The sequence below is a fragment of the Erpetoichthys calabaricus genome, chromosome 12 (assembly GCF_900747795.2).
Source record: "Erpetoichthys calabaricus chromosome 12, fErpCal1.3, whole genome shotgun sequence".
NCBI lineage: Eukaryota > Metazoa > Chordata > Cladistia > Polypteriformes > Polypteridae > Erpetoichthys > Erpetoichthys calabaricus.
Window position 1 is genome coordinate 119398190 of NC_041405.2, and position 109188 is coordinate 119507377.

The window sequence follows — 109188 nt, forward strand, 5'->3', positions numbered from 1 at the left end:
TATCCGCTTTTCCCAAGAGAACTACTTAACGGATTTAGATCGGATTTTTTTTATAATTTGCTTGAACACTCCCATTGATTTTTGCGACTTCTCTCATCACGCTAAGAATCATAGTTCACTTGCAAGAGAGATATATTCGCACTAATCCGAGACAGAGGCTGTAGGCCGAGGGGAGGGGATGTGTGACGTTAGGAGTAGGAAGCCGGGTAGGGCCCTCCTCGCTGTCCTGTTTCACTACTAAGTAGGCGTAGCCGCAGTGGACAGCTAGTAATTAAATAAAACAGTGCTCATTGTGAGAGTTAAAAATCAAACAATCAATAAATAAATGCACAAGAATGTTAAAATGCCAGGTTTAAACACAGAGTTAAAAATCGAGATACTTCCCTCCATATTCTCCTGTGAGCCTGTCTTTCCCTTGTCTCACCTGTTCACCCATTGGGTCTTTTAAGGGGGGCAGAGATACCAGAAAATGCAGTCATCCATTAATTGGCTTGCGTCAAAGCTGCCTCAGTCAGTCACCACTGGAGACACCCAAAGCCTGTCTCTGTTGTCCCCGCCACAATCCATAGGTATCTGTAGGATGACCCTCGAATCCCTTTGACCAGTCCTGCTCTCTGGCTGCTCAGCACCTGGCCCATCTTGATTGCCTGCCTCTGTCCACTGCACTGGCTCAGGCTCCTGATCCTATGCCTTCTCAATTGTCTCTGTTCTTTGATTTTATATACCCCTATTTTTTTTCTTTCTGTACAATCTTTCTTCTCCCCCCTTCTCTGTCCTAATCAAGTGCTTTATACTTTGTGGGTACGGGTGTGCCAAACGATCTGCGGAGCTCTAATGAGAGACAGCGGCACTAACTACCTTTATGTATGTTCAGTGCAGATTAGCAAACTCCCTCATCAAGAATTCTGCAGCCACATAGCTTTGCAAGGTCATGCACCCACACTCACTAAGCCGGAGCCACACTTAAAAAATTTAGCAATGGACCCCTAACTTGTTTCACCACAAAAAGACAAACAGGGGGTGCTGTCAGACTACACAGGTATACAAAACAAAACTTACCTGCATGCAGTATACAGTATACAGGGCAGTTTTACACCAACTGGCTGTCCTAGGCCAGTGTCGTCATTATACTACAGTATACATAAACAGTTGTAAAGGAACATACATGCTTGTAAAATCACCTGGCAGCAACCTAAAAACTTAGTGAAATTTACATGGAAATTGGGCAAAATGCTACATTCGTGGAAAGATCTGCCATCTTAATAAATAATTCGCCAGCCTCCTCACTCACTCACTCACTCATGTCCGTCCAAAGCTGAATGCGCAGTCGCCTTCTGTGCAGCTGCCCGAAAAACCTTACAAGACCGACATCGCGGCAGGCGGCGGATTCACAGCAGCGAAAATTCAGAGAGAAAGGTGACTTTGACCGACATCCAACCCCAACATCGCAGCAGGCAGCGGATTTATGGCCGCAAAAATTCAAAGAGAAAGGCGACTTCGATTAAAGCTCTAGAGGCCTGAAAGGCGATTTCGACTACAGCTTGAGGCCTAATTACGCATTCTGATTCAATTACGCATTCATTCAATACACCTATATCAGGTTTGTGGTGCCCTTACTTATTACTATTCCACTCATGCTCGTTTCATCTTACGTTGTCGAAACAGGCTCTTTGTCTAGTTGGGAATAAAACCCAATCTGTCTTGAGCAGGCAGCAATTCACAGAGCTCCAAAAATTACTGAATGCATCAAGTGGAAGTAATCATTTTGTTCAATATATTTCAATGCATTTCTATTATATCTGATGCAATTAAATTGTTTTATTTCATCCCTGAATTTAAACTTAAAAAATTTTAGATAAAAGCTGTAAGATACTAACATTGTATTGCTAATGAAATCATTGAGTCTATTATTACTGTTTTAAGTTAATGTGTGACACAAACATAAGGCACATTTTGTAAATGTCAATCCAGGATGCTACATTTCAGGACCAGAACGGACATGACCAATGCACATTTTTGCAGCTATCAGTCTGTTAATGGCTGGCTAATTCATGCCTGTAAATAAACTCCCTGCTATACTTTCCTTACCAATTTCTGGTTTCCAGTTTCACTTCTGAAGTACTTGGCTGTGTGACAAGAACTTTTCTAAGATACAGAATTATGTTTTCTGGCTTTAACACACCAGTTTTGGTCTAACCAACTGGTATTAAATAAAAATGATGTAGATATTTTTCAGCTGGAGAATTGTACTTATTAAATATACTCTCATCAGAAACAACACACACTTGTTTGAACTAGATGCTTATCCTTTCTTGTAATGAAATTCTGTACCACCCCGTTCCCGCGTTCAGGAGGTTTACAACTCCACCACATTCCACTGATTTTTCTTTCCTGCCCACTCGCTTCATCAGACAAACTGCATTCGTTCTCCTAACCCTTGTGTACTTACTGTACAAAGGTTTCTCCCGTTATGTTTTTAAACCTGCAATTCTTCATAAAATTAAGCGATCGTCATGAATTTGTAGTCTCCAGGATGCATCAAGTTGATAAATCAGTACACCCCCCCCCCCCTAGTTTTTGAAGGAATGGACCTCCAAAACAAAAAAAAAAAACAAACACTCTCTCCCACACAGGTCTTAATCAATTAAGATTATTTTAATACAGGTGCTTTAAACAATGGGCCCAATAAAACAATTACAATCTCAAAAAAAAGTTTAACTCCTAATAAAGACTATTGCCAATACAACTATAATTAGCTTGCCCATTAACCCAGGGGTCTGATCAGCCAGGGTTATTAGGATAATGAAATACTTCAATCTAGACACCACCTGTCAAGCACATTCTAAGTGTTTAGTGAAACAGCAAAAAAAAAAAAGTACAAAAACACACAAAACCCGTGTAACAGTAAAAAAAAAAGCTATCAAACACAAAATACGGTACACTGAAAACAATACTCACCCCAAAACCAGGCTGCTAGGTGGGTGGGTGCAAAACCCATATTGCCACTTCTAGTATCACCCAAGCTAATCAAACATCTCCTGTACAACATTCAAACTAAACATGTGATCAATTTTAAACCCAATAGAACTATTCAAATTTTATTAGCTGTAAAAATAAATAATCCTATCAGACAAGCAATGAGGCAAAAACAGTAATCAAATAAATAAGCACCAAATGAACAATAGATAAACAGTAATCCGTGCCACTTTTGAGTAGGGTTTTAACATGCCATAGGTTGCCCAACAGTTACTTAGTCTTAGACATGGAGCTGTAGTTCACCTTAAATAAAATTATATAGCCAACAAAAGAATTAAAACACTAAGAAAATGAACCACCACATACTGTAGAAGGATTATTTAGTCCAATTACAAGGCCCAACTGTTTCTCCACAGCTCCACCCCCTGGCCTTAAATAGCTGTCACAGCCCCCATTAAGATACTCTTGGGTGCTAGTGGCCCTGAGCTACAAATTGTTGCCTTTTTAAAAAAAATATTTTCCTGAAATTAAGGTAATCACATCTTCTCATGGGCGGCACGGTGGCGCAGTGGGTAGCACTGCTGCCTCGCAGTTGGGAGACCTGGGGACCCGGGTTCGCTTCCCGGGTCCTCCCTGTGTGGAGTTTGCATGTTCTCCCCGTGTCTGCGTGGGTTTCCTCCGGGCGCTCCGGTTTCCTCCCACAGTCCAAAGACATGCAGGTTAGGTGGATTGGCGATTCTAAATTGGCCCTAGTGTGTGCTTGGTGTGTGGGTGTGTTTGTGTGTGTCCTGCGGTGGGTTGGCACCCTGCCCAGGATTGGTTCCCTGCCTTGTGCCCTGTGTTGGCTGGGATTGGCTCCAGCAGACCCCCGTGACCCTGTGTTCGGATTCAGCGGGTTGGAAAATGGATGGATGGATGGACATCTTCTCATGAAAAATGTATGTAGAAAAACAAAGAGCTGCAGGCAAAAAGGAAAGAGGGGATACAATTATTCAATGTGGTTCATTACAGGTGCCAATACTGAAGATCGCAAATGTCTACTGTAGCTGTGTCAGTGTGGTGAAATTCCATATTCTGTTGGTCTGTTATACATGCTCCAAGGTTTTTCCAGGTAAGGAGGACAGACATTTTGAGGTAAGACAGTTATAATCACTAAACATGGCGTCAGAGAGTGGTGAGGTGTTTTACATTGGTTAACACATGCAAGTAAGAATTTCATACTCCGTGCATATGACAATAAACTGCCCTAAAAATTCTACATAACCTTAAATGCAGTGAGTTTATAGATTTCTTTAATACTAATCTAGATGGCACAAGACTGTATATTGAACACTCAGCTTCCAAATCACCTATTAAAGTGACCACAAGCTGTCACCAAGCACAGCTACTGCCTCAGTAAATGGACATCAGTGACAGCTGTGGAAATTTAGTGACTGATTGCCAGTGAAAACTGCCTGCCTGTCCTTTAGACTCAGTTTCAAGCAGTTTATTAAAAAGTTTACTGGTAGGGTTTCATTGGCTTATAGTGAATATAAATAATAAGTTTATGAACCAGCATATAATCATATAACCATATATATAACCATATATATATAACCATATATAACCAGCAACTAATCCCTTCAAACTGGCCGTGATTAAACTTTATTAAAGACTAGCTGTCTCCTGCAGCTCCACCCGCAAAGTAGTTAAACAGGACAAGCTTTAAAAATCAATAAAAAAAATTTTAAAAATGTAATAGTTTGTATTGAGAAGAATTTATATTGATAGCTTTCATATCCGAGGGCCTCTTGATATACAATATTTTTGGTTTTGCTATAAGGAGTGAGAATGTAGCTGTGATCTCTGCCAAAAATGTAAAAAGTTGGCAAGGTATCTCTGGCCAAGCGAAAGGTAGGTACGCTCCGACGTCAAACGTTACCACCTTATTTGATTGTGTTCAGCTCTGATGCTAGAGCGTCCCCCGTGTGGGGAGAAGAGCATGTGGCCATGATATCTCTGCCAATGAGCAGGTACCCTCTAAAACACACGTAGCTATGATCTCTTTCTCTAAAATGTCTAACATTACTCTTTAACAATCTCTAGATGATAATGTCTGCTGAACAAACAGGTATCACTAGCTAAGCGGAGGCAAGGTATGCTCTAACACATGGTGGGAAGTAGAGCGACATTAACGGAGGCTGCCACATGATTGAGGACAGGGCCGGATTTATATGAAAAGAGGCCCTAGGCTATTCCACTTATGAGGCCCTTTCACCTTCCATTTTTAAGTTTGTAAATTACATGAGAGATAATAAAATTTTGCTAACAATTTGAATGTAGGCCCCTCTTGATCTTGAGGCCCTAGGCTGAAGCCTAGTTAGCCTATAGGAAAATCCGGCCCTGATTGAGGATGAACCACCTGGCTCCCTACTCCTGAGGTCCTGCCAACCTTTCCCCTCTGCCCACAGCGTGTCTCTTGAATTTGTGCAATTAAATTGGTGCCGCAACTGAACTATAATACTTAACACGATTAGATAAGTCGCAAAATCAACCAGAATGTTCAAGCAATTTATAGAAAAAAATCTGATCTAAATCCATTAAGTAGTTCACTTGTGAAAAGCATATAGATAGACAGACATTGACTTTTATATATACTGTATAGAGATATGTGAAGGAGACAGCAGCATGTTAATCTTTATAGACTGATTTCAAACTTGCTCTTTTTTTAAAGGCTTAAAAACTTGAGTCTGGCAACTGCTGTCTTATCTTAAAAACCACACTTGTCAAGAGAAATGTCAGGTAGGGTTTCACCCCTGCTGCAACACAGAAATTGTCCTTAATTGTATTAAAACCGTTCTTATATCCGGTGATGCAGGAAATGTTGCAGTTAGTATGCTTTTATGACTTAAAGGGAAAGTTCAGAATTTTTCACACATTGGCTCTTTTCCATGCTTGCCAGTGTTGCTATCAATACCTCAGACCATTTTTTTTATGTTTGCTGCTTATAATTTTACGATTTTGGATTTTTCTCCCAAAACACTGCATTTCATTTTAACTACAACACTTTATAATCTCTAACATGTTTCCTGCTGTTGACAGTGCAATGCAGGTTGGCACTGGAATTCCAAAAAATGTCAATTGTCAAAACCGCTGCCTCTCCACAAGGCCAGATTTCATCCAGGCTGATGAAAGACTTGTCCGGTTTGCTCATCTCACGCTCATCCTTAGCTTTGCTAACACATGTCCATCTACTGTAGATACTGTAGTTTCATTCTTGCCTGAGGCAGGAGATAGCAGCATGGTCTAGCACTGTGTGGCCCCAAATATAGGACAAACAGTAAGATGGAGGTCATTTGAGTGCAACCTTACTTCTAGGTAAGCCATCCAGACAACAAGTCACTGAAACAATTTGAGGGAATATGTGCCATTCTTCAATTTCCAGGTACTACACAACCATGTAAAGGGGTGCAAACACGAGCTTGAATTGGTGAGTATACTGTATGAGTGCTTTAGGAGTGTAGACAAACCAACAAAGCAACAGACGTGGCATGAAAATGGGCACTCTGACAAAACCATGTGACACAAAAGCATTAAACAAATACATTTGCAGTTGTCGATGTGATTTGTTAGCCACTAACAACTGACAGGGGTCACAGATGGAGTGTTAGTTCAGTTTTTTAAACGCACTGTGAGATAAGACGATGATAACTGTAGATTTCAGAGCTTTGATTAAATATGTGGATGAGTTAACACCATTAGTGTCTAATCCTTCCACTACATTCATAGTTTTGAAGGCCAAACGTGTCTCTTTTTGATAACTGTTTATATATTACATCCAGGTGTGTTATCATGGTTTGCTTTTACTATTGAATGAACTCATTTATCTGAAGCTTTTTGTAATTCTTCAGCTTTTTATCATATAACATTAAGGCAGGTATAAGGGAACTGGAACAGCTTTCAAATTCAGTAGTAATTATATTTGTAAATGGAAATTTAATAGTATCAATTAACATTACACATCATATTTGTTTGGGAAAGTTTTTAGTGCATCTGTAGAGCAAAGGGCAATTGCCTTCTTTGGATAAGGAACATCTGTGTTAAATAGAAGTGGTGTATTTGGGCTGATTTGATTTCACATGGAAATGGGAGGTTATGTTGGTCAAAACATGAACTGCAGTAGCAGCTTGTATACTGCAAACAATGTAGGATTGAACCTGGATGTACTATGGGAGTTAGACCATATGAAATTATATTTGGGCATCCAATGGTCACCCAGGAGCTCCAAATCTTCTAAAGCTAACAATCAGTTCATTTAACTTGACGAAATGTTTTATGCATGTATTCTCAGAGTTTAACGATGCCTGTATGGCAGTAAAAAGATGTGTACGCTTACATATACCTGTCCAGTCAGTAATGGTAAACCTTCTTGGACTCACCGCTCTCACCTCAGAACTTCTCTACCACTGGTTGTTGGCCAGGAAGAGAAGCTGATGACCTCATTGGGTTCCCCTCTGAATCAGGATGAGAAGAAACTGACTTCCTTTGTTGCCTACCCAAGCTCTGCAGACCCAGAGCAATAGTCGAGAAGCAAATGGTAGAAAATTCTTGTTTTTCTTGAACACTGTTTCTGGTTTCAGGTTTTAGAATTTATGTAGACATGCTGTACGGACTCCAGAAGACATGTAACCTGGATCTTGGAAAGTCTGGATTATTTGACTATCATTTACAGTATCTCTGTATTTATTTATAGAGCTTCTATAAAAAGACAAATTTCCACCTGGGAACAAATAAAGCTCTATCTATCCATCTGGATAATCATTGAATGCATTGAAAAGCCTGATTGTGACATAATATTATGCCATATCTGCTTCAAATTACAGCTGGACTAAGTGAAGAGATCCTATTAGTGATAAGAAATTTGAATTTGCAGTGAAACATTTTCTGTGAAGTAAATGGTGTTCCTCCACTAGTGAAATTCATGCCATTTTCATCTCAAAAGCAACCTTTTCCTCTATTTGCAGAAGTACAGAGAATTTTACTCTGGTGCCGAAGGTCGAACTGGGAGTGCAGATAGAAAGCACTTACCCAAATGCATTTCTAGAGTTCTTCTACTCTGCTAAAACCCTTTGACTTGGGTGCGTGACCACTGGCAAGCCTCGGAAGTGATCCTGGCTTGAATTAGCCTGTAGAGTTGGAGAAAGTGAGTGTAGAGTGGATGGTGTTGTTTCTGACCCAAAATCAGCTACATGAGGTGGAACTGGTGGCATGAATGTATAGGCAGCTAGTGCATGATGAGAGGGCATGGAGCCGCATGGAAGGAGTTATGGAGAATCAGGACAGCAGCAGCAATGGAGGGTGGCAGTGAAAGCTGACAGCTCTTTTAGCTGTGGAATAACCCTTAGAAAACAATATTCGTTGCTTTCCACCCAAAGCACCTTAAATAAACTTTTGTGTGTCAAAATGAATTTTAGAGGCAATATTGAAAAAACAAAACTCCACAGTTTCACTCACCTATCCTGCTATATATACAGACTCAGCCTGATATTTGTGCTTCATATTAAATTACTTTTTTCACTTCTTATTGTTAACCTGTCTCTAGTATTTCTTTTCTTGTATTCTGTTTTTGGACTAAACAGCATTGTAGCTGTAACTCATTCTGCTGTAGATATCTCACTTAATTACTTTTAAACAAGCACTGGAGAGTACCATTATTCTTGGTTTTGTAAATTCCCAATGTTTAACTTACATTGGGAGGTTGACTGCTAGAATTGTAAGCAGGTTGAATGACTGCAATATAATTAAACTCTTTTGACATAAGGAAAACATCTTTTAGAATGTGTCAGTGTTTAACAATCTGTTATGAAAACCCTTCTTTGGAAAAGGAATTTTGAGTTTTGCTGAATAGTGCATTAAGATACTCTGCTAACAGCTCCCAGAACATTCTCATTAAACAAAACTTGGTTCAAGTCTTAATCATTTTCTCCATTGGAGAATTGTAAAGATCTGTACTTTAAAAGACATCAACATGTCCAATCTGTAAATGAATGCCCTTTCAGGTCTTCTGAAAATTGTTTAGCTGCCTATAAAATGTGTACAGTGAGAGGCCAACGACAAGGTCCCAAAAGAAAATGAAAAGGTGCAGCTAGTCAAGGCTTATGGCAAGAGTGCCATGTCAAGAGGTCTGGAGGTGTATGAAAGAGAGAGGAGTATCAGAGAAGTCTTTGAGGATTATCCAGGATATGTATGAGGCAGTGAGGACTTAGGTTAAACGCAGTGTTGGGGTAACACACAAGATCCCAGTTAGAGTAGGTCTGCACCAGGGGTCTTCTTTAAGTCCTTACCTCTTTGATCTGGTTATGGATGTGTTGAGTCATGGGACAGAAGAACAATCCCCCTGGTGCAGGCCTTTTTCCTGATGGCATTGTGTAATGTAGCACCAGAAGAGAGGAACTGGAGAGTAAATTGGAAGAATGAAGAAGAGCCTTGGAAGATAGAGGGTTTAAGATAAATAGGAAGAAGACAAAATATGATGCTTAATGATGATCAGGATTCGGAAATTAGCGTGCAAGGAGAGCTATTTAAAAGAGTGGATTATTTTAAATATGTAGGATCAGCGGTAGCTTGAGATGGAAAACGAGATGCAGAGATAACCCATAGAGTTCAGTGTGGATGGAACTACTGGAAGGAGGTATCATTAGTATTGTGTGATCAAAGAAATAAGAAAAAGGTTAAATATAAGGTTTTTAAGACAGTGTGGTAGGACCAGCAATGATGTATGGAGCTAAAATATGGGCTGTAAAGGGAGTGTAGATTAGATGTGGCAGAAATGAGAAGGTTGAGATGGATGTGTGGAGTTACAAAAAAGGACAGAATAAGAAATGAGACTATAGGAGGTACAATAAAAGTACAGGAAAGTAGGTTGAAGTGGTATGGGTATGCGATGAGGAGAGACAATGAATATGTGGGCGACAGAATGATAACAATGGAAGTACAGGACAAGATAAAGCAAGGGAAGCTAAAGCGGAGAAAGTTGGATCTGAAGGAAAAGGGGTCTGACTGGAGAGGAAGTGCAGGACTGAGCTGTTTGGAGAAGTGGGAAAAGATGAAGAGGAAGAAGAAGAATCCTTAGTACATACTGAAGTAAAAAATAGCCACAATATTATCAAGTTAAAAACTCAATATGATAAAGAAATTAATTAATTAATTAAATAATTGCTTACTTTAGAAAGACAAACTACAATGGAAAAATATTAAATTAGACTTTTTCAAGGAGCACAAATGTAAATGAGAACACTTAGAATGTGTAGCGTTTCTCTGTACATGTGGTTCTGCTTACAAGTTAAAATATCAAAGCTAAACAAGTGGATGGCAGCCTTTGTTGTCTCACATCTGATTTATTTGGTACAATTACAAGGTGACACCCTTCACACAACAGAACACAGTGAAAGCAAACCACTTGGACTGGCAAGAGAAACATTAATACAGATTTGAAAATTACCACGTTGGCTTGGCTTTCTGAAAAAGTGAATCACAAATTCATTGGGAGCTGAATATATGGGACAGATTTTTTCTCTTAACTTCTTCCATACATTTTTTCAATGTCATTAATAAAATGCTTTTTCAGCTCTTTCCGCTTTAATTTGAATGCATCTGTAACCAGTCCGCTGTCTGGGGTCCATGGCTCAGGACTCAATCGTACCTTCACTGGAGTTTCAAACCGCTCCAGTTTGGCAGCATCTGGGTAGAAAATGCAAAATAAATATTTTTTAATTGCTTATCGTTTACAAATTTAAGACACTTGATTGTAAACATTCTGTAATAATATAATGGTGCATGTAATGGCCAAACTATTCCAAATACCATAGCTGCTTTAGCAGTTACTCTCTGTGAACCACTCAAGAGTATTTAAACCCATTGTATATGTGTGTGGAATCACAGCTGTACAGCAGCTGATTGGAAAGCCCTGAAGGACATTTATAGCACACACTGCCTCAGGAAAGCCACCAGCATCTGCATGGATTCCACTCAGCCATGCTCACGATCTATTTCAACTTCACCAATCAGGCAAACCCTTCAGAGCTTTTGCACAGACTGAGGCTCAGAAACAGTTTCATCCCAAGAGCTATAAAGACGCTCAATCAGTACATCAAGTGCTCCCGGTTGAACTGTTTGTGCTTATAATTACAATTACCTCACTGTAAACTTGCACTACATCTGTAATAATATTGCACAACCTGAGCAACTTTATGAACACCACTTGCACTATCTACACTATATGTACACAAATATCGTACTTATACTTTCATACTATATATTTTTCATTGTTTTTTATTATATTATTATTGTTATATCATTTTATAGGAAAATAAGTGTATGAAGAATTTGTATATTGAATCCCATTGTACCATACAATGACAATAAAGGAATTCAATTTAATTCTATAGAAGACATCACATATTTACAGGTGATGATGACTGGCTTCTAAGTCAATTTAGAGCTATCCTCTTGGCACTGTGTGCTGCTAGAATACTAGGACGTATACTTGATATCATTTGTATGATGAAATGCATTAAGAAATGCATTAAAGTATGTATATTACGAGTTACAGATTAATTGTTAACTTCATTTAAATAATGTATACTTTTAATAATTAAACATGTGGGAGCATGTTGGTGCAGCAGCAGCAGTGAGTTGGCGCTCCGTCCAAGGATTGTTCCTGTATGCTTGCTGGGACTGGTGCGACCCTGGATGGATAGAGGGATGGAATAATTAAACATAGATTAGAAAGATTTTTCAATGTTCCTTAAAAGTTTTGAAGAATTGGTGTTCTAAGCTTACAGCTGGTTTTACATGTACAACGTATTATAGAGGTTATATTGTAGCAATTGGTTGCGTGGAGAAAAAGAATGGAATGACAGGAATTGGGGGTTGGTATATTTGACAGTGACAGTACTGCTGCAATAGATTTCATTGGGGATCATGCACGTCCCACCAAGCATATTCTGGGAGGCAAGAACAATCCCTGGACGGGGCACCAGCTCATCACTACTACTGCACCACAGTGCCCCCATGTTTTATACATGCTTAAATGCATTTCATAATGAAAATGACATAATGTATACATCATTAGTATTCTAAAATGTTCAGAGAGCTGTAATATTATGAATGTAATGTATTCTATGTGGCAACTGCTGCCTAAGCGCTCCTGTCTACAAAAGAGAAAACCCATTTAAGAAGCATGTAGCTGATTCACACACGTAGAACACATAGAATGTGCATTTTAGTTACGATGGAATTTGAGAAACTCTAGTAAATTAAACATCGATTTAAGATAAAATTTACAATGTTCTACTTTAATGACAAAATAAAGAACGAGATTAAAGTGGAAATTTCAAGATTAAAGTCGACATTTCAATCTTTTTTGTCTTCACTGTTTCCCTAATTTTTTTTTCTTTTCTCTGTGCCCTAATATGCTTCCATATGACACTCAGATGGTGGGCTACGACTTGCAGTTTCATGTCGACTTTGATATCTGACCACTTCTTTTTTATTTTGGGCACTGTCAGCTTTCTGAACTTGAACTTTCAAGTTTCTCCACCACTCTTTGTAACTCGGTCAGCTTTCTTTTGTTGTTTATACCACTGCTTAAACCAATAAATAGTATGTTTTTCCTTGCCTCCACTTGGCATTTGCTGAAATTCTTCTTTTTTCCCCTGAGCTTTTGCCATTGTCTTTCCATAGAATGCTGAAATTAAGAGGCTATTTTTATTGATTTGCATATTAATAGAGGCATAATTCTGGGAGGAGTCAGGGTAGGGCAGCAGGCGCGTGCAAACGCGTTACATTTCGCACAGACCAGGATTTATGTAGCAGAAGAACGTGGAAGTTGGTGTATGCACACATTTATGCATCTGGATTTTTTGTGCGTACCCACATTTCTGTTTTTGTCCATACAACATGTTTTAGTGTGAATTCTACACACGGTGTTATACATGAGGCTCCTGGTCTCACAGGTATCAGTGTACTTTGGAGCTGAGAATTTAGCAGTCAAGTACTACAGTAAGGAGACAGAGCAGTCATAATGCCAGGATAAACAGGAAAAAGAACTGTTAAAGCTTGAAGATATCCATATTTGACAATGCAAAATATCAGCTTTATCCTACAGACACAAAGCTGAGATTACATACTTTTATTTTGTTGTGATTCATGGCCCTAATTAATTGGTAATCATGTTGAGATATCATATGATGGAGAGTGTGAATTAAGGACAGAGTAGGAGGAGAGAAACAAAAAAAAAAAGTTTGGAATGTAAATAGATATTTTACACAGTGGAAGGAGGGTATTCACCCTATTTATAGAGAGGTGTATTATACAGATTTAGAGCAATTGATTAAATTCTCAAAATGTATTTACTTACTGGAAGCTGCTACTTCTATGATTTCCTTAAGAACTTGGGCCTCCACGCAGGGGTGATTGCAGATCTCCTCCCATGACCCTCGAACACCTATCTTGTTTGCCAGGAGAGTCAGTTTATTTTGATTTGGCACCACAAAGCAGATCACGTAATTATGATCACTACAATAGGGAGAATAGTCATTTACAGAAAATATCCAGACACTCTATTATTTGTTTAATAATTATTAAGCACCATTTAAGTACCTAAAAGAAAATATCTCAACAGACTTTAAAAAATCTCTTCAATGAATGTTAGCTGTTATATTACCTTTCAGCATAAACACAGATGTTATCTATCAGTGGACACTTCTTTAACGCAGATTCTACTTTTGCCAAGGACACATACTCTCCAGCTTGCAGTTTCACTAAGTCCTTTTTACGATCTGTAATCAGCATCACAAATATGAATACAAAATATTTTATACGTTAAAATATCTCATACATGACCACTTTACAAAGTACAAGAAATCATTTTATACAGAAAAATCAACTTAACATGATATATCTTTTTGTTTGTAAATTTTAGGTAAAATATCACTGATCTGAAGCAAAGCTTCCCACAGCTTGGACGAGTCCTATATCATCATGCCACCCAATGCAATGAAATATATGGTTTAAGCTGGAGATAATTTGATTTTCAATGTACCTAACTATATACTATATATCTAGTTTGCTTTCTTTTGTTTCTTGGACATTTTTAAACTACAACATTGCATCTATATATATATATAAACTTCATGTCCTCCAGACAGATGTTGTCAAGAAATGTAAAAGAATGGTCTATGTTTTTGATATTATTCATTATTATGCCGAATATCCATACTCAGAACACATATGCTGTTCTCCATTTACCTCGGAAGTCGGATGCTGGAGCTGGGAATGACATCACACCCGAGCTGACTGCTTCCTGTTAAACATGGAATGTGGATGTGTCCGGAAAACCTTTGTTGTGCTTGCTCCATTGAAATAAATTGTAGTTGATAACAATGCATTATGTGATATTCTGCATATAGAAACATTGTCGCAACATGTCCACAGGTAGAGGTTGGATAGTACTGTGTATACAACTGATTTAATGAGACACAAATAGAGGTGCTAATGAACAGTATAATACAGCCTTCACTAAAGGTCACTGTGCACATTGCCATTTTGGATTGACGCCATAATCTAAAGTCAGAGAAAGTCGGATTTGACAGACTAGCCCCAAGTTCCTCAGTTGGAAATTTGACTTATGGGGCCATTCCATTCTCACTATGAACTCAGACATTCTGATTTCCCATTTCAAATGGAATACAGTATAACACCAGTACTTAAATATTGGGAAATAGTTTCACAAAATAACAAATACATCACACCATAGGCTGGTCATTTTCTATACATTCTTTAATATAACAAATTGTGTATTTAATGAATTACATTATTTGTATAGGCATGGTTTTGTAGTTTAAGCTGAACATAAAAAGATGCAAATAATGTAATTTCTGTCATTTTCAAAACAAAGCAAAAAAAATGAATTTTAACAAATTAGATTTTGAAATAGTGCTAGTTAAGTTACATTGTAGAGAAGATACCATGAATACTGACCAACAATTTGAAGGCAGCCATCTGGGTGGAATTCTCCAATGTCTCCTGTGCAAAACCATCTCTGTCCATGTTCATCAACAAAATAATCTTTGTTGGCTTCTTCATTTTTATAATAACCCATTGTTACATTTGGTCCACCAATCAAAATTTCCCCTCGTGGATTTGGTTTGTCCTTTTCAGTGTAGCCACCTAAAAAAATTTAGAACAAGGCTTACCCCTTTGGAGAAAGCTTCATACAGAAACAATGGTCTTGATGTGATCTGATAAAATGCCACCTCCTAAATATTATTAGTTATAATAACTTAAAAACAGATTAAATTAAGGTTTCATTTCTATTCATTTTAAATATGAAAAGACCGAGGCAATGTAGTGTTCATTGTTATTGCCTCGCTGTTCCCAGACTACTAGATGTGTAGGTGGGCTTGAATGTCTGAGTGCTGTCATATAAGGAAGGTATGACATTAGATGTGTGTTGCTATGTGATATTCTTCATTAATGCACTAGTAATGGTTTTGCTTATTTATTCATCAACATCCAAGATAAATGCTGTCCCCTACTCTACTAGAATGGAGGGGTAGGTCTTGTAGTAACAGTCTGGCATCTGTCCCTGCCTCATCCCTTGCCTGTCAAACAACACCTGTTTTTATATGGTGACACTTGGACATCCCACCTTGCCTATATCTCATCCCATTCAGGAAATTGTTTCCTGTTCATATTACAATAGATTACTACTATTTAGAAGACTACGGGGCTCCGCCCCCTGCTCGCTTTGCTTGCCCACCCCTGGGTTTGGTTTACTGGATATACAATTTAAAGAGATTGTTATTTTCATGGGAATTGTTACATATGCATTATTTTCACTTTTACTTTAAAACTTTTGTAAAAACAATACTTGTCCTTTATTTCCGGCCCCGGGCGTGGTTACATCTCTTTCTTGTAGGATGTATAACGCTGCTCACGTTGTGAAGGGGGTGTGGCTGAACGCACGCTAAGGAGATACCGTCAGATCATCTGCTGTCTTTATGCTGCTGGCGAGCTGCCTGTTCTGCATGTCTCACTCCCCAATTATTTTAAAGCCTGTACAGCAGCTGTCCTTTTGCCTCTTCGCGTCTCTGCCGCTTGTGTTGTGAAGGGGGGGTTAGGGTGGCTGAACGCACGCGAAGAGAAGCAGTCAGATCATCTGCTGGCTTTCTGCTGCTGGCAAGCTGCATGTTTTGCTTGTCTCTTGTCATTTTTTTTTTTACAGCTGGGAACAAGTTAAAGTGTCTCTCGCGGGACTTCAAATTGTCTTCCGAGAAGATCATGTCTCGTCTCCCTAGTCTCCCTCCCAAAGATTTTTTTTTTATAATAGAGAGAAAGGCCATGCACATAAACGTAAGCTATTGCTACATGTGCTAACTGGGTTTACTGGGTCTTAGGTCACAGCTATTATGGATCACTTTCTACCCCTTGTATACTTTAACTTTGAATTTCAAAGCAAAGATCTATGAGCTTGGACAGCCAAGAGGAGATTGTGTTCCAGAACTGGTGGAATGCATATAAGGAATGAACTTAGCACTTTAGGCAGAGATGGTAGTAGTTAGCCATGAAAAGGACCGTTGTTTTTTTCTTCAGCAGCCAGACCCATTAGTGCTTTTTCTCAACCATTTCTGTGGCTCCATGTGCTCCTGGCTGCTCCATTTCTGTGCCTGTGCATACACACTGTCTGCCTCACCTCACTCCACTCACCTGGGCTCAGAACCAACTCATATGCAACACTCTCTCCCAAGTCAGTGAGCCAACCTAAGGTAATAGTCCCCATCCGAGCAGGTCAAAATTCATTGCTAGGAGTCTAATAAGCATCAGTTTCATACTTTATAATCTCTGAACAGAAGGTCTTCAGTGGTTTGAGGTAGCATCTATGGTATCATTTTTAAACACCTGTGTTAACATTTAGACTGACTGCAGTGTCAATTAAATTATACATAACTGTTATTTAGTGTGTGTTTATGGGTAAGTACAATGCCCTGTTATTGGAAATGATTTGACGTTGAATGTTTTTATACCTTCAAACAAAATCCAATATTAGATAATTCTCCTAAATGAACAATTAACATTTTTAATTTATTAAATGAACAAAGATATCCAATGCCAACTGCCACTGTAGAAAAAATAAATGCATTACACTTAATTATTGTTGGTGCCTTCCAAGTTGCAATAACTGCAACTAAACACTTCCTGTAATTCAATATCAGTACTTTAATTTGGGTTTGAAGTATAAGCTGCTCATTTCAAGTCCTACTGCATAATCTCTATTGGGTTTAAATTCTGGACTTTGGCTATACCAGTCCAAAGTTTTAATCTTGTTTCTCTTCAGCCACTGTGATGTGGACTTACTATTGTGTTTTTGGTCTTTAGAAGTTTTTGATGCCGAATAGATTTCATGTTTCCTTCAATTATGGCAAGTCACCCAAGTCCTGAAGCAGTAAAGAATCCCCACATAATCACCACTATGATGTTCTTACTGTGAAATGCTGTGCTTGCTTTACACCAGTACTAATGGGACCCATATAGTCCAGAAAAACTCATCTTTCAAAACAACATTGTCTGAAAAGGATTGGGATCATCAAGGTTTTCCCTGAGAAATTGTCCAGTTAAGTCCAATTTCATCCAGGATCCTTCTGAATGTGGTGTGATAAGCAATATCCTGTGTACAGGCAGGAGAAGGTTGCAGTTCTCTGTATGTTTTTTTTAGGATTCTTTGTGTCTCCTGGGAAGATCTTGAGCTAGGATTTTGGAGAGCTTTTGGCAGACTGGCCTCTCCTTGGAAGAATCGTTCCTGTGTTTTGTTTGGTGATTATGGCTCTCAATCGTGATTTGGTCGAGTTCCAGAGACATAGGAATGGCTTTGTGGCTCTTTCCTTTGTGGCTCTTTCTAGACTAACAGATTTGAACATCTCTTCAGAAATTTCCTTTTATCCTAACTTTAGTTTATAGAGGGTAGTGCTGACTGTGAACAATCAGATAACTCCAGTTATCCTTTTGACTAGGCTGGTATAACTCAGTTGTAAGCCAGTTGGTGTTGGTTGCCTTTCACTACATCAATTAAATAAGCTTAAAATATATTATTTGTTCATTCGAGACCTGAAAACATGTATTGACAAAAACTGGTAGTAATAGAGGAAATCAAGAAGGGGCAAATACTTTTTTAACAGCTTTGTATGTCTTGGATGACTGGTATTCAGCATGGCAGTACAATCGCAGAATTATTTTCACGACTCTGATGCAGTTATAACCAAGTGCACATTCTTCCTTGCTTTGCTCTGCTGTAAGTATCAAAATCAGTGGTAAACATGTAGGCTTTTTTACATTACATATTTGTGTTTCCAGTGTTTAAAGAAAAGAGGTATGCTTTGTATTTTTACAAAAGGTGTAAGTCATGCATATATTTAAATTTCAAGAACCTTAAACCCATACATACATATAAATTAATTTTGCAGCCCCAATGAACCTGTTGATTTAAGAAGTTCATTATTAAGAACAAGTACAAGTAACCAGGAATCAGAAACATCCATCCATCCATTTTCCAACCCACTGAATCTGAACACAGGGTCACGTGGGTCTGCTGGAGCCAATCCCAGCCAATACAGGGTGCAAGGCAGGAACCAATCCTGGGCAGGGCGCCAACCCACCGCAGGACACACACAAACACACCCACAGACCAAGCACACACTAGGGCCAATTTAGAATCACCAATCCACCTAACCTGCATGTCTTTGGACTGTGGGAGGAAACCAGCACACCCGGAGGAAACCCATGCAGACACGGGGAGAACATGCAAACTCCACGCAGGGAGGACCCGGGAAGCGAACCCAGGTCTCCTTACTGCGAGGCAGCAGCGCTACCACTGTGCCACCATGCTGCCTGGAATCAGAAACATCTGTCTCCATATACAAGGACGAATTATATTTACAGACATGGACAGATTTGCGGCCAAATTTGTTGGTGCCCTTATAGCTCATTGAAAAAGTGGAGTATGCCTCCAGAAATGTGATGAAATGAAAAGCAGTTGTCCCTGTGTATACCTGTATGCTTTTGATTTATCATCGAGTAAAGCAAAGTAAGCATGGAATGAGATCAAGTATTGCTTATTCTACAAAGATATTCTAAAATGTCCTCAACAAAATTGATCATAAATAATTGGATTAGAATGCTTCTTCAAACTAGATGCTTTCTTTGATTAGTACATCTTGCCTGAAGAAGGGGCCTGAGTTGCCTCGAAAGCTTGCATATTGTAATCTTTCTAGTTAACCAATAAAAGGTGTCATTTTGCTTGGCTTTTCTCTACATTCATAATGGCTAACACGGTACAGCACCCTAGTACTTTGATTAGTATCACAAACGTATCCCAACTGTGCAATCAGTCATTCAGCATATTAAATAGAGAAAAGTAGTCACTCTGTTCATTGGTATCATTGTGTCCCCCAAACTGAGTATGGGCCAGAGAATGCATAGGAGATAGTTGTCTGAGATAAGAAAGAAAATTACAGACAAACACGTTAAAGGAAAAGGCTGTAAGACCACCTACAAGCAGGCTAATGTTCATGTGGCAACAGTTGCAAATATTAATAGGAAGTTTAAGGTCCATGGAACTGTAGCCAACCTCCCTGGATGCGGTCACAAGAGGAAAATCAACCTCAGAGAGGACAGAAGGACAGTGAGAATAGTAGAGAAAAAAACAGAAATAACTTCCAAAGAGATACCAGCTGAACTCCAAGGTCAAGGTCCATCAGTGTCTGTTCGCACCATCGCTTTTTGAGTAACAGTGGGCTCAGTGGAAGAAGACCACTGTTGGAAAAAAAAAAATAAAAAAGCCAGACTGGAATTTGTTAAAATGTATACTGACAAGCCACAATACTACCGGGACAATGTCATATGGACAGATGAGACAAAACTGGAGCTTTTTGGCAAGTCACATCAGTTCCATGTCCAGAAATGAAAAAAAATGAAGTTTTCAAATTAAAGAACACCATACATACTGTGAAACATGGAAGACGCTCAATTATGTTTTGGAGCTACTTTGTTACATCTGGCATGGGGTGCCTCGAGTCTGTGCAGGGAACAATGAAATCTCAAGACTACAACATTCTGGAGTGAAACGTACTGGCCATTGTGAGAAAGCTCTGACTTTGTTGAAGGTCTTGGATCCTCCAACAAGATAATGACTCAAAACACTATAACCACTCAAGAATGGCTAAGAAAAGAACATTGGACTATTCTCAAGTGGTCTTCCATAAGCCCTGATTTGAATCCTGTCAAACATCTATGGAAAGAACTTGAACATGCAGTTTGGAGATGGCCCCCTTCAAAACTAACACAGTTGGAGCAGCTGGGTCAGGAATACTGGGCTGAACTACCTGTGGACAGGTGCAGAAGTCTCACTGAGAGCTACAGGAATCATGTGTTTTCAGTGATTGCCTCTAAAAGCTGTGAAACAAAATATTAGGTTAAGGGACCAGGTCCCATCATTTTTGTCCATGCTATTTACATATGTATTATTATTTGAAATATTCTGTTGAATCAAAGTCTGATTTTTGTTAAACAGGAAATAAACAATGATGTGTGCCAGTTACTTTTGTCAGTTTCAGAGGCAAATGTGGGCAGGGCCGGCACCACCATTAAGGCGAATTAGGCATTGACCTAGCCTCATTGGTTAGCTACCAAACAGTTGGCTGGTGCACTAGCACTGATTGTGGGTTCTTCTTTTTTCAGGAGGGGTACCAACAAATTTGTTCATTTCTGTATTAGGATGGAAATGGAGGTGACTTGTCAAGTAGTGTGAATATAATATTTAAAAAGTGTACACTTCACTCTGCCCAGTATTACTGTTCCCCAGGTACAACAAACATCGCTGCTGTTAGGTTTTTGTAATAGAAGCAAGAGATGTTTTAACATGGTGAATGAGTTTGCTTCAGTCAGTCCAAGAGACAAGAAAAAATGGGCAAATGAGGGAAGCAATCAGTGTATACCATAGTACTAGACAATGGGGTGGGGGGTTTCAAGTCCAAAGTGCACATGACATATCTCAAGACACTTACTCATACTCTGTGCTGAATGCTGGATAATGTAAATGATGTGAGATTTGTCCAAGAGTATGTAAAAATTCCTAACTCAGCTTCCTTTTAAAAAATGGATGCACTTTATTTTATTAAGTGAATTCAATATTGTCTTCTTTTGTAATGCAATTACTTTAAATCACTGACAGTTTTATTAAAGGCTACACAAAACAAGTGTCAGAGAGTGAGTTAGAAAATAAAAAAATGAATGGATGAATAATTATCTTTGGGAAACTAGCAAGTAACTGTAGCCAGACTGAAAGGGAAAATACAGTATACAATCTTTAGGTTGGCATGCTAGCTCCACCTACAGTCCAGCATTAGCACGCCTGCTGAAAACTTCTTTTACTACTACAGTACTGACAGACTGAATGAGAAGCATTTAACTTGTTTTGTTTTTTAATTACTACGCTATCCACCTATTGAAATTCAATTATGAAATGACCCGAATAAGTGGTCATCTGTTTTTTTATTCATGTTGAAAATGTGCAAAATATTTTATTTTTTCTTCGCAGTAAAAATAGCAAGTAAAATGGCACAAAATTCAAAAATCAACTGGAATACCCAAAAGCATTCCACGTTGTTTTTACCTTCAGGCCAGTCTCGAAGAGATATTTCATTGCACATAAGAGGTGCTCCTACTCGACCAACTGTATTATCTGAACCTAAAACATTCAAAAAAGGTATATTAAGATAATAATATTAGCATACTCAGCACCATACATATTTAAACTGAAAGAAAGGAAATACCAGAATATTAAAATGGGCCATCTTCAGGGAACAACTAATAGCTTACAACTTACAGATGTTCTGTGGCAAATTAAAGAAAAATTAAGTCTTGTAAGTTAAAGCAAACAATTTGCAAAGGTGTCCCAACTTCTGTTGATTACTTAAAAAACCCTCCATTTGTATTAAAGCAGAGTTAGAACAGACTGTGTGTTACTACACCCTGTGAATTACTACTTCAGTCAAGTGCAAAAGTTTGTGAACACAGCACAGAGATGCAAATATATGCAAGTATTCAAAAGCAAAACATACAAGCAAGTAAAATAAATGCAACCACCAGTAATTCTTTAATTTTGCACAGTGAAAACAGTGAATGAAGTTACATTTGACAATAATCCAGTAACTGCTGGCACTACTAGAAGCAGTTAGTATTTTGTATGTCGCCCTTTATTATTGAGTACAAGCAGGCATGGAATGGCAGAGTTGATGACAGTAGTCTTCTATAATCTGTGACACCCAAACTTGTTTGATCTTGTGTTTCATTCAGGTCTTCCATAAAGGTTGCATTTCAGGATGGGCTTTCTTCATTGTCCCCCATGCATTTTCAATTGGATTGATGTCTGTCGAATTTCCAGGCCATGGATATAACAACTAATACCTAGCCAATGCAAGCCACCATCCTGCTTGTGTTGACAGTGCATCCCATGCTGCTGAAAATAAATTGTATAATGTATTACAAAATGTGTGAGCTTATCCTTCAGCACCTTCAAATAAACTGGTCCTGTCATTCTAGTGTGTTCTGGCATTATCCAGAGGCCTATACACCTGAATGCTGAAATGGCATCCCAACCATAGTGTTTTCACACTGTTTGACAGGTGGCACCAGATATTTTGCATTGTACCATTGCTCAGTTTAATTCTTAAACTGAGTGAAGGTCACGTCATCTGTAAACATCAAATTTTCCCAATCTGTGGCAGTCCATCCCATGTATTTTTGGCAGAACTCGATGCGATCAGCATTGTTTATTGCACTTAAAGCTTGTTTTCTTGCAGGACTTTCATAGTCCTGAATCAAACGGTCTGCAATAACTTGTCCACTTGCTGATTGTTTTAAGATGATCTTGTAAGCGTGATTACAGACGGCTTGCACTGACTTGTGGTGATGATTTAATGATCGTTACAATTTTCCAATCATCAAGGCTTGTGGACGCACATGAGCAACCACATCAGGTTCTGGAAGGAAAAGACTGTCTCCTGAATCCATTTCAGGGTAGTATTCACTACTCCAAGAGAGATCTTTAGGGGATTGATGGTAGGAATCACAGGGGTAAACCATTACCAATGTTGAATTTTCCATTACAAACCACTTTAATCAGAAAAAAAATTTGGACAAAAAAATAAATGTACCCATTACTTAAAGCCGTTACCAGTACTACAATGCATAAGTGGTACACAAATAACTTAAAATATTTCTTGCGACAATAGTACATATTAGCAAAATTAATTCTACAATAGTAATAGTTACACACTTGAAATAACATATTCAAGTCTACCTGTTTGTTTTTTAGTCAAAAATTAATTTTAAGTTTGTTGGTAAACAATGTGACATTTATAACAGTATTAATAAGAACAGCTTAACAGAGTAGCCCAAAATAGCCCAAATGAAGTTGACATTTTATGTGTCATTATATGACAAAAAGGAAATTATCAGCTGTGTGTTCACAAGCCTTTGCACCTGTCTAATATTATATATATATATATATATATATATATATATATATATATATATATATATATATATATATATATATATATATATACTGTATATATATTACCATTTTATTGTTTGAGTTTGTTTTAGTTGCATTAGAACATTCACATAGAGTTTACATAAGTTAAAACTAAACTACACACTTATTAATGAAGAATGAGGTTTGATACATATGAGAGACCACCATTTCTATTGTTTTTCTTGCAAACTCAAGCAATAATTTGAATTTAGAACAAATGAAAGAAAGCAATAATTTGAATTTAGAACAAATGAAAGAACTTGTTTAATATTTGTTTGTAATTTAGGAGTTTCTCTGCCCCTTGACTTGTCTTGATTTTTGAGAAATCTTTCCCTTGACTTGTCTTGATTTTTGAGAAATCCTTAAGTATACAGATAGCATGGTGGCGCAGTGGTAGTGCTGCTTCCACATAGTAAAGAGACCAGGGTTCATTTCCTGGGTCCTCTTTGCGTGGAGTTTGCATGTTCTCCGCATGACTGTGTGGGTTTCCTCCTAGTGCTCTGGATTCCACCCTCAGTCCAAAGACATGTCGGTTAGGTGTGTTGGTTATACTAAATTGACCCGAGTGTGTTGTTGGTGTGCATGTGTTCAGTCTGCGATGGACTGTCACCCTGTCCGGGGCGTGTTCCCTGCCTTGCTTCAAATGCTAGCTGACCCTGTTCATGACTAAGCGAGTTAGACAACGACTGAGTGACCTTAAGTACAGTATATAGAATGTGTATAAAATTTTTTATGACATATTAAATGTAAGATTAAACATCACCCTGTGCGGAGGTTTGAACACTTTATTCAGCTGAAGTAAGGACAATGTGTGATGTTGTTATATTTTAAGCCAGGGATCTTCCCTTTGCTTGTGCTGAAAGTCAATACTGTTCCATGTTGCTAATTCCAATATTTGCATTACTTTTGGCATGAAGTACATTCATTTGTTTAAACTGGAGACTAATGGTCTGAAAAACTTATAAGAACAAACTAAACATTTCTGAATAAATAACACTGTATGTTTAAAATCAAAAGATGATGACAACTACTTATTAAATACTCTGAAACCAAACAAACCATACAAAAGTAACTTAAGTAAAACTCTAAATTGTGCCTAACTGTAACTGAAACTTTAAATCATTACACTGTGAATTGCAAATATTTTTTATGTTTACTACTTCTATGTAGTAATCTAAAATGTTAGTGTTGTTTTAAAAACAATTTAGAAACAGAAATTCACAGCTACAATTATTAATTTTATCAAATGCATAAAATATATAAAATATGCTTACCTGTGCCTCAACCTTCCTTATCATCCTTATGCCACCATAAACCAGCTTGATGTATTTGTTTTATGACTTACTTTCCATGATTGTCCCTGCTCCACACGTTTCAGTCAGCCCATAGCCTTGTCCAACTGGACAGCAGAAGCAGATGTTCATGAAGCGTTGGGTGGTTGGAGAAAGCGGTGCGCCACCTGAGAGCAGCAACCGAATGTTTCCGCCCAGCAAGGACTTCACCTTTTTGAAAATAACCCTAATGTGGACCAAACATTACATTTAAGTTACAAAGAACTGTGTTACTTCTGTAAGTGAAAGTTAAATATGCCACAACATGTTAACATTGTAAACAATTTAAAAAAAAAAAAAGATCCTTCCACTTCCTAGCCATTGTTACACATGCACGTTAGTGGATCATTCTCTGGGCTCATAAAAGGTATGTACTACCACCCTGCGTCGAAAGGGGGCACTGGCGCTAACCGTGTCCCTCTGCTGTTCCCTCCACAGATGCCCAGTGTGGCATGTGACTCCACCCCTTCTGGCCCCCCACCTATAAATCCCGAGGCTGCAGGAAGGAGGAGCCACTCTGTGTAAAGATCACAACGCAGGCAGGGGCTCCTACCTGGTGACTGACTTAAAACTCTCAACAAAGCCTGGCGGTTCCAGTTTGATTTTAGAACTCTTTTTGTTCAATTTACACAGCTGAGCAGTTAGTTTTGTTTGGTTTTCTTCATCTGATTAAACAGGAACACCCTAACATGTCTCCCTTAGGCTTGCTGTTCTTCATTCGACTACTCCATGTTTATTCAGTTACAGTAGATTGGAGAGACACAGCGCATCAACAGCAGTGGGAGGAACAAAACACCGATTAAGTGGTCATTCCATAACAGGGCACACCCACAGCACTTGCAAATTCACTCCCACCAGGCTAATTAAGTAACACCAATTAACAGGGCACAGGAGGAAATGGAACAAATGTCGGAAGCACACACGGAGAATGTGCAAACACACTGACTAAGCCTGGATTTAAACCAAGGACCCAGGAACTGGAGGAAGCGAAACAACTCCCTGTACCACCTAAAAAACAAATATGCGAAAAATAAATAATCCTAAAGAGGAGAGTGACTTGTATATGTGGAATACCCTTGATATAACTCTAAAAAACTGAAAAACGCTGTTTCAAAATGCAGCTGCCAGGCTTTTAACTAGAACTCGCAAGCGAGTGCATATCACTCCCATATTAGCCTCTCTTCGTTGGCTGTCTGTTAGCATCAGACTTGATTTTCAGCTTTTATTGCTTGTTTATAAGTCTCTAAATGGTTTAGCACTGGTCTTCCTCATCAGTCTTCTTAAACCACTAGCAAAATACCCGTGCTTCGCAGGGCGAAATACTGCCTTAAAATTGTTATTAAGAAGAAAAGTAAACATTTTTAAACTGAGGGAAAATATACAAATAATTATTTGTTAAGGATCTCTTTGTATACCACGTTGTCAGTTTGGCCCTCCGGTTATAATATGACCAAGCTGTGCACTGAGCTTACTCTTGAGCATGCAACGTACAGTTGGCCATGTGAAAAGCAATCTTGCCTTAAATCAATGCCAACCTTTTGTAGGGTTTGTCCCTGAGACTTAATTGTCATTGCAAAGCAGAGCCTTACTGGAAATTGGAGGCGTTTAAATTGAAATGGGAGATCAGAGGGTATAACGGGGATGCGAGGAATAAAAAGCTCTCCCATGAGCCACTGCCAGTAAAAATAGTTGCCTCAATTAGGTTCTTTTGCAGACACGTGACCTGAAGTCTCGTGCCATTACAAAGTTTCGGTGGCTGTACGCAAATCCACAATCGGGTTTTTTGAGCCAAACCTGTTGTTTTTGTATGAGCCGCTTTTTATTATTGGGATCGTACCTAGAAACAGAAGCTCTATTAAGTTGTGGATTTGCGTGCGAATATTTAGTGGCAGCATCTCTATTAACTTGTGGATTTGCCTGCGAGTATTTAGCGACAGCGTGTCTATGAACTTATGGATTTGTCTGCGAGTATTTGGCGGCAGCGTCACGAAGTTGTTTCCGCCTAGCTGCATCAGAAAATGTACCACGACGTCTGACACGCCTCCTTTTTACTGTTTTCTCACAGCATGGATTGCTGCTGTCATAATCAGTTTGAGTTTCATGGTTTGTTTCAATTACGTTAGTATTTGCAGGACTTGTTGTGTTGAAGTGACATTCGACATCTGTCAAGCATTGTAAGCATACATCCCGTTTCATCGATAACTTCACATCCAGCTTTTGAGAGTTGAAACATTCATAAACATCAAAGTGTCCACTACTCAAATCGTCACCTGTGAATCTAAGATGTTTAAGAGGCATTGGCGGTTCTGCAAACGTGTAAAATAGGCAGGCAGCCAACTACGTGGGAGGCCGAGGGACGCAGGACGCAACCCCGCCTCACACGGCGACCGAGCTGCAGGCTATGGACGTATATACAGTATGTACGTAAGTAGGATTCAGTTATGACCGTTAGGCGTAGAATTTTGAAATGAAACCTGCTTAACTTTTGTAAGTAAGCTGTAAGGAATAAGCCTGCCAAATTTCAGCCTTCTACCTAACACGGGAAGTTGGAGAATTAGTGATGAGTGAGTCAGTGAGGGCTTTGCCTTTCGTCGTGTCGCAAAAGTCAATGAATGACTGCTAATAAAGTGACCAAGTTAGAAGAAGTAAGGCAGGACAAAATTTCTTTGTATACAAATCTAAAAATAGCCTACCTAATCTCCAAGAACACGCACAAAAGCAAGGGAACGATGGGAGCACCAGAACTCTGCTCACATCGCGTTGCTTCGTACCGCAAGCCGCAAGTAGTAAATCTGTGATAAGCGGAATACCGCTACGCTTTGCACTCACAGGACGGAAGGACAATCCCGACCTCTTTTATATAGTGTCTTGATGTCTTGATATGCCCCATCTCAGTCTATGAGATCGTCTGACCAGTTGTTACTGCTGACACCTCGGGCAAGGCTGAAGCACAGGGTTGATTGTGCATTTGTGATGGCTGCTCCATGACTTTGGAACAATTTGCCACTGCAGATTAGACCTGCACCTAACTTGAGCATGTTTAAATAAAGGCTGAAAACACACCTTTTCTCCCTGGCTATTCATTCCAATTAGAAGGGTTTGAATTTTATGCATTGAGTAGCCAGTGTATTTCATACAAGATGATAGTAATTAAGGGATATTATTTTATTATATTTTGTTATTTTACTTATTATTATTTAATTGTACAGCACTTTGGTAAACATATCTGTGTTTTAATATAAGTGCTTTACTTTATTTTGCAGTTTAGTGAACACAACTTAACAAAGTCAACTGTCTGTATATAACAATAGCTAAAGAGAAAGGCAAACATTGTGATGTGTTGAAGGTTTTTGCCCTCAAACCCTGAGGTTGTGGGTTCAAATCCTGCTACTGACACTATGTAACCATTATTAGGTCACATGACATTCCTCTGTACCAATTGGAACACCAAAAGAAATGTAACCATTTCTATCATAAATGTTGTTAAGTCGCCTTGGTTAAAGGCCTCAGCCAACTAAATAAATATGAAAAGGACTGAGCATTGAAATGCTGCTTGAGCTTGATTTTGTCCTTATTAGTTTGCACAGGCGATTAAGATTCTACCATTGTTAAAACAATACTACAACATTCAAAGTCATAAGCTTCTCTTATGAGTGGATCTCAATTCTAGAAAAGTGACAAAGATGTCTGCAAATCACAGCAGTTAGCTAAGTTACATTGGTTTAAAGTTTATTCAAAGCCAATGTCAAAATATCTCTGGTGTGTTTGCTGACTTCCTCCCACAGTTTAAAGACCAGCATTTATGATGAATCAAAAAGACAACCTGGCACAGTGCACAGGTGACCTGCAAAGTCTGGGGTCACAGTCACGACAGGCTTTTTTGGTTTGTAACTGCTGGTTCCTGAATAGAAACTGACTCTCTGCGCTTATCCTGGGTGCAACTCATTGAGAAAATACATGACTATCACTATATTAAGGAAAAACATTTAACAATTTATTTGGTTTTAACATGCATTGTTAAGCTCTTTGAAAGAAAATTCTACTATAAAATTCTTCTTGTAGGCCTCGAACATACTGGATATGACTTGCAATTTATGTTAACATTTTTCTAAAACATTGCTTATACATAAAAACTTAGCAACATGTAAAATCACATAAAATTTCCCTAATTAAAATCATTTTAGAAATAAAGTACAGCTAGCTATTACAGTAAATATTTCTGAAAGCATTACTTACTTATTACAGAGAGGTGTATCATGGCCATGTTTGATTTTTCCCAATTTGTAGTTATACGCGAATTTGAAGATTTTTCTCTGAAAACAGCTCATCTCCTGAACATTGTTCATGACATTATTGTAAATTCTGTCCATTATTTCCTACATAGCAAATAACATTTGAAAACTTTAGCTATGTTCATTTGATTCTATTATTGCAAAAACATGACAGCAACAGTGGTCTAACAACAAATTATTTCAATCTTGCCTTTCATTTGAAAGCCAGTTTATATTTCACATTTTTTCATTTAAGAGTTCCTAGAAGTCAGAATTAGGCACAGGAAATAAAGCAGTCCTAGAAGGAAAACAGTCAGTGGCACGGTATGCTAAAATGCACACATACCTTTACTTACACCAGGCCAATTTAGAAGCTCTAAAATCCAATATTATAAAAGGATATTTGTGTGAATAAACACTACGTTTATTTAATTTACCTAACGAATAAAGTGATCCAATGCCAAATGGCACTGTGTAAAAATAATTGCCAATTACTTTACAACAACAACAACAACAACATTTATTTATATAGCACATTTTCATACAAAAAGTAGCTCAAAGTGCTTTACATAATGAAGAAAAGAAGAATAAAAGACAAATAAGAAATTAAAATAAGACAACATTAGTTAACTTTATTGTTAAGTGCCAGTAGGTGTTTGATAGCTTAAAGAAAATAAACATAAGGAATGCATGTATGAGTGCATTTGCTCACTGAGGTGCCCTTTATTTAATATTAGATATTGGTGGAAGACCTGAAAATATTTACTGTGAAAAATTTTAAAAACAGAGTAGAATACACTAGTAAATACGTTTAATACATTGTCACACACGTGCGCATGGGAGGCAGCTAAAGGACTCGAAAGAAGGTAATTACGGGTCGGATCAGGGGGTGGCAGAGTGCACTGACCCTTTCTCTTTTTACCCCGCAGGAAATTCTGCCTGGGCCCTTTAACGTCACTTCTGGTTCCACCCCTGAAGACGTCACTTCCTCTTTACGCCTTTAAAACCCACCCTGTCTGCATCAAACCCCCATTCTGTTTTGGACTCTTGTCTGTAAAGATGTACTATTTTGTAACCTCTTTCTTCAATTTTGCAGCCATTTCCAAGTATATGGGAGGCTGCCCCAAACCACTTTTTGTGCCAAGGGTTGGTTATTTATCACAAAATATACATACACGCATTGGCAGCATGCTGGTTTCCTCCCACAGTCCAAAGGCATGTAGGTTAGGTGAACTGACAATATGTAATTGGTCCTTCTGTGTGGCTGGGCTGTGTGTGTATGTGTTCGCCCTGTGGAGGACTGACGCCCTGCCTTGCACCCTATGCTAGCTGGGATAAGCTCCATAGGATAAGCTTTCTAAGTTAGGAAATGACTGAATGACATACACACATACAAAGTATACTGCAAGGCTACACATTCCTCTTGAAATTTCAGTTTTTCTTGATTTAAAAGCTGTAATCTAAAGAATTCATGTCAGAACTTCTTGCCATTAATAAGAACTTGTAACCGTTCAACAGCATTATCATCACCAGCTTTAACAACCATATCTCAGGTCTACCCAAACTTGTCTCCAATAATTGTTCCTTCCATTTTCCATGGTTCTAGCAATCCTTTGTGGCGAAAGCCATTCTTTTCCTATCATCCAACACCATCTCAAACCAAGCCTTCTTTGGCCCCTCTCTTGGTCTCCTCCCCTCCACCTCCATCTTGGTGCTAACTACTACTCTAATGGAATGTAGTTTTTCTGCCAAAGGGCTGGTGGACAGTACATGGATGAATGTCTGCAGGAAACAGCGAAGCACGGTGCAAGTTCCCTGCAGGTCTGGAGCTGTATTTCTGTAGACAGACAAATTCGATGGCTGCCTAACTGCTGAAAAGTACAGGCAGCGTCTGATCGGGCCCAACTTCATTCTGCAGTATAATAATGTTCCCAAACACAAGGCCAACATCATAAAAAAACTATGTGCAGTGAAAAGGAATCCAGCAACAGATGGTACGGCCCCTTATAATGTCCTAATCTCAACATTTTGAGTCAGTCTGGGATACCCTGAAGATGCAGAAGCAAATAAGACAGTCAAATTGTTGTGTCAAGTTCTCCAAGAGGATGAGAACAACAGACCACAAATATCTTCAGAAACTGCATGTACCAAGTATATTTCCACTTTGTAATATTTTTCTTAGGACTTGTGAACAGTATATACATATATTGTAACGGCTCCGACAAGTTTTATCAGAGTGGGGATGAGCCACCAACAAAATGAGCTGGCATGCTATCATGGAAATGAGGAGCTTCAGAGCCAGGTGCAGGGGAGTCATTCAAAACAGCAGGAGCAAAAGACACACACCTGACAAAAGTGATTGTTGGACAAACCTGCTTTGATTTTTGTCTTTTGTTACAAAAGCAGTGTTAAAGAGTTTGTGTATCATTCTTTATAAATCGTATGCGGAAACTGCCCATGGCAAGACAACATCATCATCGCCAATTTGCTGTGTCACTGGAGGAGAACAACTTCTCTGCACAAAATGCATTCAGGCATTCAGGCCCTGAGATATGGGAGATGAATATAACAACATTCTAAGTTTTGAATAGTAATGTGTCTGAAAAATTAAGAGAAAACATTTTCTAGTATGGTGAAATAGCATGCAGACATTTCACCTACCGGTACTGCAGCCATGAGAGTTGGCTTTAGGACAGTGCAGTCTCCTTGAGTCCCTTTTTTGATTTTTGCTGACTGAGAAGTGAAAACATTGAAGAGTTTAATAATACAGAAATGGACTATGAACTAAAGTGAATAAACCAATCTTAATGCTCATCCTAAATTGCATCCTTCTGAACAATAAAAAGAACACATTGCACCAAATCATGACTTACAATACATGCATTTCATTAACTTTAGTATTTTTAGAAGACATAAAAGATACAAAAAAATAAAATAAACCTGCTGTGGTCTGGTCGTGCTCCTTTCATTTATCCTACTCTGGTTTATTACTACTTAGGTTTGAATCTTAGTATGGACCCTGTGGGATATGGCCAGCCTGTCACCCTGGCCAACACCCCCAGGCCGCCAGATGGAGCTGTCCCTGCTGCATGGATGTGCCCCGAATACCAGCAGGGAATCATGGACGATGGAGTTTTCCTTTACAGCCCTGCTGGATATCACAGGGGCCAACAGATGACGCTGCAGGGAGGCCCAGAGAGTTGTTTGTGCCCTATAACCCGGAAGTTCGTCGTAGGCAAGTTCCGGGTTGAAGAAAAGGACTTTTTATCTGACCCGGAAGTGATAAGAAATCACATGGACTGTAGGATGGGAAACACTTCCGGGTCAGGGAATATAAAAGGACTATGGGAAATCCCAGACGTCGAGCTGAGCTGGGTGGAAGGGTGGCAAAGCGTCTGGGAGTGTGGAGGATTGATTATTGTGTATTATTGAGTATTGTAGAGAGGAGGGTGCTTTGTGCACTTTATTATTAAAATAAATATTCATATAATTGGACTTTTACCTGGTGTCTGGAGTCGAGTCTGAGGGTTCAAGGGGTCACGGAGACCTCAATCTATCACAACCCCTCTTTACAAAATGTCAATATCAATGTAATTGGATAGAGCTTCTTAGTGGGTTTCAGGCTGTCTGCACTGCAGCAAAAAGGGGTCCAGACAGCAAATAAAATGAGAGGAATGCCCAGAAGCACCTTGTGGTCTCTCGGTTCTAAGCAAGACTTGTTGTCCCTCTAAGGGCTAGTTAAAGGACGGACTTTTTCATGACTTGTTCTTTTAAACTGAAGATAACGAATCAATGTTTCATTTGATCAAGTTCTGTATTAGAGTTCAGTTTGCCTTTCAGACAGTATTTTCTAGACTTGCGCTTGCCAAGTGATTTTTGTGTTCCTAAAATGTACTTATGAATGCTTTGTAATCACTTCAGTTTTTTTTTTTTTTTTTTTTTTCTGGTGCTTCCTGTCTCACCGGTAGGAGAAAACCTCACCATTTGACTCTTCTTGATGTCTAGTTAATGCAGGATGTCAAGCATTTTAGGGTTTCCCCCAATTGTAGGCCATCTAGACAAAACAAAACCCTCATTTTTAGTCCATTACTGCACCATATTTCGTGCAGGAAATTAAACTCTTATGATGAAGAGTAAACCAATAGGTGTCTTCAGCAAAAATGATCACAGGGAGTTGGAGGTTTTTCGTGTCACATCAACTGACCCTAGGGGTTCACCCATTAAACAGATATCAGGGGTCAAAGTTACTCCTTTTCATAAACCTTCAAAGAAAAATGGGGAACAGTAATACAGGCTTGTTGGGTGTTGGTTTTATGCTATTTTGAGGTTGCTGATCATGAATATGATAATATTTTTTGATATTTGATTCTTGCCAGTGGTCTTTTCCCTCTAAAATCCACTCCTAGAAGGTTATTAAAAAATGACAAATTTGAAAGATATTATTTTAGACTATTTCAAAGTCAGTGATTACAAATATGATGTTATTTTTGATTTTTGATCTTTTACTAGGGATCTAGCCCTCCAGGGGGTGAAAATGACTATTACAATCGAGAATATTTAAGACTTTAAACATCAATATTGAAGCACACATTTGAATATTTCAAATATTTAACAAAACAATTCTAGTCTATTATGCAATTCTACCTCATTAAGTAAATTATTACATTTCTTATGAACGCCCCAGACTAGGGCAGTTTATGATAATTCAGACTTTTATTTTGTGTATGAGCTTTTTACTCCTTTCTTTGAAAAGTCACACATTTATCCTTGTGTTTAAGTTTTCATTGAATACTTATTCTTTAAATGTCTTCTTTATATTATGATTTTCTTTTCTGAGGATTGTGTCTTTAATCCCATAGCTCCCTTGAATGGGTATCCTTCTAATTCACTTTTAGCCTTTTCCAATTTTGTGCTTCTGTTTAGTGTAGCATTTTATCTTGTTGTTTAAAGAATTTTATTTCAAATAGATCTCCATGAAATAATTACTAGTTTCCTGATTTCTTCTGTTATTGCAAATTTTGAATCCTAGAGTTTTCAAGTCTTTAATCAAAATCAGATTATTAGATATGACTGCAACCAAATGTTTTCTATAATCACATCTCTATGCAATAATGTTTGGCCATTCTTCTTTGCAGATATACAGTATATTAACTGTTTGTTTTGAGGCCTGCATCTCTATTGAGTTTAGATCTGGACTTCCAACTAGGTCAATTCAAAAACTTTCATTTTGCTTCTCTTCAGTCATTCTGACATGAACTTGCATCATTCTCTTGAGCTTGACTCAGAGATAGATGACTGAACATTCTACTTAAATATTTCCTGATACAGTACATAATCATGTTTTCCTTCAATTCTGTCAGGTCTTCCAGATCCATAGACTGCAAAGAATTTCTGTACCTTCACATTACTGCTACCATGTTTGACTCTTTTTCTAGTGGAATGCTGTGCTTGCCTCATTCTGGACATCATGGGACCCATGCTGTTTAAAAAGTTCAACTTTTTCCTCATTTATCCATTGAAGATTCAACCCAAAAGCTCAGGGGACCATCCAAATGCTTCCAAGAAAATGAGAGATGAGCATTTATATTTGAGTTGATTAGCAAAGGTTCCTACCCTGGAACTCTCCAATGAAGCAAATTTCCTTCAGCTATTTTCTGGGTGTGAAGTCATGAACATTGATTTTTGCTAAAGCAAGAGTCCTTGGAAGCTCTTCAGATTTCCTAGATGATTTTATGCTGTACCCATTGAGTCATTTTGGCAGGTTATTATATGTGTTTATTATGGTTCAGGATTATGTAGTTCGGGGTCTTAGAAATGGCTTTGTAGCACTTTCTAGACTAACCGATATCTACATCTACCTTTTTTTCTGGTCTCTTCAGCAGTTTCCTTTGATTGCATTATTGTGCGTTTATTCTGATTGTGACGTTCACAATGTGTGAGGTTTAGACTGAGCAGGAGTGGTTGTGCTCAATCATTTGACTCAGATTATCGTATTAATTGTATTGTTTTAACCATGGGCAATTACACTTGCAGTTAGTTGATATTAGATAATTTTGCTCTTAAAATACAGTGTAGTGGTCCGTTGCTGCTAAGATTCATACCATCGATGAGACGGTGATTTATTTATTTTTTTGGTGGAGATTCCAGGGACACACCCAACAACCAGACAAACCTCCCATTTCCCCTATGGTGATACAGTTGTAACATAATGAACCACAACAATAAAGACTCACAACAATGTCCTATTAAAGTCCAATAGAGCAAAAGCAGGTGAAATGGTATGGTGTGAAGATGAAAATCCCGAGAACAGCTTCCGTAGAAAATGACTTGAACAGTTCTACTGGTAGTCCTGAGCGGTGAGGAGTGAGATTTGCAGGAGCGCAACTTTTGAAGACGCACAACAATTAATCCACCAGGCATGAGACAGTCCATTCATCCTAACAGGAAACGGTCCAGGGCACAATTGACTTTTTAGACGACACGTTGGACAGGATACACAAAAACACTGATCACCAGTTGCTATGCCAGGCCTCCCTTTTCAACTTTCCTGCTGGCCTCTTTCCTCCCCAGCAGCCCCTAATTCCGTTTCAGTCCTCCTATGTGGGTAATCCCCCTTGGGCTGCTGGGAAATGGGAGTTGTTCTCACAGTAGCACTGCTACAACATTAAATATATTTAAAAATGTGTTGTTTGTTCATTTAGGTGCCCTTTATCTTTTGGCTGGGGACCTGAAAACATTCAGGGTAAAAAATTTGCAGCAACAGAGGAAATCAGGAAGGGGATAACTATTTTTTCAGGGCATTTTACTTAAACATGCTTTCAAATAAAATTAAACAAATTAGTTAAATTAAAACACAGCTAAGTTGCTTGCTAAAAAGGTATGTGTTAATTAAACTCAAATGTTTAGGATGGCAACAGGGCCTGAGTTCATCTCAAATCCCAGCTATCCATTTTCTAAACTTTCTTATAATGCCTGGTGACAAGGAACTGTAAACACATCCTGGGGATAACACATTCAAGACAAGAAATAACTATGGACAGGGTACAGGGTACAGGGTGAAGAGATACACAGGGCCAATAGAAAGATTTTTGTCAACATATTTGATTTTTTTCTGACCCATGTAAGGAAGGAACATGCAAATTTCACATAGAACAACATATTTATAGTCAGAAAGTACCACTAGCAAAATCAAGTTCACATCTTTAGTTCAATCACCAGCCAAAATTCAATGACACACCAAGAACATTTTGCACTTGAAGTTATCTTTATCTTTACCTTGTCTGACAGTGTTAATGGGGATGAATAGCCAATCCTACAGCCATTCGAAAGACAAGACAACTCCGCTGACAGTTCAAGAACATGAGCCAATGGCAAATAACCAATGTATGTGTCTCCTGGTCTGAAAAAAAGAAGGAAGAAAATGACCATATTTTGAAAAATAATCTGTGGTACTCGCACGCACAGGCTTCACGGGACAATCTTGAACACTTTTGGGTGTATTTTATGGATTTTGGCCTACTGACCACAAAATTCATCTGAAAGGTTTCCTGTTACATCCAGTTTATTGTAAACACCTCTATGATTTCTCGTCATATAATAAGTATACATGTTCAGTACAACTACTACAAATGGAATATCTGTGGTGATATAAAAGTAGTGTCACTACTACTAGGAATGCTGCTCAGATTTACCAAGTTTTTTGCATGCTAAAGAGTTTCATTATATTAAAAAAACCTGGCGGCTCTATAAGCATTTGTTTCCAGGGCTGGAAAGTGTGGCACATAAATCACTTGTTGACCCAACAATTTTTGCCTCCTCTTCATAATAACTTTGACTGTTGAAAAACTTTGTTAAAGCAATTAACAAGGAAGGTGAAGGATTTTGATGTTGGAGGAAGATGTTGTTTCCATGAATAACTGATGCCAAGACTAAGGAAGGCAATTTTGTTGCTCCACAAATCAGATACTTCATTAATGATAAGTGGTTCAAAGATCTGCTAGTGGAGCCGGTGGGAATTACAACGTTTCTGAGAATTTTCCTGGCAACTATAGACCACCAAACTACATCCAGCTGGAAGACAACATGCTTTAGGCATACAAAACTATTAACTGTGACACATCCTTGAAAATTCATCTTCTGCTTCCTTCCTTAATAACCTTGGTGCAGTCAGTGACAAACATGGCGAAAGGTTTCTCCAGGAAATTGCAATGATGGAAAAGTGAAAAGAGTATGGACAGAGTATTATTGGACACTGAAATGAGAAGCATCAGATGTGGAGTGCAAATGAAAATCAGCAGCAAAACATTTTTAGCTCAGTTGAACAAATGCATTGAGTCAGCATCATTAGACACTATACATTCAATTACATTTCATTTTGTGCTTCTATAAATTCCTATATGATGCAGTCAACCTAAAATTATATTTGTGTTCAGTTTGAAGCTGTCTATCCTAATCAAACATTTTTAAGAAAAGTTAATGTCCAGTGTGGCGTGGCGCAGTGGTGGCACTGCTGCCACACAGTAAGGAGACCAGGGTTCGCTTCCCGGGTTCTCCCTGCGTGAAGTATGCATGTTCTCCTCGTGTCTGCGTGGGTTTCCTCCGGGTGCTCCGGTTTCCTTTCACAGTCCAAAGACATGCAGGTTAGGTGCAATGGTGATCCTAAACTATCCCCAGTGTGTGGGCTGGCGCCCTGCCTGGGATTTGTTCCTGCCTTGCACCCTGTGCTGGCTGGGATTGGCTCCAGCAGACCCCCGTGACCCTGTGTTAGGATATAGCGGGTTGGACAATGACTGACTGACTAATGTCCAGTGTAATTAAATCCACAGTTCAAAAATATAAAGAAATAAAAATTAAAAATCTAAATGATTATAATAATAATAATTCTTTGCATTTATATAACGCTTGATTAAATTTAAAACTTAAGTGATCTGGGCTGATAAAATACAGTATTTTTTTTTTGGCTCAATCAAGCAACTGTTAAGGCATCAAACCCAATGTCTATGATAATTGGACATGCCAGGCAAATCCATCTGGGGGTGGGCATGTGCACAGCTTTACATTTCACTCACTTAGTTGAAAGAATAGGAGGCTCAGCAAGAAGGGTACAGGCCATTGGATGATAATCACAGAATCAAGCAAAGCCATAATACTTCGGCTGACTCAAGCCAAATCAGAAAAAAAATTAACACATGTATTGCAGCTTCATTTTCAGTTACACGTTATGAAAAATATAATCATCTATACATCTGAACAAACGACACATACTGCTGCAGCTTTCTACAATCTGTGCATAAAAGCACTTGCACTACTAAATTGAGAATTCAGTTCATACTCTTACTGATTTCACTTGGACTTCTTAAGATAATATATTTCTGGTACTTTCTGTAAAAGTTTTTTATGTGGGATATCTCTCTGAGTGCATTTCATTTCTTATTTGTCCCACTGGTCTGTTTTATATTGAAGCAGCCAATTCCGAGTGTCTCTGGCTATGATTTCAACTTTAAATTGTTCTTACACCGAGACAATCAGCAGCATTTTTTGATTTTCTAATAATTAAAATACCACTATTTTTGAGATTCTTTAAGCAACATTTTTTCACAATTAGTATAATGATCTGCTAAATCAGACCTGGGCATTTAATGGCCCGTGGGCCACATCTGGCCTGCTGACTACCTTTGACCGGCCCGTGTGAGTCTGAAGTAAAAGTGTAGCGACATCTATTACTTTGTGATACGTGCATGAAATACAATTACACGAATTTTATTTTGAACGCCACTATTGTTTTACTTATCAGTGCGCTTACTGTATGCACATCAGCAAATGTGTTGAACAGCTTCCAAGAAATTAGCTCTTAGCCCTTAAATATGTCAGCTAACGTTAAAAAAAGAAAAACTGAAGCAGAATGTAGAGATTTTAACGTGGCGTGGACTTCAAAATATTTATTTGCTGACATCAACGATAAAGCTGTGTGCTTAGTATGTGGAAAATATATAGCGGTGTTTAAGGAATACAATTTGAATTGCCATTACGAGGGTAAACACAGAGAAAAATACAAGAAATTCATTGATGCAGAGCGGGCACGAGCATCGGAAGATTTGCTAGCTAAATTGCAAAAGCAACAAGGATTTTTTACAAAGCTCCACTCATCCAGGGATGCAGCAGTCAGGACCAGCTTTGTAATATCCCACAAAATTGCAAGGTACAGTAAGCCATTCTCTCATGGCGAGTTTATCAAAGACTGTTTGGTGGTGTCTTCAGCGCTAATATGCCCTGATAAAAAAGTCGCGTTTGCAAATGTGTCTCTCTGGAGGCGCACCGTAACGAGGCGGGTTGAGAACATCGCAGGGAATTTGGCGCTTCAACTGCAATAGAAAATGGACAATTTTGTCTTGTTTTCATTTACTCTGGACGAGAGCTGTGACGTCCGTGATACAGCCCAGTTACTTAACTTTGTATGTGGATTAACGAAAGACTTTGAGATGACGGAGGAGCTGGCAGCTATGCGGCTAATGAAAGGGACTACAACGGGGAGTAATTTGTTCAGAGGTAAATGCATCCATGGACACGCTGGGACTAAAATGGGACAAACTGGTAGGTGTTACAACCGATGGCTGCCCAAATCTGATGGGGAAAAATGTTGGACTTTTGAGGCGGATGCAAGATAAAGTGACTAAAATTAACCCAGAACAGAAATTGATATTTTTGCATTGTATCATTCATTAAGAGATGTTGTGCAAGTTAGTGCTAAAAATTTGCAATGTTGTTGATGTTGTAACTAAAATAGTTAACTTCATCAGGACAAGAGCGCTGAATCACAGACAGTTTGTTTCACTGTTAGAGGAGCATGAAAGTGAATATAGTGACATAGGCTACCAGACAGCTGTGAGATGGCTCAGCCTTGGTAAGGTGCTTAAAAGAGTATGGGACATGAGAGCAGAGATTCAGGAGTTTTGTGAAAGAAAGACAGGGACATTCCAGAGCTCTCAGATACACACTGGATTGCAGATCTGGCCTTTGTTGTTGATGTGAGTGCCCTAATGAATGAACTAAATACCAAGCTGCAAGGCAAGGGCCTCTTTGCACATGAAATGTACAGCTTGGTGACAGCTTTCATGAGAAAGTTAAAGTTTCTTTCAAGTCAATTAGAGGGCAACATTCTCACTCACAGGCTAACACTGAAGAAGTCGCACTATCAGCTGACCACCTCCACAAGTATTGATCCATGTTAGGGACACTGCATGGTGAGTTTTCAAGAAGACTTGAAGACTTCAAAACAGTTGAGAGTGAAATGCATATGATTTCTTCTCCCTTTACTTATAGTGTGGATAATGCACCCAGTGATGTCCAGCTTGAACTCATTGATCTGCAGTCTGATAATCTACTGGCAGAGCATTTTAAGTCAGTATCACTGGTAGAGTTTTATTCCCCTCTCAAAGAGGAAATCTTCCCATACTTGAGGAAGCATGCTCAGAGGATGTTGGTTCTCTTTCTATATAATTCTATCATCCACATTTTCTCATTGTAATATTTAATTTACTGTTTCTTATAGTGGGATATTATATATATTGGAAATTAATTAAGAATATTATAGATATTAAATAAATATTAAGTATATTATATATATATTCTGGCCCTCTAAAACCATTCCAATTTCTCATGTGGCCCCTTTGGAAAAATAATTGCCCACCCCTGTGCTAAATGCAAGAAGAGTTGTGTAGTTGTCTTGTGATGGTTAGGGTTGACATTCCCTTTATTGTACTAGCACTTGTTCAAAAAGTATTATTGTGATGGTTAGGGTTGACATTCCCTTTATTGTACTAGCACTTGTTCAAAAAGTATTCTGTCAGCCCAGGTAGCTTTCAAATGTGCTTTTTAAATAAAAGATGACAAGAATTAATTTAAAAACAATTTCTGTGAAACCTACACACTTTTCCCTATGGTACTCCTCACTTAAATCACAAACTTCAGTTTTGGTCCAATGTGTACTGAGTAATTTATACAATAGGAAACACTAAAGGCTATGTCACAGTAGGTGGCTTTTCCAGCAATTTTCAGTCGTATTCTTCATTTACATAATCTTAGGGAGTCGAAGCCAATCGCCTACTGTGTCATAGCTGGCAACTCAAACCTACTAGTCAGTAACTCTTTCTGATAAAATCAAACATAATTAGCTGTAGGTGTTTGGACTCGGTTGCACACCAATGAATGCAGTAGAAGGTCGGCACTCAGTAAATGTGACATGGGCAGCGATTTACCAGTCTCCTAAATTGGCATGGTCTAGCAACAAGATCAGTGACATATCGCACAGCTAGAAGTCACATAATGTAAGATTAAAGAAGCTTATGGAGACTAAAACTGTAACCATTGCCATTATTGTTAGTAATATAAATAAGTTTTGCCAAGGTTTAAATACTTATAGCAATCAATTGTGTAACAAACAGAGCCATATACAGGCCAAGACAAATTATGGCTGTCTTATCAACCTGACCAAAAAAAAAAATTGCATAAACTTGGGGAACTTGTTTAAGCAACAGATGAAAATGCAATTCATAACCAAATCTATAATCCTTCACTATTCAGCTCAATAGTATTAATAGTGAAATGTGGGAAATAGCGTTTGTTGTGATGTCAGATTTTACATATAACTTGATAAATATTTTGTATGTCTTTATTTGTAATTTTGGCAAAGCAATGTAATTTAGTGTTTACCCCCCTTTTAGGAATGGGTCTGTTTGAATTTTCGACAGGATTTGGGGGATGTGTCTTAAACCAGTTTGCTGAGTGTTTCTCTGCTAAAGTCATTTCTACCCCCACAAATGGGCTAAGGTGTACTTTAACATATGGTTTGGGGGCAGGTTTTAAGATGTATTTCCCCATTGGTCCAAGGTATGGCTGTTTGGAATTGGCTTGGATCAGAAGCTTTTAAGTACCATGATTTCCTATTGGCTGTAGGGGTTGGACAGAACATTTATAAATGTACGTGTTTAACCTCACAATCTCTCTCTTGCTAACCTGTGATGATGTAGAAGTATCTCTCTCTTACCAACCAACATATGATGAAGAAGTATCTCTCTTTTGCTAACCTGTGATGATGAAGACAACACAATGAAGAGCACAGCTCAGCAGCCATATTGAACAGACATGTGGAAGAAAGCTGAGCACCAATGATGCCTTAACTAGAGACATTTAAGTAACTACAAGTCTGTGTGCCACCTGAACTATATATCACCATTTAATCAGGTTGTATGGTTGCCAATAGTCAAATATACTTTGCATTTTGTTATTATTTATGCATATTATCAATAATACATTGTTTAAACTGTAACTTAACTTCTGCTTGTCTTTTTACTACATCTAATTGCCTGAGGTTATAGATATAGAAGGGAAGGTGGGGATAAGTTATATACAATAATACCTTATAAACAGTGGTAAGTCTGTGAGATTAGGCATTCTAAGGCTACATATTAATAATACAATAGGGGAAAGTAGAGCAATATATATTATTCTACCAAGACAAAACAGCGTTATCCATATAGTGTCTGGACTTGAAAGATTATTATGGTGGTGTTGACAGGGAAAGCTCTGGAGATGTAAGCAAAAAATATCAAGTGCTCAATGTGTTGTAAAGTTCATGTACGATTTTTCATTGCATAATAATGAGTTACTAATGTCCCTCTCTCTATATATAAAATCCAACGTCTATGTCTTTTTGCTTTTCACTAGAGAACTACTTAACGGATTTAGATCGGGCTTTTTTTCTATAATTTGCTTGAACATTCCGATTGATTTTGCAACTTCTTTCATCATGCTAAGTTCCATAGTTCAGTTGCAGCACCGATTTATTCACTCAAATACGAGAGACAGGCTGCCGGCTGAGGGGAGGGGGAGGAGGAACCTCAGGAGTAGGGAGCCGGGTGGAGCCATTCTCACTCACATGCCAGCCTCCATTCGAGTCGCTCTAACTCTCGCCACGTGTTGCAACGTACCTTGCCTCCACTTAGCTAGCGATACCTGTTTTCTCAGGAGACGTTATCTTCTAGAGATTGTTAAAGAGTAACGTTTGATGTTTTTGAGAGAGAGATCACAGCTACGTGTGTACATGCTCATTGACAGAGATATCACAGCCACATGCTCTTCTCCCCATGCGGGGGATGCTCTCCCATCAGAGCTGAATACAATCAGATACAGTGGCAGCGTTTGACGTCGGAGCGTACCTACCTTCTGCTTGGCCAGAGATACCTTACCAACTTTTTACATTTTTGGCAAAGAGATCACAGCTACATTCTCACCCCTGATAGCAAAACCAAAAATATTGTATATCAAGAGGCCCTCAGATACGAAAGCTATCAATATAAATTCTTCTCAATACAAATTATTACATTTTTTTATTGATTTTTCAAGTTTTTCCTGTTTCACTACTACACGGGCGGAGCCGAGGGGGACAACTAGTTAAATATATAGAGACACTTTTTTCCTTCACGCATGGATCCTACTTTGTTGGACCCTTAAGCAAGGCACTTAACCTGAAAATTGCTCCAATGGTGCTTATAATATTTGACACTGCGCTCTAACCACAAAAGCTCATAAGAAAAGACAATTTCCCCTTGGAGATTAATAAAGTATATAAAAAAAGAGTAGGTTCTTACCCTAGGTTTGGTATCCTTTCACACTGACCAGCCATTCCTGCTACAAGATTACTATGCGCAATCATCACTCCTTTAGGAATGCCAGTAGAGCCGCTGGTATACATAATAATAGCAAGATCAGATGAGCAAGGATGTGATGGTGAAACACTCACTGCAAAATAAACAAGGCAAGGGTGACACAGCTTCTCACTTTATTTTGAAAGTCCTCAAACAGAGAACAAAATTAAACACATTTTTATTAAATAAGCCAGTGTACCTGACTCTTACTTAAAGTACTTTTAGTTTCCAGGATGTTGGTTTGGCTCATCTGTTTGTCCTTTGGTGACCAGGTGGAATAAGGTAGGCTAAACTCTAATACATGACTTCATAACCTCTCTTTGGGTGTACTATTTCAGATATATCCCCCTTCTTTATTAAATATGGCTCTTGGCAATCACTTCCTGATATCAAGATTTAATGTGTTTGCAAATTGAAAACGAGTACAGTGGACAAAGTGGACCAAGTGCAAAAAAACAAAACATTGCTTCACCGGTGCATGTTCTTTGTGTGGAGCGTCATCCAGTATTACACCAAGTCATTTTCCCCTTGAACTCCTGTTATTGTCTCTCTCTCTCTTCCCATCTCCTCCACACCATCTATGTCAACTATTGCCTCTATATCCCTCTCAAGTGAGCTTTTGGGCCATATTCTGCTTCCTACCTTATCCTCATCATCGTTTAGCCAGGGTTAGGGTTATTTTTTTCAGTTATAGAGACACCAGACAAGAACTCCTCTACTTGTCCCTGGAGTCTTTGCAACTCTGAACCTTAAGTATCTCTTGAAAGTTGGGGGCTCTCAGAATCTGGGCATCATGTCTAAAATGGACCATGTGCTAACAACTGTTGTGCTGAAAGGTGATGGCCTCCTGCTGGTCTTTCCAATGTTCACCACTGAAATAGCAACATGGTCTCAAATCTCTTCTCACATTGCCCATTACAAGCCAACAAAAGTTGTGACCACCTGGAAGACTTTCTTGGCCTCAGCCAATTTCTTGTGCTCTCTTACAAACTTTTGCTTTTGCAGTACACCTGCCTTGCACATCCTCCCATATTAAACTGAAGAGATGAGCTCTGATTCCCAGTGTGGATTTTATTGGGCTGTGTTGGGCTCTTTCCCTGTACTGTGTCACTTTCACCAATGGTTTCACTTTGTACACAGGGATACCCCCGATGTATGTATAGATATAGACTATTTTAAAACAGAGTCTAAAGAAACAAAGTCTGCATACTAATATTCTTTAAGGAAATTCAATTAAATTAACTCTTGTATAGAACTTTCACTGAGTGCAAGCTTAAAGTGCATAAAATATATCCTTACAACATCTTGTGTCCACCAGGGGGCTTACAAGTTCCCCAAACACCCAACACAACAGACACAAGGCACAAGCCCAGCACAACACCTTTTATTTAGGTTTGGTAAACACCCTCCTTTCGTTCCCACCACCTTCAGCACAGTTACAGTGAGCACAGCACTGTGCCTTTTATTTTTTCTTCTCCCCTCTTCTCCTTCTCCTTCCGCCTCAACTCCTCCTCCAGGAAGCTTCGTCCTCTTCCTCCCAACTCTGGCTCCCTGAGTGAAGCGAGGCGGCTCCTTTTATGCAGCACTTGGGAGCACTTCAGGTGGCTCATCAGCATTATCTGGAAGTACTCCCAGGTGAGGTGTAAACCCTAAGCAGGGCTCTGCAACTTCCCCTGGCAGCCCCCCATGGAACCCAGCAGGGCTGTGCCAAACTACAAATCCCATGGAGCCCTGCAGGAATCCGAGGTGCTGCTGCAAACCAAGACAGCTACTATCTAGCGTTGCAGGGGAGGCAGTGTCCTGTGCACATCTGCTCCCCCAGTCCTTCCAGTATATTGTTGTCCTGGATGTCCATCACACTATACATACATAAACTTGCATAATAAGAAAGTGCAACAGGAAATCAATCTCAGAATTTAAACATTAAAGAGTCATGGCAACAAAGCATTTGGCCGATTTATCACGCATGAAAACAAATCTGAAAAATTCCAGTTAGAACCCATTTATAAAAAGCAAGTCAGAGTTTTGATGATTAAGCCAACTGGCAGTTGGCACACATTGTGCAGAGGTGTGAGGTGTAGCCAAAAACAGTGATTCATGCCACTTTCATTACGTACATGCAACGACTGAAAGGGAAAAAAACATTTGTTAAAAGCCTTAAATTAGTTTAGTCTAACAATATGTTTTGAACGCCAGTTCCTTGGTACAGCACTTAACTAGCATCCCACATACCATGAAAAATAACAATGGATCCGGACCGAGATAGATAGATAGATAGATAGATAGATAGATAGATAGATAGATAGATAGATAGATAGATAGATAGATAGATAGATAGATAGATAGATAGATAGATAGATAGATAGATAGATAGATAGATAGATAGATAGATAGATAGATAGAGAGATATCTATCTATCTATCTATCTATCTATCTATCTATCTATCTATCTATCTATCTATCTATCTATCTATCTATCTATCTATCTATCTAACTTTATTAATCACAAGGGGAAATTCACAATTCATTTTATAAAATTTATTTTATTTAGTATTTGTCATTTTGTTTTTATATATTATTTGTCTTTGTTATGTGTCGTGTATTCTTCATTGTCCTGTGTTTTATGTAGCACCATGGTCCTGGAGGAACGTTGTTTCATTTCACTGTATGCTGTTTTACTGTATATGGATGAAATGACAATAAATACTCTTGAACTTTACACATTTTCTTTATCACACAACACTGAACCCGTGGATTTAGTTTGCCTTTTTTTGACACTGACCAACAGAAAAAGACTCTTTACTGTCAAAGTAAAACAGATCAGTGGTTGCACAAGTATTCACCCCTTCAAGTCAGTATTTAATTGATGCACCTTTGACAGCCATGACAGCGTTCAGTGTGTGTGCACAGGTCTTTGTCAGTTTTGCACATCTGGACATTGTACATTTTTCCCTGTTCTTCTTTTCAAGGCTGATCAGACTCTGTAAGGCTGCATGGAGATAGTGAATGACCAGATATTTTGAAGTCCATAGACAGATTCTCAATTGCACAGAGATCTGGACTACATTGTTGTTTTTATGCCACTCCTGCATAGCTTAGACTTTTGGGGCCGTTGTCTTGCTAGGAAACAAACCTTCTCCCTTGGTGCAAGTTTTTTTGCAAACTGTGTCAGATTTTTATTCCGGTACTTCCTTGTATTTTTCTGCATTAATTTTCTCCTATACCCTTACAAGCCTTCCAGGACCTGTTGCGACCACCTTGCTTCAATGTTGTGCATTTGAGGTAATGTGGAGTGTTTGACTTAAGCCAAACATGCCATTTAGTCTGATAGCCACAAGGCTCAGTTTTGGACTCAACATAACATAGAACCTTCTTCCAGCTGACTTCAGAGTCTAACATGTGCCGCCTGGAGAACTCTAGTCGAGATTTCTTGTGCATTTGTTTTATCAGTGGATTTCGCTTTTCCGATCTCCCATTAAGCTGCAACTGACTGGCGAAGCACCCAAGCAACAGTTGTTATCTGCACAGTCTCTGTAATTTTTAAAGTGTAGCTTGTAACTCCTTCAAAGATCTCAGAGGTCTCATTTTAGTTACCCTCACTAGTCCCCTTCTTATGTGACTACTCAGTTTTTGTGGACAGCCTGGTCTAGGCAGATTTACAGCTTTGCCATACTTTTTCCATTTCTTAATGACTGAATTAACTGGACTCCACAGTCAACGATCCCCCGACTTGTGCTTTTCAGTCACTTTTTCACTGAGTTCCTTGGAGTGTCCTTTTTTGTCTTCATTGTGAAGGCCCTTGAAATTAACATACCACAAGTTGGACATTCCAGATAAGGTGCATTTATACTGCAATCAACTGGGCCTCTATGAGTAGACTGGTAATCTCCATTTAATTAATTAGGTGACTTCTGAAACCAGTGAGGATTTGGATGTGTTATATTTAAAGGAAATTTAAATTGCTTATACCAAGATTCTTCATTTTATAGGGAACACAAAGTTCCACCTTTACTTTTATGAATAATGTATAAAAATATTTTATAATGTATGGTTATGATTAAAAAAAATTCTGAAAATGCAATGCACAGGGCAGTGCCAGAATGATTTTAAAACAGTGTGTGTTGCAATGTTGGTTTGGTGCATATGGTAAACATCTTTCTTAAGTAGCATTTCTTGGAGATTCTCCTTCAGAAAAGTTGGTACACTTACCAATAATTTTGATTTATTTCAAATGATAGACATCAATTTAAATTATATTTCTCATTACTTACAGTGTTCAGGTTTGGCTCCAAGCTCCATAACGGATTCAAAGCTGTGTATCTGAATTTCCTCAGGATATTCCGCTTTATTGATGCTCTTTTTATCTACATATATGACATGCTTCAATTTAGGAAGTTTAGAAAAGACACCCTGTTTACAGAGAAGAGACGCAATACAAAATATCATAAACCTAGAGGTACATGAAAATGCTGTATACAAGTAATCAAATACAAAATATAATAAAGCTAGAGGTGCATGAAAATCCCATAGCCAAGCAATCAATGATATACTTGTGTGCAGGCAAGTGGGTCACACCAGACAGACAATTCTGAATCACTTTTAATTATTGAGTACTAGATGATTACCCAGTGGCTTCGCTCACTGAGTGTAAGGGAAAAAAAACTAAAATGTAGTTTTTATAAAATAAGTTTGTTAATTACCAATGTTATTTTTGAACAAATAAAGAGCATTCACAATAACATAGAAATTACATAAATATTAATTATTAAGTATTAAAACATTTTGAGAAAAGAATTTGAAGAAGATATAAGAAGCGTATAAATTATTAAACAGTCGAACACTAACATTTAAGAAGTAAAGATACATTTGAGTACTACTGTAGTGGTTTCAGGCAAAGTACCTGCTTGACAACCTTGCACTATGTGCCTGTGATTTAAGAGAAGAATTATTCTGAGAAATGTGGACGCTGCCTTTCCATGCTTAACGGGCAGAAGGTCCAAACAATTCCCAAGTCCAATACTTAACATGAAGAGGTCGGTACATCTTTTTAGATGTAAACCCTCCATCTTATTAAAAGAATTCATCACAAAAGCAACCTTGAATGTTGTGGGGTTTTAGTGACCCGAATTTACCAAGAGAGTCCCGCTTTGATAGCGCCGATTACACTTATTCGCAAAGATTTCCATTATCCCAGGAGTCGACGGGGCACTTGAAGTGTGACTAACAGTGTGAGAAGAGAGGACGCTGCCCGAAACTGTGAAGCTGTTGACCCGGAGGAAAAGCTTTTCATTCTGCACCTCCCAGCGTCCACTTTGTTCTTACGACCCCTCGCCGAAGAAAGCGGTCTCGTCTTCACATTGTTTACAGCTTGGCGCAGTTAAAAAGTAGAAAGACGCAAAGCTGTTTTGTTCATCTCTTCTACTATCAAGTACTGCAAATTTAAAAAAAGTTACAATGTGGTAGTTTTCTCTGTGACAACGTGCCTGGTGGCGGACGGCTCAGCGCTGGAGTCCAGAGAGGAGGGCTGGGAGAGGGCAATGCGGGGCACGCTTGTATGGGATAGATCAACGTGTTTGTGTTTACCACTTTTACGTAATTTCCATATCGCGTGGTCAAACGTAGTATGTAATTTCCATATCGCGTGGTCATACGTCATTTCCGTTTCAAACGCGAAAAGAATTTTATATATATAGATTTTATAAATTATTTTTGAATAGCACTGGGAAGTGTATCATAGCATATGGTTTTTACTAATTTGAGTTTCAGATATAACTGGTTATTAAAACACATAGCTATGCTATTACATGGGGATTTGTAGGATCATTCTTCTATACGGGCGGCACGGTGGCGCAGTGGGTAGCGCTGCTGCCTCGCAGTTGGGAGATCTGGGGACCTGGGTTCGATTCCCGGGTCCTCCCTGCGTGGAGTTTGCATGTTCTCCCCGTGTCTGCGTGGGTTTCCTCCGGGCGCTCCGGTTTCCTCCCACATTCCAAAGACATGCAGGTTAGGTGGATTGGTGATTCTAAATTGGCCCTAGTGTGTGCTGGGTGTGTTTGTGTGTGTCCTGCGGTGGGTTGGCACCCTGCCCCGGATTGTTTCCTGCCTTGTGCCCTGTGTTGGCTGGGATTGGCTCCAGCAGACCCCCGTGACCCTGTGTTCGGATTCAGCGGGTTGGAAAATGGATGGATGGATGGATTCTTCTATACAAAAAGACTAAAACAATAAACAAAAAAACAAAATCTCCACCACCATTGCATTTTTTCATTCATTTGGTGCTTAAATAATGTATCCCTATCTTTGTATATTCTGCCATTTTATATGTACAGGTATACTGTAATTTTAATGTGAATAGCCATATTTTTTATTAACAATTGCCATCCAGGTTGCTCTCACGTGATCTGCGTTGCATTGCCCATGATGTCACTTATAGCTGATTGGAATACAAATTAAAATAAATAATTTTTTTTCAAGTTTACTTTGTATTAGGGACTATTTTTACTAGTTTGGGATTCTGAACCTTTGACTATCATTTTGACAAGAATTTATCAGCATTTTGGGTCTTGGTTGCAAGTTATTTCGTCTTCACCTTAATGACTTCTGTGTCCCCAATTGCATAAAAGTATAAAAGAACTGCGTGTTTGGCAGCCATGTGCCACCTTGGCATTCCAAAATATTAGGATCAACAAAATGAGAAATCCTGAAATGAAAAGGGTTTTCAGTAGGAAGGAACAGAAGAAGGCTGAATTCTTTCACAACATTATGAAGTACAGTACTGGAGTTCATAATCCTACAACAAAATTCTAGCCTTTATTAAAATGCCGAATTACTACTCCTCCCGATTTCACCATTTCCAATGAAAATATAAAAGTGCGGAAACTTTTTGAACATCCCTCTTGTGTGTATATATATATATATATATATATATATATACATTTAATATATATATATATATATATATATATATATTAAAAATGTACTCAAAGCAAAAAACTTTTCTTTTTTTTTTTAACTTTGTCTAAATTGTAACTTAGTCGACAACTCAATGCATGGCCAGTGCATACCCCTTAAATTTACTTGGACAACAAGAATAGGACAATCACATCCTTATTAATTCTTTACAGAGCAACGACAAAGTGAGTGTAAAATGAGTAGAACTTCATACTCATTCTCTGCCTCCATCTTCAAGGTAGAAGGTGGTGAGAGTGACCTAAAATAAGGACTGGAAAAGGCTGGTTTTAATCTAGAAACAAGAAAAGCAAGCAGTATTTTAAAATCAGTAGGAAGTGCTAATTTATAACACACTGTTCCAACTACTTTTTAAAAATATTGTATGATACAATATACTGGGTAGTTCATTAGTGGGGTGAAACACTCAGATGAGTCGCACCTTTTGTCCTGCTCTCAATTCGGGAGCCAGTCAGCTTTTGTGATTTGCTAATTGTTTGGCAGTTATAGGTGTCTACTTTGAAACCAACTCCATGTTTCACATAACGTAATGAAGTACAATGCCCAACTTGGTAATGTCAAAACAAAATTGATCCAACTCCAGGAGATTCGGTGTGAAAGCATAAAGACATTCATTTACTTATTTGGCTGATGCCTTTATCCAAGGTGCTTTACAACATTTATGATACAGTCGGTTACATTTCTTTTGGTTTTCCAATTGGAGCACAGGCAGGTCAAGTGACTTGCTCATGGTCACACAAAGTCAGTAGCAGGATGTGAGCCCTCAACCTCAGGCTTTGAAGTCCAAAGCCTTATCCACCACACCACACTGTATTCAAAGAACAACATTTAATTAGACAAGTGATATAGGACTTTTCAGGCAAACTGGCCAAGGGCAAAAAAAACACTAAAAATTACCACATATCAAAAATATGTGTCACGGTAACACGATGTGCCCGCAGCAAACAATTTGAAATGATGATGGAAATTACAGCCTGAACTGGTCAATCCATTAGGGGCTACGTTTATGAAAGTTAAGGAGTGCGTGCTGTGGACAATAAGTGATGCAGACTCCATAAAGTCCATTTTATGTACACAGAGTTGAAGGGGTGCACACTATGGACTCGAAGGGGGACCTCCCACCCTCAGTCGTCAAAGTCTAGTTGTACTGTACCTGAATGGCACTGTTTATGTAACTGAAAACCCCCCCCAAAGGTCATTGAAGTCTAATATTGACTACCCTCTACGAACACCAAAATGGCCTTCAACCGGCACCGGCTGTACCACTTTCACTCTAAATAAAGAACACATAGTGAGCTGGGAAGAGAAAAACATGCAACATGGTTGTAAACCTGACTAAATGTAATAATATTATGTGTATTTTCTTCTTTGCAAATGATTAAATGAATTGTTAATTGAAAGTGGCTTCCTTCTAAATGGCAATATTCTTATGTAAACCTCTTCTTGTGTTTCAGCACTCTCATGTATTTAAGTGTATTGCTTGAATTAAGTAACACATACTTTTCATAAAGTATTACAGTCAATAAGACCGACAATCCTAGTCTTTATTTATGTAATGAGTATTAAAAGATTTGTTGCATAGCTAGTTATCAATGCAACCCACCGTGTTCGCTTGTGAGATATCCATAAAGGGTTAAAGTTCTGAATATTCCAGTTCTATATAACCCAACAGTCTCAAGCCCTGTAATGCCGTTTGGGCAATACCACGGTTCTTCTGTCAGGTTTTACAACTTACCTTGAGTTTGGTATCAAGGAGTTCTATACTAGTAATAAGATGAGTGACACCACAATGATTTAGTCCGTAAACTATTGCATCCTGGCCAAGAGTCGCATAGAGTGTAACCACTGTGGAAAAGAAATATTTAACTGTTTACAAGGAATATATTTTAGACCACAGTCTTAGACTGAACTTTTACATTTCAAACTACGCATCCAAATAGGCAGCAACCGAAACACTGGCCAACTCCTCTGACACAAAACATGTCTTTGCGTTTATAAGGTTTTGGTAATTATTTGCATGTATGTCAACAAAAGTTTATACTGCAATATATCTTGAGATACATGCTTTCGGCATCAAGAACAAAGGCAAGATTAATTATTTGTAAATTACTATCTCAAGAGTCAATGGTAGAATTTGACCCTATGGTTTCTGCAGTTGGTTGACTGTCTTATCTTCATGCAATGCAAAATATGCCTCATCCTGATGCAGCCATTTAAAAAAATACCATAACTACATTTAATGCAAATCCTGAGCAGCTTTTTTTTATTAGCTCAGACTAATAACAACTGAAATAAAGAAACTGTTCTTACTAGATTTACATAAAAAATGGGAATCATGCCTATTAGATGCCTTTTTGGCTTTGTACAACTACATTATTGATTACAGTCTTCCAATTCTAATACTGCTTTGTCATTAACGGCTATGTGTCTATCTAAATCTATAAAATCAAATATTTTCACTTTATGCTCTAACAAAAAGACACAAAAAGTGTTACTTACATGGAAAGTTGTACCTGAAACAAGCATTTGCTGAAATCATCCACTCAGCCCTTGTTTCACAGAAAATACAAATTAGGCTTTTCGGCTTTTGGTCAAGTGCAGCCAACCCACTTCCAAAGTGACTGACTTGGATATTCATTTCTTCATAAGTAGTCCATTTGTATTCACCCAGTATTAGCTGCAAAACACAATATGTTAACATACTGCATTTTCAAAATGAAATACAGAATTCACTATATATTTAGAAGAATTTCAATATGTTGCATTTTAAGATGCTAAAAAATTGCAGAGTAATGATATCTCACAAGGCGGGTGTCATACATGGGCATATTAAGGGTCACCTTCCAGGATCAAACCAATATGTAACACCCATACTGCATTTTCAAAATGAAATACAGAATTCACTATATATTTAGAAGAATTTCAATATGTTGCATTTTAAGATGCTAAAAAATTGCAGAGTAATGATATCTCACAAGGCGGGTGTCATACATGGGCATATTAAGGGTCACCTTCCAGGATCAAACCAATATGTAACACCCTGCCAGACCATGGGAGAGGGTGTGTGGTTACTAAATGTGTTATCTTTATTCTCCTGTGCAGTCCTGAGAACGTACCCACTGACGACAGCTAAACCCGCCCACAGCTGAGAGCTCCTGGAAGATGGTGTCTAACTTCAGGAAAGCAACCCTCCACATGTCGGAGCTCCATGAATTTCACCCGCTTTGAGTGAGCTGATTCTTCTGACAAGCCCTACAGGTTTAACAGGCTTATGTTACGCCACCATGCGTTTATTTCTGTTCAGTTTTTTTGACTCTTGCTAGAAATGGGGTGACCTGGTTGTCATCCCAAACTTTTGCTGGGTCTCCTTTGCTTCCTTTTTCATTTACACGGGAAAGACCTACACGGACTAGACTGATATATTGAGACTGATTTTGAGAACTTGAAGCACTACCTTTTTGGCAGGTGCCTGAGCTGGTGCAGGTGGTGGAAAGTACCAGCTAGATACAACTGGTATCATATCCACACAACACATTGGTTTTGGAAAGAAACATCTTTATTTGGGGTGGCCTCTCTTCCTACTCTGGAGTTCCCTTGTTTGAAAGACCTCGGACAGGAGTGGAGATACTCACAAGCCCCCAGCAGAGGGATGTGCAGTTGTAGTATTCTCATGCAGATGACAAGGATTACCTCAGTATGACTACAGGTCAAAGAGGAAAACTCAAATTGTTATTTGTGCATATGCACCAAATAGCTGTTTGGAGTATTCAGCCTTTTTAGAGTAGGTGAGTGAGGTACTTGACTCAGTACCCTTACTTGGTGACTTCAGTTTTCATTTTTGGAATGATGGAGATACCTTGGGAGGAATGGCCTACTAAATTGAACCAGAATGTTGAGTTGTTACTGGATTTCTGTGCTAGTCTTGGATTGTCCATAACACACACCATGTTCAAATACAAGGAGGCTTGTAAGTGTACCTGGTACAAACACCTTGTGCTGATGGTTGATGACAGACTTTGTAGTTTTGTCATCTGACTTGAGGCCATATGTTTTAAACAATTGGGTGAAGAGACAGGCAGAGCTGTCAACTGAATAATACCTGGTTATGAGTTGGATTTGACGTGGGTGCGTAGACTGGAAAAACCAGGGAAACCTAGATGAGCCTTAGTGTGTCCTGGAAACGTCTGGCTGGGATTTCCATTTGTCATGAGTTTAACTCCAAACTCTTGGAAAACTTCCTCCATGTTCAGAGTGAAGTTGGAGACACTGAGTCCAACTGTTCAAGAGGTCATATGTGGAAGTGGCTGTTAAAAGGTGCAGTCTTAAGGCAGTCAGGGCATCATCTCATGGTGGCAACCCTAGGACCTGATAGTGGACACAATGTGAGGGAAATTGTCAGACCACAGAAGGTGGCTTTCAGAGAAATGCTCTCTGTGGTATCTCTTGACTCGGTTTAGAGTTGCTGACAGACTAAGAGGATTGCTGCAAAAGTGGTGGTGGAAGAAAAAGCTCAAGCATGAGAGGGGTGTTGAGAGGCCATGGGGGAGGACTACTGTTAAACATCTCAGAATGGTAAGGTATGGCCTCATCCAGACTGTGTTAAGCAGGGATGAAGAGGTGCTGACCTCTTCTGGGGAAATTGTCAAGTGGTGGAAGGAAAACTTTGAGGAATTACTCAACCTGGTGGACATTCCCTCCTATCAGGAGGCAGTGCTTGTCATGTCGAACACCATTATAATTGCTGTTGAAGTCACTATGGTGGTCTGAGGACAATGTGGTGGTAAGGCTGCTGGGATGGATGAGATCTGACCAGAAAAACTGAAAGCACTGGACATTGTTGGGATAGCATGGTCAATGGATATATTCAATGCCACATGGAAAAAGCACCCTTGGAATTGGATACTGGTGTAATTGTCTCCATATTTAAGAAAAGTGACCAGAGGGTGTGTTGTTGTCTCCATATTTATTCCTCAGTCTCCCAGGAAAAGCCTATATCAGGGTGCCGGAGGGGAGGTTGTGTCTGATAGCTAAGCCTAAGATACAGAAGGAACAATGTGGTTTCCATCCAGGGTGGATAGGAGTATAACTCATTCTATACCTGTTTTGTAGATCTGGAAAAAGCATTTGACCATGTCCTTCACCATAAGATGTTGGAGGTGCTGCAGGAATATGGGGTAACAGGGTCACCTTTGTGTGCTATTTGTTCCCTATATAAATGCTGTGAGAGTTGTGTCTGAATACTTTGTGTTAAGTGGATTTTATTTACTGTAGGTTTTGGGACTCAGTCAAGGCAGAGTCTCATCTCTGCTCCTGTTTGTGGTTTATAATTGACAGAATATCAAGGTGCATGTGAAGGTGGGGTGGCACAGTGGGTAGCGCTGCTGCCTCGCAGTTGGGAGACCTGGGGACCTGGGTTCACTTCCCGGGTCCTCCCTGCGTGGAGTTTGCATGTTCTCCCCATGTCTGCGTGGGTTTCCTCCGGGTGCTCCGGTTTCCTCCCACAGTCCAAAGACATGCAGGTTAGGTGGATTGGCAATTCTAAATTGGCCCTAGTGTGTGCTTGGTGTGTGGGTGTGTTTGTGTGTGTCCTGCGGTGGGTTGGCACTCTGCCCGGGATTGGTTCCTGCCTTGTGCCCTGTGTTGGCTGGGATTGGCTCCAGCAGACCCCCATGACCCTGTGTTCGGATTCAGCGGGTTGGAAAATGGATGGATGGATGGATGTGAAGGTGTCCAGCTGGGGAGACTAGGGGTAGCATTCTTATGGAGATAATGCTGTCCTCTTTGCCTCATCTGACTGTGACCTTCGATATGCACTCAAGAGATTTACTTCCGAGTGTGAAGGGATGGAGATCAGCACTTCCAAGTCGAGGTCATGGTTCTCTCTTGGAAAATAGCAATATGATATGAACAGGTGAGGGGGGGTAACACCTGCCATAGGAGAAGGAGTTCAAGTATCTCAGAATCTTGTTCACATGCAATGGAAGAAGAGAATAGGAGCTCCATAAGTAGGATGGAGTGACGGCAGCTGTTCAGCAGGTATTGTACCAGTCCATGTTGGTGGATTAGGGGCTGAGTCTAAAGAAAAAACTATTTCCTTGAAGATCTACATCCATGTATTCACCTATGGTCATGGGCAGTGGGTAATGACCATAGATAAGAAGGAAATCCAAGTACAAGCGGTAGAAGTGAGGTTTATTTGCAGGGTCACTGGGCTGACACTCCATGATGGGGTGAGAAGCTCAGAGATTTGGGAGAGCCTAGGGTAGAGTTGTTGCTCCTCCAGATTGAGAGGGGCCAGCTGAAGTGGTTTGGGCATGTCGTAAGGATGTCCCCCGGGCAACTCCCCTGAAGTTGCTCCATGCACGTCCCACTGGGTGGAGGACTTTTGGCAGACACAGAACACATTGGAGGGCTTATAACTCTTGGCTGGCTTGGGAATGCCATGGACTTCCTCCAGAAAGGCCTGGAATCTGTAGCTTGGGAAAGTCTGGGCTGACCTGCTTGGCCTGCTGCCACCACAATCCTCACCAGGAACAGTGGTTTCAGAAGATGAAATGAGATAAGAAAAACATTTTCATGAGCTATGGGCTCTACATAGTCAGTATGTCTGAAATTGATAATTGCAGTCACTTTGACAGAGTTAACTTTTAAAGCATGTATAGGAAAACATTTTAAAAAATGAGAGGTCTCTAAATATACATCCATCATTTTTTATACATGTCCCATAAAGAAATGTAAGCAACCCACCCCATTATAAATAGCTCAAAGAAGGAATCAGTGCTAGGTGGTATGGTAGCCTATGATTTGTGTGCAAGTATTCTCATACTAAGCAAATTATTTAGCATAAACATATGGATCTAAATATCAGTTCATGTTAGTTTAGTTAAAACAGCTGCATATTCAGAGGACAATCTTGATATCCAAGTGATGATCAACCAGATTTTATTCTGCATGATCAGAGTTCTACAATATCCTCCATAGGTATTGCGATAGTGAAGTGAAAAATGTTTTTTTTACTGTATAGTCAAGTATTTTAAGTTGACATCAAGATCTACCCAACTGACATTTCTCAGTTAAACGTGAAATTCCCCTCAACAAAGTGTTCACTCTTACTACTGTAAATAATCTTGTTAATGGATGGCATGGTGGCACGGTGGTAGTGATGTTGCCTCGCAGTAAGGAGATCAGGATTTGTTTCCCAGATCCCAGTGCCCCAAATTCATGGAGCTCACATGTTCTACCCATGTCTGCATGGGTTAGCTTTGGGTGCTCTGGTTTCCTCCCACAGTCCAAAGACATGCAGGTTAGGTGGATTGGTGATGCTGAATTGGCCCTTCTGTGTGTGTGTTTGTGTGTGTGTGGAGTGTGCGTGTGTTTACCCTGCAATGGAATATTGCCTTTTCGAGGGAATTGTTCTTGCCTAGCACTTTATGCTTGCTGGGAAAGGTTCCAGGCCCCCGTGATCCTGCTTAGGATTAAGCAGCCTTGGAAATGGTATGGTACAGTATGGGGTTTATGAATTTTTTCCTGGTTGAAAGAAATTTTTTTTCAATTGCTCCTTTTAGTTTCATCCTAGTTTTGTTACTCATTTTTTTAACAGTTAGTTTTATTTTATCACTAGGCGTGTTACCCATCTTCGACTGGGAAACTTCTTTAGTCAATGGGAAACTGCTAAAAATCTCAACTCTCCATTAGCATCAAAGCCAACAATTAATAATGCCTTAGTATACAGTGGATTTGAATAAATGTCTACCTACAAAAAAACAAGTTTCTAATTACTTTTACTGTTCTCTACTTATCATATTCTGAAAAAGAGTGCCGTATATACAGTATATATTTATTCATGATTCCAAATTGCTTTCTATACAAACACTCCCATTTTTATAGGGCAGTTGCTTAGTCACAGGTGTCCATTGCTACAGTACATATCCTGGAGGCTGCGTGGCATAATGTCATCAGTGTGCCATCATTTAAACTGGCACAACATATAAAGCATTGTCCATGTTTGTGGATACATTCTTCCTTTTACAAATGCTTTACCTTTTGCAATTCTCTTTACTGACTTATTGACTGGAGATTCTTAATTTCAAGTTTTGTTTCACATACTGGTTTTGTAGCATGATTGTTAGTCTTCCTGGATATGACCCGCACTAGTTTATGGTTCTGGTTTCATTTCTTGGTCCATTCTTCCTTTCTCTCATCGTTCACAATTTTTTTACTTATGTCAGAACAGTCATTAATATTTATGGGTAGGTCAACCATTTTATAAACTTTGTAAGATTTACATTGAGAGACAGAGGCAGAGAGAGAGGGAGAGCAACCTTGAATTCAGCCTCTGAGAAAAATTAGATTTTTAAGTTTTCCCTCTATAAATCATGCTGAAAGTTTGTAAAGCTGAATAATGGCTTACCTCTTTTCTTTTCATAGATGAAATAACAGAACTTTATAATGATTGCTTTGTTCCTTGTTAGAGAATTATAATAGTAACAGATCCTTCAAGTTTATAATAATAATAATTCATTACATTTATATAGCGCTTTTCTCAGTACTCTTATAATGGCTTACTTATGAACTAGAGGTTGTTAGAAGTTCATTTTTATGCTTTATGTCATGTGTCTGTTTTATTTTGTCCTTCATGCTGCTATACATACCTACAAAAACAGTAGGAAATGTGTGTCTCCTTCAGGAGATTCATGGATCTAACAGTGTTACATAAGTGTCCATCAAAGACTGTGTCATGTCCAAGTGTATTAGACAGTATTAATGCATAATATGAATAGGAGCTTTGGAAGAAACAAAATGTTTTAACTATGACAGTTTCAGGCTTTATAGTTTACTGTGTGAGCGGTAAAAATAGAATATATACATTTCATTTCTAAGAGCACACACCTTTAATGAACTGAAAGCTTTACATATTTACATTCCACTAGTCAAAAGTTTTAGAAGACCTCGGTTTTTCCAGTTTTTTCAGTTTTTAAATTTAATCAGTTGAAATGCAACGAATGACCTAAAATGGTAAAAAGGTAAGCAGTAAACTGCCTGAGGTTTAAATTTTAAATTTAGGTTAACAAAAACTGTAAAAATGGAAATATCAGATATTACAAATGGGCCATCTTCATGGAACAACTAATAGGTTACAACCCACAGATGTTCTGTAGCAATTAAAGTAAATTAAGCCATGCAAGTCGAAGCGGACAATTTGCCTAAGTGTCCCAACATTTGTTGATTACTTAAACACCCTGTCTGTCTGTCTTAAAGTTGGAACAGACTTTGTTACTACACCCCTTGGACAATAAACAATAGCAAATAAAAAATAAGTCAAGAAAGCATTAATGTACACAATTTTACTCAAATTTTTGATTCATCAAAGTTGCCACCTTTTTCTGATGCAACAGCTAAAATGTGATAACCCTTTCGATTCAGAATGCCAGTCACTGTGTGCAAGTCACTAACACTGTCTCCAGCAAACAGAACCCCAGACCATCACACTTCCTTCTCCATGTTTGACAGTTGGTTTCAAACACAGAGGAACCGTTCTTTCACCAATTTGATGGTGTGCAAACACCCTGCATGATAAACTGAAGATTTCAAATGTTGATTCATCTTAAGACTTTGTCCAGTCTATAGTAGTCCACAGTCGGTATTTCAAGGGTCTATTTTGTCATTTAAGGAATGGCCTTCTAACTGCCAATTGTACTGTCAAACCTCCAGCACAAAGTCTCCTCTTCACAGTAGAAACTAAGACTTGCTTTTTTCGACTGCTGTTAAGCTGTGCTTGAAGCTCTTGTGCTGTAAGGCACCCATCACGTAAGCTGATGACCCTTAGAAACTTGTCTTCTCATTGGGTTGTGACTTTGGGTCTGCCAGATCTTTTTCTATCAGAGTTTCTTCCATTTTCCAATTGCCTTTGGATTGTGCAGGACACCATATTGACACTTGGATTTTTTTTTCTATTTCTCTACATGAGAGGCCTACGCTTCTAAGGGTAATAATGTTCTGTCTCATTTCACTTGTTAATTGCTGATTTCTTGGCATTACCATTAGAATACTGTCCAAATAGTACTTCAGAGGGTGTATAAACACAGTCTGTTTCAAGTCTGCTTTAAGATAGAGTGTTTTTAAGTAATCAACAGAAGTTGGGACACCTGTGCAAATTATTTTCTTCAACTTGCAAGACTTAATTTACTTTATTTGCTGAAGAACATCTGTAGGTTGAAACCTATTAGATGTTTCCTGAAGAAGGCCCATTTGTAATATTCTGATTATTTCCTTTTCTCAGTCATTTTCAGTGTAAACTTCAAATTTAAACCTCTAGCAGTTTACTGCTTACCTTGTCACCATTTTAGGTCATTCGTTTCATTTCAACCAATTAAATTTGAAGAAAAACTGAAAAACTGAGGTATTCTTAGATATTTAACTAGTAGTATACATCTAACCTATAATTGTTTTGTACATACTATACATTTCCATTGAAAGCTCAAATATTATATTCACCCTAGGTGATATCAACAAACTGAAAGTTTGCTTACCTTTTTGAAGACTTTGCCTGAAGGCTGCATTTCATCTTCTTCACTCAGCAACTCCCTGGTCCCTAGGCACTCTAATTTCTCATACTTTTTAAACACATGATCAAATATCTTGTCCAAAGTGTCTATCCCTGGGAAGCCCTGTGTGACTAGAGAGTCAAAGTAATCCACACATCGATATGGGCCACAAGGTTTTCCAGACGTGGATTTAGCTTTTGTCGTATTTGTCATGATGTTTTTCTGAATATGAAACAGAAAAGGTAAATTACTACAAAAATAAAAAAACTTGAGTTAAACATTTAATACACTGGTAATGATACAAATTTTTCAGAATGTGAATCACATACGACTGCTCGTTTCTAAATACAGAACAAGATGAAGGAAAAGATCAGCTAATTGAACAGTGAGATCAACTGGAGGTACAACTGACTTCAGTGACTGTAAAAGCGAATGGAAGAAAAACCTGCAGCCTCAGAGGACCTCTAGATATGAACGTGAGCACAATGGCTCCTTGGGGTGCTCTATTATAGAATGCAGCAGGGGACAAGAATCACGTATTTTGCTCCGAGTGTTGTAAAAGTCAAAAGGGAGGACTGTAGGTGTAAACACATTTTTAATGTTTTCTCAGCCTAGCCAGTAAAACAGTAATAATGTGTTAAAGGACATTCTTCTAAGGGCTTATACAGAGTTGAATATCTTAAGGGCATTAAGGCACTACAATAATTTTCTGCCTCTGTATGTTGCCTGTTAGTTTGAAATATAACTGAGTTCTGTCAAAAACCCTTTTTTAAATTTATTTCTAATTAATCTTCATTCTAATTTATTGGTTTTATTAAGCACCGGGGAATACAAATAAACATAAATTAGTGTGGTTTATTTTAATCAGGCTGATAAAATGTTCCCAAACAAGTAACACTAAAGTAACACTACAATGAAAACAAAAACAGATAAAAGCTTCAAAAGACAAATTATTTAAAAAATTGCTTAAAAATATACACGTACAGACCAATATATATTAAAACACCATTCACGGAAAGGATACCATATTTAATGTTACTGGGCTTCCATGCTACACTCTCTTCTTACACATCACTGTACAGAACTTGACATCGCTGAGAATACACTTGCCAAGTAAATTTTATGTGCATTCAAGCCCTGTGGTGTTTTTTAATATTACTATATAAAAATCTAATGCATTAGTCCAAAGCTGAATTAGCAGGAAAATTCAGAATTCCTTTAATTGTAATGTTGTATCCTCAAAGATTAATGTAACATTACATAATCTAGCAGTCTCAAACAAGCTTAATCCAATTCATGGACATGAGGGGCTACATAATCTGAATTCAATTCAGCCTCCACATTTGGCAGTTGCTCAGGGGTACAACAAGAACATTGACTATAGACAGCATTAAAATATATCAGAAAATTTTTAGGAGTCAGCCTTTTAATTATTCTAATTGCTCATTTGATAACTGAATATTATTTCTTCAAGTCTGTGCTTCACATTTTACCTGTTCCTAGTCCACATCCAGTATTCACATTAAGATCTAAACTTAATATTATAATATTTGCTTTTGCTTTATTTTCAATGCTTCTTGGTAAATTTTAGATTTCTCCAACTTCTGCTGGGGGATGCAGAATCCAGTACAATAGCAGTGCTTACACCTACAGCACTTTTCAGATGATCCACAATCATAGGCTGTATTAATAATGGTCACAAGTCATTCTACAGGAAGGTAGTGGAGGATTTTGTCTTGCAGTATAAGGAAAACAAACCTGCAAATCAACATCAGTAAGACATAGAAACTGGTGGTGGATTTCTTGGTATGCCAAGGAGTCTCTGAGACCAGTCACCATGTAGGGGGAGAACATGGAAGTGCCTAGGGGTTCACATAAACAACAAACAGGACTGGCCTGACAACACAAAGGCGCTGTACAAGAAGGGCCAGAGCAGACTGTACTTGCTGAAGATTCAGATTCAGGTCTTTTGATGTGCGCAACAAGCTGCTGGAAATGTTCTACCAGCACATAGTAGCCAATGTGGTGTTCAGCACTACAGTCTCATAGGGAAGCAACTTGAACTCAAAAGAAGCACAATGCCTGAACAAACATATCAAGAAAGGCTGCTCTTTATTACAGGGTGAACCATGGGCACACTGAAAGCTGTTGAGGAAAAGAGAATGGTGGCAAAACTGGATGCCATCTTGAAAAATCCCTTCCATCAGCTCCCTCTCTTTTAACACTTTTACTCACATGCTCAATTCACCACGGTGTGCTAAGAAGCGTCTCTGGGGGTCTATTCTGCCCATCGCTATCAGGCAATTCAATGCTTCCTTCCGATGAACTTTTTAGGTTCATTTTGAAATTTCTGCACAATATACATTTATTTATTGACTGATTAATTGATTTATCAATTGATTGGATGGATATATTATCTGCTGTGACAGTCTGTATCTTTGTTTTTTATGTTTCTGTTGCTGTGGGCGTCTGAAGTTCCCACTGGGATTAATAAGGTTTATCTGATCTAATCTAAAGTTGCTATTGTATTGTCATGCAGAATGACTAGAGATGTGTAGCATGTAACGTTAACAAGTTAGACGTTATGAAGGCCAGCATCAGACATCTTCATATTGTCTAAGACTGTGTTAAGACTGTAAATACGAATTCTAAAAGCAAAGTAAACTGTTAGTTAACTTTGAGATTAGGATTACATATTGAGTTTGATGCTAGGCTTTCTGGTTTATACTTTGGCTTTGTTTTTTTGCTATATGTCTTTCACCCAGTCCTTTCTAATTCTGTCCATGTTGTCTGTTATGTTCTTGTCTTGTGGCAGAACCAAACTGTTGATAAAATATGCATGAATGTTTTTTTATGGAAAGGGTTCATATTTTACAAGGTCAGATACTAACAAAAATACATAATGTCTGTTACTTAAATCATGTTATTCATACAATGAATACAGGGGAAAATATAGTTTTGAAATAATTCAGTAAAATTCAGTTTGCTACAGAAACATTTCTTCATTACTAACTGATTAGTCTTTTTTTTAATTGTAATATAACTCAGTTTCCAAAACCACCCCATTATCTGCTACATAGACACTACTACTTAACAAGCCTACCATAGAGTTTGAAAATTATATACAGCTTTCCTTTTAAAATCCTTTAAAATAACAGCTTATTGGTTATAATCTCATATAATGAGTGAAATATCAGTCTTTAAAAAATACACTACTCCTCAGTATGTGCTAGACATGGATTATTACAATCTGGTACTGTATTTCATACATGCCCTCACATTCCAATCCCAATTCTAAAATGTATGCAAAATTGAATTCCATCCAGGTTTGTCTCGGGTTGTAACTCTTTGGAACATTTCAATTTATTTTGCCTTTGGACGCCTTAGGCAGTTCTATAAACCACTGTTTTCTTTGTAATACATACATACATACATACATACATACATACATACATACATACATACATACATACATACATACATACAGACATACAGACAGACAGACAGACAGACAGACAGACAGACAGACAGACAGACAGACAGACAGACAGACAGACAGATAGATAGATAGATAGATAGATAGATAGATAGATAGATAGATAGATAGATAGATAGATAGATAGATAGATAGATAGATAGACAGATGTCCCCAGGTAGAAATTTGCCTTTCTGCAGAAGCTAATTATTGTATTAAGACAAACAACAAACCCCTCTGAACACACATGAATCATTTTAATACTGTATAGTAAATTGTTAACTTGCTCATTAGTCTTGGTCATTTACATGGACCATGTACCAATTCTTAATTGACAGTGTTTAAAGTTGTGCCACAAATTTCTGACTTTAAAAGCTTGAAGTGATTTCTTCACAATCATGGTATATATTTGCAACATGGACCTGTGTTCGAAAGTGAATCATTTTTTATAAATTAAAAAAAAATGCTGAGCCAGATCTTACATTTTAGATAGACTAGGGAGCTCCACCCCCTGCTAGCTTCACTCACCAACCAACCCCTGGGTTTGGTTAACCGGTAATACAATTTAAAGAGATTGTTATTTTCATGTGAATTGTTACATATGCATTATTTTCACTTTTACTTTAAAACTTCAGTTAAAACAATATTTGGAATTAACTTTTCTTCAAGATCGCATTGAATTTTGATTCTGTATTTGGATTTAGATTGTGACAACGCAACCTATAACTGCCCGTGAGTGAATATAATTTTTTTCTCTCTAATAAATAAACCGACTTTTTCAAATGTTTGTCCTGTGATTTGTTAATTGTCATCATACCAAAAGCTATTCTCACGGGAAACTGTAAACATTTTAATATGAATGGCATATCAAGATCTCCTTTTGTGTCTAATGTTATTCGCGGAAGATGTACTACATTACCTTTCTTGTTGCCTGTTAAAATTTTACTTTGACCAATTTTTAATACAACTAATCTTGTCCCATTGCATAGCCCATCACTCATACATAAATTATGCAATAACATTACGATACATCCTTCTTTCAACAGTAATTCGGCTGGTGGAAAACGAGACGGTGTTAAAGATTGTGGATATTCTATGGGATATTGTAAATTGATGTTTTCATCTACCGCACGATCACCACCAACTGCTTCAGCATAGTCTATTGATACGCATTTAATCAATTTGCTGTGTAATTGATCAACAATTTTTGCGTTAACTCGTTTGACTTCATTGTTTCTCGCTGCCATATTTAGATGAATGGGTGATTCTAAACTGGATTTTCGTAAGTGTATGTGTTCATAAGTAAGAACTCCCTAAGCTTCTCTTTTTATTTCAAAACATCCCAATATACAACAATAAATCGTTTTTTTAAAGAAATTAGATTCAACCATAACCTCATTTAGTTGGAATTCAAAACATCCACGTATCCAAAGAGTGACCATACAAAGACCTAAGACAAAAGGTGGCATGGCTCTACCTAACTTTCAATTTATTACTGGGCAGCAAATATACAAGCTATAAAAACCTGGACATGGACATAAATAGATGAACATACACAGGCTTGGTCCACAATTGAAATAAAATCCTGCAGTACTTCTTTATATTCCTTGCTTTGTGCCCCAATAAATGCAAGTTATCGCCAATATACTAAAAACCCAATTGTGCTTCATTCACTCAGAATATGGAACCAATGTAGGAAGCATTTTAAGATAAAGAAGCTTTTATTTGTGGCACCTCTGCATGAGAATCACCTTTTTCCACCCTCTCAAACATATGCAGTTTTTAATGTCTGGAAAACATTTGGGATTAAATCACTTAGAGATCTGTACATATACAACATCTTTGCATCCTACGAACAATTACACTCCAAATGTAACTTTCCAGCAACACATTTCTTTCACTACCTTCAATCAGAAACTTTGTTAAACAAAACCTGCCCAATTTTCCTCACCTCCCACCTACTGTACCTCTATGCCAGAAAAAATATTGCTCAGTTTCGAGAACTCAGACAGCATCTCCGTAATATATAAAAACATTTTACAGTCCCTCCCTTTCAAAGATACAAGAGGACATTGGGAAAAGGATCTCTCAATCAAAATCTCAGAAAAGGAGTGGAAGGTAGCAATGCACAGAATTCACTCAAGCTCCATATGTGGAAAGCATACAATTATTCAACTCAAAATTATATATCGAGCACATCTGTCTCGCTTAAAATTGTCCAAAATGTTTCCAGGGTAAAGATCCAACCTGTGAACGCTGCAATCAAGTTCCAGCCTCACTGGGTCACATGTTTTGGGCCTGCACCAAATTAACATAATTCTGGACCAAAATCTTTAAATGCTTTTCAGACAGCCTTGGTGTTACAATCCCTCCTAATCCACTAACAGCTGTGTTTGGTGTACTTCCAATGGGCTTAAAGTGGAGAAGGACAAACACACTGTGATTGCCTTCACTACACTATTGGCACGCAGACTTACTGTATCTTGCTCAATTGGAAGATAAAATTTTAAAAATACAAGAAAAGTGGATCTTCCAAATATTCTACGAAACCCTCAATAAATTACATAAAAAATAAAGAAAGCCAGATTATTATTAAAGTTCTGAGATGTTATTAATACTACATAAAAAAGACAAAAAAGAGTGTGGATGTTGTAACAAATTGAAAAGCAGCATTTTGTTTATTTATTTTTAATTTCCATACCAACCTGGTACAGTACATTAAAGCTTTAGCACAAAATCATAGTATCAAAATGTTAATAAAGGAGTTTATTTATATCACATCATAAAAGGTCATAGAATCTACTATATAGTAAAACACTTAGGCCTGTGTGTCCAATCCCTCTAAGCAATGTGATTGGTCAGTTTGGCTTTGGTGACAAAACGATAGAGGAAGTGCTAGTGTAAGATGCACACGAGGAGTAACCGCGCAATGCTGAGAGGGTTGCTGTCAAAGATGGCAATTATAAAACTAAACAGATGGTGAGAAATGTGCCACGAAAATAATGTAATGACAGATTCTGAGAAGTAGAGCTTGAAAAAGGGAGCGCCGGTGAACAGATATTCACACACACAAATACAGAGGAAGGGTGCAAGACTATGGCATAGCAATGGATTGTGCAGATTGTGCAAAGTACAAGGGCCTACGAGCTTGGGGAGCCCACTCGGGGCCATCTAGATTAAAAAAAAATAATAACTAAAAGAGCGGTTGCACAGTCTTGATATGGCTTCAACATTCAATGTCTTGTTACCATCACCTCTGACCTCAATGGCTGATGAGGAATTGTATGCTGCTGCCGATCTTCTCGTTGAACGCTATAGCACTGACGTTTCACCGTCTTATTCCGCTCAGTTTGTTGTCAATTTGTGCATGTTTTCAATCCATCCTGTCAACCAAGTCAACTGTTTTCGAAGTAACTGAACTATTGCTAATAGATCACTGTGCACTGTCGTCTACTTTCAGTGACGTTTGCACGGCTTACATGTTACTGCTGAACATACCAGTGACTGTTGCTGTGTGTGAATGATTGTTCTTCAAGTTAAACTCATCAAAAACTACCTCAGAAGCACCATGTAGCAAGACAAACTTAGTGGCTTGGCTATACTCTCAATCTAAAACGAGCGTGCCAGACAACTTGATGTGTCAAACATTGTTGAGACTTTTGCGCAACAAATGGCACGCAAGCAAGTATTTTAAGGTACTAGTGATATTATAAGTGTTTTTGTAAGCTTTATGACATTTTAAAATATCTGTAATCTGTTTTTACCTTAGTATGACTTAAGTGCATTAGTGTCACTACTGTGAGGATTTGTGAGCGTGAACACTTTATGATGTCCATTTTCTCAGAACTTGTGTAAAACAAATCAACTATGTAGTAGTATCCTGTCAGCCGGTGTTGGTGTTTTAATTCATTACAAACTGAAATTGCTTCATTTTATAGCACAGAACAGTTTCTACTTTCTAGCTTACATTACATTTTAATCATCTTCCTACACAAAGTTGTCTTGGAAGTAAGCTGGTCCACATTTTACATACAGTACATTTATGTACTACTACTACTACTACTACTACTACCCACACCTCCCACATTTTATTCTCACAATTTATTTTATTTTTGTTAACTTACAGTGACTGTAATAAAGCGATTAAAAAACTTATTACAAATTCCATTTAGAGAGGTGGTTTATTTGTCACCAGCATGTGATCTGATAGTGACGCGGTCCCAGCCGGCCCCTTTGATCTAGTTGTAATTTACTAACAGTTAATCTAGACAGGAGGGGTCTACCTTCAGGGTGCTGCACAGGGGCCTTCAGCTAGCTAGCTACTCCACTGGCGCTAGAGATAGCAAATATTTTAGAACTATTCTATTGCTTGTCTTTGATGGGTACTATGGCTTGTATACAGTACATACGGTGTGACATTTTATCCCAGGTTACCGAAAATAAAAGACAAAACCAGACTTACTATTTAAAAAATAGAAATGAAAAAGATTGCTTCTGGATACATCTGACTGACTTTAAATCACATTCTGTCCTCCATCACTCACCAGGGTTTGAGGAGCCTTATTTCTTACCTAGTATGATCCTTTTATCAATCATTATTTAGAGCTATTGCAAAGTTATGAAAGGCTCACATACTTAAAGTCTCAATAAAAAAAAAACTAATTAAATAAGTAAAATAATTTAATAAGTTATTAAAAAAATTTGTTTCCTTTTATTATTCCTTTGATTACATCTTGCCTGAAGAAGGGGCCTGAAAGCTTGCATATTGTAATCCTTTTAGTTAGCGAATAAAAGGTATCATTTTGCTTGACTTTTTCCTTTTATTAAAATTGTTTGTAAACACCGCAAAGTTCATTTATTGCAGTGAAGCTTTCAGCAATTCTGTGATTAAACAATATACTACTATACAAGCTAAGATGAATAATTAACAGTGCAAATACAGTTCATGTTCCTCCTGAGAAATTCCAGTAAATGATATAATTTCATCAACAACTCTTCTGACTGTGACCATACCGTACAGAGCAAGAGCTCACAGAATAACCAAGAACCTCCCAATACCAAGAAAGGTGTACGTCATTGTAGATAGAAAGCAAAAACTGCTTAGACTTGTGATTTTCTTTTTCTTTTGTTTTTAACTTTTTATTTAAATCAAATAACCTGCATGTCAAGTAAAACAAAAATAGGTTCGAAGCAAATTGACCCCTACCCATGAGACTTGTGATTTTCAAGTAAACAAGACATCAGGCTAAAAATATCTGTGGGATCACTCAGGGATTACATTTTGGGACAGGACTGTGTCATCCTCATTATTTAAAAATTCAGCATGGTTTAAATTAATAAAGCGGGATAATCTCATTGCTCCTTCAAGGAGAAAAAAAAGGCACTTGTTATTGCGACTGTTATCCCATTATGGAATTTAGTAATCGTAAAAATAAAGAATTCAAGCTTCCCTTGAGATCAGGATGATGTGTCTAGTCAGCTTTGATCTGCAATTATTTTAATTTCAAAGTGTTATGCATTTCAAGGATAGAAATGCTAGTGAAATTAAACACTTTTTTAAATTCAGCAAAATGCAACCACATTCATCCTTCAAACTGGCTTGTCTGTATCTTCAGCTAGTTTATAAAAGCGAGTAAATGAGCTTCTCTACAAAACATACTGGATTTAGTTAGTGTTTCAAAACATTCACATTGGTTAGCCATTCTTGTGTCTCAGCTATTAATACTTTAAAAAAACAAGCCAAATTTCTCAAATCATACATCATGGAACAAGTTAACAGAAATGCATAAATAAGAAATATCTGGATAGCAGAGCATGTTATATCAAATTCACTGCTGAAAAGAAATTAATTGATTCTCTGAGTCTGTCAGAGTAGGCCATGTCCTCATGTCCTGGGATGTACCTGGTTGGTCTCCTCTGCACAGCATCAAGTGCTGCTATGTCTTTCTTGTACTGTGTTGACCAGAACTGAACATGATACTTGAGTATAACATCCCTTGACTTATATTCTATAGTTTTAATGATATAGGTGTGGCATATGGCTGGGGGTCCTGCCGTCGGGACGCCTGGAGGGTCAGGGAGAGGAGCAATACCTTTGCCAGGCCACGAGAGGGCAGCCGCCCTGGTCTGCATGGGAGCCACAGGAGCAGAGCTTGGAAGCTCAACCCGGTTGGGGCCCGTGGTCACCGCCAGGGGGCACCCGGATATTTGTGGAGCCCTGGAAGGCAGCACTTCTGCCACACCAGGAAGTGCTACCGGAAGAAGAGTACGCCTAGAGTGCTTCTGGATGCAAGAGCTGGATCAGAAGATCAGGAAGCACCTGGAGCACATCCGGGGAATGTATAAAAGGGGCCACCTCACTCTGACAAGAGAGCCGGAGTCGGGTAGAAGTGGACAGAACTTGCCTGAGAGGAGTTGGAGGCGACAGGAGGAAGAAGAAGAAAGGAGTTGAAAGGACTGTGTGTTTGGGTGATTACTGCACTGGTGGTTGGACTTGTAAATAGGGGAGGCATATAAAACGTGCGTGTTTAAGATGTTCCGTGTCTGCCTGTGTGTGTCGGGTTCGAGCTTTCCACATAGGCTAACATTTTATTTGCCTTTTTAATTGTGGAGGCAAATAAAACGTGCGTGTTTAAGATGTTCCGTGTCTGCCTGTGTGTGTCAGGTTCGAGCTTTCCACATAGGCTAACGTTTTATTTGCCTTTTTAATTGCTTCTGTTCATTGCTTACTCAATGAAAATGCTGTGTCAACACATACCCCTAAATCCATTTCAGAGGTTGCTTCCTACATGACGGTGTCTCCTATCTTTTTTTTATAGTTGGCATTCGTTTTGCCCACATGTAGCACTTTGCAGTTTTTTGCATGAAACTGCACTCTCCAAGTGTCCACTCAGTATTCCTTTAACCGAATCCACGTCTTTAAGGTTGGTGCTGACATGCATAAGTTTTTTAACATTAATTGTTTTATGCTAATTTCCCATTTCAGTTGTACCCATTTCCATGTTTTAATATATCCTCAGAGGTTAAAATTCAAACTATAAATATTTTTAATTACATTTTGGCTTGTGAAAACTGAGGGTCTTTTTCCACTGTCTTCTATGGCACTTTCAATTAGACATATCGGTTATTACATTTTGAACAAGTTTGGAAATTCAGATATCTTCAATGTGTTTTTCTATAAAACACATCATATCAAAAATCTATTTGACATATCCACAGATATGGACAACAATATCGGTATCTTTATTCTAATATTTCATAGCACAGCTTTGAAGACATTAACTGCTTTATCAGAGTCTCTACACATCTTGACTAGTTGTTTAACCCACTCTTCCTCAGTTCTCTAAGGTTTGATGGCCACCTTCTCCCAATTGTAACTTTCAGCAGATGACCAGTGGGATTCAAATCAGGACTCATACCAGGCCATCTCAGAATGATCCAATGTTTCCTTCTCCTCTATTCTGTGACCGAGACATAGCTTTCTAACACCCTAAAGGTGTTCTGGCATTGTTTTGCCCTGCTGATTCAAAGAGACAGCGAAGCAACTTTAGAACATCAGAGTTTTCCCCTTGTTTCGCAGTAGGGATTGTATTCTTTTTTTTCTTTTTTTTTTGAAAGCATTGTTTTTTATTATGAACACAAGAGTTGATGTGAATTACCAAGAAGTTCTCTTCTGGTTTTGTCTGTCCACGAGACATTCTCTCAGAAGAACTGTGGCTTGTCAACATGCATTGTGGCAAACCCCGGAAGCTTGCTTGTGTTTCTGCTTTAGATGCGAGATCTTTCTAGATGTACGGTCTCCATCTCTGGTCCTGGAGGGTTACTGTGGCTGCAGGTTTTTATTCTAACCCTTTTCTTAATTAGTGACCAGTTCTTGCTGCTAATTAATTTCTTCTCCCTTCATTTTAATTGACTTGGTTTTTAAGATTCAGTCCTCTGAATTGCCTAATTGTTTCCCTTAAACGGCACCCAAACAGAAATGAGATGTGAAGTAAGATGTCAGATGACCAGCTAAGTCTGGGCCTCAAACTCCAACCACTTTCACTCAAACCAGTTTCTTAATTAAAAGCAAATTCTTCTTTATTAAACCTGTTAATTTTATTCCATGGTTTGTTGGTGCTCTCATTCTGCTCAGATTTCCAAAACTGTTGATTTTCTATTTTCAAAATGTTTTGTGGACCTAAGCAGATCAACGTTTGTGAGACCTGATGAACACAGGTTAGCCAGACATGTGTTAGCTTGTTTTGTACCTCTTTATTGTTTGGTTGCTAATTAAGGAAAAAGAAATAAGAGGTCTGAGTCTTAAACAGTAAGTCAATTAAAATGAAGGCAAAAGAGTTAATTAGCAGCAAAAAACAAGTAACCTATTAAGAAAGGGTTAGAATGAAACCCTGCAGCCCCAACAGTGCTTCAGGACCGCAACTGGAGATCCCTGGTTTAGATCCTCCACCATGCAGCCTTTTTTAATCCCGATGGTGACAGTGGCTACAACTCGAGACTGTTAAACCTTAACCTGTTAAACCTACTGTTAAATCTTGAAGGTTAGCTTGGACCTGTTTTGACGTTTTTCATGGGTTCTTTCTCCACTATTCACATGTGTCTCTTCAGTCTTTGGTTAATTTTCCTCGTGCAGCCACATGCATGTTGGCTACAGTCACATAGGCCTTAAACTTCTTGATAACACTGGGCAGAGGAACATCAAGTTCTGTTGAGATGGTCTTAACACCTTTACACTGACCATGCTTGGCTGTTACTGTCTGTCTTGCCTCTCAAAACAACTCTTATTTTTTTCCTTCGCTTTCCATGTTTAGTGTTACACAAAATAGTTGAACAAGATCTTTTCTCCATTTAAACTAGCTGAATGAGTGATTACAAGATGGAAGACATCTGTGATGATCATTAAAAGCATTAGCTCAAAGAATGACTACAAGATAATTATTTCTTTTAATGTCTAAAGGATTCTAATTATTTTCTCCTGGCCATTTTGGAATGTCTCTCTGTAATAAGCAATAGTTAAATTTTGTTTCTCACTCCTTTCTCTTTTGTTTCAATACAAACCAAAGATATGCATATATGGATGATGAATAACCTTTTATTTTCAATACATTTCAGGAAGAAAGGTGCATTATTTAAATAAAATCCAGGAATACTGATATTCTTTCCCACGTCTTTACAGTTGCACTCAAATGGGCCCAGTTTAACATTAACAGTTAACCTTAACTCCACATCTTTGTGGATGTGGGAGTAAAATCGGAGCACCCAGGACCACATAGACACAAGGGGAATATGAAAAGTCGACACAGAGTAAGATCATGATGAGTTTTGAATTTAGGGTGCTTCACCCATGAAGCAATAGCGCTAACTGCCACACTGCTGTGCAATCTAAAATGTAATCAATGACCAGAATTACAATGTTCTGGACTGAAAATGTATAATTGAGAATTAACACATGACTTTTGAAATCCTCCTCATCTATACTTAAAATTCTGACTAGCTTTTAGCTATTTAAATAGTTTATTTTCACTTAACAGAGTGCAATTATGTCTACTTAAAAGAAGCCGTTAAAATGGCTTGCAAGGATGCCTCCTCTGCTAAAAACTATGGCAGAAATATTTTAAAATATGAGTACTTGAAAAACAGAAAACAGGGGTTTAAAAAAACAAATAAAACTGCAGGCACTAAAATGAGGAGCTGCTGTCATACAGTGAATAAAAATGATCACTGCTGAAAAGGACACAAAAACACACTCTTAAAAAAAAAGTGAATACCAACAATTCATTTTAACATCCTTCAGTTGATTATGTCCAACTGAAATGAAGCTTTCTTTGCTATGCTTTAGCTTGAAAATTAATAAAAATCAATGTTCCGGAAATCTCAAAGCAAAACAGGCCTGCCAAGACAGTGCAGATTTTTTTAAAGAAAAGCCGGCATGAAACAGGGCTTGAAGTGTAACTACAGTTAGGTCCATAAATATTTGGACAGAGACAACTTTTTTCTAATTTTGGTTCTGTACATTACCACAATGAATTTTAAATGAAAAACTCAGATGCAGTTGAAGTGCAGACTTTCAGCTTTAATTCAGTGGGGTGAACAAAATGATTGCATAAAAATGTGAGGCAACTAAAGCATTTTTTTTAACACCATCCCTTCATTTCAGGGGCTCAAAAATAATTGGACAATTGACTCAAAGGCTATTTCATGGGCAGGTGTGGGCAAGTCCGTCGTTATGTCATTATCATTTAAGCAAATAAAAGGCCTGGAGTTGATTTGAGGTGTGGTGCTTGCATGTGGAAGATTTTCCTGTGAACAGACAACATGCGGTCAAAGGAGCTCTCCGTGCAGGTGAAAGAAGCCATCCTTAAGCTGCGAAAACAGAAAAAACCCATCCAAGAAATTGCTACAATATTACAAGTGGCTAAATCTACAGTTTGGTACATCCTGAGAAAGAAACCAAGCACTGGTGAACTCAGCAACACAAAAAGATCTGGATGTCCACAGAAGACAACAGTGGTGGATGATCGCAGAATCATTTCCATGGTGAAGAGAAACCCCTTCACAACAGCCAACCAAGTGAATAACACTCTCCAGGGGGGTAGGCGTATCGATATCCAAGTCTACCATAAAGAGAAGACTGCATGAAAGTAAATACAGAGGGTGCACTGCAAGGTGCAAGCCACTCATAAGCCTCAAGAATAGAAAGGCTAGATTGGACTTTGCTAAAAAACATCTAAAAAGCCAGCACAGTTCTGGAAAAACATTCTTTGGACAGATGAAACCAAGATCAACCTCTACCAGAATGATGGTAAGAAAAAAGTATGGAGAAGGCGTGGAACAGCTCATTATCCAAAGCATACTACATCATCTGTAAAACACGGTGGAGGCAGTGTGATGGCTTGGGCGTGCATGGCTGCCAGTGGCACTGGGACACTAGTGTTTATTGATGATGTGACACAGGACAGAAGCAGCTGAATGAATTCTGAGGTATTCAGAGACATACTGTCTGCTCAAATCCAGCTAAATGCAGTCAAATTGATTGGGCAGCGTTTCATGATACAGATGGACAATGACCCAAAACATACAGCCAAAGCACCCCAGGAGTTTATTAAAGCAAAGAAGTGGAAAATTCTTTAATGGCCAAGTCAGTCACCTGATCTTAACCCAATTGAGCATGCATTTCACTTGTTGAAGACTAAACTTCAGACAGAAAGGCCCACAAACAAACAGCAACTGAAAGCCGCTGCAGTAAAGGCCTGGCAGAGCATTAAAAAGGAGGAAACCCAGCATCTGGTGATGTCCATGAGTTCAAGACTTCAGGCTGTCATTGCCAGCAAAGGGTTTTCAACCAAGTATTAGAAATGAACATTTTATTTCCAGTTATTTAATTTGTCCAATTACTTTTGAGCCCCTGAAATGAAGGGATTGCGTTAAAAAAATTAGTTGCCTCACATTTTTGTGCAATCATTTTGTTCACCCTACTGAATTAAAGCTGAAAGTCTGCACTTCAACTGCATCTGAGTTGTTTCATTTAAAATTCATTGTGGTAACGTACAGAACCAAAATTAGAAAAAAGTTGTCTCTGTCCAAATATTTATGGACCTAACTGTATACTCACCAGTACAGAGAAACTGAACTTCTGAATTTCTCAGTGTTGCATACTGCCACTGCTTTCCAGTGTTAACGGTTCGGTTCACGCTAATCTCAGATGCCCTAATAACACTTCCAACCCGAGTTGTTGCAGTTGAACCACCAAGGGGGAACAAAACAATCTAGCTGCTCCTTGATCTAGAATTAGTTTATCATGCCACTCGAAACCTCAAGGGGGCTCTTTTATCAACAGTGTTTGTGTTGTTGCATTCAATGCTACCACTCTACATAGCCTTAAACATAGGGTACCGGCATTTACGTATATTCACTAAAGACACTAGCATGAACACCTGGTCAAAATAAAAGCTTCTATTAAAGGTAAACCAAACTACAAGCACAAGTCGATGCAAACAAACAGGAAGGGAAGATAGGAAGAAGCTACGTCTTGTGCTGTGTTTGCTTTGCAGCAGTGGCACAAGATAGTACAAGTGAGAGAGAGAACGAAGCTGTATTTTTATTGCAGGGAACAACTGCAGTCGAATCTATAGCCGAGAGATAACAAGCACTTTGAGGAATGAGAGGTGTGATTGTCATAATTACATTAATCAGTGATGCATTTTTATTTGTTAAAAAGTTTCAGTCTGACAAGTATATACAAATACATATGTACCATTATTTTTAGTTACGCAATGATATGGATTTTAGGCCAAACCACTCTCCAGACTATATTGCCAAACAGGAAATTTTGTAGTCTAGTACTATGAGACTATTGCCAATTTTGAGCTTTGAATATTATTCACAGACAAGTTCTCCAAATAAAATAAAACTAAAGAATCATTGCAGTCCACTGCTACCTAAGAGTACTTAATGTTCGTGGCTTACACTACTTCTGCCCATTCATCAGCATTCTGAAAAACTGACTAAACCTTTCCTTTCACAAAGGCCAAAGAGACCCCTGCATGATCACGTACAAAATTAAGTTTGGTATTTTACAAGTCAAAGTTATTTCTTCACAACCATTGTATATATTAGTTTGCCACATTAAACAGTGTTTCTAAAGTGAAGCATCCATGTTTATATATAAAACACAAACCCTACTCCCTTTTAGTTTAAAAGCGGATATTTGACAGGATGGTACATCTAGGGTATAGGTATGCACTAAGAAAAGACATTTTCATTCATACATCAATATTTACGGGTAACACAAAATCCCTCCAAGTCTTAAAAATGCTTTTAAGGATTTGATTCAAATTTGGTAACACAGAAAAAAGAACAATAGCCAATGTGATTTTGTATTTGTTGATAAATGTTGTATATGTCAGTATCTATTAAACTGCTAACTTTCATGATCTGTTCTGCACTAAGGGCATGCATTATGCCGGAAAAAGATGGAGCAGAAGCAGTTGACAGGCCAAACAGTAGCACTAACCAATAGGGTGGACGAACAACTGAAGAGGAAGTAAAAAAGAGACGTGATCACGTTTGGCATCGACAGTCAGGTATGAAATAGAAGGACAAAGTTTGGCTAAGCTTAATTAAGATGTGAAGCGCAATGGCTAATATCCATCCATCCATTTTCTGCCACTTATCTGGGTTTGGGTCACGGAGGCTAAGCAATGATGCCTGGATATCACTTTTCCCTGCCATCTCCTCCAAAGTATCTGGGGGAAAATAAGGCACTCCCAGGCCAGTCGAGATATACAAATTGTCCAATGTGTCCTGGTTCTGCTCTGAGGTCTCCTCCAAGTTGGACATGCCCAAAACAGCACCCTGGGGAGACGTCCAGGAGGTATTCTAACCAGATGCCCAAAACACCTCAACTGGCTCCTTTCAATACAGAGAAGTAGTGGCTCTATTTTGAGCTTCTCCTGAATGTCTGCCCTTCTTACCCTATCTATAAGGCTGAGCTCAGACCCCTAGTGAAGGAAATTCTTTTCTGGCACTTGTATCCATGATCTATTTCTTTCAGTCACTACCAAAAGCTTGTGGCCATAGGTGAGGAGCTGGTATTGCTATAACACATTTTCTCAATTACGTAAACAATACAGAAGAGTTAATGCTCGTCATTCATTATGCACTCAGCTTTTCCTAATAACTGAATTAATTTAACAGCCACAAAAACATATAAAATACCTAGTCAGGGGCTGGACAATATTTGTAAAGAATTCCTCAAGAGTGTGAACTTCATAGTAAAGCACAGGGGCTATACAATTCATATTGCGAGAGATCTTGTATCAGATCTGGAGACTACTCAAAAAGATACCTCCACGACCAAACTAGCAGCATCTTTATTTGTGCACTGCCTAAGCAGATTGCCAAGCAATTTCTTAATTAGAGACACCAACTCTACTAGTCTTTCTACTAAACATTAATGGTTAAATGTATGTTGATCCATATTTTTCTATTTCGTATATTATGCAATATAAAATATTTTCAATCATTGCTTGTCTTTTCTGTGGCAATGAACAAAATATATTTAATTCAGCATAATTCAAAATATAAATATAAAATATAGTTTCCATACTTTTAATGACATATTTGTGCTTTTCATGTTCATAACAGTGTGTCTGCTGCATGTGGAATTCATTTTATAACATTACTTATTGTACTAAGTCAATTAAAACTGCCTACAAAGTAATCTAGTAAATTTGTTCCCCTTTCCCAACTCCAAAAGGCCCACTGCAGCTGTACTTTAGTCTTGTTTGGTCTGCTGGTAATCTGCAGTTCTGAGGCACACTGCAACAGCACTAAATCCCTAAGTTGGCCTTGTTACATTAAAAATTGATTAAGACCAGACCAGCACAGGATCGTCCCCAGCAAAGAGCACACTGGAACTGGCCCATATTAGTTTCATTGTACTTTATACAGGTAATTTTAAATCCTAACCAAACTGATTACACTGCATTGTATTTTTCATAAAAACCGTAGATTTTTGAAAGAATCATATCACATGTCTTGCATATGCACAATTAAAACAATGTTTTAGTGAGTAATTTCACTGACACGAATACCAATCAACCTGTAAATACATGAGGAGAACATACAAGTTCCACTTAGAACCTCGTCCTGTGAGGCAGGAATGACAGCTCTGCACTACCACTCTGCCTACAGTTTGTTGAAAGACTTCTACAAGTTACTAAACTTCAGCCTGATTAAAGTTAGGTCAATTGGCCTAAGTGTTTTTAGTATTTGTGTATGTACAATGAGGGGGTGGGGGAGATCAGTAATGTGGGGTTCGGAGGTTGCTGGTCATAAAGTCTTTTTTATTATTTAGGTGTTCTTCATTTTAAGCCTGCATATGCTGGGTTCACGTCCAAATGTCTACTAATGGTGTTTTCCTTTGAGAGCCATGATTCCAGCAGTTTTCTGGGACTATTAGTATTAGCCTTGAATTTTATTTGCACCGTGTCCCAGTTAAACGTGTTATTTAGGTGTTCTTCATTTTAAGCCTGCATATGCTGGGTTCACGTCCAAATGTCTACTAATGGTGTTTTCCTTTGAGAGCCATGATTCCAGCAGTTTTCTGGGACTATTAGTATTAGCCTTGAATTTTATTTGCACCGTGTCCCAGTTAAACGTGTGTCTGGGTGAATATGTATGTGCACATAGCATAGATTGTGAGTTCTTCCTTCTGACAGCGTTGAGATATTCTTGTAAAATTCAAGAACTTTAGAAATACTATGTACACATCACCGTAAATTTTAACTTATTAACCAAAGGTCAACAACCTAGCAGATGAATGTTATTACTTCATAAGCTACAAGTACGTAGTGCAGACTAAACAGCTAGACCTACTATTTTTTAGGGTCACCTCGCGGATGTAACACTACCAATTTTAAGGGCCTATTCACACTTGAGCATTGTCAATTTCCAGCATTTTACAAGCTTTTTTATGGCTTTCTACAAATGTTTTACCTAACATTTTTGCAACTTTTTGGGTGTTTTCTGGTGCTTTTCAGGTGTTTTCGAGTATTTTCAAGCATTTTTAAAGAAGTGGTTTTCAGGAAAAAAATATCCTAATTTCCATTTTGTAGGCTTTGAGGTGGTTGTTAAGTTTTCGGAATGTCTTTTCTGACATTTGTGCTTTTATTCCTGGTGATCACAATACCGAAGCGAAGGTGTCCTTAGGCCAGGTTTATACTTCATGCCTCGCGACTCATGTTCCTGAGGACGCTACTGCTACGCAAGCGGTGTACTGTTTATACTTGTGTACATACTTTATGTAAATCTGGAATATGCCACCAGGTGGCAGAGCAAGATATCATCACGGAGCTTTAACACATTTCATCATGGAAGTGATATCAAGTATCAAGAGAGCTGGAATATCATAAATGTAATGTGTTCTGTGTGGCAATCACTCCCTGCCGCTGCGCTGGGTTTTCAACAGCACATAGCAATTAAAAACTGGGTCGGTTTTAAGATGCCATTTATGACTTTCTGCTTTAATGACAAAATAAACTGCAAGATTAAAGTTGAAATTTCCACTTTAATCACAAAATAGACCTTTTTATTGTCACTATTTTTTTTTCTCTGTGGCTCAAATACACTTCCGTACTTTCTAATGCTGTTGTGAAGGTTCAAAAAATAAATCTATAAATAAATAATAAAAAAGATGGCACATAGGATGGTACGTGAGATCTTTAAATTGATTTGTGTCATTACAATGGGGAATATGCAAACTTTGAAGAGAAAAGCACCATGAATACATTTGTATGTCAGCACATCAAACCATTCATCAAACATCGAAGCACGCACATTGGCCTCTCATACAGATCCTACAGGATCAAAGAGGCCATAAATCACGTATTTTTGCATATAATCTGTTGGTTTACATGTGAACACTATTGGTTTATGAATATTTACTATTGGTTTATGCGCATACTTAATTGGTTTGCGTGTGTACAATACTGGTTCCATTCATATGAATTGTATTGGTTTTTGTCCTTATATTATCGGTTTATGTGTGAACTATATCTGTTTGTATATGCATACTACTGGTTTGCGGATGAACTATATTGATATATATTGTGTCTTATCACTGGTTCCAGTGTGTTTGTTATTGAATGGATAAACCTGTCTGGGAATGGATTCCCTAGTGGCAGCATCATGCTATGGGGATTTTGTCAGAGTTGAAGACATAATGGCTAAGCATTAGGCCAAAATGACACTGGGATGGCTCAAAAACAGAAAGGTGAATGTTTTGGAATGGCCAAGTCAAAGCCCTGATCTTAACCTTGTTGAGAATCTGTGGCACTATGTGAAAACTGCTGTTCAGAGGTGCCACACCACCAACACAGAGGGTCTCTAGAAATCCTGCCAAGAAAAATGGTGAATAATTACTCCTGAACAGTGTGCAGAACTGGGACATACTTACATACACCAAAAGAATGAAGGCTGTTACTGCAGCAAAAGGGTTTTTAACAAAGTATGACTATGTTGGGCTTGAATACTTAATGCAAACACTCACTCATATCTACAGAAAAGGGTTTATTTGGACTTTGGAAATGTATTGTTACAGCACAAGAGATCACATAATCGCTAAATATGTAGACAAATTTTTTGTCATGCAGAAAATTAGAATGACTTTTAAAGGGATTGAATACTTTTTCATATTACTCCGTTTGTGAAAGGGCTTGGTGGTAATTATTTCTAACAGTATTTTCCCTTAATTCTAAAATGATCACGGGGCTGAAGTTAGGTATGCATTCGGCTGGCTTTTTATTCACTACTAGCTACATCCAGTATATACTTGCTGTCAGTTACTTATTCACACAGCTTTTGAAAACCAGCTTCCTATTCTATTTAACAGCAACGCAAAATATTTTACAGTGTGTACATTAATATTAATCAGCATCATTACAAACTGGTCAATTATTTGAAAAAATAAATATTCTACATTTTGGTCCTGCACCAGTCAAAAATGTTAAACTCAACTTTAATTTAACAAAGGAATCTGTCTTGTCACAAAATTGTGAAAATGAAGGTGGTCCAAAATGATTTAACCCTTTACAGTGCCCATTAAATATCACAGTAAATCTCATTTATCAGATATTGGATATGGAATACTCAGTTTCACCCAGGTGCCTACACTGGGCAGGGCAAACCTCAGCTGCAACTTAAGAAACACATTTATCTGCCTTGTCACAAAACTGTGAAAGGTAAGGTAGCCCAATATGATGTAACTCACCCATGCCATGCAGGTTGTAATTGTGGAATATTTAGCTTTTCAAAGCATGGAGACGTTTGTATTATGAGAAATATTAAACACGTTGTAGATGTGCAAGCATTGGGACATTGTGGTTAGGGCTTTGCACTTTCTACCCTGTGTTTGTGGGTTCAAGTCCTGATACTGACAGTGTGTGACCATGAGCAGGTCACTTCCCCTGTCTGTGTGGCTCGGTGGGTCACTGGGCATAAGAAATGTAACCAGCAGTAACTAATTGTATTTTGGATAAAGTCACCAGTTGTAAATGTAGAATATTTGCCTTCAGAATAAGTAACTAGTTTGTAATGCTGTGTGAAAAAGTACAGTCACGGGTTGCAAGCAAGTATGCAGCTGGGAGCGAATAAGAACACGGCCGAATATGTACCTAACTTCAGCCTTGTGTTCATTAAAGACTCAAGGGTAGATTCTGTTAAATAGTAATAATTATCTCCAAGTCCTTTTACAAGCGTATTGGGTGAAAAAAAAAATATTGCATTGATTTAACGCAAATCAGTCTCCTGATCAGTCTCCTACCCACTTTTCTTCACACTCCATGACTCTACCGGCACCTTGAGTTCCTGTTACTTGTCCATCGAAGATCACATGAACGACCAATATAGTCGGCACAGAGAACTGATACAGTTGCACCCCCTTGTGGTCCACAAGTGGCATCCCAGATGGGACTTCCTCACTGTCTGCAGGCAGGAGCCCCAGTTTAAAAAATAATTTTCTTGTGGCCAACCCAACGCAGCACTGCCAGTGCCAGCGCACTAAAAACACGTCAGCAACCTCACAGTGCCCATTAACAGAGGCTCATGGACGCAGCATTCCTACTGATGGGGAAGAAGACTGCTAGGCGAGGTCCAAAGGCTGCGAGCAGCCAAGCACTCACCGTCACGGGTATTTCCCAGAGCAGTGGGAAAGAAAGAGTGGCCACTCGGGAGAAGGAAGCTCCGGATGACGGGATCTGAGTGGTAGGTGTCGGGCCCAGGGACAGCTTGCCCTGGGAAAGTTTTGTGTCTGTTCCATACACCTACTTTATAGCTGGTGAATGCTCCACATCTGTGAGCGAACCAAGCTAATCCATGGAGTGATGGCGAGGCAAGCAGCGAGGAGTCAGCCGACAAACACTGGGGCCTGCTGTACTCTGAATACAGCAGCGAGGAGGAGGATCGCCTGGAGTCTTACAACACCAAAGGGCCCAAGCACTCTTCTTAATACAGGTAAAAGGGTGGATGGTGTCTTTCCTGGGATCCTGCTGTGACATAGGAGGAGGCGGGGGTTTGCGAACTTCCACCCTAAGACTTTACCACCCTGAATGCAGCGGCACAGGAAATTCGCAGGTGCAGTAGCTCCTGGCCACGGACGGGAATGAACAAAACCCAAATGGGCTGCCGGACAATAAAATTAACGATCTTGGGAGTGTACAGGAGTTGGAGAGAGTGCTCCAGCCCATATGTGATTTGTTACAGATCCTACGAACCCCTGAAGAAGGCGATCAACGTGATGGAGCAGATAGCAGAGGCACCTTTGAAAGTCTTCTGCTACGCAAGCGTTTTACTGTTCATACTTGCGTGTGTACTTTATGGAAATCTGGAGGAATCCACCAGGTGGCAGTGCGGGATATTATCACAGTGAGAACTGGTTCGGCTTCGCTGTGTTGTGAATTGCCTGGAACACCCGTTAAAGTCCGATGACACCTTACTGCAATATCACTGAAAAGGATGTTTATTGATTAAATCCATCAATCCAGGGATGTGTCCATTCCAGCAAGCATTGGGCACGAGGCTGAAACAATACCTGGATGGGGCATCAGCTCATCGCAAGGTGAATACAAGCACACACATACACGCTGGCGTCATTTTAGTGTGACCAAGTCTGCATATCTTTGGAAGGAAACCGGAGCACATTGTGGAAACCCTGAAGGAAAACATGTAAACTCCAGGCAGAGAATACCAGCGCCGCGAGACAGCGGTGCTACTACTCCACCACCGTGTCACCCCCAGGTGTGTAATTATTAACAGTATTCATTATTTAAATGAAATTAACGATTTATCTGTAAAACGTAACACACATACTTTAATGCATTTCATCATGAAAGTGATATCAAGTATAATTCTTAGGATTCTAAATGTGCAGAGAGTTGGAATATCATACATTTAATGTGTTCTGTGTGGTGATCTCTTGCTGTTTGCTGCTGCTGTCAGGTCCGGAGGAAGCCCTAGAAAATAAAAGATGGCACAGAAGACAGTATGTGAGACCTTTAAAATGTATTGTATCATTACGATCGGGAATATGCTACGCTTTAATATAAAAGCACCACGAATGCATCTGTATGTCGGCATTTTGCTTCATCACATCAAACCATCAAACATTGAAGCGCGGACATCAATCCCTTAGGATCTGCAAAGCGACTTTCTGTCACATGTACATAGTAACCAGAGACTTTGACGTCACATTCCAACTTTTAGCACACTGCGCCCCCCTTAACTTCTGAGGACCTGCTCAGAGGAGTGATGCAGGCGCGTATGCGTTCAGAACGCCTATGCTCACCAGTTGCAGTACCAGCAAAAAGTCGGGTTTTTTCTGGGGCTTCCTCCTGACTTGACAGCAGCAATCGCCACACAGAACACATTAAATGTATAATATTCCAACTCTCTGCTCATTTAGAATCCTTAGATTTATACTTGATACCAATTTCATGATGAAAATGCATTAAGTATGTTATGTTATATTTTACAGATAAATCGTTAATATCGTTTAAATAATGAATACTGGGTGTCAGCAGAGGCAAAGGAATCGCGACTCCACAAAACGAAACCGCTTTAGTATAAATATGCTTATTTAATTAAATGACGTTTCCCCGGACTCACCCACCCTCCATTGTATTTCATCCATCCAAATATCGGAGGGAACAGAAACTGATTGCCATTCTTGGATTTGCGATTCTTTCGAGAATTGCGGGCTTGCTGGTGTATGTTATATTTTACAGATAAATCGTTAATATCGTTTAAATAATGAATACTGTTAATAATTACACACATGGGGGTGACACTGTGGTGGAGCAGTAGCATTGCTGTCTCGCAGGTATTCCCTGCCTGGAGTTTGCATGTTTTTCTGCTGGGTTTCCACAGTGTGCTCCGGTTTCCTTCCAAAGATATGCTGATTTGGTGAAACTAAAATGACACTAGTGTATGCGAGTGCTTGTATTCACCTTGCAATGAGCTGATGCCTCGTGTTGGGATGGTTTCTGCCTTGTGCCCAATGCTTGCTGGAATGGACATATCCCTGGACTGATGGATTTAATCATTAAACATCCTTTTCAGAGATATTGCGGTAAGGTGTCATCGGAATTTAATGGGTGTTCCAGGCAATTCACAACACAGAGAAATCGAACCTGTTCTGACCGTGATAACATCTCGCACTGCCACCTGGTGGATTCTTCCAGATTTACGTAAAGTAAGCGCGCGAGTATAAACAGTAAAACACTTGCGTAGCAGTAGCGTCCGTTGGAGCACTGTCACGTCGCGTGATGTATAAACCAGCTTTATACTTAAGGACTAAACGTGTTTTCTTAACTGAGGACAACCACCGACTCACTCAATTCAGAAAAGCACATGCAATTTTAAAAAACTACGTGTATTTTATGATTTGTGTCCAGTTGTCCTCACTTGATTACAAGCTACGTATAATCTGTCCCTCAATAGCTGTCACTAAGGGCGTTTTTTTTCCGCTTCTAGTTCAAGGAGCTGTTTCATCCAGGAAGAGGCATTGACTCCCTATCGAGATGCTTCCAAACCGCCCTTGTGTGTGTGTGTGTGTTTTAATCAGGGTTTTACAGTCGATTTCAATGGAACAAGCGTTTGGCCGAAGACGGTCGAAACCTGCTGTATGTTAGTTTTCTAAACTGATCGCTGCGTGAATACTTAGGTATGGTTAGTGTCAAGCGGTTTAGGTGCGTTCCAGCGTAACGCTAGAAACGTGCTTAGCTGGGACTGGATCCCGACACAGGACTGTGACGTCGGCGGAGGGGCTTATAGATTTTGCGTAAGTTTGGTTAAGACGATACCTTAACTTGCTACGTGCCGCAAAGACACTGTCATTTAACAAAATTCGCCTGATCTGCTCATTTGACTCCCCATGCACAAAATATCTTCCTAGTGAATATCTTACAATATATGCTACCATTAAATAAAGGCATCATTTAACAAACTCGCTTAACTACAACACAAGACCCTCGTTCTTTCGGCGCCAGTCGTTCAGTTTTATTTTGGGCACTGGACTGCTTAACGATGTTCTTCTATACTACTACAATAGAAACCACCACGGATTGTAGTCCACAGTAGGCTCCGGCTCGAAGTTGCCTGATGGCACAATACACCGATCAAAATTAATAAAACTTAATTCGCTGAATTCATATTTACAGACACGAATCGCTGAGGATATAAAAACCTACGCGTTACTAAAAGAAGCTTCACGTTAATGTCTAATTAATACAAGAATTAAATAAACAATACTTCACCTCCATAGTCGCTCGCTCAATTCGAACTGAGATAAACCAACAGAACCCGAGAATTTTTCCGATCTTGCGGAATGCTCCAACCTGTAATAGGGGCCTCCAGTTTCTCAAAGTAAGTATTCACAGTTAAATAGTTAAACAGACCAACTCCGCTTTGATGAGCACATTAATCATATAATACTATTTTAAACATTGGACATTCATTGTATTGACCGCAATTTCGACTTTTAAACAATGGGAATTCGACAATCGTGCGGACCATCACTGAGGTGACGTCAAAAATAACGGAATATTCAGCGAGACATGAGCGATTTATACAAAAATTAATAAATATAAAGTACATTATAAATAATTTACATTCTATAAATAAAGCATAGTATAAATTAATTACATTATATATGAATTACAGTGTAAATAAAAAACTGGACCGCTTTCAATACCGTCGCCATTGTCGACTCCTAACTAAACACATTAACAATGTAAATTAAATAAAATGACCAGAAGCAATTAATTAATACATATTCAAACATATTTCCACTGCAAGAATTACTGTAAAAGGTGCCACATATGATTATTATGTAGTAAGCTGGTTAAAATAAGACAGTATGGTGTAGCCTACCTCGTTATGGATTAAATTGTGCGTGTTATTTGTGCATGTGCAAAAAAAAGAACAGAAAAGCAAGCTAGTAAAGAGGAAAGGACACGAGCCGTGAGAGGCACATATTAATTAACGTTGTTAGCTTTTTTTCGCAGCAACTAAATCAAGTCCCCACTTGCTTTCATCACGTTGTCTGGTCAGTTACTTATGAAAGTGCACTGAAAGAGATCAACATAAACATACAACAGCAATCTCGAATAGTAAACGATTGCCGTTTGGAAATCGATCAGATTCGCCGGGCAGCATTCATTTTAATGTCATTAAAAATTGTCTCCTGAGGGTCTGGTGTCAATCTCAACAGCACAGATTATAAGGCAGGAAACAACCCTGAATAGCTGGAGAGACCGACAACCCATCATGGAACCCACTCACATACACATCCATTCCCAAACTGGTTTGTCAATTAACTTGATTCTTTGGGATGTGGCAAGAAAACCAGAACACTCAAATGAAAACCCAAGCAGACAGAAGAACATGCAAACTCTATACAGACAGCTAGGTGCAGGAGTTGAACTTTGCAAACCGTATATGTGAGGCACCACTACTAACCAGTTTGTAATGCAGACCAATTCCCTTTCAAAATATAAAGAAGCTCCTTTTGTTTCCTTAAGTAATTAAAACTCTACAATCATTACTTTTGGCTCAGAAAATGCATACCTTCCTTTACTACCATTAACAAACATGTATTGCTAGAAAAAGTACAGAATTTGCTGTTCTTTTCCAAAATGCTTGACAGTCCAAAATTAATTACATTCATAAATCCTCAACTTCTCACTTAATCCTTCACTTTCATCTTGGACCAGTGATCTACATCAGTTTGCATAATTGGTTTTCTTCTGGGGCGGCACAGTGGGTAGCGCTGCTGCCTCGCAGTTGGGAGATCTGGGGACCTGGGTTCGATTCCCGGGTCCTCCCTGCGTGGAGTTTGCATGTTCTCCCCGTGTCTGCGTGGGTTTCCTCCGGGCGCTCCGGTTTCCTCCCACGGTCCAAAGACATGCAGGTTAGGTGGATTGGCGATTCTAAATTGGCCCTAGTGTGTGCTTGGTGTGTGGGTGTGTTTGTGTGTGTTCTGCGGTGGGTTGGCACCCTGCCCAGGATTGTTTCCTGCCTTGTGCCCTGTGTTGGCTGGGATTGGCTCCAGCAGACCCCCGTGACCCTGTGTTCGGATTCAGCGGGTTAGAAAATGGATGGATGGATGGGTTTTCTTCTGTCATTTTTTTTTTTTTTACAGTTTTATTTTGGTTTTTTTTTCCTGTACGTTAGCATTGGCACATTAATCTATTTTCTAAACTGCAATTATTCTATCATTGTCAGGCTGATCCAGCAAGCACTGGGCACAAGACAAGAAATATTAGTAGACTGGACAGCAATTTTATCATCAACAACCATATGTCGACTTCACATGTAGTTTTGAAAAATGAGTAGTTTATCCTAAAAAGTGACACAGACCACTCTCTGAAACTCTTCTTAATATTCTATGACTGGATGCCCCTCCCAAGTTAAAGCATCTCTCTAATGATAAATCTGAAATTGTCAAAAATCCACACCTGGCCACTTCAGCATCTAATAATTCCATATCTCATCATGTATTACTCTCATCTTTGTAATACATTATTCCATCCTTCACATCCTACATTTGCAGAAACGTTAATTCAGAAATTTATCAGCCTAGGACTAATTTGGCTTCACATTTTTGCTAATCTTCTAATACTACAAATAAAGGAGCATTCAACATCTGTGTAAGGCCCACAATCACATAACATCTGTCCTATATAAAATCCAGAGACTTCCAATTGCATATCAATACAATTACAGTTCTCTTGCCTCTTACAAAACTTTTATGATCTAGCACCCGGGTTTACTGCATCATCTTAAATATATTACATCTGGTTCACTCCATTCTTCCTTCCATCTTTGCTCCATGGACGGCCTAAGTCTTTAGTTCAACAGCACTTCAACTCTGCAACCCACTCCCTCTTTATATGAGGTCTTTAGACTGAATTTTATTTGGAGAGAAAAAAAAACAAAAACAACTCAAAACTTGTTTGTTCAAACTTGTTTTCCTTTCTAATATGAACTCTTAATTTCCATTTCTATTATAAGATTGTTCGCTTTAACCATTTTATTCTGTTTATACTTGAAGCCCACGTATGTATTTTACATAATGTATCCATGAATGTCTTGAGAGGTACTATCACAAAATATGCAAGTTTATCAAATAATATAAAGCTAACTTGAACCATTTATTTGGAATGTTAGTCTGTTAAAAAATAATGCCTTAACACTGGCATAGAAGTAACACAAACGTAAAATAACACAGATTTGTGTTGAGTGGGTTTTCTTTATTTAAAATTATTCCTTCAGGCAACATCTGGCTGGGTGCCAACAGTAATCTTTCAGAGAGGAAAAAGTAAGCTAAAGGCGTCAGTATACTGTATATGGTTTTCTTTTTACAGTTTTGCCTATCTTTTTAAGCTGAACAGTTTATTTTGGCAGGAATTCTCAATTCTTTACAACTGAAAGGAAATGTTGAAAGGTTCCATTTTTAGTAATCCTTAAAGAGTTAAGAATGTAAATACTCAAATAGATTTTTTTTCTTTATTTTACAAAAAAATAAAAAAATAATAATCCATATTTATTTCTTTCCTTCAACCATGATGATATGGTACCCAAACTTTGTTTTCACTGGAGGATCTGTATACACAGGTTTATCCATGGAGCTGACTTGTAAAGCAAATGCTGCTTCTTGGAAGGGGCCCACCATCGAGCCTCTGGTCATCCATCCAAGATCACCCTGTTAAAAAGAGAAATGTAAAAACCTGTTGCTCTAAATGCAAAATGGTTAACAAATTTTGACCCTAAATATTTATCTTAATCCACTCTCTGGACAGTGTTTCAACATGCAGATTTAGACATAAACATAAACATTTGAGCTTGCATCTCCTTTCATGTGTTCACAGGATTAAGGCGTGTATACTAAAGTATAGAAAAGTTGGAATTCCACTTCCATCAGTCCATCCATTTTTGTGCCTCAATATCCAACTCAGGATTGTTGGGGCTGGAGCCTACCCTGACAGTAAAATCTGCATTAATTTACTGTGGGGCTCACTTATACATCCCTCATATATACAGGGTCAATTTAGAATCGTCAAGTAACCTAAGACAAGTCTTTGAGATGTGAAATGAAAAAGGTCTTCCATTTTAGAGAGAGAGAGAGGCAAACGCAGTGAAGCCTGAGGAAAATGTGCAAAGTCCACATAGACAGCGACTGTGTCTGAGATTCAAATGCATTCTATTCAAGCTTTACAGCAGCCATGCTAACCATTGTGCTACTTTGATGCCTATGTTTTCACTACAACAGAAAAGCTGTTGGTCAGATGACAATTTTTATCACCCCAACACAATAATACTGATATCTCTTTTTTAAATAAAATGTAAACTACAATAACAAAATTTTTCATCTTCACTGCAGCTGTCTAGTCAAATCTGTTTTTTCTCCCCCACTTAAACTAGTCCACCATGCTTACTGGGTGGCACATGCAGATTTCCAAAATTAATCTGATAATTTTAGATTTTTGCAATCTCATATTATTTAATACTTACTCCTTGTCTGGCTTTGTCTTCACTGTATTGTGATGCCACTTCACTGAATCGCATCCCTGATTTTAATTTTTCCATGGCTTCCATGATTTTGCTATGCTTTTCACACAAGATGTGTCGCACCTAAAAAAGTAAAACCACTGCAGTGTAACAATTCAGTTTAAATATATAACTATACAACACATTTCATTCACACAATAATTGAAGGCTTTAAATAACTTAATCACTTTTTAACGTGTTGAATGTGTATATTGTATAATTTTCATTTTCCTGATCTCATTCTTTTCTTCACTTACCAATAGCTTGTGACCCTATAGGAGGAAGGGGACGTAGAATGACAATTAGACTGAAAGAGCGGTCTAAAGATTTAATTCCCCATTTTGCAACTACAGTTTGAAAGAATAATTGCAAAAATGCCATTACTGCAGAATGACCAAAATGGATATGCCTATCTCATGATCTACCGTCAATTGTGAATTAGACTAGGGAGTACTTAAAACTCATCCATTTGGGACATCCGATTACATTAATCAAAAGAAAATAAGTTAGACCTTTCCTGGGAAGAACGACAACCTCAGATATGGGTATGCCAATCCTCACCACTACCACACTACACCTACATCTGAATCACACCTGTGCATACTGTATGTCACAGTCTGATAAAGTCAAGGGACATCATCCACAAAGAGCAAATATACAATAATCAGATCCCTAAACTAGAAACTTTGTAAGGCTCAGCCATAGCTTGCTTTGTAGTTCATAAATATGTTAAGACAAGAAAGAAAACAAGATTCATCACTGGTAGTGTCCTATGCCCTCCTTAAAAGGATTCAACTTAACATGGACTCAGCTGTACATAAAGGAAACCTTTGGTCTTGTACGACCTTTTATAAGATATCACAAGAAGCACATGCAACACCCTTTTCCAAGTCAACAGATCACATGAACAGAGGACTGGCAAATTCCTGTGATCTCTCGATTATCTGTCCAAAAAGAGAGTGAAGGAGAAGGGGGTGGGGGGGTGGGATGGATTGTTAGAAAGTAAGTTGGTTCACTGTTTCGCATGTTTCTCCAAAATATAAAGTTTAACTATCTGGGTGTCTGTTTTAGTACCTGGACATTGGTTTCACCAAAGAGGCTAAGCAAAATTAAACTTCTGGAACTACACCACTCATTCACGTCCCTCATAAAAACAAATGTGGGAAAACACTAGGGGTGTTGAAATTAAACACATTATCAAGGCTTTGCGATGCAAACGTGGACAATTCTGCATCAATGCAGTGGCAGAACATAATCGATTATATCATAAGGACATTGTTTGGTGATTTTCTGGCTGCAGCATAAGAATTCTAGTTAAAAAGTCATCCCGGTAGTGATTGTGGCTGCCTGATCTGAGTACAGCGCTGCTCCGTGTAGAAGTAACTCATATCACTGACATCACTCACTGCATACCTCGCCGGCAGAGGATGACGGAGGGAGGAAGTAAGATTAAAAACGCTCCAAACATTTTAAAAGCTGATATCTGGGCTCATTTTAGATTTTACGAATAGACTGGGAAGCATGAACTGGACAAGTCGTATGCGGTGTGTAAAGCCTTACACACAAAAATTTAAATATGTTGGGAACACTACCAACTTAAGAAATCACGTTAGCCGTTTCCACCCTGAAATGCTAACAACAACGCGACTCTGTACACAATACTGCCCAATTCTGAGAAACGGAAGTAAATAAACCAGGCTGTGGCAGCATTTATAGCGAAAGATTTACGGCCATATTCCGTCGTGGACAACGCCGGGTATCAGCACCTGTTAAAGACACTGGAGCCGCAGTACAAGGTCCCGTCGCGCAGCCACCTTACAGAAAAGGTTATACCAGCACTTTACCACGAAACCAGAGCCTAGATAACAGCGTCAATGAGCAAAGGGCAGCAATAACATGTGATTCATAGACTTCAGTGGCAACGGAGTCGTATGTTACAGTAACAGCACATTACATTAGCGAGGACAGGCAGATTATGTCCCATGTACTACAGACGAGAGCTGTGTTTGAGTCTCACACAGGCGCGCATCTGGCGGAGCTACTGTCTCATGCTGTGGAAGAATGGCAGACATCAGATAAAGATGTGGTGCTTGTGATGGACAATGCTTCAAACATGTTGGTTGCAGCTCAAGTCGGAAAATTCCAGCATATAAGATGCTTCGCCCATACGCTGAATCTCGCCTCTTAGCGGGTGCTTAAAGTGGCCACACTCGCCAGACTTCTGGGAAGAATCTGACGTATAGCGACATTCTTCCATTGCAGCACTACAGCCAGCCACCTTTTGAAAGTGAACCAGAAATGCCTGTGGTCACTATAAAAAGATCCACTCTCAAATGAGAGCACGTAGATCAACTGGTGTTTTTGCACAAAAACCTGCAAATTCCCAAATGCTAAAACCAGTGCTTGTGATATTTTGCACATTCAAAAAGTGCCCAGTGCTGATGTTAAAGATTTTATTTTGTGTAGTTCTTATTTTGTATTTTGCACAATAGTAGTTTCTGCAGAGCAGGTTTTCCCCAGAGATGAGGTCACTGCAGAAAGATCCACTCCCAAACCAGAGCATGTTGTTCAACTTGTGTTCATATTCAAAAGTCCCAAATGCTGAACATTGACTAATTTGTAAATTTGTCTTTGTAATGTTGTGCACTTTCAGGAAGTGCCCTATATACATTGCTGTTATTTTATGTTATAGATTTTATTTTGTATATCATAGCACCGCAGAATGTTTTGTTTTTGAAGACGGACCATATTCATACCAGATGTAAGCTAAGCCTATGCTATTTATTTCTGTTTACAATTTAATGTAATGGTCACAATTTCTGTTTACATTTTCAGGTTTTGTTAAATAAAAACGGGAGCTTACATCTCACTGCTTGTATTTGTATTTGAAAACATAATGTGAAGTAATGTAGAAAAATTGATGGGCTGCATCTTGATGCATCGAGATATCGAATCAAATCGTTGACATGATAATCGTAATCGAATCGAGAGACCAGTGAAGGTTCACACCTCTAGAAAACACCTTAGTCATACAAATCTGGTACACCTATTCCCGTCTTCCATACAAGACAAAAGAGGCATGTTTATCAACACATTTCCACTGTATCCTTTGCTTTAAGCACCTTCCTTCTGATGCCATCCACCTTTGTAGCCTTGTTTGAAAATGTCTTTTATTAATTCATTTACAAAGCTATTAAAATTATACAAATCCCATCCAAAAAGTTCAGGACTGTTTTCACAGAGAAAGGCACATTTACTATGCTCTGGATAACCTTAAAGTGTTCTTTCCACTTGACAATATCAATATATGTTCCCACCATTTTTCCTAAGTTGCTGAATAAAATAATTTGTCGGAACCTTCACAAAAGGAGTCCTAAATTAATGTTGATATCAGTTTCACTGCTGCTGTAAGCTTGGCAACTAAATTAAAACCATTGAAAGCTACTTTTACTTTGCATGCTATAGTTTCAGTTTGGCAGTCTGAAGTGTGCTGGGAAATGATTGCTGCTGCCTTGTATTTGATATCAACAACTAAAGTTTTTTTTTTTTAAGTTGATACTAAAGATAAACAGATGCTTGGCAAAACCAAAGCGACATAAATATAATTTAAAAAATGGAGGGAAAGATTCTGAGAAACCTGCTTCTCTTTTGTTTTTGTTTTTTTAATATCTGGAGTACTGTGTAATTATTGCCAAAAGAAGCACAAATGAATCCCTTGGCAATTTAAGGAATTGGAAATGAAAGTTAATATTGATTGTGAATTAGTTAGAAAATACAGATTTTTATATATTTGTACTTCATGCACATCAAAGTACATCTGTGAAGATGAAAATTGAGTGGTCTCAACAATTACACCTATATTCTTGACACCAGAATTCTCAATGCATGACCATTAAACAAGATGAGATGAGCTTTTGGTTATTTGTCTTATGTTTACCAAGCCAGTCAATGATCAATGCCTGTTGAGTCTAGTCAGTTACTTAAGGTTTTGATTGCAGACCACTTGCATTTACCTAAAAAAACTTTACCACAAACCACTTTGCCACAACATTATATAAAACTTGATAGCTTCACATTTCATTTAGTGGCATGGCTTCAGCAGGATGCAAATACAAAACATATGTATACAGTATATATTCTCTTTAATTACCCAATAAATTATGCTCTCAAAAATATCATAATGCTGTCAAACTTAATTTACCCAAATAAGCATCAAAGATGCCCAGATCCTATCCTAACAGCATCAGACAACACACTCGTACACACATATATGGGACCAAATAGGAATTACCTATCAAATAAACATGGACATGGGAGTCAAACCCATACGGACACAGCAACAGTGGGTCCCAAACTGAGAAGCAGCAGCACTAACCACTGCTTCACCATGCCACTCACTGTCAAAGATGTATTAGGTATAGTTTTGAATCACCATGCGTTTCCAATAACAGCTTTTCATGTTACATATAAGAAATGCTGTCCTTGAATACACTGTATTGATTCCCTAAAATCAGAATACCTTGACTGCATTGCCACCCTTGGGTGTTTTCTCCTTTTTTTCACTGTCCCCAGCCCCAGAGGCACTAGCACCTAAAGGAAATAAAAAAAGACACAATAACAGTCAGAAGACTCAACAAACGACACTCTCGATATTGCACATTCCACTTCAAAAACGTTTCCCAGTTATCACCAGGATGCCATTTACCCCTTTTAAAGCACAATATTACAAGTTTTTAGTAAAGACATTTCTAACTATTTGTACAGTGCCTCTAGTTTCATTTAATAGGTTCTTGACATTTTGCTTGAAAAAAGTCACGTGTGAATGAAATGACTACAGTATTAACATAGGCCTACGTAATAATCGACTTACTTTAATAATAATTTCATTTAAAACGATGTCACTGGTAAGAAGCAATAAGCCCATTACGACTGGACAGAACTATTTCTACTTGATGAATGGATGTTAATTTTTATGTTTTATTTAGGGTGCAGTATAACAGTGTGCTAATATTGCAGCTTAATGTCAAGATAGTGATGCAAGCATATTGCAAACTACTTCTATTCATTCAGATAAATCTAAATAATTAACATTTCCTCTGGACGCCTATAAAATTAAATTCTTAAAATAAATAAGAAGAAACAAGAAATGAACATAACTTTTCCAAAAATACCTTTAAATATGTGCACTTGGAGTGGAAAACGTGCAATTTAAACAAGAGATATATTATTACCTTTCCCTCCTTTACCGCCTTTCGCTTGTTTAGGGGGCATAGCCAAGAGTCAATAACGATGGCTTTCTAATACAGTATTCAATACAAATATAATCAGGCACCCGACTTACGTTTTCTTTCTACGCCGCGAAGCAGAAAAGACCCCAAAAAGTAACCAAGGTGTCTGAAAAGATGCCTGAATAAATAAAAAAAAACAGTTTTATGTCAGTAATATAAAAAATGTTTAATAAAAATAATTAAGTAGATGGGAAGTATTACATGCTTCACCTTTAATATATTTAATTCAGGCTTTTACGCCAGACGTTAGTGCCTTATGAACGCGTCACATCATTGTTTTAGAAAGGACCTCAATTTTGTCTTTATGATGGAGGCTTGAGATTTCTGACGTGTTGCGCGAAATACAGTAGTCGTCTTTTTCCTTGTTTATAAAAAGAAAATTGTACATGATTAAAATATGCATTAACAGCATTAAGAAAGACAGAACGAACAGGTCGAACGATAGATGTAAAACCCAAAAGAGTATCTCAGCAGCAAACGGCCTCAGTTCGGTTGATGTCTGACGACTGATGGTAGCCAAAGCTCTAGTGTATTATTAGTCGCGTACTCTTTTGTTTAATAGTTTATGTTCATAGGTGCCTTTATGGAGAGATGCAAAATTAAAAGTTTAAAGAAAAGGAAGTTTCTTGGAGTAAAGTATTTGCCATCATATTTAATTTATTCTCCTGCAGAGTGAATGAAATAATCGTTCTAAAGATACGCCATTAAAACCAAATATAAAACTAATATCAAATAAACATCAATTAAGGAATCAGGTTAAATAACTTAATATTAATCCCTTAGATTAAGAATATAAAGTGTGTGTGTATATATACTGTATATCTATATATATATTTATAGAGAGAGAGGGGCGGGGGGCAAAAGTAGGTTTCTGTTGTGAATACGAAAAAAACGGAGTTTATTTTTGTATTATTTATTAATTATTGTATTATTTATTAGTATTTGTCTTATGTGTTGCCTTATTATTATTATTAACAAGTAGACTACAAGAATGTATAAATAATCAAGACCAGTAATTTGAACGCTTACGACATACCTGTGAATTTCCCCTTGGGATTAATAAAGTATCTAATCTATCTATCTATCTATCTATCTATCTATCTATCTATCTATCTATCTATCTATCAGTGCACTGTGCCATTGTGGCATTCTTTTGAGTTGCTAAAGTTAATTAAGCTAAATGGAATATAAGGGATGACTTGATGGGTTTGGTATAGAAATAATGCAAATTTCCTGATTTGCAATTTGCTGAAATGAGAGAATGAGTTAAATATTGTAATATGTTATGTAATATATTTCTGAATTAATTCATAAAGTCATTATTACAAATATTAAGGTGAAATCATCCAGACCTGCCTGGACATTAATGAAGTGAACAGCTATTGATCTTCATCAAAATATAACATTATTATTGATTTCATGTATGAGTTTGGAATGAAAAGCAGATTGAGCATTTATAGAACTTTCTCTTCTTTATCCATTAAGTACTTTTGAGATTGAATTGCATACGGCCTCAGAGTTTCATGTCACTTCCATGGTGCAATAATTTTTGCTTTCAATGCTGACATTTTCATCTGCTTACAGTCTTCCATTATACTGCTCAGTTTTGCTTTTCTCATTATGTGCCTTTGAAAAAAGATTTTTTGTGTAGTACATACTACCTACTAGTTGGTTGTGCCTGGGAATCTCTTAGGTGCATTCAAGAAATCAGCTTTTTATGTAGTACTGGGAAATAATTAGTGCCTCTATTTTATTTTACTGTATGTATTTTATAATAAGTATCATCCTAGTTTGCTGAAGCTTCACTATAAAATCCCTCAACACAGCAAATTGTTTTCTTTAATGTATGTCAAGCTTTCCCTGAAGTAGCTATTACAATTAGCATGACCATAAAAAGTAAAATTTTGGACATGAGTGTCGGACGGCTTTGCATCCTAGGCACCAAGTTACCCGAGCTATTCTATAACATTTCAGTAATTATTTACCACTCTGAAACTGATCTTTCTGATCATAAAATAGATCATTATGATAGCAATTGATGAGAAGAATGAGTAATTATTTGCAGAATTGCAGTATTTGAGAGTTCCTATAGTGTGCCTCTTTCACAATTTGGCTCAAAAACTAAACAGCACATCATTATCTCATAGTATGCTTAAGTTTCGAGTTTGGCATTTTTCTGTGCAGCTGTTTTAGCTTCAAACCATCCTCAAGAAACTGACACACAGACACACACCCATCATCAAGATATCAGTGTTTTCAGTATCAGGGGAACCTAAAACAATGAGATCCATTGAAAACCAAAGATCGAAATATTTGACAAATCTAAAGCTTTCACTCCTCCCCCATAGACGATAGATTATGATGGGGGAGGGTGCAATGCAAAAATACTGTATTTTTCAAAATAATTTTGGCATCGGTGTTGTTTCATTAAAAACATACCTCTGAATAAAAAAGAACATTAAATTGAAATGAAATGTTTATTTAATGACTGTGCAAATAATATTTTCAGAACTTACACAATGTGTTACCATATAGTGTTAACTTTAGTAACACATAAAATAGTACCCATAATCAGAATATCCCCGTGGAAGGCATTCTTAGTCCTAAAATATCATCAGATCAGCACGTTATCATCAAAGAGTAATTCATCCCACCCCTGTCTACCATGCTTACAAGTTGTGACTTTAGTAATCCTTCTTAGTTATATCTACAATTAAAAATATTTAGCAACAAGAGGTTTGTTACACATCGTATTATGATTAAGCTTAAAGATTACATATAGTCATCTTGTTTGATTTTTATTTATGAGTTAATGCATTTCAGGTATGATATTTATACAGCATTGGCTGATTAACCTGGCACTGATTAGGTGAAAATGTGCAAAGATAAAACTAATTACAAATGACTATCAAACTTTATTACACATTTAGTACATATGTCTTTTTATGTTCCAGGGACTTGGGCCGAAGAGAAAACTAGTGATGGAAATGGTTAATTAAAGAAAAAATTAAATATCATGTTACAGAATCACACACAATTCTAGGTGGAAGGGCATGTGTAACACATCATGCCAAACATGATGCTTTTCCCTGTCAATTGGTTGCACTGTAGTATTTCATGCCAACTGCTATTCTTAAAACATCCTTTCCCAGCTTTGCCTGGTAATTGTTTTTAAACTCTGTAAATTCAAAGTGGGAAAACATATTGTTTTTAAATAAATCTATGCTCCAATTCATTATGAGATTTTTATTAGCTGTGAGGTTACAACCACTCTCTCCAACCTGAATTGGCAAAACTGAAAGTTGTTTGTCAGAAACCTGACTTATGGTGAGAAATACATGTGTGACATATATTATGTCATGGCCTGAAAAATAAACATATGCATATCTATATATATATATATATATATATATATATATATATATAAAATCCAACATCTGCCTGTCTGTATGTCTGTCTGCTTTTCACGAGAGAACTACTTAATGGATTTAGATCAGCTTTTTTTCTATAATTTGCTTGAACATTCCGGTTGATTTTACTACTTTTCTTATAGCGCTGTGTATCATAGTTTGCTTGCGGTACCGATTCACTGTCCTGTTTCACTACTACACGGGCAGAGCCGCAGGGGATGGCTAGTAAAGAATAAATAAATAGAGATTGTGCTTTATAGATAATTGTAAACTGTAGAAATTTTATTATGATTTTTGAGAGAATGATACTAAAAGATAAAAAAGTGTTCTGAAAAATTTCAGCTCAAGTTTATTGATTACTATGTGCAGAAGAAGTGAATGTTTTGGAACTACAGACTGGGATATCCTGCAGGGATCTCATAGTGAGAACATTGAGGAAGTTGTTGACTGCACTACTGACTACATCAACTTCTGTATGGACATTGTAGTTCCAGTAAGAACAGTACGCTGCTATGCTAACAACAAGCCATGGATTACAAGTGACATCAAGGGCCTTTTGAATCAGAAGAAAAGGGCTTTTAAAGGCGGTGATCAGCATGAGCTCAAGCGCGTGCAGAAGGAACTCCGAGTCCAGCTCAGGGCGGTGAAGGAGCAGTACAGGAGAAAGCTGGAGCAGAAGTTGCAGAATAACAGCATGAAGGAAGTGTGGGATGGGATGACGATCATCACTGGCTGCAGCTCGAAGCAGGGTACCACCATTGAGAGAGACGTGAAGAGAGCAAACCAAATGAACAACTTCTTTAACAGGTTTGACCACCCTAACCCACTCTCACTCTCACCTCGGAGTACTGCACCCTCCACACATCCTTCTGCTGATACCAGCATAGGAAAGACATCCCCACCCATAATTACAACAGCGCAAGTGAGCAGAGAGCTGAGGAGACTTCGTGCCAGCAATGCAGTGGGTCCAGATGGAGTATCGCCACGACTGCTGAAGGTCTGTGCATCGGAGCTGGGGGGTCCTCTACAGCGCATCTTCAACCTGAGCCTGGAACAGGGGAGAGTCCCGAGGCTTTGGAAAACATCTTGTATCACCCCAGTCCCAAAGGTATCACGTCCTAGTGAGCTGAATGACTTTCGGCCTGTTGCTCTGACATCACATGTGATGAAGACCATGGAGAGGCTGCTGCTTCACCACCTTAGGCCACAGGTTCAACACGCCCTTGACCCTCTGCAGTTTGCATATCAGGAGAAGGTGGGAGCGGAAGATGCCATCATCTATATGCTACACCGATCCCTCTCCCACTTGGACAGAGGCAGTGGTGCTGTAAGAATTATGTTTCTAGACTTCTCTAGCGCCTTCAACACAATCCAACCTCTGCTCCTTAGGGACAAGCTGACAGAGATGGGATTAGATTCATACCTAGTGGCATGGATCGTGGACTATCTTAAAGACAGACCTCAGTATGTGCGTCTTGGGAACTGCACGTCTGACATTGTGGTCAGCAACACAGGGGCGCCACAAGGGACTGTACTTTCTCCGGTCCTGTTCAGCCTATATACATCGGACTTCCAATACAACTCGGAGTCCTGCCATGTGCAAAAGTTCGCTGATGACACTGCTATCGTGGGCTGTATCAGGAATGGGCTGGAGGAGGAGTATAGGGACCTAATCAATGACTTTGTTAAATGGTGCGACTCAAACCACCTACACCTGAACACCAGCAAAACCAAGGAGCTGGTGGTGGATTTTAGGAGGCCCAGACCCCCTCATAGACCCAGTGATCATCAAAGGTGACTGTGTGCAGATGGTGCAGACCTATAAATATCTGGGAGTGCAGCTGGATGATAAATTAGACTGGACTGCCAATACTGATGCGCTGTGCAAGAAAGGACAGAGCCGGTTATACTTCCTTAGAAGGCTGGCTTCCTTCAACATCTGCAATAAGATGCTGCAGATGTTCTATCAAACAGTTGTGGCGAGCGCCCTCTTCTACGCAGTGGTGTGCTGGGGAGGCAGCATTAAGAGGAAAGTCGCCTCACGCCTGGACAAACTGGTGAGGAAGGCAGGCTCTATTGTTGGCATGGAGCTGGACAGTTTAACATCTTTGGCAGAGCGAAGGGCGCTCAGCAGGCTCCTATCAATTATGGAGAATCCACTGCATCCACTAAATAGTATCATCTCCAGACAGAAGAGCAGCTTCAACGACAGACTGCTGTCACTGTCCTGCTCCACAGACAGATTGAGGAGATCGTTCCTCCCCCAAAATATGCGACTCTTTAATTCCACCCGGGTGGGGTAAACGTTAATATTTAACATTATACATAGTTATTGTCTGTTTTTTCACCTGTATTATTATCATTCTTTAATTTAATATTATTTATTGTATCAGTATGCTGCTGCTGAAGAATGTGAATTTCCCATTGGGATTAATAAAGTATCTATCTATCTATCTATCTATCTATCTATCTATCTATCTATCTATCTATCTATCTATCTATCTATCTATCTATCTATCTATCTATCTACTTAACACACTTGTGACTCCTTAGGAAGGCCTCACTTTACCTGGGTCATACCTTATTTGTTATAGGTGATATTTTACTTTCTTTGTGTCTCAAACTGTCTGCCTTACTCCATTCTTTTTCTCAGTAAGAGTTTACTCTTACCTCATAGTTGTCAGGGAGGTCCCTAGAGTTTAATCCTTCAGTGCAAGGATTTTGGGCATGTTACCAACTGAATGAGTTGGGAAGTCCTTAGATAAGATATCAAAATAAGTCACCATTACTATAGAAACTCTGTTTAAGCTGTAAACATCCTATCTGACAACTGACTCATCTAGAGCATCAGGACATAGTGTTATTATTAACAGAGTAAAGTTCTTGTTTGTGTATCACTTACTTAACAAGTTTGGAATTTTTCAAGTAAAATTTATTTCTTCACAAACATGATATACAGTATATGCATTTGCCACATAAAATTGTGCAGTAAAATTAAGCATTTTCTATCCATTTTTATAGCCAGTCCTGGGGCCTCATGCATAACGCTGTGCGTAGAATTTGCAGTATAACATGACGTAAGCACAAAAGCCGAAATGTGCTTATGTACAGAAAAATCCAGATGCAGGAATCTGTGCGTTTGCCAACTTCCGTGTTCTTCCGCTACATAAATCCTGCTCAGCGTGGAAATAAACGCACGTGCACGCGCTTGCTGTCCCGCCCCAACTTCTCCCAGAATTACGCCTCTTTGAATCACAAATCAAAATAAATAGCCCTTAAGCCCCACGTTCTGTGAAAAGGCAATGGCAAAAGTATGAGGAAAAATAGAAGAATTTCAGCAAATACTAAATGGAGGCAAAGAAAAACGTACTATTTGTTGGTTTAAACAGTTATATAAGCAACAAAAGGAAGTTGATCGAGTGACATAGCGTGTCGGAGAAACTTGAAAGCTCAAGTTCACAAAGTCGCACAGTGCCCGAAATAAAAAAGTTGTCACATATCAAAGTTGGCGTGAAAAGGCGACTCGTAGCCCAATGTCTGAGTGTCATATGAAAGCTTATTAGGGTACAGTGAAAAAAAAGGCACACAGTGTGAAAAAAGCACTAAATGTCAACTTTAATTTCTAAATTTCCACTTTAATCACGTAGTTTATTTTGTCATTAAAGTAGAACATCATAAACTTCATCTTAAAATCGTTTAATTTACTAGTTTCTCAAATCCCATCTGTAGCACTAGGGTGTTGTACCGTGTTAGCCATTATGAATGTAGAGAAAAGCCAAGCAAAATGACACCTTTTATTGGCAAACTAAAAAGATTACAATATGCAAGCTTTCGAGGCAACTCAGGTCCCTTCCTCAGGCAAGATGTAAAAGGATTACCATGTAGTTAAAGTTTTATCTGTATAATATGATCAACATACTTTGCTGCATTTCATCTTAAAAATGATATCGTCATCATATGTAAATACGCGCTTTATAAAGTGGCTCAGGTTGTGCAATATTATAACTATCATAAGTACAATTACTTCACGGTAACTTGCAAGTACAAACAGTTCTACAAGGAGCACTTGATGGACTGATTGAGTGTGTATATAGTTCTTGGGATGAAACTGTTTGTGAACCGCGAGGTCCGAACAGGAAAGGATGTGAAGCATTGGTCGGATGAGAGCAGTTCAAATAGCGAATGGCTGAGGCAGCGAGTGCTTGATGCTGTATATCGATAATTCTTTCCAATCGCTGTAGATCTGTGATTCACACTCAGATACAGTGATATAAATACTCCGAGTGGTGCAGTGAGAGTAATATGGAAAAAGATGATCCGCTGTGGCAACACCTAACGGGAGCAGCTGACAGAATAAGAAGAAGGTGCAGTGAGAGCAACAACGCTAAAGCAGTTATGGTATTTAGAATAGTTTGACCATTCTGTGGACCATTATATTGTTACAGGTTAATTACAATCAGATGCATTAAATTCAGTGTATTTGATAATGCCGCCGTCGTGGATGTGGATCTAAGAAAGGGTAACCACACAGGAACAGTAGCACTGCTTTGATGCTGGGTGCCGCCAGTCTGCAAAACCAAGTGGAGAACTTGCATACAACAGGGTATGAGGTACCGTGGAAAAGTGCGTGGCTTTACGCCAAGTGTAGGTTTTATACATCACGATTTGAGTGTGGAAACGTTCTTACGCAACATTTCTGTGCGTACGCACCGTTTATACATGAGGCCCCTGGTGTTTTATAATATAGCTTATGGGGCACAAGGTGCCAGCAGAAATTGAAAGCCTAAAAACTTAACCAAATACATCCTCTTCGAAGTAGTATAAGAAAATGTGCCTTTTGTGTTTCAGACGCATGTTTGTGATAACAAAAGGCATCTGGAAATAATCATTATAGCACATATTCCTGGCACTAATTTTCTCAAGGTAAGGACTCGTTTTCTATTCTCTTGTGTGATTAAAGTAGCCTTCCTGGGAGGAGTTCTCACGTAAATTTGAAAGTAACTCAACATGGTACCAAGTATGTGGCACAAACAGTTTAGTGTGAATTTCTTTCAAGGGGAAACCACACTCCTGTGGGTGAAAGGTTATTGCAGAGGCAAGCAAGAGCAGAGGGACTGTGCACAACTGGTTTTCTTTTAAAGCAGCTCAATCTCATAATATTTATGTTTTTTGTTAAAAAAGGACATGTATAAGGTATTTTACACTATGTGTAACCTCAAGATGCCTGGTCAATGCTCGATAATTTTTCTTGGCTTGAAAAATTGACATATTTGGTATATTTTTGGCTTTTGTTTTCCAAGATTCTTATGCCACATATGTTCCATTATGAAGCACCAGGACTGGCTATATATTTTAAAATTTATAGAAAACACTTAACTTTATAACACAATTTTGTGTCATAAATGCATGTTTGTGGGAAAATAAGTTCAACTTGAAAAATACCAAACTCACCCTTTAAATGGTTAGAAAGGACTAAATTTGATAGGGATTGTTCCTTTTATAGAGGTTTTGCCTGTCTGTGTTTTCTAAATCATGTCAAAATACATTTTTAAAATGGTATCAAACTATAACAAAGTACATTAACAATCTTAATAATCCTGTCACTCTGATTTATTAAATAAAACACTAAACAAGCTAAATAACCAGCCATTAGTTTAATTAAATAGTGAAAAAACACTGGAATCTCTCCTTTTCACTCTCTGTATTACACAGTCATGAAAGCGTTATGTCTCTGCCATGTGATGTGACTCATTTTCATTGCAGTGAATTACAGTGTTTAATATGAATATTAGCTTTATAAAGCACATGTAATCAGCCACCACAAATGAGCCTCCCATTGCCAGAGGTCCTAAACTTTTCCAGATTATTGCTGCTACGTGGCTGCTTGCAACACTCTCTTGTTGAATATGTGTTAACCTTTGACATTTTTTACAGTATGTCATTTTGAACCTAACAGTAAGTTATAACATAATTATTTAATAAGCAATCAGTTTTATGACTGAACACAAGAAAAAAAAGGATAAGCATTAATTTTCAGCACAGTTGAATTAATATTGCCAACAGTTTGTATGAGTTCAAGTTAGCTGTTCACTGCAGTATCAGTAATGGTTCCTGCATTACAGAGTATATATAGCAGTGTTTCTCAGCCAAAGGGTCTGGTCATGAGCTTCCACCGAAGAGTCTCGAGTTCCTATTCTTTATAATGGTGGTGGGTCACAAAGTTGGATGCAAACTGAGTTGCAGTGGGTTGCCTAAGCAATTGGCATTGCCCAGTGACATTTTTCCACTGCCCACTCTGATGCACTCAGTTCATTATGGTAGTATCCCCAGCTGATACAATCGTATTTGATTTATCAGGTGGACTTCCCCCCCAAGAGTGAGTCACAAAGAAAGCAACATCAAAAAGGTTGAGAAACCTGCTCACTTCTCCCAATGCCATTCCTCAGCGTCTGTGGGAAACTCTCAGAGTGGTTGGTCGCTGTTGCAACTCTGGATGCTCCGCAGGAACGACCCTACCCTGAAGTGTCACTGATTTGCTTCAGGCAACATTCTCAACTGCCTGCCTCCCTTTTTTCTTTTTTCTTCTTTTCCATTCCATTTAACCTCTGGAATCTTTCTTGATTTTTGTTTCTTATTCACCTGTCTGGCTCTTTTATACAAATACGGACATAAGTGCCTTGATTACAATCCCCATAGCACTAATAAAGAAACCTGCTGGGCTGACTGCATCTGCACGTGAGTATGTGATCAGCTAATTTCCCTATCGACACCCTGGCACAACTCGACTACGCTACTGCAAGCACCAATACTACACCTGAGTCTGAACATACTTCTGCTTCTTCTTCTTTCAGCTACTCCTATTTTTACTAAAACACGAACACTGCCATGGACCCCTAAACATGCTTTACCACATAAAACATATCCTGATAATATCTCCAAAGCTGACTATCAATATGACCAATCTTGATGAAAGCCGTTAACAGAGAGTCCTAAGTGTAAAGTCTGGAAAAGGCAAAGAATGTAACACCTTACCTACATTTTCTAACTTTGTGCTTAACTTTGTGTGTTTATGTATGTAAAGTCAGTAATGTATGGTTCCATAATTTCTGTCATCACGTTTTAACTGAAAGCTTTTGCACATAGTTTAGCAACTAAACAATGAAAAAATGCTGTACAATTTAATTGAATTGCCTTAAAGATATACTGTACAACAGTCAAAGCTACTCCATGCACCAGATTTTTTCTGTCCCTTATTTCAATATATCCATTGTACTTCTCACTGTAGAAGTTCTTACCCAAGCAAATGCCTGAACAAAATGTGCAGATGGTACAATTTTGGTAATTTTAGTAAAGGATGTAAGGAGTAGCATGGATCAAGTTTAAGCAGCTTTGTTACATGATACAAAAGCTCTTATTTAATGCTGAATGTAGAAAACAAAGTTTGTGCCTGGTGATTACAGGAAATATATAGTTATAGCATCTCAACAATGTGATAAAAAAAACAGTCATAGACGCATTGGCGGGTACATATTTGGGGTCTGTTTCCTGACTGCAAGCTACAAGGTGAGAAAAATTTGTTAATTTTTTTAAGAGATGGTAGCAAATGTTAGTTTTCTTAAGGAAAGTAGTCCCTGTTCATTATTTTACAAAAAAATGTATTGAAATGTTTTAACATTGTTCATTATTAGTAATACTACAGTCTCAAAGAATAATGAAAATAGTGGGTGCAGCTAAGCAAATATAATGTGTTTAAGTAGCAACTGGGTCTGTAACTGGAAGAGACTTTAATCCAATAGCACGAGGTTACAACTTCCCTCAAAACTAGCAGCACTCATTTTGTCTGCCTCTTTTGTGGAAGATGAAAGCTCAGGAGCCATTCCTTTTTGGGGGACCTGAAACCTGAATCTCTTTGCGGGAGTTGAAAGCTGATGATCCACTCTCTTTGGGGTAAGAAGCCACCCACTGTCAGTGGAGCAAAGAGCTCAAACACTTTCTATAGCCTGGAAGATGCTCTCCATAGAGGCTTATAGCTGGACACCCTGAACTTGCTGTAAGATCTCTGCCAAGTGAAGCTTAGTTGTCAGTGGCTGAGTCCTATCTGACAAGACTGGGAAGCAGCATGGCACATCACCATGGACAAAGGACCATGTATTAAAGACAAAGACTGCACTCCAATGCAAGAAGAGTCAGAGTAACAGCAGCAATAACTCCTCACAACATTGGACATCATCCTTAAAGACTTAGTAAAACTGTTTTTCTGAGCCAAGACAAATTAGAACTCTAAACAAGCAGCCTCAATTAAAGCAGTTATATGTTTGTTGGTTTCTTGAGTCCTACTTCTATGTTGATATACTGTAGATGCAGTTATCATATTTCTATAATCCTTGTTTTTTAATGCATTCTGTTATTCTCTGTTTAACATGAGGGTGCTTTAGTTACTTCCATACATGTCAACTGCTGGAATAACCACAGAAAAAGGTAAGGAAAATAAAGTGGGGGCTTTACCAAATTATTTAATCAATTATTGGCTTTCTCAAAGGCAAAACGGATAATTAAATAACTGATTAACATCAATCAATCAATTTTTTAGTTCACATCCATGCACCATTTCCTAAATTTATTTGGTGTCCCTAGATGGGCCACAAAACAGAGATCCTTTACTCAGACATTTTCCTGCATTAATTTAGTGTCTCTGGGTGGGCCCAAGTTAAAATCCCCTAATTCCCTACACTGGACAATTTGCCATTTCATTTTAGTCAGACTTAAATTACAGTCGCTGACACTGGGCCTCGTTGGGATCACCACTTAAACTAACTTGCTATTTTTTTGTGATGAGAGGAAAGCACTCATATAGGGCCAATTTTGAGTTGCCAGTTAACCTAATTAACATACATTTGAGGATGTGGGAGGGAAAGCAAGAGACATAGGGAGGACATGCAAACTCCACACATGCCAAAACTCTGGCATTTGATTCAAACCCAAAACTGAC

General features: G+C 38.5%; 2 protein-coding genes across 2 annotated transcripts; both read right to left on the reverse strand.

Moving 5' to 3' along the window:
- Positions 1 to 10331: 10331 nt before the first annotated feature.
- Positions 10332 to 87274, reverse strand: LOC114662541 (long-chain-fatty-acid--CoA ligase 4-like). Its single transcript, XM_028816066.2, has 15 exons — positions 87208 to 87274; positions 61408 to 61644; positions 53378 to 53555; positions 52614 to 52723; positions 48184 to 48322; positions 43856 to 44006; positions 36486 to 36609; positions 31872 to 31943; positions 29176 to 29315; positions 24954 to 25126; positions 21683 to 21757; positions 14998 to 15186; positions 13682 to 13796; positions 13376 to 13533; positions 10332 to 10695 (listed from the first exon to the last, which is right to left on the reverse strand). The coding sequence occupies exons 1-15, from the start codon at positions 87211 to 87213 to the stop codon at positions 10532 to 10534; spliced, it is 2031 nt and encodes a 676-aa protein (XP_028671899.2). The 5' UTR covers positions 87214 to 87274; the 3' UTR covers positions 10332 to 10531.
- A 2909-nt stretch (positions 87275 to 90183) lies between these two features.
- Positions 90184 to 96885, reverse strand: pin4 (protein (peptidylprolyl cis/trans isomerase) NIMA-interacting, 4 (parvulin)). The gene is made up of 4 exons (XM_028816067.2): positions 96733 to 96885; positions 96021 to 96091; positions 91466 to 91585; positions 90184 to 90656 (listed from the first exon to the last, which is right to left on the reverse strand). The coding sequence occupies exons 1-4, from the start codon at positions 96770 to 96772 to the stop codon at positions 90498 to 90500; spliced, it is 390 nt and encodes a 129-aa protein (XP_028671900.1). The 5' UTR covers positions 96773 to 96885; the 3' UTR covers positions 90184 to 90497.
- Between the last annotated feature and the right edge of the window lie 12303 nt (positions 96886 to 109188).

What these genes read in the sequence shown, in the direction of transcription:
- LOC114662541 (XM_028816066.2), bottom strand. An exon ending in GATACACCTCTCTGTAATAA is followed by an intron (nt 25,127 to 29,175) that starts GTAAGTAATGCT and finishes GGTCCACATTAG; the next exon opens with GGTTATTTTCAAAAAGGTGA. An exon ending in ATCTGTGTTTATGCTGAAAG is followed by an intron (nt 13,534 to 13,681) that starts GTAATATAACAG and finishes TCCCTATTGTAG; the next exon opens with TGATCATAATTACGTGATCT.
- pin4 (XM_028816067.2), bottom strand. Translation starts at nt 96,772, where the DNA reads ATGCCCCCTAAACAAGCGAAAGGCGGTAAAGGAGGGAAAG. An exon ending in AGGCGGTAAAGGAGGGAAAG is followed by an intron (nt 96,092 to 96,732) that starts GTAATAATATAT and finishes TATTTCCTTTAG; the next exon opens with GTGCTAGTGCCTCTGGGGCT. An exon ending in AGGGTGGCAATGCAGTCAAG is followed by an intron (nt 91,586 to 96,020) that starts GTATTCTGATTT and finishes TTACTTTTTTAG; the next exon opens with GTGCGACACATCTTGTGTGA.